We start from the raw sequence: 128,867 nt of genomic DNA, 5'->3' as shown, positions 1-128,867 counted from the left end.
CTCTTGATTCGAGTAATTCCTAGTATCAAAAAGAGTAAACAAACTCATATACCATTGACATTAGTGTCAACAGACACATAATTGTGATTTATAAAAAGATTTTGAGAAATGAGGACACAACAACAAAAATTATTAGACCAAAACCTAACATTCTCAATTCTTTAGGGACTTAGCAGGCGTCAGATTATAGACTTGAATTGCCCTGGGTATTTTTAGCATTAATAATAGGAGTCTTTTTAATGAATAGACAATAATTCTATAATATTATTCCTGATCTCAGAGAGCCTAGTCCTTTTTGTTGTTGTTTTTATTATGACTTCTACTTCTATTATTTTTACTTTTAGTTCTGAAGTTTTATGAAGATTTTCTGGACAAAAAGAGAAATGAGATCAAGGAAGCCTATAGGACTAACAGTCAGCAGGTACCATTAGTTCAGCCTAAAGGTGGTGGTTGAAGGCTGGCCTCTTTTCTGATTAATCAGCACCTATACCAGTGCTAATAGTGAGTTTTGTATTAAAAAAGCAAATGTCAGGGGCGCCTGGGTGGCTCAGTGGGTTAAGCGCTGACTTTGACTCAGGTCATGATCTCGCACTCCGTGAGTTCAAGCCCTGCGTTGGGCTCTGGGCTGACAGCTCAGAGCCTGGGGCCTGTTTCAGATTCTGTGTCTCCCTCTCTCTGACCCTCCCCTGTTCATGCTCTGTCTCTCTCTGTCTCAAAAATAAATAAACGTTTAAAAAAATGTTTTATAAAAAAAAAAAGCAAATGTCAGTTTGAAAGCCAGTTCATTCTGGAGGAGAGTAGTTTAAGTAAACTTAAAACATCTTCATTTTATTTTGGTATAGAGTTTTAAATCAAATGCAGATATGTTTTTCAACTCCCCAAACAAATGTCATTTACAAGTTAACTAAACTGCATAGAATTGTCCTTGAGTCTTGGTGCTCTGTTGTTAATAGTTTGGGGTCGCTTATAAAAGAAACAAATGAATCACCCTCCTCCACTGCTCCTCTCCCTGCAAAGAAACCCAACAAACAAAACCAGTGGGTGTCATTAATGTACTAACCCTTGTTCCTTACAGACACAGGGGACATATTTGTCTTCCAAAGAATACAAACATTTAATCCTTTTCATTCCCTCAGAGATATTCCTCAATCTACATTTTCTGTTTAAATTTGAAAAACTCTAAACAGAGATATGTATATATTGATTGATAAGTATTTGAAAAGAGTGATTTGTGAATCATTATTAGGGTTATTGTTATTGTTGTTTTTGAAACATTTTAAGCCAGTGACTAATAAAACTAAGATTTCTTAGCTTTTTGAGAGAGAGAGACACACACGGAGCATGAGCAGGGAAGGGGCAGAGATAGAGAGGGAGACACAGAATCCGAAGCAGGCTCCAGGCTCCAAGCTGTCAGCCCAGAGCCTGACACAGGGCTAGAACCCATGAACCGTGAGGTCATGACCTAGACGGAAGTCAGATGTTTAACCAACTGAGCCACCCAAGCACCCCAGATTTCCCAGCTTTTTCAAGCAGACATTAGAAATTCTTCCCATTTCTTAGCCTCCAATAATTTATCCTCTATTCATAGGACACTAAGAAAAGACAGCATGAGGAATCAGTTAATTTAGAAACTCCTTCTCTGTCATTTATACATATAGAAACCAGATATATAGACATGTAGAAACCAAATTATGGGGAAAACAAGATCAGAGAACTCCATTATATTTCTATAATGACTAAATCTAAACAATAAATTATTTAAGTCACTAAATCTTCCAAGTCTAAGCATAGCTTACATAAATGAAGAATAAAGGTTAAGCTTATTTGATTCTATTTTTAAAGTTTATTTTTACTTATTTTGAGAGAGAGAGAGCAAGCATGCATGGGGGAGGGGCAGCAAAGTGGAGAGACAGAATCCCAAACAGGCTCCTCACTGTCAGTGGAGAGCCCAACTTGGGGCTCGATCTCACAAACCATGAGGTTATGACCTAAGCCAAAATCAAGAATTGGACGCCCAACCTTGGCACCCCAAGGTCAAGCTTATTTTAAACTATGAGTTATTCTCTTATTGATACTTTTCTACAATACACCGAAATCTTCACTTGTTATGTTTTAGATGTGAGATTGTGGATGATCAATTGCTTTGTTTTTACTTCAAACATTTTTTTGACTAATGTATACTACTAAAATTGGAATTTTTAAATTAGAAAAACAAAATATTATAAAGTCACTTCTATCATTACAATGCCAAAATGTGTACTAAAATGTTGATCCCACTGCTTTGCCAAGCTCCAAAGAAATCTGAAATGTAAGAATGGATTTGTTCATTTTGCCATTGTCCTCTACTGTTCAATTCAATTAATCTTAGAATTTTTTGATGAAATCTATCTGTGTTGGCAAGATATCATAATTCTGAAGTCAGCCTACTTTCACAAAATTGAATATTCCTCTTATGCAGTAAGTCTCAGGAAGGTAACAAGAGCCAAATTATTCAACCTAGAAAGAGCCTGAATCAACTCTAGTGGAAGCTAAAATTCATAATTTGATTTAATTTTGTGTTATACTCATTTTATGAACTTTATTTTATTTTTATTTTAGAGAGAGAGAGTGAGAGAGCAGGGGAGGGGCAGAGGGAGAGAGAGGGGGGGGGAGGGAGGGAGAGAGAGAGGATCTCAAGCAGGCTCTATGCTCAGTGCAGAGCTCAACATGGGGCTTGATCCCAGGACCCTGGGATCATGACCTGAGACGAAATCAAGACAGACATTCAACCGACTGAGCTACCCAGGCACCCCATCATTTTATGAACTTTTAGTTAAAGAATTGGGCACCCGATTCTGACCAGGAAATGAAGCAAGGACTTAGGCACATTTTCTTTAAACAAGGAAGGTTCATATTTCTGATAGTGATATAACCATTAGGACAATCTGTTTCTTTTGATATTTAACAACCAGATAATTTCTAAAAAAGATTGACTAATGACTAACATCAGTCAGAGGAACTCTACTAGTTAATTAAAATCCCCAAAAGGCAATATCACAGCAATCTTCTTCAGTACAATTTATGAAATCAGTCAATAAGACTGAAATCAAAATTTGCCCTCATGATAGAGATGACTGGTTTATTGTGAACTCTGAATATCAGCAGTTAAGTACAGCAAAATTAGACAAGAAATAGTTAAAACATGATAGCTTTTGGGGATTTAATTAATTTCCACCATTAAAATGATTATTTCAAACTTATATTTCAATGCTTATGTCTCAACCTGTTAAGGGAAAAGCCTCTATTGACTGTCTCAACAAATGCAAAATTTTTATGACTTTTTCCCTAAGAATTGAGGCTAGAAGTTATTAGAAACTTATTAGCAGGAAAAATAACAGGGGTAACTGCAATAAAAATCATTTTTTGTGTGTGTTTTGTATATTTTCCTGGATACTAATACCACCTATGTAAAGCAGAATAGCCTAATGTTGAAGAATATAGATCTGTGTCAGAATCCTGGAATCAAATCTTGGCTCTGCCAATTATTAGTGATAAAACCTTTAACAAGTTAATATAACCCATCTGAGACTCCGTTTCTTCATCTGTAAAATGGGAATATCTCATTGGCATGTTATAATGATTATATAAAATGCAAAACTACAGTTTCTTATTCAAAACCCTAAGGCCAAGTGTGTTTCAAAATTTAGAGAGCATGTCTACAAAAGGAAATATAGTTTATATACTGTATATTATGCAATACCTCCAACAGAGGTTGGGATAGCAGTCCAAAATCAAATACATTTTGTTAGTCAGCTATTGCCTCAGTATTTCCACATTAACAAAACACTCCCAAACTCAAAGGCTTACAAAAGCAATTGTATGTTTTTCTTACTTATAGATCTGTGGGTCAGAAGGGATGACTGCTTCAGGCTGCCCGGTCATCTGGGCTCAGCCAGGATTGGCTGTGTCTTTTCCAGATTGCAGTTTGGAGAGGCTATTCTCTCACTACTCTCACTCTTTCTTCTCACTCTTCTTGGATCAGCAATTTCCTGGGGCAGGCTTCCTCATGTCAAATCATAGGAACAAGGGACACAGGGACAAGCCAAACTCAAATCCCACAAGTGACTTAGAGCCCTTGCCCTGCTCTCATCACCTCCAGTCATGTTCCCAAAGCAAGTCATATGGCTAAGTCCGAAGTTAGGGTAATATTTTTTAGGAGGAAGCAAGTGAATTATTTCTGTAAAGTACTCAAATCTATTATACATGCTGCCTTGTCTTCAGTAAAACATATAAATATATTCACATTAAGTGGGATAAACACATATTATAAATAACCTCATGATAGTTTGGTTTTCAGAACTTTTTGGATTTCACATTCATAGTTAAGACATTGTGGATCAGTAATGTGCTTAGTATAGGGCCTGATACTGGTCTTTTTCTGGGCTTTGTGATACCTGGAAACTTAACTATTGGAAGCTTTTCTCCATGTTATGCCAAACAGAATGCATCTGTATTCCCTGTTGAGTAGATGAATGAAATTGCATTGCAACTGGTTAAATGACCGCATCTAGATTCTACTGATGCCTACACATTTATTCATTTTATTAATGTTTATTTATTTTGAGAGAGAGAGTGAGAGAGATCACAATAGGGGAGCAGCAGAAAGAGAGGGAGAGAGAGAATACCAAGCAAGCTCCTGGCTGTCACTGCAGAACCTGACGTAGGCCTGGATCTCACTAACCTTGAGATCATGACCCGAGATAAAATCAAGAATCCGATGCTTAACCAACTGAGCCACTCAGGTGCCCCTTTTAAACATTTTTAAACTAATATTTATTTATTTTGAGACAGAGAGAGAGAAAGAAAGGGAGAACTTGGTGTTTTGTTTTCTTTTTTTAAAGTTTAGTTATTTTGAGAGAGAGAGAGAGAGAGAGACAGTAAAAGAGAGAGCATGCAAGCGCAAGAGAGGCAGAGAGAGACAAAGAGTGAGAGAATCTGCACTGTCAGTGCAGAGTCTGATGCGGGCTCAAACTCAAACTGTGAGATCATGACCTGAGCTGAAATCAAGGGTCGGATACTTAACTCAGTGAGTCGCCCAGGTGCCCCTCTTTTACTTTTTTTTTTTTGAGTTTTATTTATTTAAGTGATCTCTACACCCAACATGGGGCTCAAACTCACGACCCTGAGATCAAGAGTCAGATGCTCTACTGACTGACCTAGCCAGGCACCCTAATTGTAATTAATTCACTTTACAGTTTGCTTTTTTGAATGTGAAAGCCAATAATATTTCTTTAAGTCTGAAATACACAACTGTAAATACAACATAGTGCTTAAACTTCACATTTATAGCTAATTTAATCCTCTTAATGACTGTGAGTTAGGCACTTTTATGATCCTCAGTTTGCTATCCTCAGATAAAGAAACAAGCATAGACCCTCTAAAACTTTAATCAAATTCACATACCTAGGAAGGTGCAGAATTGAGGCTCAAATCCAGATGGCTCTCACTCTCTTCTCCTTTCTATTAACCTTGGGCTAAACATTTTTGTAAACACAGAGAAGCTCAGTTTCTCAACAACCCACTCTGGATTTAAAAAGTCCCTGTTTGCACATGAATATAGGACTTCTCCAGCTATCTTTCAAAATTTGGAAAACCTAGTCACTACTTTACTATCTGTCAATGCCATTTATCTGTGAGCTCCAGAAAATCTGGAAAACCATGTGATGTATCATTTTCCAAGTATCTGGCATAATGCCTGGCATATAATAGGCACCAAGTAAATATTTGTTGAACAAAAGGAATGAGTACGTTACACATAAGTAACTAATGTTTCCTAAACATGAGCCTTCAAGATAGTGGTTTTTGAAATTTCAAACCAGTCATGTAGTGTTTCCTCTCTTGTCCATTTACTTTGCGATTTCTACTCCTGAGACTAGGTGCTGCAGTAAGGATGGCCTCCTTGGTGCTCACGGCAGGCCAAAGCTACTGCTAGCACCTGATCCCTAATGTTCTCCACAGCGCCTGGCTGTATCATATTTCATCTACTTCTTTTGTGGCCCCCACAGGACCTAACAGAAGCTCCAGACCCATAGGAGGCACATAAGAAAAACACTTGTTCATTTGGATTATAACATCCCTGAAGCCGGTTTACCTATGCAAGCCAATTGTGAAAAGGCTTAAGGAGTTAAGCCCCAGGGACATTCCTGCCATTCAGTTAGTACATTTCATCCACTCCTACTCTGTTATCTCTCTGCTTAAAGAACATCTGAACAATTTCAGGTTTGTTAATTAAACTTCACATTCTCCGTTTATTAACTAATGCATCCTATCATGTTTTTAACCAGAGTGAGACAGTTACTTAGACTTCAATAATATGCTCCCCAAATAAAGAAAAAACAATGTTAGCCTCAAGTTATACTAAAGCCAAATAATAATTAGCGACTATACTATTTTTTGTATTTCCTTAAGTTACCTGAGAATCATGTTTCTAAGGAGATATGAAGTAGAGGCGTGGACTTATGTTTAAAGTAGAATATTGCCCAATAATAGTGCTGTCTACTATATACTTATCCCTAACCCTTCTTGCCTAGATTGTAATTAAAAGAGAGGGTTATTATAACTTCATGGTTATTACTTGTTTCATGTTACAGTAGGTTGGTTGATGTCCTCTTGAAAAAAAAAAAACTCAACTTTAAGCTGAGGCATTTTTCTAAATACCCCAATGCAATTCTTATGTGCCAAAATTACGATTTCTCAAGTTTTGGAAGAAGATTAAATAAGTCCAGAGATGTATGAAAGAAAAACAATAGAAAACAATACTGCTGAATTACTTGCAATTGAACCAGACAAGATTCAAAGTGAATTGCATTTATTTTTCAAGCTAGATCATGAAGAAATAGTAAGTCAAAAATAAGTAAAACGAGAGAAACTTTTTATGTTCTCAAAGATTTCTTGGCGATTTTCTGGGACTTTAAAAACTGACACACACACAATTAACACAAACTTTCCATGGCTTTTAAAAATGGCTATTTTATTACAATAATAGTACAGGTTCGATATTTTAAAAATTAACAGAATGGACAGGTACAAGGTCAAGTAAAATTTCTCTGCCTTCTAGCCTTACTACTTTGTAATCCTACTTTCTGGAGAAAACCACTGGTAACATTTTCTTCCTTTTATAGCCATTGAAAATATTTCACTTTTACTATTTGTATTTGTTTTGCTAGGGCCACCATAACACAATACCCCAGACCGGGTGGCTTTAACAACAGAAATTTATTTTCCCACAATGCTGGGTTCAGAAGCCCGAGACCAAGTGTTCACAGGGTCATGTTCTTCTAAGGCAGCTCTCCTTGGGTTGTGGGTGGCTGTTCTCTCCCTTGGTCTTCATGTGCTCTTTCCTCTCTGTTCTAATCTCTTCTTATCGGCACATCAGTCAGATTGGATTAAGGCCACTTTAAATGCCTCATCTCAATTTAGCCACTTCTTTAAACATCCTATCTCCAAATACAATCACATTCTGGGGTTCAGGGCTTCAACACATGAATTTGGGGGAGACAGTTCAGCCCATAACACTATTAAAAGCAATACTACAACAAAATTGTAAAATTCCTGTACATATATCTGAAAACTTTTGCAGGTATATGAGAAGGATAAATGTCAAAATGGACATCAAAGGATATGCTCATTAGTAACTTGGAAAGATACTTATAAATTCTCTATAAAAGGTTTGTAATAACTTACACAATTGACAATACATAGAAATACCTATTTCCCTTCAGCCTTGAGCCTACCTAATCTTTTAATTTTTTAATTGTACAGAAAATATGACAGTTTATTCTTATTTTAATTTGTACACTTTAAAACATTAATATGGTTGGGTATCTCTTCTCACATTAATTGTCTAAAATATTTTTTCCATGAACCCCATACCAATTTTTTTCTATTGAGTTACTTATCTTTTGTTTACTTACTTGTGAGAATGTTTTCTGTATTAAAGATGGTTTGTCATATGTATGGCAAATATTTTTTTCAATCAGTTTTTGTCTTTCCTTTTGCCCTTTTGTACTGCATAGAGTTTTAAAATTGATACAAATTGGGGCGCCTGGGTGGCGCAGTCGGTTAAGCATCCGACTTCAGCCAGGTCACGATCTCGCGGTCCGGGAGTTCGAGCCCCGCGTCGGGCTCTGGGCTGATGGCTCGGAGCCTGGAGCCTGTTTCCGATTCTGTGTCTCCCTCTCTCTCTGCCCCTCCCCCGTTCATGCTCTGTCTCTCTCTGTCCCAGAAATAAATAAACGTTGAAAAAAAAAAATTTAAAATTGATACAAATTTAAAATATTACGATATAACTTCAGATACTAACTTTTCCTGTAAGCTTGATGTCTTTCTTTTTTTTAATACGTTTTTTTATTTTTGAGAGAGTGTGAGCAGGGGAGGGGCAGAGAGAGAGGTAGACACAAAATTGAAGCAGGTTCCAGGCTCTGAGCTGTCAGCACAGAGCCCGATGTGGGGCTTGAACCCATGAACTGTGAAATCATGACCTGAGCTGAAGTCAGACACCCAACCGACTCAGCTACCCAGGTGCCCCTTGATGTCTTTGAAAATACTCAGAAAGGTCTTTCCCATGCGAAAATTATTTGTGAACTAATATTATCCTATGTTTTCTTCTATATATTTTATGTTGTTGTTGTTGTTTTCATATTTTAGTATGGAAGGAAAAGAAGAGAATTCAGCTTTATGTTCTTTAAGTATTTGGCCAGTCTTACCAACATTGTTTATTCAACAATTCATATTGCCTCATTTACTAAAGTGCAACTTTTATCATTTATTAAATTCTGATAATGAGGATGATTTATGGATTTTCTCATTTGTCTCATTGATCTGTTTGTCTAGTCCAAGATCAGGGAAACACAGTTTTAAATATTTTATCTATTATTTCCCTCATGAGTCTTCTCTTTTAGAATTTTTTCTGATGTGTATTTTTTTAACGTTTATTTCTGAGAGAGAGAGAGCATGTGCAGGAGGGGTGGAGAGTATCCCAAGCAGGCTCCAAGCTGACAGCAGTGAACCTAACAATGTAGGGCTCAAATTCATGAACCATGAGACCATGCATGACCCAAGCCAAAGTCAGATGCTCAACCAACTGACCCACCCAGGCACCCCTCTTACATGTATTTTTTATATGTATTTTAGTATCATTTAGTTTAAGTTTAAAAAAAAGTCCTGGGGTGTCTGGGTGGCTCAGTCAGTTAAACATCCAACTTTGACTCAGATCATGATCTCACAGTTTGTGGGTTCGAGCCCCATGTCGGATTCTCTGCTGACAGCTCAGAGCCTGGAGCCCACTTCAAATTCTGTGTCTCCCTCTCTCTTTACTTGTGCTCTCTCTCTCTCTCTCAAAAATAAATAAACATTAAAAAAATTTTTTAATAAGAAAAAATCGAAAAGCCTTGTTCATATCTTCGATTGATTCAAAGATAACTGATGTCATTCTAAATATTGAATCCTCTATCCAAATTAAGGATGTCTTTACATTTATTTAATTTTTTTATATATACATCAGAGGACTTTTAAATTTCTATGCTTTATTATCACATTCATTCCTGGAATTTCACCTCTTCATAGTGATTGTGAATGAAACATTTCTTTCCATTCTATTTTCTGAGAGACAATCATTATTTGAAAGTAAAGTAATTGACTTGGCTTTTATATTAAAGTTGTGATTACCATTTTAATGAATTCTTTTATATCTTGAAATAATTTTTGAGTTGTTTGTATTTTTTTATTTTAATTTTAATGAATTTATTTATTTATTCTGAGCAAGAGAGAGCACACCAGTGGGGGAGAAGGGCAGAGGAAGAGAGAGAAAGAATCTCAAGCAGGCTTCATGCTGAGCGTGGAGTATTTGTATTTTTAAGGTTTACAATTACATCAGTTACGAATAATTATAAGTTTGTTTACTTCTTGCCTTATTTTTATTTTCTTATTCAATTGTATTGGCTAGTATTTCCAAAACAAATACCAAATAATAGGTGGTGACTTTTCAATTCAGCATTGCACTGGAATTAGCCATTATAATAAGACAAGAAAACAAAATAAAAGCTATAAAGTTTGGAGAGCAAGAAGTAAAATTATCATTATATATGACGATTGCTCATGTAAAAAATGAAAAAAATCTACAAATAAATTATAATAAATTAATTTTACAAGGTCACTGGAAAGAAGATCAATATAGAAAAACAAATATATATATATATACACACACACACACAAACTATACAATCTATATACAATAGATTATATATATATGTGTGTGTGTGTATAATTATATATATATATATGTATGTATGTGTGTGTGTGTGTGTGTATAAATATATAAAACACTACCAAACAAGAACATGAAAATTTTAAATTATCATTACTTATGTGTGACTTACTCATTTGGTCATTCATTTTGTTCAACAAATATTTACTTGGTGCCTATTATATGCCAGGCATTATGCCAGATACTTGGAATATGATATATCACATGGTCTTCCTGATTTTCAGGAGCTCACAGCAAATATTTAGAAATAAATCTAACAAAAGATGTGCAAGACCTGTTCCCTAAAAATTACAAAATATGACTGAAAGAATCTGAAGAAAATTCAAATCAATAGAAGAAATCCTATGCTTATTGATGGGAAAGTTTAATATATGAAGATGTCAATTCCTACACGACTGACTCATGCAATCCTGTATTTGTAGATAAAGTCTTAAAAGAGTTGATTAAGTTAAAAGAGACCATTAGGAAGGGGCTCTAATCCAATATGATGGATGACCTTACATGAAGACAAGGAGACACCAGGGGGGTAAGCACACAAAGTGAAGACCATGTCAAGAGGAACTGAGAGTGGCTATCTGAAGGCCAGGAGAGAGGCCTCAGAGGAATGCTATCCTGCCAGCACCTTGATGTTGTACTTCCAGCCTCCAGAACTGTGAGAAAATAAATTTCTGTTGCTTAAGCCACCCAGTCTGTTCTGTGGTATTTTATTATGGCTTCTGTAGCAAACAAGTATAATATTCATTTGTAGGAATTAATCAATGTGTACATGTGTGATTTATATAGTTTACTGTATGTAAGTTACATATATACCAGTCTAAACAAACAAACAAACAAACAAACAAACAAATAAATAAAGTTTCCTTCTGGCAATCAACCCAACTTATCTCCAGCACAACCTACTTGTCATCACAAACCTGTCTCACAGTTCATCCACCATCTTCTACATGGCTCATCACAATTTCTGATTGTTTTTGAACTCCACCTTAGCCTTGTCAAGCTACAGCACTTTGCTCTACGTTTCCATGACAAGGAGAGAAATGGTTGTGTGTGTGTGAAATTAGTATGATCTTGTTATTTTGGACACTTTGGTGAGAAACAAATTATTGGATCTAGAAATGCACCAATAACTTTCTGAGTAGCCCTTGATTTCTGCTTTCCTCTCCTTGTACTTCTGTTTTCCCATATGAAAAACAGTGATAATTATAATTGGACAGACCTCCAAGGTTGTGAAGATTACTGAGATATTATCTTAAAATTGTACAGAATTGGTGCTACACAAACAGGAGAAGGTGTTATTATTCTCTGTCTAGTAATAAACATGGTTTCAAATGATAGCTTTTAAAGATCTATAGTCATAATAAGAACATCACTTATCCACCCTTGTTATGTTCCTACCTCCCATAGCCATAGGTATCCAAAGCAAAATGCTGAAGACATTCTGACATACCACATCTTCAGCTGGATGTATCAGCTTTAGAAGTTACTGTTCCTTGATTTTAACCTTGCCCATCTATATTTTCCTTTTTTGTCTACCTGGAGATTACCTACTCACCTTCTAAAACTTATCTGAAGTTATGTTTTTTCTCTAAAGACTTATCGGAACTCCTTTTTCTCCAATATAAAAAATCAGTCTCTCGTTCTCCAGCTTTCTGTTGCCAATGTACCCTTATGTGTCAATCCCATGACAATGACAACTGCTACTATTCATTATAGCTGCCCTTCGTGTTACCATGTTCTAGGCACTGATCAGAGTTCTTTATTTACATTAAAACTTAAAGTCTTGGGGCGCCTGGATGGCTCAGTCGGTTGAGCGTCCGACTTCGGCTCAGGTCATGATCTCGTGGTCTGTGAGTTCAACACCCGCGTCGGGCTCTGTGCTGACGGCTCAGAGCCTGGAGCCTGTTTCAGATTCTGTGTCTCCCTCTCTCTCTGCCCCTCCCCCGCTCATGCTCTGTCTGTCTCTCTCTCTCTCTCTCTCTCTCTCTGTCAAAAATAAATAAACATAAAAAAAAAAAACTTAAAGTCTTGGCATCAATCATATGATATAGGTACTATGAAAAAGAATACAGCACAAATAGTTTAAATAAATTTCCTAAAGTCATGTGGCAAAACTAGGCTTTGAACAAAGTCTGTCTGGGTCTTGAATTTGTTCTTTTAACCTCTGTGCAATCCTACATGTCACACTTCATTGTATTTGTTAGCTTTAATGTCCTTTCTATTTTCTAGGTTTTTATTTTCTTGAGAGAAGAAACATTTTTGGAAGTATTTAATGTCTTGCATACAGTAGGTGTTCAATAAATGTTTGCTGAATGGGTGGAAGGTGGAATGAATAAAGAGATCCTCACTTTCATACTGCAAAGTTACCTGTTGTAAGTACCATTTGAAGTACATATTTTTTATTATTGTATTTTAGTTATGTGTTATATTCTATGTATCTATGCATCTATGTATCAATGTATCCATGTATCTATGTATGTATATATCCATCCATCCATCTCGTTTGGAACAGTGCCCATTACACTGTAAATATAAGTGTTTGGTATTATTATGATGATGTATTATTTATGAGGCTGGGCAGATGATATTCTCAGCATCTGTTGATCATGGCTATAAAAGAGAAGTCTAGGATGATTTCTAGGTTTCCACTTGGGTCTCAGGATAGCCAGCACTTTGGAATAGGTTACGTAGGGGAGGAATACCACAGAATCATAGCTTGGTGAAACTACCTTAGGTCAACTGGCCTATTCTAGTGATTATGTTATAAGGAGAAATACATGAGCTAGACTGTGAATTATACACAATAATGTACAGATAAATGTCCTGGTAAGTCCAAGAATAAGAAATAATCTAAAGTAGCAAGATCTTAGAGTATTCAGTTAGATTTTACCGTATGTGGACTTTATCCATAGGCTTTATTTGTAGGCAATACGAAGATATTGCAGAGTTATATTCAGAAAGTGAAGAAAACAGATCTGTATTTTATAATGATCACACTTTGGAGACTGTATGCAGACTGGATTATCTATAGTAAGAAACTAGAGATTGGAGAGTTGATAGGGAAGGTCTTCAATAAGTCCAAGTTGGAAAGACGATGAGGGTCTGGACTTGCAGAGAGGTGGGAGGGTGGAGAGGAGAGGCTAGCTCATGTATAAAAGAGGTAGAATCTGGTCTGGATAACTGATTGGACGTGTGGGTAATGAATCAAGGATGGCCTTGAGGTATGCAACTTGGGTGACTGGTTGGAGAGTTGGGCAGTTAACTGAGATAGGGAAGGCATCTGCTTGATTTGGATGTGAGTGTAGTTTGTCTAGGAAGAGATGTCTAGGAAGCATAGGCTCTTTGAGTCTAAAGTTGAGGCAAGAGGTCAGAGCTGAAGATACAGATTTGCTCATAGACCCTCTGGGAAGGGATGAGGTAAAGGAGAGAATGGTGAGGAGAATTAACTTTCAGAGAGTGGGCAGAAGAAATGGAACCAATGAGAGAGAGCAAAGGGGATGGTAGAGAAGTAGGGGAACTGAAAGAGCAGATTTTTTGAAGCCGAGGAGGTGAGATTGTTTCCCAAAGAATGAGTGTTCAATTTCAGAGGCATCAAATAGGATGAACACCAAAGAGGTCACTGGTGATCTTTGTCAGAGCAGAGCCAATGGAATGTTGGGTCTGGAATCTAGATTGTCTGCAGGGGGTCAGAAAGGGAATGGGAGGTGAGATTATAGAGCCAGCAAATGTGAAGCGTTATTTTCAGAAATTCGATTTATAATTAAAGGAAAGAAGTTTGTGAAGATTATGAATTAAGGAGAATGCAGAGCTGAGAAGGATATTTTTTAGGTTGGAGAAGATTTGAAAGTAAGATTGAGGAAAGATATGAAAGGATGTCATTAAAGAAGCAAGTTATAGAAGCTGATAGAAGATCATTAATAATAATAGCTAACGTTTACTGAGTGTGTACCATGTGCTAAGTGCTTTATCTGGTAAGTACTTTTCATGTGCTAACTCATACAATCCCCGTTCTTACCCTGGCAGGGGCTAAACAGGACATATGCCCTTAGCTATTAGGCTATGCTGGGCAGCTCTCTAAAATAGCTCTAAGAGCATAAGGACAGGTGGATGTGCTTAAGTAAAGGTATATACTTTGCCCAAGAGGTCATTCATTGTTTCCTTGGAGATCAGGCATAGGAAAATATTAATCAGGTTGGAGTGTTTATATCTGATGGCTCGTTCTCCTGACCTACCCAGTAAAATAGAACATCTGTTTTGAGAAGAAGGTGAAGAGGCAAAAATCTGGAAGTAGAAAGCTCTAAGAGAATTGCTGCAAAGCCAAGGATTCCACTAGAATTAAATAAAAACACTTCTGAGTACAACAGCCTTTTTATCTTAAAAATTTTGTGACCTACTGGAATAGATAAGACAAATCCCCAAATGACTGCAGTATTGGGGTAGCATGTGTAAAGGGACACAACAGACCTAGCTATATGAGGGTTTACCCAAGGTAGATACTGTATCTGCTTAGGAGGAAAAAGGATCAAAAAAGTATCTCAAAGTATGTGTGATACTTGAAAGACAGAGTTTCAACAGGCAGTCCTGAGGCTTACCATCCCATTCTTTCTAAGTAACAGCAGGGTTGTTCAAGGAGAGAGAGCTGTCAACAGGATTACAGGAAAGTGGGGTTGAGGACAATACACCATCATGGGAGAAAGAGCCCCTGAACAGAGCAGAACAGGAAAACAAGGACTGAAGGTCTTGAACCTCAGTTTTCTGACTAAATAATGGCAGCCACCAGTAAGATTACCCTCTGCCTCCTCCTCTAGTTCCTCATTATTGAGGGCTTATCAAATGCCTGGCACCTTGATAAGCACTTTATGCATTGAATGTATTCAATCCTCACCACAGCTTCTGTGAAGATGCCATCATCTCCACATTTACAGGTGGCTTAGCTGAGGGTCAAAGAGGTCAAGCTATGTGACCAAGGTCCCACAGTTCCACCAGGTCTGTTTGATCCTTATCCTTGCTTCTCACACTGCCTCCAATAATCGCGCAGCAACACCTAACACACAGGAGAGGCTCAATAAATTACTAATGAATAATAATAGTAATAATTACTCATATGTAGATAAATTTGGGGGATTTATCAAGATGTGTAATGTGAACAAAACCCACAGTGCCCTTGTGGGAATGGCAGGAGAGGGGAAAATATATATTTTTAAGTAGGCTTCACATGCAGCGTGGAACCCAATGCGGGGCTTGAACTCATGACCCTGAGATCAAGACCTGAGCTGAGATCAAGGGTTGGATGCTCAACTGAGGCACCCAGGCCCCTCAAGACACTATTTTAAATACTTAACACAAATTATCCCATTTAATATTTATAACAATCACATATGGGGAAAGTATTTTTTTAATTTGTTACTGTTTATTTTTAAAATCTTTTTTAAATGTTTTATTTATTAATTTTGAGACAGAGAGAGAGAGAGAGAGAGAGAGAGCATGAGCAGGGAGGAGGCAGAGAGAGAGGGAGACACAGAATCCAAAACTGGCTCTAGGCTCTGAGCCGTTCAGTGCAGAGCCTGATGTGGGGCTCGAACCCATGAACCATGAGATCATGACCTGAGCTGAAGTCAGATGCTTAACTGACTGAACCACCCAGGGGCCCCAAATGTTTATATATTTATTTTGAGAGAGAGATACAAGCAGGGGAGGGGCAGAGAGAGAGGGAGAAAGAGAGAATCCCAAGCAGGCTCCACACTGTCAGCACAGAGCCCCATGTGGGGATTGAACTCAAAAACTGTGAGATCACACCCGAGCCCAAAATCAAGAGTCAAGCACTCAGGTGCACCTGGGTGGCTCAGTTGGTTGAGCATTCGACTTTGACTCAGGTCATGATCTCGCACTCCATGAGTTTGAGCCCCATGTCAGGCTCTGTGCTGACAGCTCGGATCCTAGAGCCTGCTGTGGATTCTGTGTCTCCCTCTCTCCACCCTTCACCTGCTCTCTCTCTCTCTCTCTCTCTCTCTCTCTCTCTCAAAAGTAAATAAATAAAAAAAAAGGGTCAGACACTCAACTGACTAAACCACCCAGGTGCCCTGGGGAGAGTATTTTTTTATTTTTAAAAATTTATTATTATTATTTTTTAAGTAGCTCTATGCACAACATGGGGCTTGAACTCACCACCCTGAGACCAAGAGTCACTTGTTCTACTGACTGAGCCAGCCAGGCACCCCTGGGGAGAGTATTATTATTCCCATTTTACAGATGAGGGCACAGAGTGACCAAAAAAAATTACCCTAGCTAGCCTAGACATACAACTAGTAAGTGGCAAAGTCAGGACTCAGACCACAGGTAGTCTGGCTCCAGAGCCCATGCTTCTCTCTGCCATACTGACTCCAGAGTGTGGAGGACCTTGTGCACTAAGCCAAGGAGAGCACCTGCTGTCCTTTCTCTTTCTCCACCTGAGGTCTCCTCCTTGCCTCCTACATCAGGGATTCTTTAGGACCGACTCTCTTGGCTAATACAGCTGTTGCATCATGCACACACACCTGCCATGAGAAGTTTGGTGAGAGCGAGAGCCTATCTGTCTTTTTTGTATTTGTATCCCAGCACTTGCCAGATACCTGGCATATGGTAAACATGTAATAAATATTTATGAAAGAAATGAAAGAAAACATCATCAAGTCATTCAGGCTCCAGTGTTCTTAGAAAAGGAAGACACATATCAGAAATTGGGAATTTTTACCCTCATACATTTTTACATTAAGATGAATAATATTGATCAAGCAACTTCAAATCCTTGGCCAAGAGGGTCTTTGTTAGGGACTTACATGATGACTACAAAATAAATAACCAAACAAAAGTTTTAGGAATCAATTCGCAGGTTAGCTACAGCCAAAACTAATTCTGTACACTGAGTCTTCTGATAACCTGAATGTCTTTTGCTAGCATGTGTTCTTGAAGAATGTCCTCAAAACACTGAAATTATGCTTAATTACTTTCGTGAGTCATTTGACTTGAAAATTGATCTTCAGCTTGGAAAAGCCTTAATGGCAAATACTACCAAAGAATGGATTGCAAAGATTAAGGCTTAATTGGAGGGAGTTTGATCTGAGTGGGAGTGAGGTGCTGAGGAAGAAAACAGAGCTGGATGTATGAACAAAGGAGCAGCAAAAAACGCTGCAACAGTGCCTGTCTCCGAACTGGCGGGAAAAGGGGCTTCTGAATGAACGTCTCCTGAGGGAAACATGAGGTGAGGCCCTTGTGCACACCAAGGATTCCATTTCTCCTCACTTCCACAAGTCTGTAGGTTTCTTTCCTTTGGTGAGTTCAAAGGGCATAACTGACATAAAAGGAAATAAGAACCGAGGCTCTGAAGTGGGCTTTCTAATGTAGGCTGCGTGAGCGCAAGGCCTCTGTTGGGCCCACTGCTCTTCCCCAGCCTCTAGATCTGTTTCTGGCACTCAAGGAGGTCAATACATATGTGGTGACTGAATGAATGAATGTTGTATTGTAGCTACCTTAGAATCTCAGCTTCCCAGTGTAGTAGCCGTGTGGCCAAGGGAATATTCCATAACTTCTCTGAACCAGCTTTCCTCTCTTTAAAATGATAAACGTAGTACCTATCTCACAGGATTGTGGTGTAGATTGATAGAGATAACACATGTAAAGCATTTAGCAAAGTGCTTGGGCTGAGATTAAATCTCAGCCCTTCTTCCTGCCATTGGCCATCTGTGGAGGGCCTTCCTTTCTGAACCCGTAGATAGCTGGGGACCATAACATGTTCCTTCATCATTTACTCATTTAACAAAACTTATGTGCCAACTCTATGCTATGGTGCTGAGTGTTGTCTACACATCACTGGATCATTGTCCAAGGAGGTGTATCTTGGCCTGGCCAGACTCTCCTCCCACTGCCGCTCTCCATGGGAAAAAGCAGATGGAGAAGTACTTGTGAGCAGGACGAAGTACATGGTGAAATGGCGAGGGAGCACAGTCATGAGGGCAAGGTGGGCGGGACAGAAGCATTCAGCACAGACCCCATCAGGCCTACACTATGGAAACTGGCAAAGAGAGAAAGACTTTTCCCTACCTCTTCTCCAGGAACCAAGCACATGTGATCTTGGAGGTTTAAACACTGGCACATCCTAGCCCTCTGCAGCAGTCTCTTTCAAGCCTGGGAAACAACGGGGGCCTGGCTGACTACTTCAAGTTGTCAGCTGCCTCCCACCAGAGGCCTCTGGAAACCTATAAAGTTTTTTTTACTTTGCCCTTCCAAGTTGCCTGGGTTCAAAAAGCAATTTCATAAGAGACAATAATTAAGGGTTTTATAGTTCTTTTTTTTTTTTTCTATTTGGGAACAGAAACCTTCTCCCTTATAACATGCAAAATATTCATTGAGTGCCCACTCTGTGTCAGGCTCTGACCTAGGCACTTTGTAACATATGTTTAATGCTTACCACAGCCTATGAAGTTGGTATTAGCATCTTCTTTTGTTTTAAGAAATAAGAAGAGTAAGCCTCAGAAAGGTAAGTAATTCTCTTATTTATTTACACAACCGTAAGATTTAAAGCTGTGATTGAATAAACCTAATGTCTGAAATGTATGCAGAATGTCAAAGAAAAGATGTAAAGCTGGGTGCTGATGTGTAAAAAGGGAGGCAGTGGTGGGGTATTTATTAAACTATTTCATCAAAAAAGATCACCTTAATGTACTGGTCTTCTAAGCTCTGGGTTCTGAACAGTTCCTAACCAAGATTAGTGTGTGAAAGGAGGTGCTAGAAAAGCTCTTGTATTTACATACAAAATAAGACAAAGGGGATCACAGAGAAAGAAGGGAAGGATGGTTGGGGGTGGGGGAAGAAAAGGATTTTAAAAGAAGCTGTGAATATATATACATATATGTGTGTGTGTGTGTGTGTGTGTGTGTGTGTGTGTGTGTATATATATATATATATATATATATTCATGTATGTATACTGAGTGAAAAGTGACACTGAATAATAGAGTAAGAACCCAAAGTGCCTGCTCACATTCACAGGCACTAACTACAAGAAAATGCCAACAACAGAAGAGCCCCGGGGATGCCATTTATGGGTAAAAGTTATTTATGAGAATGAGAAGACTGGAGTGGGATTATTACTCTTGTTAGGTCCCTCTGGGAAGTAAATTAGGTGTTTGAGTAGGTATATGCAATTCTTTTAGATCTCTGCATTACATTTATTTCAATGACAATAATGGAATGCTGCCCTTGGCTTCCAAAGTGGGCTTTCTCAGCTCCAGGAACTGAGTCCTCCTCTGTGCAAGGTACAGTGCTGGGGCTGTAAGAGAGACAAAGGCTCTGGTCACACTTTCCTTGTGTTTAAGCAGCTTGCAAACCAGGGTGACAATACAGCACATATATAGATATATGTGAAAACTACAGCCCAGGTTACATATGCCAGATAGGAATTTGTCAGTATATGCTATATAGGAATTTGGGGGGTGGGGGCAGGGCTGGTGGCAGTTAATTTACCTTCAGTTACTCATTTATTCATCCATTTATTCATTCATCCATTCAATAAATATGCCTTGAACATCAGTATATTCTTCCATAAGACAAACCCTTCAAATAAAATGATGGATAAATCAGGATCTCCAACTTAAAGTCTAGTGAAATAGAATTGGAATGATCCAATGCTGTTGGAAAAGTTGGATTGCACTCTTGGATTATCCAGTGTCTGGGATGATCTACCTCAGGACCCACAACAAGTGCTTTACTGGTGATTGAAAGTATTTTTTAGAATAGAATGTTTCTATGTTTCAATTTTACCTACTGTTGTACAGAGTTCCATACTAGATGTTAACCTTTCTAAAACCCTTCTCAAGTAGAGTTAATCTCTTACGCTGTTCCTAAAATATGCCTCGAAAAATAATGATAATGTGGTAACATTTTAGAGCTGAGGAAGAACCAATTAATGATCAGTTTTACTAGTTTTTTTTTTTAATTTTTTTTTCAACGTTTATTTATTTTTGGGACAGAGAGAGACAGAGCATGAACGGGGGAGGGGCAGAGAGAGAGGGAGACACAGAATCGGAAACAGACTCCAGGCTCTGAGCCATCAGCCCAGAGCCTGACGCGGGACCCAAACTCACGGACCGCGAGATCATGACCTGGCTGAAGTCGGACGCTTAACCGACTGCGCCACCCAGGCGCCCCCAGTTTTACTAGTTTTTAATGTAAGGTTATCGGTTTCCCTTAAGGGTTCTTCAGTATAATCATCATCACCATGTCTTGCAAGAATACCATGAGGCAGATGTTGCCATTATCTGCATTTTATTTATTTACTTTTATTTATTTATTTATTTATTTATTTATTTTTAGCGTTTATTTACTTTTTGAGACAGAGAGAGACAGAGCATGAACGGGGGAGGGTCAGAGAGAGGGAGACACAGAATCTGAAACAGGCTCCAGGCTCTGAGCTGTCAGCACAGAGCCCGACGCGGGGCTCGAACTCACAGACTGCGAGATCATGACCTGAGCTGAAGTCGGCAGCTTAACGACTGAGCCACCCTGGTGCCCCGATTATCTGCATTTTAGAGACAAGAAAGCTAAGCTTTGGAGTGCTAGGTAACTGTAGTGGCCCATAATCACACATAACAAGCAAGGGGCAGAGCTGGGGTCTAAGCTCCATTCCAAACCCAGAGAACTCAAACACTCATGCTCTTTTCAACTTGTGTGTGTGTTATTCCCTTGGGAAATAAGGATCTGACAGTCATTTTAAATTTTTAAAAAGATATCATAGAAATTATAAATTTTTCTTGAAGAAGCTCATGGTGATAAATACTGAAAATGTCTGTTCCACACAGTTTGGTAATAGTGGTCATCTCATGAGAGTTAGAAGAGTTGATTAGCAATTAGAAATATTAAAAAAAAAATTTTTTTTTAATGTTTGTTTATTTTTGAGAGAGAGAGAGTGACAGAGTGCGAGCAGGGGAGGGGCAGAGAGAGAGAGAGTGAGACACAGAATCCAAAGCAGGCTCCAGACTCTGAGCTGTCAGCACGGAGCCTGACACAGAGCTCAAACTCATGAGCCATGAGATCATGACCTGAGCTGAAGTCGGACGCTCAACTCACTGAGCCACCCAGGTGCCCCAGAAATATTTCTTTTTAATTAAAATGGTTATCTAATAGGTGCCATTTAAAAATAGGGGACCACCCTTGTGGGGAAACAGTATTTTATTCCAATAATCTCATTTTCAGATGGGGAAACTGGTACCAAAGAAGTGAGACCAGTTACTCTAAAGAGATGCACTTGTGAACCAAGGGAGTAGAGTGTGTTGTAGCAGTTAATAGAAACATGACTTGAGGAGGGTCACCTGGGTGACTCAGTGGGTTAAGCGGCTGACATTGCCTCAGGCCATGATCTCACGGTTCGTGGGTTCGAGCCCCATGTCAGGCTCTGTGCAGACAGCTCAGACCCTGGAGCCTGCTTCAGATTCTGTGTCTCTCTCTCTCTCTCTGCCCTACCCCACTCATGTTCTGTCTCTCTCTCTCCCTCTCTCTCAAAAATAAATAAACATTAAATTTTTTTTTTAAAAAAGGAAAAATGACTGAAGGAGCTAGCTAATGTTAAACAAATATAGTACACTCCCTTATCTGTGGGATGTATGTTCCATGATCCCCAGTGGATGCCTGAAATCGCAGATAATACCAAACCCTGTATATACTATGTCTTATCCTATGTGTATATACCTATGATAAAGTTGGGTACAGTAAGAGATTAACAACAATAACTAATAATGGAATAAAACAATTATAACAATATACTGTAATTAAAGCTATGTGAATGTAGTCTTTCAAAATACCTTATTGTACTGTACTCAGCCTTCTTGTGATGACTTGAGATGATAAAATGCCTTTGTGTTGACAGGAAGTGAGGTGAATGACAAAGGCATTGTATTGTAGCATTAGGCTACTTATTGACCTTCTGACAATAGGTCAGAAGGATCATCTGCTTTCAGACCATCAGACCGCAGTTGACTGCAGGTAACTGAAACCACAGAAAACTAAACCCTGGATAAGGGGGGATGACGATAAACCAATTCAACATTCTTGTGGCTCCACTTCATATTTGAAGTTCATAGAATACCATTTCTGTCTTCTTAAATAGAGAAACAATATCAAATGGAGAGTAAATCTTGATAGTGAATCCTATCAACCTTAATTTAAAAAAATTCCTTGGTATTAAAAAGAAATTTGAACCCAAAGGCATCATTATTATCCAAATGTGTGGAAGTTGGTAGCTTGCTGAGATAAGAACACAGAATGTGGAGTTAACTAGCAGCAGAGGTGAGAAAGGCATTCCTACTTCTTTTTATGATGTCCTGGGACCTACTCCGGTCAAGGGGAAGAAAAGTGATGTAAGCTCTGAAAAGGTAAAGAAGGAAGGCAAATATCCCACACTGGTCTATCTGTGTTTGGTACCAAACACTTCTGACCACTACTGTTGACAGCAATTCTGTGTGCTGCTTCCCATCTGATCTGGTGTTCTCCAAAGTAAAGGTCATTAATCACTATTCAGTGAATAACAGCTGGATGTGGGCTCCTCCAGGACAGGAGTGTCTTCATATCTTGGTATCCTCAAGGGCTTGGAGGATACAGAAACAGAGGAAGGAAACAGAAAGCCTGGAACAGGTTAAGGGCTCAATATGTGAGCCCTACTGGTTAAAAGGTTGAAGGAATGAATGGATAAATAGCAACTATATCCCCAGAACTCTTAAGAACTGTTAGACTCCAAGGAGATGGGTTTTCAATGCATAAAGTATGGTACCCGTCCTTGAGGAGTGTCTAGTCTAGCTGGAGACTAGAAATGAATACTTCTATTAAGTGTAATCTGCATGGTATCTTCCATAAGGGCAATGCAAGTTCAAAAATAGAGCAGAGAAGAGAGGATTTGGGGTATTCCCTTGGCATAAAGAGGCTGTGGATAGAGGGAAGGGACAAGAAGCCAGGTGTGTAAGGAACAGTGGGTGGTAGAAACCTTGTTTGTGTAGGAGTGGGGGGTGACCAAACCAAGGGTCTGTTGGGCAAATGAGTTGTGCTGATCGAGTGACCTATTTATGGAACATGGAAAAACCAGGTCCAGGAATTTAGGCTTGATAGAACAGGAAATCTCTGAAGAGTCTCAGCTTCCTTCTCTAGAAGTTAAGTGCAAATATAAATATATCCTCACAAAGAGACAACAAACATTGCAACTAAATAAGTGTACCATCTAAATCAAATAAGGTCTCTTTCAGGCTTTTGAAATGCAAACCGTGGGCTTGCTTTCACATTCATTTATTCATTCCACAAAAGTTTATGGAGGACCTACAAGACCTAGAATTTTGTTAGGCACCACAGGGGGTGGGGGTGTGGTTCAAAGATGAATAAAACTCGGTCCCTATCCCCCAGGAGTTTACAGCTCTGTGGAGACAAACATGTACACACAGGTCCTCACAACAGGAGCTAAGAATGTAAACACGAGTTGTAGGGGTTTAGTTCACGGAAATACTACACGGAGGTGATGTGGAAACTTAGGTGACGAGCTGGTTTTTAAATGAGGTTTAAAACTCCGACGGAGTAGAATATATATATTTAAGGGCCAGGGTCAAGGCTCTGGAAACTCATGGAATGGGGGATAATGAACAGTGGTCTGACTTGGCTGGAGCACAGGATTCCTCCAGAGGTGCAGCGGAGGAAATTTAGCTGTGTATATGCCCAATAACTAAGGCTGGGACCAGGTCGAAGGAAGCCGAAGACTATTCTGCATCTCTGTGCTTTGACTTAAGCATCTTTGGGTCCCTTTAAAAAATTCTTCTCTTTCCCAAAGAGAGTTCTAGCAGTTGCGGGTGGGGCCCGCTTCCTAAAGTCAACGCGTAAGTTAAAGGTCTGCAAAGCTGTCCATGGGTGATTTAAATCTCGCACCAGAAAAGGAAACGTGAGAGGCGGGGTAGGGGGAACCCACTTAACAACAACATCAACCCCCAAACGACACCAGCCCCAGGCGGGACAGGCTGCCAGACAGACCGGGGTCGGGACGCCAGCACCCTCCGGAGCTCCGAGCCCCGCACAGGCGGGCAACGGGGAGAGGAAGAGAGAGAGGGAGGGAGGGAGGGAGGAAGCGCGAGAGGGAGGGAGGAAGAAAGGGAGGGAGGCAGGCAGCGTCATGTGATCCGCTTCCCTGCTCCTTTAAGCGTCCACAGGCGGCGGAGCGGCCACAATCACAGCTCCGGGCATTGGGGGAGCCCGAGCCGGCTGCGCCGGGGGAATCCGTGCGGGCGCCGTGCGTCCCGGTCCCATCCTCGCCGCGCTCCCGCACCCCTGAAGTTTTGCAGCGCCCAGAAAGGAGGCGAGGGAGGAGGGAGCCTGAGAGGAGAGGGGGGCAAATAGCACACCCTAAAACATTTATTTCAAGGAGGAAAGAAAAAGGGGGGCGCAAAAATGGCTGGGGCAATTATAGAAAACATGAGCACCAAGAAGCTGTGCATTGTTGGTGGGATTCTGCTCGTGTTCCAAATCATCGCCTTTCTGGTGGGAGGCTTGATTGGTAAGTGCGAGAGCTGCAAACTTTTCCCCCTTTCTCTCTTTTCGGGCCCCTTCCCTCTTTGCCTCTCGGGCTACTTGTTACAGTATCACTGCCTTGCTTCTATGATCTAATTAGTCCGGCTATTGTGCTTAAGAAAGCAGAGCTCCATGGGGCTCCGTGGGGCACAATCCAGTCTAGTGGCTAAGAGAAAAGGAGGGGAAAAAGTTTTGGCCTAGTTTCAGTATCCACTTGAAAGGAAGGAGGGGGGTGGCGGGGGTGGGAATCTTAAGCATGGCGACGGATCGCGCGAGGAAGCGCTGGGTTACAAAGTTGATTGCTGCTCCCCCCGCTTTTTCCCGCGTTCCCCCCTTTTCCTCTCCGTTCCCTCCCAATCAGCTCCCGGAGGGCAACGTAATCGACTTTATTGGGAACAACAGAAGAGTCAGGGAACTGCGCCCGGCGCTAACCCGGAGTCCTGCTACGGGGCTGTGATCGTTGCCTGTGTAAACCCATTTGGTCGTCTCAGCTAGGGGGTGAGAGTTTGCGTTTTGGGGTCCCAGCCTTCGCGCCCGCTGCTTCCTCACCGCACCCCACCCCCACCCCCCGCCGCGGCCGCTGACGGGTCTGCGAGGTGGGCCCGGAGGCGAGATGCCGTGGGGTGCGGTGGGAGAAAGTCCTTGGCTGGCGCTGCGGGAAGTTGGAGAGGTCGGAAGGGAAAAGCGTATCCGTAAGGTGTTGCTCTTGGCCTCCTGCCCTCTCGCGAATCTCCCCTCCCCCACTTCTCAGAGCCCGCAAAGCTGGGTATTCTGAAGCCCCCAGTCCTCCCAGGGCGCCTAGCAGAGGGCCTCCCGCCTCCCGCCCCCGCCGCGGCTCCCCGCAGGTGACAGCTCTCCGGCCCCCGGCGACGGCGCCTCCCCTGGCGAGCGCGGCCCGGACCTCTGGGAGCCAAACAGGCTTCCGAGTGAAGAAGATGGTCTCACGGATCTTCCACTCGGAAAAACTCCCTCTTGGCTGTCTCTCCGTCTTCATCCATCCTCCAGCCTCGCCGCACACTCGCGTCCCCTTCCCCCTTGGGATTTAGGACATCCCGGTACAAACTTCAGTGCCAACTTTGCAACGGGCGCGGATGGGGTGGTTTTGCTTTCTTCGCGGACCTGCGAAACTTTGTGGAGTGGAGAGTCCGCGGAGGGGCTTTCTCCGCCCGTCCCTTTGCGAGAGTCAGCGCCGCGCGGGCGCCGTCGTCGGCGTGGTGGTGAGAGCCGCACAGGCTTGGGCACCTCGAGCCCTGTGTGTGCCGTTTTGTCTCCAGACTTGGGTTTGATGCGAACAAATTAAAGGGAGTCTGGTTCTGTAAATCACTGTAACATCCAAGCTAATTGTTTTAAACAAAGGAGAGTGGGTGAAGCTTCACCGAGGCAGAAATTTCTGGAGGAGATCATGCCTTTCTCTCTGCGTATGTATCCACAAAGCAGAAAGGGGTTCGGAGTTTTACAAGCCCGTATTCTCAATTTGGGCCAAACAGCTTAATCTTTTTGTTCCTGCAACCCTCGCCTCTCAAATACATACACGCGCGCGGACACACACAACGGGGTTTGGCTTTCCTGTTAAGAGCTCCTGTTTGGCTACGTACAATCTCCATGTTTCCCTGTATTGGATTTTTCGAGGCTCTTAATACATTCTCTGCTGGGAGCTGAAGGCAGCCTTCCCTGTGCCCTCACAGTGATTATGCAGCGGTTACAATTACACCTCTTGTCTCCCTTGATGAGCAGTTGCAGTTAGATGCCATTGGATCTTGTGTGATTTCAGTGGCAGACCATAATTAAAATTTCTTGCACCTTGTGCTTTCAGAATTAAATTGGCCTATTATCCCTGTCTGACCTTCATCCTCTTTGAGGTTTTTGCACAAGCAGCGAACCATTACACATAGTTCCCTGGTGTTTGTTGGTGTGGGTTTCTTTTTCTTTTCCTAAGAAGCTGATCTCCTAGCCTCGAAGAGCCCATTATCCACTGTTGTGGGTTTCTTAGGGCGCTTCCGGAACTAGTATAATTTCTGGGATCTTAGTGCTGTGGAGCAAAGGTGCAAAGACACTGGTGAGTGGCTGCTGGACATTAACGTTGCTGTAGGATCAGAACAGTTTTATATTCAAAGGGGTTTGCCTAGAGTAAGTGGTGCCAGGAGTTGTTTTGCCCAGAGAATTTGGTTGGTGACCATACTTGATAACCATCACAAAAAGTTAGTGATAGGTCCTAACTCCAACTAGATTCTTCTCAATAGATAAACTGTTGCAGTTCCAATTTCCTTGGAAAAGAAAAAAACATCTATAACACTTCTGGGGGGGGGGGAGTTGTGTAAGTTTACTCCTTAGCTCCCCTCCTTCCTCAGTTGCCAAGACATGTCCTCTGCTCTGGCCATAGTAGACTGCAAAGATCAGATTCAGTTCACCTTCAACACTAAATAGTGACTTAGCCTTTGTCTCAACTGTTTAGGCAGTATTTATGTTTGTTTGTTTGTTTTTGCTGTTAAACAAATCAAGGAACTTGGGTACACTACAAGACCCCCAAATGGGAAATAAATATCAACAAAAGGTAAGTGCGGGGTTTTCCCACCAGACTTCCCTAAAATGAAAAGCAGGTGAAACCAAGCAAAGCCTGGAACTTCAACAAAGTGGCAAGTGGAATCAGTACTTGAAGCAGTTTGTAGGCTGGAAAGTTGAAGTAAAGTTCAGAAACCTCTTCCTCCGCTCTTCTCAGTGAGAAGAGAACTCCACTGATAAGTAGGAAGTCAGGGGTGTGTGTGTGTGTGAGATGGGGGGGATGACTTCACTTCTTTTTAATGCGTCTGCAGAGGCTAATTGAGAAAGTGATATAACCATAATTTACATTTCTTTTTGATCATTGTTGGTTCCCATGAAAGGAAACATGGCAACCTAGAAAGGGGAGGCTCTGAATGGCAAAGTTCCTGATTATAAAAGTACTCCATACACGTATATACAAAACAAAAACAACCATCCATCCCCCCCCCCACCAAACAGTCATGACAAACCATGCACCCCAAAGTGACCAGGGAAATCAGTTAACCAACAAGTTTCATTTTCTTCATTGGTAGATCAATGAGTTCAAAGTCTCTAGTTACAAAATGGTATGAATGTTGCAATACTTGGAGAATTTTATATGCTGTTTTTACACTGGCATTTGGTTGCAGCCTTCTAGAATTGGTGGGGGAAATTTAGACATCAGATAAAAAGCAAATAGGAGGGATTGGGTTTTGGTTTAGCCAGCTTACACACTTCCCTACCCCAATGGCCCTTTGAGAACCAAGTGTTTGTTTTGTTTCCTGCTTGTTTTGTTTGTTAGTTTTTCTTGTGCCAGTGTCTATATACTGGAAACCTTTAATGGTATTTTGTAAAAAGGCTCTAGAACACAATATCGTATAAGGTGGAATTTGGGGTATTTAAAATTTCGCTGAATTATGCCATGCTTTTATAAAAACTTTGAACCAGTATAAAATGATGCCTCTTATTGTTTTCTTATGTGTTGAGAAGGTTTCTTAAGTAGCTAGCTTCTTTAGAATTTAGAATGTATTTAAAAACTTAAGAACCCCTAAAGGAAAAGAAAATATTTTTAAAATGTAGCCTAATCTTTATCCTCCTTGAAAATAAGCCTGCAGAAAATGCAAAAAATAATTTCCCTTTGATTTCATGTTTGGTGAATTTAGTTCATGGAGAGGCAGCTGCAGGGGTGGTGGAAGGGGGGGAAGGGAAGGAGAACCATGTGCCCTGAAACAAGAGTGCAGCCTACTAAAAATTGTGAACTTGAATCCCTGGCCCATTATGTGCAATTTGCTCAGCTTCAAATTAGTCATGTCTGGGGGATATAATGGTTGAAAAAAGCAGGTCACTGTTCCCACCTGTTCTAAAACTGTTAAGAGTATGAAGATCAGAACTGAATGAATAAAAAATGATTGCATTGTTTTAAGCATAGCATAAATGAGAATATTCCAAACTTAAACTCCAAAGAAGTATCAACAAATTGCCAATATTGTATCTTCAGGGAGAATTGCTTTCTTTCAAAAGCTTACCATACCAGTAGTCTTTTTTGTTTTGTTTTTTAATGCTGAGAATGTTATGTGTACATATAAGCATATATAATCACTTAATTTTTACATGGACTTCTCTACTGCTTTTCAGTGATATAACCCATATTATTGTGCTGTTACTATTTAAATGGGAACTATTGATAATCTTGTTTGTGGTCCATTCTTGTGAATTTTTGTTTCTGCTATTCTTATTTGGAAGTTCAAGGATTTTAAGAAATAAAATTACGCATGGGGTGCCTGGGTGGCGCAGTCGGTTAAGCGTCCGACTTCAGCCAGGTCACGATCTCGCGGTCCGTGAGTTCGAGCCCCGCGTCAGGCTCTGGGCTGATGGCTCAGAGCCTGGAGCCTGTTTCCGATTCTGTGTCTCCCTCTCTCTCTGCCCCTCGCCCGTTCACGCTCTGTCTCTCTCTGTCCCAAAAAAATAAATAAACGTTGAAAAAAAAATTTTTTTTTAAAAAGAAATAAAATTACGCAGAATTAATGTAAAGGCTAGGCGGAGCATGTAAAGGTTTGCTTCCCAGTACATTAGGTTTTAAGCTCGTGGTATTTATTATATTTTAGCATATTTTAATAATGTGGTGCCAGTAATCCTGCAGTGTTTGGGTGTCTGGTGAAAATCTCAAAAAGAACTAATCACTTGGGTTTTGGTTGATGTTAGCCCACATTACTTTCTGTATTTGATTCTCCTTTTTTATTTTGTAAAATTTTGTATCTGACTGAACCATGTCGTTTTTTTTTTTTTCTTTGTTAAACTACCCGAGTGTCTAATGTGGTTTGTAGGAGTACTGTGCAATCTCAAAAATTCTTCTTGTAAAAGGTGGGAAATTTTTTATAGCTGATATTACATTACTTTACTTTTAAACTTAACTACCTACTTGGTTATTACAACAAAATCATGCTTGTTCTAACAATCTCAAACCAAGCTTTCATCTAATCCTTCCATAGAGCCTGTCTGGCCTTCTTTTGGTACTTTCCCTTTTTCTTATTCAAAGTGAGAAACATTTCCTTGAGATAATCATGCAGAGTATGGCTTTGTAAGGTTTTCAAATCTCCTGCCTGGAACTCAGATCTAGACTCAAAGCCTTTCCTAGCTAGTTGACATTTTGCAATAATTTGGCATTAAAAATTTTTTTTTTAATCCATATAGACTGAGGAAAGAATCTTACCTTATCTTCCTCATAACGGTGTTTCTATGGAGATTTGGAATTTGAGATTGTAAGAAAGTTCTTAGGTAGAGTTCATACCTAACATGTAAAATATTGATTCGAGCCTGCTGTGTGCCCAGGATAGGGTTGCAATGCTGATTGGGGGTTAGGAAAGAGGGAACTTGAAGTCTGAGTAACCTAGGAGAGCTAGAGGTAGAAGAGAGCCCTTCTTAATCCAAGTCCACCAGCAAAGGATTTCCTGTGATGACGTATGTAGCATCAAGATAATTCTCACTTACTGGGAATCTGAGAACACATGAAATGAGAAACACTGTTAATTATACTATCAAATAATTTTATTAATATTTCATCTTGAAATAAATTCATTACTAAAATAATTTAACAGATGTTCAACATCAGTTAAGGTCTGGCACACAGTGCGCATTTATCTAATTTAATCCATGCAAAGCCTTGCCAGATTGGTGGTGGTGTACCTATTTTACATGTAAGTAATTTGGGGTTACCTAGCTAGTCAGGGTCAAAGTTCTGAATGGGCTCCAGTGGATCTGACATCAGAGCCACAGTCCTCCACCATCAGGTTATCCTGCCCCCACCTCTCAAAGCCTTGACTTTTAAGATTGAATAAATGTTTAAAGCCAGAAAGATGATGAGTAACATTACAAATGCAACTGCTTTCTCATTTTAATCATTAGGTAACGTAGCAAATGGAAAAAAAAAATCAAATATGATGAATGAAATGGAGTTCAGCTTTACATAACTGCCTGGCCAAGGCTATGGGAGGACACCTTTGGAGAAGTCTGCCTATGCCCATCTGACCAATTTCTTACAGGTTCTAACTAGTTCCTATAATTGTGTGAATCATCCATTTGGCTGAGCAGCCAAGTTCATTATCCATAAAAGCGTTTGAGTTCTGCCACTTTAAGGAAGATTAGTCGATTTTATTTTCTCAGGTTAGTGGTTTTAACATAGTTATGTAGTTATATATGTCTGGACTTTTCCAAAGGAAGCAGAGAGAAGGAAATCAGCTGTGGTTGGAGAGGATTTTCGAGGGTGTGGATTGGCAGTGATGGTCAAGCAGTTGCAAGAAGAGCCTTTTACTCAGATTTGAAAATTCTGTTCCCCAAAGGATAATTTCTGTTTGTGTACACACCCATGCATAATAATGAGAGCATTTCAAACTAGAGGTTTCCATGCTGACACCATGAATAGGTACATTTTGTTCTTTGGGAAAACTGCTGATAGACTTTGTCTATTCAAAGATTTACTGCTCTCAATTTTGATAGAGGCTGTAACAGATGATAAGAGACAGGGAACATCAAGACGTGAAATGATCATGTCTGTTTCATTTATGTCTTGTGTCTTCTCTGGGGTGTTGTGATGGTAGCCTAATAGAATACACGGATGTGCCAGAGGTGGACATTTCTGAGAGAACGTGTCTGGATAGGGAGGGGGATGGGAGTGGAGAGGAACTTGAGGTGTTGGCATTTTCAAACTGATGATGAAATGTTTTGCAATTACCATTCTCATAATAGGGCTAATCTAAAAGGATTGCTAAATAGCAGAAAAGAGCAACTCACGTTTTAGAACACAAAAATTCTTAGGCTCACCTTTTCACCTTTTACTGCTACCTCTTTTCCCTGCTTCCCCCATGTTCTACCTCTAATTAAATTTTATATGGGAGCAAAAGTAATAATCAGATTGTCATCAGACCAGTAGTGAGGGATTTGGTTTATTATGATTTGTTGCTTTTTGAGGGTTTATTGGGTGGCAGTGGAAAAAGTATTTTACTTGTATTGATTCGTTTAATGATCATAGCAACCTAGAGAAGCAGATGCTTTCTCCAGTTTTCAGATAGATTAGATGCTCATTTAAGGAACTTTTCAGAGGTGACAGAGGTAGTAAAGAAGAGGGCAGGCACTCAAGTGCATGATCTTTGACCGAATTCTAAAAGATATTGTAAGTCTAATGCCACTCTCCTATTGTACCTTTAATTCCTGTAGGAAACAAGGTGTGGAGTGTGATAAAATTGACTCTACACAGGTTCAATAGAAGATGGAAGCTTAGTTTCCCCTTTTTCTGTTTCTACCTCTTTCCAAAACCACATACTCCCGTCACTGCACGGGTACTAATAATCATTGTCTTGGTTACTTCCTAAACAGATGATCCTGACTTTGAATACAGCAGCCACTGTAAATGTTGACCAGTGCTTGCAGGCCATGCTGGGGGCGGGGGTGAGGGTGCAAGCCTGAGAAAATAATACCTCAGCTCCCTCCAAAGAGAAATTATTACACATAGCAAAGAGGAACTGAAAATTGTTATTGAAAATGTGTCACAATAACCAACCTCCTGAATGCCCGGAAGGCTGCCTGGACTTAGCATACAGAATAGATCCTGAATATAGCTATTGACTACAGGTGAGGGGAAGGAAGATGGGGGTAGAATATGAACTCAGGAAAGAAAAACTAAGGCCTTTACAGACATACAAGGCCATCTCTTTGGGACACAGCTTGTATTTGGATTTCCAAAACCTTTTTCCGATACCACCCACTTCCCGCATACTGAGCTAGTGTTTCTGTCTCCTCTGACTTTTAAAGTCCTGGGCCTCCAAGGGCAATTTTCTGCTCCCTCTTTTTCCTTCCTACTCCATTCTGTTAACATTTCCAGGTAAAGAGGTGTTCTTTCTTCACTAGCCCCTAGGAATTATAGGGCCTTCTTAAACTTCTGGTTAATTCCCTGGGTTAACTCAGCGGCTTTATCCACAAATACACGTTTCCAAGAAAGCAGAGGTAATTGAAAGAAGATGCCAAGTTATTACATTTGTTTTGGCAAAGTGTTATGATTTTTCATTAGAAAGAAGGTAATGGATCTGTAAATGGCTGGCTCAGTTTCTTTGCAAACCCCAGATTAATAAGGCTAAGCTCTTGAGAACTGGTTGAGGGGGTGGGCAGTAAACTGCTGCTTTAGCCCTGGCTGAGCCCCTCCCAAAGAGAGAGCTCCTGATCTTAAGGCAGTATCACACGGTGGAGAGAAACCTGACTGGAACTGCAGAACCCACCTGTGGTCTCAATGATCTCAAGTCACAAAAGCCCCTTGGCATCTCCCTCCTCAACCGTGATGTGGGACAGAACCCTCCTACATTATGGATGATGGCTTGAGGAACCACCCTGTCCAGGACATGGCACCCCTTGGGGTGTCTCACTGAACCAGGCCCACCAAAAATGTGATTCCCAGAGGACTTTTCATTGAAGCCATCTGCTTAACCCCATATCCATCTCTCCTACTTTTCTTTGGTTCCTCTCTGTTTCTAGATCTGGGGCAGCTTAACTACAACATTGTTTATATTCTACTCTTTTTCTAGCACCCCCAGATTCAGTGACCCAAAACATACCTGGTTTGGATATGAGAGTGCACAGAGAGGTCATCCTGCTTTCTCACATTAATTCTCCTGTTATCACGGAATGTCTCATAATGAGCCTTCCCCAAAAGGTAGATATTAACAAGTTGTAGATTACTAGTAAATAAGAATGCGAGTCTAAATCATTGTCCTAAAGCACGCACATTTTATTCCAGGAGAACTCCTCATGCTTTGACTCGAGGTCTGTTCATTACTTTTACTTTACTTTATACACAGTTTAAAAAAATATTTAAGTAATCTGTACTCCCAATGTGGAAATGTGGGTCTCATACAAACAATCCCAACATCAAGAGTTGCATGGTCCACCCACTGAGCCAGCCAGCTGTCCCTGCCTTTTTTTTTTTTTCTTTATTTGTTTTGAGAGAGAAAGAGAGAGAGCACTAGAGGGTCAGAAAGAGAGGGAGGGAGAGAGAATCCCAAGCAGGCTCTGCATCACCAGTGCAGAGCCTGACGCAGGGCCTGAACTCACAAACCATGTCATAACCTGAGCCAAAATCAGGAGTCAGATGCTTAACCAACTGAGCCATCCAGGGTGCCCCTGGTTTATACACAATTTTAGTAGAGATTTAGTAAGCCATTTTCTAAGCGCACAACAGTTGGCACGATTTGTTACCAAAATTCATTGGTAGCAGAGAGATGCAGGAGTGTAGTAGGTAACATCAGGACAAAGGAAGAATGCCCAGGATGCTGGGACTCTGGGATACAGGCGAGGCATTCCATACCTCAGTAGCCCCCCTTGGTGGCATCATTACTTTATAAGCTGATATGATAATTGGTTCTGCTCTAAAGCTGTGTGCTCTTATTACTTGCCATGAGTGCCACTTGTTGGGTCCACTTTATCTGTATATATTGATGGTATTTGGCCTGAATGGAAGCTGTGGGGCTTTTGCTATTAAATTTTAAAAAGGGTCTTGGAGACCATCTTGTCCTACCTCCTTGGAAGAGGAATCAGAGTCCCAGGAAAAGGAAGGGACTCGGTTTATACAGTTGAGGCTGAGCCATGGCTTGGACTCAGATTCAAATGCTAATCAGCACTGTGCTTCTGAGTTTCAGCGTGAAGATCATCGGAAGGCCATAGAGCTAATGAGCAGAAAATTCCCACCTTGTGGTTCTTACAGTTCTATTGACTTTTCTGTTACTCGAAAATAAAACAGCAATAACTTTAATGTCTTCTCCCTCTTACTTAATATCTGTATACTTAATATTCTTAGCAATAGAATTACACGTAGCGTTATGCTGTTCTTTTGTTTTTTAATTTTTTTAACGTTTATTTATTTTCAGAGAGAGAGTTATAGGGTGCGAGTAGGAGAGGCAGGGAGAGAGGGAGAGAGAATCCCAAGCAGGCTCCACGACAACGCAGAACCCAACATGGGGCTCTAAGTCAGATCATGACTGGAGCCAAAACCAAGAGTCAGATGCTTCACTGACTGCTACTCAGGCGCCCCAGTGTTACGCTGTTGTGTGTGAATTTTTAAGAACACCACAGAATTTAAAACAACTAAATTCCTTCCTTGCTTGCTGAGTATGCTACATGCCCTAACTCTTACTTGAAAAATGTTGTACATTTGAAACATAAAAACAAAACAAAACAGGGGTGCCTGGGTGGCTCAGTGGGTTAAGCCTCTGGCTCTTGATCAGGTCAAGATCTCATGGTTCATGAGTTCCAGCCCGGTCTGGCTCTGTGCTGACAGCAAGAAGATTGCTTGTGATTCTCTCTCTCCCTGTTTCTCTGCCCCTCCCCTGCTCGCTCTATCTCTCTCTCTCTCTCTCAAAATAAAGTAAATAAACTTAAAAAAAACAACAATAAAACAAAAGACAACAACAACCCAAAACTATGGCCCTTACTAATCCAATCAAAGTACTGTCCTTGTGTTTAGTTTTAAGACTTAATCAATCTGAGGCTCCCTTGTCTAAATTCTGTGACTAACTTTTGTGCTTTCAGGGAATGTTTGTGGCAGGCATAATTCTGAAGTTGTAGTGAGTTTGGGGGAAGTGACATGCCCTATTTTTTTTGGTCTTTTTGCATACAAAAGAGAACAAAATTGTTCGTTCTTCATCTCTGCCACCTCTTGACTCTGAAGGTAATTGCAAGCAGAAAATTCAAATTGGGAAAATAGGGTTGAGAGCCTCATGATGTTATAATTGCCATCCATATTTTCGTGATTCTAGGGGTACAAGGGTTATATTGTAAATTCTTACTCCTGCCTTTTTGTTGAAAGTAAGCAGAATCACAAAGCACTGTGTTTTTTCTGCATCCTCTGCGTTAGTGGGAATGAATATGGACTTTTTAATTGAGGTGTATTTAACCTACATCATATTAGTTTCAGGTGTAACATAATGGTTCAATATTTGTATGCCCTGTGAAATAACCACAATAAGTCTGGTTACCACACAAAGTTACAAAATAGTTTTTTCTTGTGATGAGAACTTTAAAAAAAAATTTTTTTTTTTTGAGAGAGAGAGCATTAGTGTGAATAGAAGGAGGGGCAGAGAGAGGGGGAGAGAAAGTATCCCAAGCAGGCTCCATATCATCAGCACACAGCCCGATGTGGGGCTCAAACCCATGAACCATGAGATCATGACCAGAGCCAAAATCAAGAGTTGGACGCTTAACCAGCTGAGCCACCCAGGTGCCCCAGAGATGAGAACTTTTAAAATTTACTCTTTTAGCAACTTTCAAATATGCAATACAATACTATTGACTGTAGTCACCATGCTGCACACTAATTACATCCCCATGCTTCATTTTAGAACTGGGAGTTTGTACCACTTGACCTTTTTCATCAGTTTTGCCTAGCCCCTATCGCCTTCCCCTCTGGTAACTACCGATTTATTCTCTGTGTCTATTAGTTCTGTTTTGTTTGTTCATTGGTTTTGGAATTTAGATGCCATGTGTATGTATAAATGAAATCATACGGTATTTGTCTTTGACGTATTTTACTTAGCATAATACATTCAAGATCCACCTGTGTTGTTGCAAATGGCAAGACCTCACTCTTTTTTATGGCTCAGCAGTATTCCATTGTGTATATACACCACACCTTCTTTATCCATTCATCTATCAGTGGACACTTAGAATGTTTCCATATCTTGACTATTGTAAATAATGCCGCAATGATTATGGGGGTGAATATATTTTTTTGAATTAGTGTTTTCATTTTCTTTGGATTAATACTCAGAAGTGGAATTACTGGATCATATGGTCATTTAATTTTTAATAGTTTGAGGAACGTTCATAGGTTTTCCACTGTTTTACAGAGTGGCTGCCCTAACTTACATTGTAACAGTGCACAAGGGTTCTCTTTATTCCACATCTTTGCCAGCGCTTGTTATTTCTTGTCTTTTTGATACTAGCCATTCTAACAGGTGTGCAGTGATATCTCACTGTGGTTTTGATTTGCACTTCTGTGATGATTAGTTATGTTGAACATCTTTTCATGTGTCTGTTAGCCATCTGTATGTCTTCTTTAGAAAAGTGCCTATTCAAATGGTTCTCTGCTCATTTTAAAATCAGATTGTTTGTTTTGTGTGTGTATCTGTGTGTGTGTGTGTGTGTGTGTGTGTGTGTGTGTGTGTGTGTGTGTGATGTTGTTGAGTTGTATGAGTTCAGGGGTTATTTTAAGAGTTTTTTTTTTAAGTAGGCGCCATTCCCTGCATGGAACCGAATGTGGGGCTCGAACTGACAACTCTGAGATCAAGAGTCACATGCTCTACTGACTAAGTTAGGTGCCCTGAGTTCTTCATGTATTTTGGATATTAACCTCTTTTTGGATATATGTTTTGCAAATAATTCAGTAGATTTCCTTTTCATTTTGTTGATGGTTTCCTTTGCTGCACAGAAGCTTTTTAGTTTGATGTAGCCCCACTTGTTTATTTTTGCTTTTGTTGCCCTTGCCTTTGAAGTCAGATCCAAAAAATCATTGCCAAGATCAATGTCAAGGAGCTTACCAACTATATTTTCTTCTAAGAGTTTTATGGTTTCAGGTCGTACATTCAAGTCTTTAATCCATCTTGAGTTTATTTTTGTGCGTGGTGTAGGATAGTAATCTAATTTCATTCTTTTGCACGTGGCTGTCCAGTTTTCCCATTTACTGAAGAGACCGTCCTTTCCCCATTGTATATTCTTGCTTCAAATCTTAACTTTTATGTCTCTGTTTAACATGCTTGCCTTTAGGTGATCACAACCAAAAAGTTGGATTCCACATTTTATTAAATCCAGCCCTTTCTCAAGGCAAATCATGCCTTCTTGAGGCCCTGTTCTTTTTCACTCTGGGTTCTTATAGATTTTATCTGCTCTCATTTAGGTTGTAACTCGCCCGAGAACGGAATGCCTTAAATGTGGAAAAGACACGTCCCCACATTCCTTTCTTTTCTCTGTTCTGTTGAGCTAGTTCTGGCTTGTGTAAAATGGGCTCCAACTTTAGCCCCAGCTTGCCTGGGCCCAGGGAAGTTGTAGATAAGAATTTTACTGAGGGTTTGAAAAGACTGTGCCATGGGCCTCGCTGTCATTTATAGACCACACCTCTATAAGCTTGGAAGGAATCAGCTTCTTCAGAAGTGGGGGTGGTGTGGGGCGTGGCTGTGACTGGCAACCCTGGGACCTTAGACATCCTTTGAGTCACTCTTCCTCTTCATTTTACAAAGTTTGCAGAGAGCTGGTGTTAAATCCCTGGCACCATTCTTTCAACATGCCCAAACAGAAGAGAGTTTTGTGCTCTGAGAACATGATATTCCTGGATAATAGTTGATGAAAGAGAAAGAAACAGGATAATTTGTAGACACAAGATTTTTAAACTAAAAGGACACTTAAAGTCACCTTTCAATTGGCATGTTTCTTTTTTTCTAGGTATCAGAAGAACCCTCCCTTCCCCCTCCTCCCTACCTCACCCACCTGTTAAAAAAGGGAAAGAAAGAAAATATGGTTTGGGAGAAGGATCAGTATGTGTGGGATTTGAACAAAATCCTCATGAGTATATATTTGAGACAATACTTTTTCCTGGGGGACTTGGATTAGGTACAGATACCAGCTCCATCCAGGGAAGTCCTCTGTCTCATTGTAGAGTAAGTCTCCTGGCTAAGCAGAAATGCTGCAATAATTTTGAAAATTTCCTTTGAGGACTTGGGCTTCTTATCGCATTTCTAGGAAACACTATAAACAGCATGGTGTTGGTTCCGGGTTTTCCTTATGCTGTTTCTGTTTTTGATACATGTACTGATCCTTCCATTCAAAGTGATCAGATTTCTTTTTTTTTTTTTTTTTTTTTTTTAATTTTTTTTTCAAGGTTTATTTATTTTTGGGACAGAGAGAGAGAGCATGAACGGGGGAGGGGCAGAGAGAGAGGGAGACACAGAATCGGAAACAGGATCCAGGCTCTGAGCCATCAGCCCAGAGCCTGACGTGGGGCTCGAACTCCCGGAACGCGAGATCGTGACCTGGCCGAAGTCGGACGCTTAACCGACTGCGCCACCCAGGCGCCCCGAAAGTGATCAGATTTCTAACTGATGGCCTGTAGTTTTATGTTTAATCAATGGGTGTGATCTGGTTTATTATCAAACTTGCTTTGTAACTTGGACAAGCCATTTATATGCTGTGAGCCTCAATTTCCTCATCTAAAGGACACCTGGCTAGCTCAATCAGTAGAGTGTGTAACTCTTGATCTCAGGATAGTGTGTGTAAGTCCCACACTGGGTGTAGAGCTTACTTAAATAAATAAATAAAACTTTCTCCTTTATAGAAAGGTTGTAGGGTTTAATGAGAGAACATAAGTTACCTATATATATGTGTTGGATCAATCCATATATGTTAACTATTTCCCTTATTTACAAGTTGTCACTAATTAACTTCTCAAGATTCTCTTTCTTTTTCTCTTTCTTTCTTTCTTTCTTTCTTTCTTTCTTTCTTTCTTTCTTTCTTTCTTGTCATCCTCTGTCTGGTTAGGATCATAGCAGGTCATTTCTGCTTCTTAGTGGATTATATAAAATTAAAACCCAGCAACCCTGCTTGATAGCCTTCTATTAGGCACAATGCATGCTGCCCAACAATTTAAGAAGCATGTCATTTACCCATTTGGTGAATTAGAGAGATTAACTTTTGATCCAGTTAGTGATAGTTTTCACCAAGGTTTAATTTGAATCTTAAATTTTGCTTTTAAAATGCTGGATGAGTTTTCACGACTCTTTACAGCATGGATAAGCCCAGGTAGCAAGACTTTTAAATGGATATTACTCAATACATGGAAGAGATCTGGATTCCATCCATGCTTGCTGCAAAGTGAATCCCAGTTGTTCTGTTTTAAATTATAAAATTGAAGTCGTTATCCGTTGGGAATTTTTTTTGCTTCTAGATATAACGTAAATGACAAAGACCTTTGAAAGTCAAGCTTCGAGGAAAAAAATGATTCTTTTTCTTATAAAATATTAACTACTTCTAACACATTAGCCAGAATTATAATGCTGTTTGATAAGAAATTATGAACAAAAAGTAAAGATAAAAATATAACCTCTGTAAGACTGTAAGCTGCATGAGAGCAAGGAGTATCTAATTTGCTTGCCTTCATCTTTTTTTTTTCAAAGTTTATTTATTTTGAGAAGAGAAAGAGAGCATGCAGGGGAGGGGCAGAGAAAGAAGGGGAGAGAGAAGCTTAAGCAGGCTCTGCGCTGTCAGCCCAGATTCCGAAATGGGGCTTGATCTCATGAACTGTGAGGTCATGACCTGAGCTGATATCAAGAGTCGGACGCTTACCTGACTAAGCCACCCAAGTGCCCCTGCTTACTTTTCTCTTGACTGGTTACAACAGGGTAGTGCAATATAGGTGACCAGAAAAACTTCTAGAAGAAAGAAAGAAATGCCTTGCCTTTGGACTTACTGCAGAAGTAGCTAAAATGCTCCAACTTTAAGGTCTGCCCTAAGACTTTAACATTATAGTCCAAACTACTCTCTTATAATTTAAATGAGAGAAAGGTTTCTTATTATTCACTTGAACTTAAAAGATGGTGCCACCTTCATGGTTTGTATGCTTCCATTTATAAAAGTATAATTTTTGGAGTTCTGGAAAGGGACCTTCACCTATTATATTGTGGAAACTAAGGCCTAGAGAAGTCACAGAGACACCATAAGATTTGAATGAAATGTCCTGACCACTAGTGGAGTGTTTCATTGCCCTAGCCTGTGGTTACACTGATTACTATTATGTCTAATCTATGTATTTGGTCTTTACTTGGCCATAAGGGTAGAAAATTGACTGTGACTGCTTGCCCTTACTGGTTGATGAAGTTTGCTGGGAGGAAGGGAACACACACTACTATCTGTATTTCCAGACTTTGAATATTCAAATGAGAATACTGAATGATAGTGGCAGTTTTGCATTTTATTGTCTTTAACAAGTAAATGTGTTTCTTCTGCTCCATGAGGGCTGGTTTTTAGGGGCTTCTTTCAGAAGACCATGTAGTTTGTTTTATTTTTTATAAATTTTTTAAAGACGGGAAATTCATCTTTCAGAGCTTTCCTCCTAAGAATTTTGTAGAAGTAGGGGCGCCTGGGTGGCTCAGTCGGTTAAGCGTCGGAATTCAGCTCAGGTCATGATCTCAAAGTCCTTGAGTTCGAGCCCTGCGTCAGGCTCTGTGCTGACAGCTCCTGGAGCCTGCTTCGGATTCTGTGTGTCTCTCTCTCCCTGCCCCTCCCTTGCTCATGCTCTGTCTCTGTCTCAAAAATAAATAAAAACATTAAAACATATTTATTATGTCGGCTTTTCTAACTGACTGCCCTTGACCAGAAAGCCTAATACATTCCAATAACCACCTCTGCGGGCCATTGTGTTTGGCTGGCTGACTGGTGTGTGGGAATGAATTCCTCCACGGGGTCCTCCAGGCTCCTGAAAGGTACTGAGCCACCCTGAGCTGAATGTGTGCCTGCGGGCAAAGAGGAACTGAGCCTGTTGACTGGCTAGTGGAGCAGGTGAAGATGGGAAGAGAGATTTAGGGAGCAGATGTAAACTGAGAGGGAAGGAAGCAAAAGCCAAGGAGAAAGCCACGCGGAAGCTGGACTTGGACTTCTCTTAGAGGAGGGAGTATTGCGGGGGGGAGGTGCTCAGAGCAGCATCGAGTAAGGCGGGGAGGGAAGCGGTGGCTTTGGGAGAATGTTAGGGGCTTGAAAGAAAGGAGGCCAGGAGTGCCTCCTCAGCTGGTCATGATGTCATCCTGTACTCCCTCTAAAATAATGATACTTGTTTTTTTCTATGGCCCCATCCAGGACTGTAAAGACTGGGTAAAACCCCACTGGCAACCGGAGTTTACTATTCTAAACATAAGAAAGAACTGTGGGGTTGGGAGCACTGGATGCATATCTCAGCTCTTCCACATGCTGCCTCTGTGGCCCTGAGGCAATTACTGCCTCTTAGAGCCTAAGTTTCCTTGTCTCTCAAATTGGTAAAATGGGAGCAGTAATGCTCACCTCTTGACGTTTCTGAGAGTTAAATGACACAATAAGTGAAAAGATGAAATGAGATAAGAAAGTGAAAAGTGCCCGGCACATGGTAGACACTTACCATGTGCTAGGTACTGTTTATGTTAGGTACTGTTTTACTATCGATGTTATTCTTTTAACCCAGGAGGGAGTTCCTGTTGTTGGATCACCCACGGTCCTTTGGGAGGCTCACATAGAAGGTTTTCTGCCTGCTCCGAACTTGGCCATCCTGGTTCAGAGAGATGTAGATGCTTCTAGAGTCAGGTTTATGTTGCGTGTGTACATTTAAAATGTACATGTGCTTTTGTTATCTCCCAATTTATTTATTTTTTTGAACAAGAATACAATGATGTGAAAGGTATTAAAAACAAAGAAAAAAAAACCTCCTGACATCCATCATTTTAATACAGTTCCATTGCTAATTTTTTATTCTTTCACTTCCTGTGACTAAACATCGCCAATTTTATATAAAAAAGTATAAAAGGCTACTTAGCAGAGGCTGAAAAGTTTATTGTTTACACCTCCACCAATTGTATGTTTACTTTGGAAATGCAGCAGTCAGCTCCTCCTCTCCTCCTTCTAAACTTTCCTCTGATACTTAACTCAAGATTGCTTGTTGAACCATTGAACCATGGGAAATTCATTTTCAAAATCTGCTTAATTGCTGTGAGACTTTTAATTTGTTCTGGATGATGGTGCTAATGTCTGGGAACTGGGACTGAAGCCCTCCGAAGTTGTTAATTCAATCAGCCGCTGCGCCCTTGCCATGCCTAATGAAGGAGGGGGGGCATCCAGATCCTTCTCACAAAGAGGTTGGGTCCCTCCTGACCACCTTGTCAAAGATGAATAAGAGAGGCCCCACAGTTAGGTCGAACACTTGGGGCAAATTACCAGGGTGTCAGTCCACATTATCCAAAGCCCTGGGTTGTACTTCCCCAAATAATTATTAAGTAGGTTTTATGTAGGACCCCAGAGTTTTAAGGCATGGATGGGTTCCATGTGCCTGTTGCTCACACCTGCTAATCTTCAAAATTCTTTAATGACTGCAATTCTGTTTTGGCTCTGTCTATAATCTGTAAGATCATAAACATCTCCCCCAGACTATTGATATTCCCGTTAACCACTGAAGTTTTCCGTGGCGAGACTGGTGAAAGCTTGCTCTGTCCTCATGATAAATTAGCTTGTTTATTCCTCTTCTGCTTATTTCTATCCTGCTGTTGATTAGTGTAATGAAGCAGAAGTCCATTGTGTATGTTCATTGGGTAGCGATCCTCTGGCACCAAAGGGGGTAATTGAGTAGAAAGGCAGAATGCTGTTGGTGCATGGGAGAAGTTAACACCACATGAGGTCACCAGGCTTCAAGCTTTAATCAATGTGGACACAATGCAATTGAGATTTTGAAAAGGGTTTGTTTATAGTGTGAGAGTAAGGGTCAGTAGTTAATTTGAAATGCTGTAGGTGTGTTTTCCTTGAACCAAGAAGGTACAGAGCATGTGTCATAGAGGATTGTAAATATCCTCAAGGGAGGGATGTAATTGCGGTAGAGGTTTAAAAAGAAGGGCATTTAAGAACTTCAGTGCACTTATTATTGATCCATCCATGCTTTATTTAAAACTTTTACCGTTCTTCAAAATGGGAAAGAGACTGTAGAAGAAACACTATATATGTCTCTAGCACAGAGGCACAGCGCTACCAAGAAACAAGTTTTTTTTTTGTTTTTGTTTTTTTTTTTTAAAGCAGTGATTTCCTCTGGGACGATATTTGGAGCGCTATAACATATTGCTAGTATTAGTGCTGTGTGCTAATTCTAAAAGAATTCTCACTCTCAGAAGTTTACATCTTCTGGGATTTTTAATTGCTGTGGCTTGAATGAGATAGTATGAAAACCATTAACCCCTGTACTTGTTCATGCTGCTGCCCTTTTCCATTGCAGGCTCCCATCGATACCAGGCATGCCTGTCTGCTTCTTGGATTATCTTTGGCATTTCTCTCCATTATTTCATTACCTCAGTTTCAACAGTTAGAAACACCATAGTTTTGTGATCACTCTGGGCGATCTGAAAGTAGAGAAGGCCCTGTCCTTCTGTTGCAGGGAGACTCTGCAGGCTAACATCTGTTTTTCACAGATGACTATGGGAAAAGAACATAAAGTCGGTGGTAGAGCCAGAGGCTTGACATGGACTCTCAGGTGTTTTGCTGAATATATGTCAAATGTAGGTGATGAATTTATACTCTTACAACCTCACATTTGGATGGTGTTTTTATCCGTCTTCAAAGCACTTGCATAGAAGTCATCTCACTTGACCTTACCAGTGGTACTCCAAGATAGGCCGCTGGTTCACCAGCTATATTCACATTTTAAAGTTATGGAAACTTAGAGGGAGAATAGCTGTGTTTGTGGTGAGTTTTGTTTGAGAACGTTTGACTTGGTGAGATTTGTTTGCGGTGGAATTACTCTGGGGATTTGAAGTTTAATTGCTATACGATGATACGAGGAAGATAGGGAAAAAAGCTTAATTTTTTTTTTCAATATATGAAGTTTATTGTCAAATTTAATTTTTTCTTTACACAGAGAATTATTTATCATAGAAGTCACTGTATATTAGCCAAGCATTGCTTTTTGAGGTGTCGCCAAGAAAAATCAACGCCATCAGTGGTCCATCTTCTTCACCTTACCTGGTGTAACAGTTGCTCCCATAAACAACTATTAAACAAATATAGAAGGAATCTCTCTTTGAAGGAACAACAAATTTCAGCCTACTCAGAGTATTCAGATGTTTTGATCTTTTTCCTTGGCATAATCAGGGTCAACCCTGTGGTAAATCTTAAGAAGGAGGTACGGAGTGCCTAGATGAGAGTGAAACTAATTTACGAGGTTTAACTAGTGAATGGTGCTATGGTGTGGTCATTCACTGCATTAACACTTCTGTCTGCCTTCCTCCCTTATTTATGTCCTGCTAGTAAATATGCAGCAAAAGGCCATTTTTGATGTTGCTTTGATATCTGTTGGAATGGATGTACCATAATTAAGTTACCCAATTTCCTATTGGTAGACACAGATGGTATTTCCAGTGTGGGGACTGTATATTAGCAATACTGGGGAAGACTTCCTTGTAGTTAAATTCTTACTCATACCCTTAACTATTTCCTTAGAAACTTCACTTCTGTGAATTTATCTTAGGTCAAAAGGCATGGTCATTTTTTAAAATGTTTATTTATTTATTTTTGAGAGAGAGAGCGAGAGAGAGACCGCACAAGCAGGGGAGGGGCAGAGAGAGAGAGAGAGAGAGAGAATGAGAGAGAGAATCCAAATCAGGCTCCAGGCTCTGAGCTGTCAGCACAGAGCCCAATGCGGGGCTCAAAACCATGAACTGTGAGATCATGACCTGAGCCGAAGTGAGACATTTAACTTACTGAGCCATCCAGGCACCCCAGAAGGCATGCTTATTTTTAAAGATTTTGATTGAGACTGCCAACTTGCCTTTCACAGATCAGTGATAATCACCATATCACCCATTAGTCAAATCTGGAAGTGTCCATCTTCCTGCATCTTAGCCAGTACTGGGCATTGTTTTTATTTATAAAAAAATTCTAATGTGCCAAGAATGTCTTTTAATTTATGTATCTTTGAGTATTGGTAAGGATGAATCTCTTTTCATATGCTTTCTGGCTATTCTTTTGTGACCTTCATGATTACTTCCTTCACTTATTTCTATCCCTGTAATATAACTTCTTAGAGATTAGAGAAGGAAGGAAGACTTATTGGGGAGGATGGTTCAGCCTAATTCTGTTGATGGAAGGACCCGGAGTTTCCTTGTTGCACTCATTCCTCTCCACTCTGCATCCGTGGTTGAAAAGAATCTTCGCCTTATAAGCTTCACAGGTGAAGTTTGACTCTCATCTAGGCATTCCGTACCTCCTTCTTAAGATTTACCACAGGGTTGACCCTGATTATGCCAAGGAAAAAGATCAGTTAACCAAGCCATAATGAACACGTGGCTCAAGTTAGTCTACTCACAGTGAATTCTGAAACTTGTTGGGTGCCACAGAGAGATGTCTTCTCTTTTTCCTACTGAACTTCAATCCAGATAATATGAGCCTAGAACTGTTGGGAGTCCTTCTAATGAAGCCTGAGAATGAAGCTAATAAAATATAAGGTAGAATTCAGTGACTGTAGAGAAGCGAGATCTGTTCACATAATTTGATTTCTCAAAACAACCACTATCTAAAGACTATTCTATCTCTGGACATTTTCAGCTTCAGCTTGCTAATTGATTGATTAATTTAAGTTCTGCTAAAGCAACTTTGAGCAAGATTTGCATTTCTCTTACAGCCAAAAGACTCCAGACTGATGTACTTTCTGTGTCTTGGTTTAAAGATAGGTTGATGGAGACTATTACTATATTGCATAAGGTGTATCTTGAGAGTTTGCTCATGTTTCATGGAATAAGTCTTCTGTAACAATAAAAAATAAAATCAGGTATGGAACCAACCTTTGTGAGGCATAGCTCGTCCAACCAGAGTGGTAGAGGAATGGTGTGTGTGTGTGTGTGTGTGTGTGTGTGTGTGTGTGTGTGTATTGTACCACTGTTGGAGCATCAAGTGGCTGGTGAAGATCATTAGTGACACTTCCTGGAACTTGGCCAGGCTGTTGGCTTTGAAGTGAAGCTCATTGCAACACATGCTCCTGCTGAGCTGGATGTCTGTGTGAAATGGATGGCAACAGGATGTCCCAGCAGATAAAATGAGGTTCTTGAAGGCATAGGAAAAGCTTTAATGACTGCCCAAGCAGAGCAGTATTTCTGGGGATGGTTGGGAAACTTGAGTAGATGTTACAATGGCTTGAGGTTTCTTTAGGACATCCAAGAGTCTGTGAAGCAGAACAAAGAATGAGCCAGCATGTTACTGTAGTCCCTGAACTGGTTTAGTGATGGGCTAACAGAAGGAAGTGCACACGTGGCTCTTGCCTTCGAGCAACATAAATTTGATTGGAGAGACAGGATCAATAACATTAGACAGTTTGTCGTTAAGGTCAAAGTTGGGTGAAATAGAGTGTGTTGTAAGCATTTTTTAGATCAGATAAAAAGGTTTTTTTTTTTGTTTTGTTTTGTTTTTTTTTTTGAAGAACTAGAGAGTTTGACCTGGGCCTTTGAAGTCTGGGTGGTCATTTGAAACACAACTTGATGTGCATAATCCACAACAAGACTCACCTCGTTTAAGGCACTAAATTAAAAATGAGCTTAATAGAAAAAGGTATGAACAGAGTATCAAGAGATCTGACTCTGGCTTCTTTTGCCTCCTTAGACTTATCACTCAATCCCCATGCTTCTTCTTACCTTTATGATTTGCTAATTGGACATGGTAATGCTTTCCCTTGGCAAATAGAAACATGTCTTTATAAAGCCAAATATGTTGGCCTTTCCACCCATTTCTTTCCTTTTTATTAGAAAATCCTCAGTAAATCCTCAGCATCTTTAGGCTACCTACAGATTAGAAATTTGTTTAGATGGTGATTAAGGTCTATTTTAGTACTTTGCTGAATTCTGAGGAATGTAAGGAGGCACAAAACATGATAATCTGTTCATCTGTGGTGTTATGGAAAGAAATCACTGGATGTGAAATGAACGAGTCTGGGAATTGACTACTTGCCAGCTGTGAGACAAGGTTTGCTTTTAGGATCCCATCTGTAACCGACCATAGATCTGTGGGATCCGTGACAGTGATGTATAAGAAGATGAAGATGGTCCTTATCTTTTGTAATGCACCAAAAGCAAAGTGGCAGTGTTTTAGTTGATTTAAGTATGCAGGACATATATATAAGAATATTGTTAATAAAACAGAACAGCATATTACAAAAAGAAATACTAATTGAACATTTACTGTATGCCTGGAATATGCAAAGTGTTTTATACACGTGATCTCAACTACTAAGGTGGTTGAGTTGGAACAAGAATCTTTGTCTCACTTTTGTTTTTATGTTTAAAGATCTTGGAGACCGGAGGATCCTTAAAGCAGTGTTTTGGACTTCCTTAACTTGTTAATTGTATTAAAAAAGAACCCAAAACCTTTATTCTAAAAGCAATGGAGTTTGGGGGATAAAACCTGGAGGTGGTTGTAAATTGACCAGAAGGTTTACAAATACCCATAAGGACAGGCATTATGTTAGACATTGTGGGCAGGTCCATTCACCAGGGCCTTCCGTCGGTATTTTCCTTTGTGAACTCTTTTGCTGAATGTCCCATCATCCTTTGTTGAGATGAGGTCCTGTTCATCCTGTCTGCTTTCACGACATGAATGTTTTAGGAACTCTCCACAGACTGGCTGGATTGTCTCTCTGGGCTATGAACAGATTGTGTGGGTGATGAGACAAGTAGGTAAAGACTCAGCAGTCAACAAAGCGAGTGGAAAGCTCTTTCTCTGGCTTTCAGAATGGAGCTTGGACACAAAGGAAACTTCGTTAATCATGCCTCCTTTGTAATCAGAATGGTGGAGGCATTTTTTTCAGCCCACTATTATTTTGTCTTCTGTCTCGTCTGAGTTAAACCAATTGTTATAGCTAATTGAGGGGTTAAAAATTTCCCAGACACAGCCAGGCAGAATCAACTTCACTTGATAAAGGAGTGGGTCAGTTCTGATTGGAAAACCAATTCAGGTGTGGGCCAAGTTTCCTGCAGTCATGACACTGGTCTGGTAGGATACCCTTGTCTAAAATCTACATGGTGGCAGCTTTGTGCTTAGATGATGAAAATTTCATGTGTGTGTGTGAGAAATGTGGAAGAGATGGGTAAGACTTGGCGGTTTTGATGAGTTTACAAGATCCAATCACTTTTTAGTGCTAAGTCCCTAAAATAAGCACTGAATGGAAAACTTCAAGCATGTCAATTTACCAAGGAACCTTGGACAACTTACTTGTTTAATCTTTCTATAGTTGCTTTCTTAGAAATCAAAGAAGGATAGTAATCTTTGGTATCCACTTAACCAGCATTGTGTAAAATAATGAGACTGTAAATGCTTTGAGTGCCCTGGAGATGAAGAGATAGGGAACATTCTCTTAAGTATTATTCATATTTAATATGGAAAGATGAATCAGAATAATTTTTTTAAACCTGTTATGCTTTCAGCACCTTTCTTTTATAAGGGAAGTTGTGTGCCTTAACAGAGGTTGACTTTGTAACAATTTAATTTTCCAAGACAGGTCCTGCAAATTTACAATGTGGTTGATTTTCCAAGAGGAAAGTTTGAGGTTAGCCCTGTCCTCTCTCCATTCCCTGACTCTAGTGGTTAGATGTTTTATAATGAATTGTTGGTTGAGGGTGAATCAAGGGTAGTGAAATCAAAGACAATATTAGTGTTTTACGAGACAGCTGATCAACGATAACTCTAGCTATCCCCTAACTGTGTGTTTGCCTATTTTCTTTTTTTTTTTAAGTTTATTTATTTATTTTGGAGAGAGAGAGAGAGAGAAACAAAGACAGAGACAGAGTATTCAAGCAGGCTCTGCACTGCCAGTGAAGAAACCGAAAGGGGGCTTGATCTCGTGGAACCGTGAGATCATGACCTGATCAAGGGTTGGATGCTTAGCCGACTGAGCCACCCAGGCACCCCTTGCCTATTTTCTTTAAATGGAAATTTGAAACCAAAATAGTGAGAAGTGGCTGTAATTTCCAAGAAAGAGGCACCACAATGTTTTAGGGTTGGAAGAAGAAAAAGAGCTGCCTGATTCTTGGTCTATTTTTCTTTTTTACCCCCAATACCCTATCCCTTGGTTATCTGTTTAGAGCAGAAGGAGAAAAATCCCCCACAAAGTCTGATCTGATCTCACCTAAATATTTTCTTCCCAGGCATAATTGGAGTTTACCTCTCCTATTATGGTGATAAGCTACTACTGATGCTTTCTGCCCAGTGGAGACTCCACCGCCCCTATGTGCTGTTTGTGTTTTCTCAACAGGAATTGGCTATTTCACGGTTCTTCATAGAAACAGATTCTTGTTTTGTAAGGGGCCTGGGAATTTGTCTAGTCCAGCCTCACCCATACTGGGGTCTCCCAACAGGGATGGCCTCCCTCCATCACCCTCCCATTCCAGTGATGAGTTAGCTGTTCTTTAGACAGCATGTTTAATTTTTTGATCCAGTTGAAACACTATGATGGTTCAGTGTTCTTTCTTATCATTTAGTGGAAAGCTGGCTTCCATTACTACGTCGTAATTTCCACTCACAAACCCTGGGTTTTCCTTTTGAAATAATCTAGAACATGTGCTTCCCTTCTGTTAGACAGTGGTCTTTGAAATCACTGAAAATGATTAGCATTTCTGTCTATTGACTTTCCGTTTTCTAGGTGAAAAACCTCTGGTGTGGACTCCTTACCATACTTGCTGTCCCTCTTTGGTGATTGTATTCCCAGTCAAGATTATCTCAGCTACTATGGCAACCAGCTACTGCTTGTTGTTTCTACTTAAGAGGAAACCACCATTTTCCTGTTTTCAGTAGAAAATCTGTAATTTAGAAGTCAACATGCTAATGTCCTTAGAACAAAAGAATTTATATTTCTGGTGGTCAGCTTATTGCAGACAACCTTGAGTTTTGCAATTCTCTGTGCACTGGCCTCACCATATTAACTCCTATACCTTATACCAAATGCATTTCCCAAATATCTCTCTGCATTGGTTTTTCTAAGAGACATAGTGTGGCATGAGACAAAGACTGTAGGCTCAGATGAATTTAGGTTCAAACCCCAGTTCAGTTGCTTACTGGCTGTGACCTTGGATGAGTTATTTACATTTCAGAGCCTCATTTTACTTATCTCTAAGTGGAGATTATATCTACCACTTCTGTATAAGAATGAAAATCAATCAAGTTAAATCCCCTAGCCCAATACGAGGTACATGAGAAATTTCCAACAAATAGTAGCTGTTGTAATAATTTATATTTTGTAGATGACAGCATGATGCAGACAGTCCAGCAGGTAGGCAACTGCCGTGGTTGAGAACTTGATATCCCTGTAGTTGCAAATTCTGAAGAGGGAGTGTCACAGAATGGCTTGTGAGGTATAAATATTTCTTCTCAGCCTGGGTAATTGGGATAAAACAGGGGTTCTCAACTAAGAGCGATTTTGTCCACAAGGGGATATTTGGCAATGTCTGGAGACAGTTTTGATTTTCATGACTTGCTGGGGGAGGAGGGAAAATGCTACTAGCAACTAGTGGTGCGAACAGCTAGCATCCTACAATGCACAGCAGCCTGCAGTGCACAAGATGGCCCCCAAACAGTTATCCAACCCCAAATGTCAGTAGTGCCTAGGTTGAGAAACCCTGAGATAGAAGGACAAGAGCAAGACATCCAGGAATACTAAGAAGGAATTGGCAGGTGTAACTGTCTGATGACGAGGAGCCCCGGCTTCAGACAAAATATTGAAATAAGATGATGACTAGTGTAGCTATGGCTCTAACCTCATTTAGTCTAGCCCCACCATCCTAATGTGCCTTTCTAAGATGTCAATCCTTTCCAGCTTCCCAATGTCATGTGCTAGTTAAATAAATCCTGCCAAAGGTTTATATGAGGTTTTTGTGCCTGTTATCTTATTTTCTTATGCTGACCCTACTAAAGACATGAATGACCTGATTGGTCTAGTCTTGATGTAGTCATTCTGTCACAGAAACGGACAACCAACAGAAATAAGTTTAATATGATGTAATAACTTCAGTTCTTTATTTCTACTGCCAAAACATGGTGAAATTCCCCTTTCCTTTCCCATCCACTTTGATGCTTCTAGCCTCTCTTCTAAAATCTCTAAAAGACTGATTCGCCTCTGATAAAACTCCTTCCCCAGCCTAAGCCTATTTCTTCTACTGGCCTCTTTCTCTTGATTGTGTATCATGAAAACCCAGAGAGTCCATCTAGTAACAGCTGAACTCTCATGGGGGCAGGGGCAGGTGAGGTTGTGCAACAGAACAGGCAAAAAGTATTCTCTGTATCTGTAAGGAAGATAGGGAAGAGGGGAAGGAGTAGAGAAGACGTGTTAACATTTCTGACTATAATTATTTTATAATAATAACTGTTTATAAAAATAAAACAGTTTATAAAAATAACTGGAGAAAAGGTGTTATAGTCCCATTTCACTGTGTAGAAAACTAAGGGCTGATTTTGTGCTCCCTCAAACAACACTACTCCTAGGGTATTTCTCAGGGAATGACATCTGAAACATGCAAGTTAAAGTTCTTTATGGAATCATCTCTGAGTTGGGGCCAGTCACTGAGTGATAAGGAGAACCTCTGTTTTTAATGACCCAAGATCCAGACCTTCTAGTTCTCTAAATGTTGGTTAATACATCGCTCAGGGGAAGATGACAGGCTAGAGAACAGGCGGTGTGTTGCCATCTCCCACCAGATTATTCTTCTCCATCTGTCGACAGCATTGTTATTCCCAAGTTAACATTTAAGTCCTCACTATGTGCAAGGTGCTGAAATAGGCTCTTCCTATTAATTATTTTATCTTCACAAGAAATCTATGGGGTGGGAACTCCTAGTAAAATTTTACAAAAAGGAAACTGGCATTCTGTAAAGCTCTGTAAGTTCCCCAACTGAATTGCTAGTAAGTAATAGAACTGGGATTTGAATCCAAGTTTTGCTTGTTTTGTTTGTTTGTTTGTTTGGTTGGTTGGTTGGTTGGTTTTGGGGTTTTTTTGTTTTTGTTTTTGCATTGACAGCTTTTGCTTTTAACTTCTCTTATTCTGATCTTGTAGAATATTTCATGTTTCTTCAGCAACATAAAGAACCTTCCTGTAAAAGCAGTTCCCTTGCTGCATTGTGATCATTGTTTTTCTCCTGTGGAGTAGTTTTGTGTAAAGAGTAATCTGGGTAAATTTTGAAATAGATTAAGAATCCAACAGTTTAAATGGAAAATTCGAATGAATGTTAGGAGTTGATGTCTCATTAGCAAATTTTGTCAATGATCTTTTGGCTTAGGGCAGTGTGTGCCACAACTTCCATTTCTTCTGAATAATAGACCCAGCTCTGGTGAGCTTATTTCTATCATCCTGAAAAATAGAGGTTGGACATGCTCCAGATTATTTCATTGTATTGGAATGTCTTTGTGTTGTAGTATACTGTGAGTGTACGGGCCACTGGCTGGAAGCTGGAATGGAGTTTTGCTTTTTCATCCACTAAACAATTTCATTATGATTGGATTGGACCCACCTTCCCATGGTTTATATTATGGAGATACATTTCATCATGCTGAATACATCAATATGAAGTTTTACAGTTGGCTCTTGTTTGCCCTTGCTTTCTAGCTCAGTTTAGTGGTCTCACCAGTAGTTGGAAGATAGAAAACACCCAGAGACCCTTCTGACCCCTAACAGCAAAAGAACAGAGTAGGATGACTAAGGTCTCTTCCTCTAACAGATGTGAATATCCAAAGGAAATGAGGGGACAAGGGGCCTAGATGGACAAGGCTTGGCAGCCTCTACTCTTGGCATATAAATTGACCCTAATTTAAAAGGATATTTTTTAACCTTAAAAGAATGACTTTTGCCATAACATAGAGTATAGAAATTCCCTTAAGACTCATGGAATTTCTAAGTCAGAAGTGACTAACGGTTAAAATACCACCTTTCACAGTTGAGAGAACTGGGACCCAGTGTTGATCAAATAATTTGCCTGGTTAGTCATATATCCAGCGCTAGAACTCAGCAATCCTGCTTCGTGGGATAATTCATTCTGCCAAGTTTCTTCTCAAATCTGCAGTAGTTCAGGAATAGCAGACCAGTTTGTGGCCCCGAACTGGAACGGTAAATGTGTGAAGGGGTGTCATGGAATGTTAATGCTGAAGAAAGCCCTACAGGCTGTTTTTTTCCTCCCCATCTAGTGCTCTAATGTCCTCTGCACGCTTTGCACTCACCACGTGTTACCGGCAGGAACACCTGTATGCACACAGGTGTGGGCTGTTCATTGTCTTCAACTGGTGACCTTAGGATCCTCAGATTTTACTGATCTCAGATTTCCTTCCTTAGAACCTGCAACTTTGGGACTACCTAGAATAAATCTTAATTTCTCTTCCAAATCTCAATCATTCACGTATTTGACCTTTTATCTGTAACCGCTTCCCTCTGGCCCCCTCTAAACTGAGCTGTTTTCTGTAACAAGATGTCAGCTTCTACATATTCTACCTGTGACAGGATTTATTTTCCTTTGATTCCTTTCCTAGCAAATAACATTACCATCCATCTGCTACCCATGCAAGAAACGTGGGAACATCCTTGACTTCTCTTTCTCACTCACATCCCACACGGATCAATAGGGTCTGTAAATTCTTCCTCCTAAATAGTGCTTCCTTCCTACTCATGATTGCATCTACCTGTCACCATTCAGAATTCCTGTGTGTCGCCTCAAAAAGTCTGGTACCCATCCCATGCTCCACAGTTCCTTCACACCGGGTCTTCCATTGCTTTTCTTTGCTAGTTCTTTGGGAACTTCCATATATAATTCATTAGACCAGTGAGAAAAATGCCTTTAGAGCTGCTGGGTAAATAAACCGTTCATGTAGCTGAGCTTTGCCCAAATTTCTGTCTGGGCCTATTTTGTAGATTTGACCTCAAAAGTAGGATTTGATACCTTTAGAAGGGGTGTTTGCTTTTCTCTCTAATAAGACTTGTTTGGAGGATATTAATGAAATGGCCAGAATTTTCCCTCTGTGTGTTCTTAAGAATATAGATTTTGCCATTAAATCTTCAAATATGCAGCCATGAATTCTATACATTTAAGGCAAAGGTGTGAACGTTTTATCTCATTTTGTCTCCAGTTTTCTTTCTAGCATGCAGGCATTGATCTCCATAGGGCAGTACTCAAATAGGATAAATCACTCAAATAAGTTAGTCCTATTTTTGAGAACCTCAGTTTTCAGAAAAGATGCTTGAGAGTAGTTGCCTAAACATGCTCCCACAATTTTAATGTTGGCTACAATCCCTTTGGGAGAAATTTTTCAGAAATTACCATGTTTTTCAGGGCTCCTGGGTAGCTCAGTCGGTTAAGTGTCCAACTCTCGGTTTGTCTCAGTAAGTGTCCAGCTCTCAGCTCATGAACTCACAGTTTCGCGAGTTCGAGTCCCACGTCAGGCTCCGCACTGGCAGTGTGGAGCCTACTTGGGTTTCTCTCTCTCTGTCTCTCTGTCTCTCTTTCTCTCTCTCTCTCCCTCTCTCTCTGCCCTGCCCCCACTCATGCTGTCTCTCTCTCAAAAAATAAACTTAAAAAATTTTTTTACAAAGAAATTACCATGTTTTTGCTTGCCTGTTGTCTGTCTCATACACATTCTTTTGATGTGTAAATTTACTTTCCTGTGGACTGGGATGATAGTATTTCAGTTTAGGAAAAGTTCATTTTGTTGTTGTTATTATTGTTGTTGTTGTTGTTGTTGTTATTGTTATTTGTTTGGGTTTTTTTAAGTTAATTTCTTTTTAGTAATCTCTATACCAAATGTGGGGTTCGAACTTACAACCCTGAGATCAAGGGTCATGTGCTCTGTCTACTGAGCCAGCCAGGTGCCCCTAAATCAGCATAATTTAATGTTAATGTGTTTATTATGACAAAAAGACCCTTTAATTCAGGTTTGGAGGATGCACATGTTCAAATCTCTATGCTTGGTGTCACAAGGAGCAATAAAAATGTGGTCCCTCCTCTCAGGAGCTTGTAATTCTGTAGGGTTCAGAAGATATGTTTGCAAATAAAGTGGAATGCTATAATAAGGACATAAACCAGATGATCTTGGCATCAGAGGAAGTAAGGATCATTTGTTACTGAAGGGATATTGGTGAAGGCCTCAGGTGCTGGCACATTATAGGCATTTAACAAATTGAATGAAGGAGGTGGCACTTGAGATAGAACCTAGAACTAATGAAAATATTAAAATATTTAACAGTCGTGTGGTGATTTTACTTAATTTTGTTATTTCAGGGTTTTTAAAAAACCCAACATTTCCTAAGAGTATGACTGTTAAATTTGCAGTTTACCCTTAAAATTTACCTCTCTGCCTTCAATTCTAGGGAATTCAGAAGTTCTAAGGTCTTACCTTTTCTTTGAATAATCAGGGATTATTCCTGGCATTTGTGAAATTCCAGATAAAGCCATTAATAAGCCTTGTTGACCTTAGCTTGTACTATCCAGCACTGAAGTTCTGACCCTTCAGAATGCCAATGCCCCCTTTTGTTTTTTTAATTGCTTTGCGTTGTTCTGAACGACAGAATAGAGAGAAAAATAAATCAGTAAATTGCATGAAGCTTTCTATTGGGCCGTACAGCCTCCATTCCCTAGTATTTCACATGTGTGAATGGGAGACTTTATCATTTTGGTGTCACTGAGAAAACCTTCGTTAGTTCAGGCTTTTATCTATTTGGTGACTTCCTGAATGTTTCCATGGATGGAGAACTTGCCCTTTCCTGAGTCAAGTTGTGCCATTGTTTGCTTACCCAAATTGTCTAGCCTACCTCTAACTTGTATCCTTGGCCCTTATTCTGCCTACGAGATCTGTCATAGAGTCATCCGTGGCAGCTCTGTCATGTGTTCCTGAGTTGGATTTTCTCTAGGCTGAAATTCTAGCCTAGAATCTGAACCCCAGTAAGTTATGGGAGAGTAGCCATTAGTTTCTGTCTGTGCTTTTTGGGAGCTTCTTTCCACCACGCCTTTATGGTACTCTCTGGAGGTACTTTGTCACCGACTGAGTCTCCCAAATGAGCTATCCTGATGGTTCCCTTTATGTGGTGCCCAGTCCAACGCTGGGTAGTGTCTTGTTGGTGGAGCTTCAGCAAGTTCCCGATGGCCCCAGTCAGTCTTTCTCATCCATCTCTTTGCTGTACACATTACCTCTCAGGTAATTTGAGAGAGCTAATTAATAGTGTGAGCTAATAATCGAGCAATGGAGAGGCAATGTGATGTAGTGGAAGGAGCGTTGGTGGTTTTAGTCTGAGCTCTGCCGCTTGCTGGTGGGACACAACCCATCAATCTTCTCCTGCACAGTAGGGGTCATTGTGATGATTTATCTGTTTACTGTGAAGATTTGATGACCCAAGCATGTGAAAAGTGCTTTGTACGATGTAATGTGCAGTCCACATATTAGTTAGTGTTTGTGTTAGTGTTTGTGACAATATTGACAAAAGGAGAATATCTGTGATTTATGAATAATCGATTATAAGTAACAACTGTGTGAAATTTATAGAGTGTGACAGGTACTCCAGAACAAAGCAGCTGTTTCTCCTACCATGTTTAATTTGGGGCTTTCCTAACCCTAAAATTTTAATGCCAAAATGTGCCGGTGGCGAGCTTGCTCATGAAATGGGGCCGGTTGCCCACCTTTTTGTCACCCCTACGGCTGCAGCTCTGCCAGAGCAGCTTTGGGGGCCCCTCCCAGGGCTCAGAGATTTCCCACACAAGAGCTGGTTCATCCTCCATGCTGGGTTTATGAGATCATAGCCAAGGTAGTAAATTATAAGATGCTATAATTCACTTTCCATAGGTGGTCTTGGCTACATTCCACAGCCTTTTGGCTAAAAGGTGGCTGATTTTGAAGCACTGGCACAAACTCAAAAATTCAGCCCAGATGACTGGTTAGCCGAGCAGTGAGCAATAACATCAACAGATGAGCCATTTGGTTTTTCTGTGGAGGTCTTTTGTGTTTACTTCATGTGCATTTAATTTTTACTGTTTTGAGTATTTCTGGAGTGATGGAGAAATAGTAATTGCAGGCATTTTTCACAGACAGAGGTTAGAAAAAGTAATTTGATGTACTTACATTGAAGTGATTTAGTTTTTCTTTGCTGCTAGATGTTAAAGGTGGGGGTCAGGTTTTTAATCTGAATTCAGGGTTTGGGATTTCTCTCCCAATTAGCACGTCTAATGGTCAACAGATTTTATATACCCTTTGGTGCCAGGCTGTTTATGTGCATTTTATTTTTTTCATAAAGATTTTTAACCGCCCCCCCCCCCCACTCCAAGCCAAAACTACACCAGTCTTGAGCCTAAAGTAATCTCATGTTTACCACAGCATTTCAGATACTATGTAAGAGTTTGGCTCTGTGTCCCAAAGCACTCTAATTTTTTTCCTCTTGGTTCCAACGTTCCTCATTTCCACGGGATCCAAGCCAGGCAAATAATGGAAGCCAAGTGGTGCTGCTTGCTTGCCGCGTAGGTTCTGACAAATATAGAGTAATTCTTCTATTCTTCAAAGCTGTTACATCTTTGGCTCCAGAACAATGGAGTTTGCAGGCCAAGCATTTAAAATCCTCATCAGCCTGAGATGTAAAACATATAATATTTTTCAATATTTTTTTATCAGAATGAATTACATGAGCATGTGTTGTAATTTCTGAAACTGCCGTCAAAATGGCTGTGTCATTTATGCGTGAGTTTACGTGGTAGGGACCTATTAGTAAGTGCTTGACTTTTGTGCGTGCGGTACAAATTACTTTGCATGCAGCTTGGCTGTGTGGTGTGTGTGTATGTGTGTTTGTGTGTTTTGGTGGTAGTAGTTTAGAGGAATGTTCTGCTGTGTTTAAAAATTTAGCTTTCCTAGAACAGATGTTAGCATAATTAACTACTTACTGAAAATTGCTGGCAAGAACGAATTACATTTCACTTAGCATACCCCATTACATGCACTAGGGCATAGCTAGGATAATTCAGAAAATCACCTCTCCAGGTCTTGGCCCTCTAGACTCACTTTCAGCTGCCCAGTAATTGAGATTGAATTGTGAAATAATATTTCACTTAGTAATCTAGTGAGATTTAATTGGTATGGTTGAAATATAGGAGAATTTCATTTTCAAAGTCAGTGGCAGAAGTGGAGTGAATGTCCTGACCATTATAACTTCAGAGCAATTTCAGTAGAGGAATTAACAGACTGAGTCAGTTAATTCCGAGGCACTAAGTCAGTTTAACACAAGTATTTACACTTTCTTTAGCTAAAACTTTTGAAACTGTCATTATAATGGGACATTCTACAACTTGGATACCTGCTGTAGCAGATACTAAGAAATCTTTTTAGGAACTGACCTGGAGGGAACGGTAAGCAGAATTGGCTCAAAGAATTGCTAGTCGTCTAAAAACCTCCCAACTCAACCAGATAATATGATCTGGCTACTTCGTTTGTACAGTATACCCCACATGTTTCCTTTTAACTAGAAATAAAGCAGGAGGTTTTTGAGCTTGAGAAAGGGAGACAGAATCTCTGAGGGAACTCAATTTAACACATTTAAAAGCTAATTTCTAAATTTAGCTGAAGTTTCTTTTAGGTTAAATAAGTGCTTTCGGGGGCCTTTGAATAAAAACTGTACTTGTACAAATAACAGAAATTTATCTGGTCTCCTTGGTTTCTGCCACCTATGTTCCTTTTCCTTTCTTTTCTGCTCCTCTCCTTGAGGCACATCAAAAAATCCTCAACACTCCCTGGAGTTATCCAAGGGCCCGAATACCCAATACATTTCATATAAGTTCTCATTAAGGCAAACATAGATATTCAGATAGGCAAAGTATAGAAGCAATTTGAGTGTCTGATATTTAATGAATTATAAATCCATTTCATTGTGAAACAGTAGAAATTCCTCTACATTACAAAGGGAAAAGTAGTTTTTAGCTACCTTTAGCTTTGTAGTTCAGGTGAATGTTGTGGAGGCTTACATTATCCAGCTACTGCTTTTGTTCTCTCCTTTTCTAGATATGGACTGCAGCCAAGTAATTCTTAGTGTGCCCGCAACATTAATCCTCTCCTTTTAAATCAGCCTCAATTCTTCTTTTAAAATAAAGTCTAGGGGTGCCTGGGTGGCTCAGTTAAGCATTTGACTCTTGATTTCAGCTCAGGTCATGATCTCACGGTTAAACATTAAAAAAAAAATAAAGTCTTGGGGCACTTGGGTGGCTCAATTGGTTAAACGTCCCACTTCGGCTTAGGTCATGCTCTCACAGTTCATGGGTTTGAGCCCTGCTTCAGGCTCTGTGCTGACAGCTTGGAGCCTGGAGCCTGCTATGGATTCTGTGTTTCTCTCGCCTGCGTATGCTCTCTCTCGCTCTCTCTCTGCCCTTCCCCTGCTCACGCTCTGTCTCTCTCACTCCCTCAAAAATAAATAAACATTGGGGTGCCGGGGTGGCTCAGGCCATTAAGCGTCCAACTTTGGCTCAGATCATGATCTCACGGTTCATGAGTTCGAGCCCCACATCGGGCTCTGTGCTGACAGCTCAGAACCTGGAGCCTGCTTCAGATTCTGCATCTCCCTCTCTCTCTCTGCCCCTCCTCCACTCACACGCTGTCTGTCTCTCTCTCTCTCTCTCTCTCTCTCAAAAATAAACATTAAAAAAATTTTTTTAAAGAAACATTCAAAAAAATTTTTTAAATGAATTCTAATATCTACTTTCTATTTTCTAATATCCAAAATCTTTTAGGAATGAGGTAGAAAATAAATGACATTATAAAACACAGATAAATAAACCAAGCATTTGTATTTTTATGGGTGTGAAGATCATGACAGCAGATTTTTAACTGTCACTAGATTTCAAGAGTTAGAGCAACCTCCTTGAGTCAGTAGAAGAAGGTATCTGTTAGCAATTATGTATACATTGTTTAAATCAGGGTGTATAGTTTTGTTTTCATTTCTGTCAGCTAATTGCTATGGTGAAAGTAAAATTCTCTGAAATATTTCTTAAATACATTTGGCCATTTTTACCTAAAATCATTACTTTTTCAAACTGAGGAGTTCTGATTATTAATGTTCATAAACATAACTTACCTTGTTTTTACATGCAGTTTTCTTTCTTTCTTTTTTTATTTTTTAAGTTTATTTACTTATTTTGAGAGAGAGCCTGAGAGAGAACAAGCAGGGAAGGGGCAGAGACAAGGAGAGACAGAATCCCAAGAAGGCTCTGCACCATCAGCCCAGAGCCCAATGCAGGGCTCAAACTCATGAACTGTGAGAGCATGACCTGAATTGAGATCAAGAGTCAGATGCTTAACCGACTGTGCCACCCAGGTGCCCCATGACTTACCCTTTTAACTGGTCTGTTCTGCACATTGCTTCCCCTTATAGCCCAAAGCAGATTAATCTTTAAATATCACCTTTGTTGCAGGAATATATTCTTCCTCTGGTTTAGGTGATCTAGATTTCAAAGGGGCTCCTGGAAGGCCCAGTTGCCAGGATAGAAGGCAGACCTTCTCCATTCCCTCCCCACCGCCCTCCTCCTTTTCTTTCCAGGAGAGTTCATGGCTAGCCTCATGGCTACCTACAGGACAGAGATGGTGTCTCAGAAGGAAAGAGCCCCCTAAATACAAACTCTCTGTTATTTGTGGATCTTTCTTTATTCTTCCTTACATCGCTCTGTAGAGTGGAGCAGAGCTGGTAGGGAGCAGAAGCCGAAGCACCCTAGTAGAAGGATGCCGCTAATTAGAGGAAGCACACAAAGTTAGGCTGATGCTACATTTTCAACTATCAAATGATCTTTTTATAAATTTTAATACTCAAACTCAGACATCTGCAGAACTTACTATGATATGCTAGATATCCTGTGATCTGGCACAAGCTCTTCTTCAGTGTCTTCCCCACTCGGCTGTCCCCCTTTTCCCTCTGGCCAACTGACACGTGCTCTCTTTCAAGGCTAAGTCCAGGCCTCCTGAAGTAGTACCGCCAACCCCACCCCTCTTTACTGCTGGTGCATCCTGCGCAAACCTCTGTCCAAGCAAGTTTCAATCAGGATGTACTTCTCTGCCAACTTCTCAGCCTCCCACACTCAACTGTGAGCAACTCGGGGTCTGGGACTGTCATTTGACTCTATCTTTAGTTATCACAATGCCCGCATAATAATGATATTCCTAGATAATTGCTAAAGGAACCTTTTTTACTTGTAATAAAGCAAAGAAAGAAATAGTCTGTGCTGGCTTAAACGGAGACCATGTGTCATGTTAGCATGTTGTTTTAATTTTATTTTAACTTTTCTAGGAGCCAACTAAGTCTTGTATCTCTGTCCAACTCTTTAATGACAGGTTCTGGAGGGAGTAGGGGCTAATGATTTGATGTTGACTCAACTTTGAGCATGATAGCGGTAGTGGTTGGCTAGATGGTAATTTGTAAACTGGACAGCCATTTGAGATGCTATAACAGGAAGCTGGCTGGAGTCAATGAATATTGTTCCAAAAGGAGTACAGGTTTAGTCATTGTTCACTTACATTTTTACTCAAGGTTATGTTGTAATGATGACTGGAATTTTTACCTCATTCTAGAGAATTCATTTCTCTTACCTCCCAAGTATCTTTCTGTTGCCCTTTCTCAGGTAATGTCAGGATAAATGTAGCATCCGAAATTATAATTACTTTTTACTGTGAATTATTTATTGCCCGTTAACCCCATCATTTGTACATTTCACATGGCTGGAAAGCTGATGTCTATTGGGTTCACTGTAGCATCGAAGAGTACCTAGTGCAAAGTAGGTACTTAAGACATATTTGGTGAATGTAGTATGAACCTTTGTAATTTATGTTAATTGAAGAGCCACTGAATTTTCAAAGAAGCTTCAAGATGAGTTTGTGCAGTTTTTCACCACCTCGAGTTAGAAGTCTTATTGATTTCATATCCCTTTAAAATTAAATGTCATATAGTATCACATTTCACAATTCCTGTACTGTAGCAGAGAGGTGGAGGAGGCCAAAAATACTGGCAGTTGAAGTCCAGATAAGGAAAGAAAAAATGGCCCATGTTTGACATAGTAAACGGAGCTGAACTCAAAACAGGTCAGAGTTTTCAATGAATAACTTGTGGTTTTATGACTTCTTTGCATGATCTAAATGCGGTCTTAAGCTACCACGAGTTAACCAATCCACAGTGCCTGGGCAAATTCACTTTTGGCCAGATTGCTCTGACTACTAAATTGCCCTGATGTTAAAGTAGCTTTTGGCCCATTTTTTTTCTCCCCAAGTAAATGCTATGGATGGGTAGAGGGGACATTTATAATGTGTGCTGAGGCAGCTGGGTGATATTGCATTACTATCCTAGGAATACTGAGGAGTGGTTATTTTTAGCTTTCACCTGAGCAAACATGACTCAGTTTGTTGACCTGAATCCATCCAGCCCCTTCTTAAATATACAAACTCTATTAATCCTTAAACCACGCTAGTGACTAAGTAGGGCCTTCATTACATATACCTGTTAGTTGATTGTGGCTTCTTCAAAGGTTGCAGATAATTTCAACATCTTCCATTTTATTCTTTTCTCTTACAGTAATATCCTTCATACTTCTTTTTTTTTTTTATTTAAAGACAGAAAGTAAACTTTTTTTAAATTTTAGACACTGTTTTACGATGCATGTAGTCACAATTTTGTCTGTAGCTAGTGAAAACACTTTCTATTAGGTATTATCTTTGTTTTTAGTTCTCTGATAGGCTTTCTACCTAAAGAAACACCTGGGAATTCACTTTTAACTGTTGTAGGAGATTGTCCTAAGTTGTAAATATATTATTGTGAGAACATGAACTGTCCATGTTTGAATATCAGAATGTCTTTTTTACTTTCTCAAACAATACAAATATTTTGTGTTTTGAGCACTACTGGAAAAATTGAAGATGTTGAATTATCTTTAGGTATTTTAGGTATGTAAAAGGTTTTTGAGACTAGAGACTAGTCTCAAAATTTATTTATTTATTCATGTGTAGAAAAATATTTGTGATTCCCATAGTATAACTTGAGATGCACTTGAGGCTTCTCCAAGTTCATTGCCATGAGATTTATGAAAATATTAGTATTCCTGGGATTTTTTTTCTTTATGCAAGATACACTAGACTAATGAAAGAATGAAAATAATTCAGGCTGCTACAAAGGCAGGCGTTCACTGTGTCCATTAAAAATGCAGCCTTTGTGCCCGTAAAGTGTTCAGCTTCTCTGTTATTAAGTTTGGAATGTGGTTTTGGAGCTTAGCTGAGGAACTCAGCTAGTTATTTTTCATTTTGGTCTAAGGAGGGAGAGACTTGTTTTTCAAAGTTGGGGGGGGGGAGGGAAGAAATTAAAAAAGGTTAGGTTCATTTTAGAAGAATCGAAGTTTTAAAATGTAGTAACTATTTTCTGCAGCAAATAGTCAGTTTGAGTATGTTAGCCAAAAATAGAATTCATGACTTTTGTCTCCCTGTTTATTTCTCCAGCCACATTAAAAAGCATTCAGTTAAATGTGCCATTTAGTTTTTCTAATGTCAGAGGGCTATTTGGCTGAGTCAGCATAACCAAAGTTTGATTGATTCATATTTCTAATAAGCTAGAAGTCTGACTTTATGTGGATTACATGTAAAATGTCTTCGTGATACAGCTTTGGGTTTTATTTTTTATTTTTTTTTTAACGTTTTTATTTTTTGAGACAGAGAGAGACAGAGCATGAACGGGGGAGGGGCAGAGAGAGAGGGAGACACAGAATCGGAAGCAGGCTCCAGGCTCTGAGCCATCACCCCAGAGCCCAACTTGGGGCTCGAACTCACGGACCGCGAGATCATGACCTGAGCTGAAGTCGGACGCTTAACCGACTGAGCCACCCAGGCGCCCCACAGCTTTGGGTTTTAAAGAAAACCTTCCCTTGCATGGATTTGTGGTGCTTCTGTGGTGTACTGAAAGACTTTCAGCTAGAGTTCAGTTGTGCTGTGTTTCTGGGTAAGTTTTAGTAGACATTGCCCCAACTCTCTACAAACATAACATTTTACTACTCAAAATTTACCATTAGGGGGGCGCCTGGGTGGCGCAGTCGGTTAAGCGTCCGACTTCAGCCAGGTCACGAACTCGCGGTCCGGGAGTTCAAGCCCCGCGTCGGGCTCTGGGCTGATGGCTTAGAGCCTGGAGCCTGTTTCCGATTCTGTGTCTCCCTCTCTCTCTGCCCCTCCCCCGTTCATGCTCTGTCTCTCTCTGTCCCAAAAATAAATAAACGTTGAAAAAAAAATTAAAAAAAAAAATTTACCATTAGGACAGATATTTAGGGATAGAAAAATGTGTATTTGAGCATTAGAAGCAGGGCAAATGTTAATAATGTACCCTTTTGCCTCCTAAGTGACTTTCCTCTTGCTTTACATATTTCTCTAGGTGTTATCTGATCTCTATTACAGAAGAAATGATTTCTGCTCCTAAAAGGTCTGAAAGTACAGTATGCCAATTATAATATGCACAGAATTAGACGTTTAAACTTGCATAATTTGTAATGTTTTCCTTTCCCTGCTCATTTCCAGAGATAAGTTTTATAAATACATTTTAAAAATATATTGTAATACCAGGACCCACATGATGAAAACTGTGAAAATTTTCAAAGAAATATAAACATGAACTCTAGTTAATGGAGAAGCAATCGTTGTTCTTGGATAGGAAAACTAAATGTTGAGAAAGGATGCCAATTCTGTCCACATTCATTTGTAGATTTAATGCAATTTCAGTCAAATCCCAGCGAAAGGATAAAAAGGATAAACTTGAATAGATTTGTGGAGGGGATTTACCCTACCAGATACTGATACAAACCATCATTTTATTGGATTCAAAACAATGTTGTATTGAGCCATGATGTGACAGTCCAATACATGAAATAGAGCAGATTTCCCAAAAACATCTATTTGGTTTACATGAGATAAAGGCAGTATCCTAAATCAACAAGAAAGGAGAGTCTGTTCAGTAAAGAATAATTTAAATATTTAGAAAAAATAAAACTTAGAACCTCACTTCATCTTTTACATCAAAACAAATTTCATATAGACCAACTATTTAAATATTTAAGAAAAAAAGAAATTGTAAAAAAAATAACTAGAAATTAATAAAGGTGGCTGTTCATTGAATTTGGATATAAAGAAAGTCTAAGCACAAAATCATGAGAAAAAGCAAAACAGACATTCTACATAAAATCTGGAACTTCTCTAGATTTAAGTATGCCTTAAACAAATTTAGACAGCAGATGGGAAAGTTAAGGTAAGTTACTAGCAAAAAATATTAGGCAAATAATTATTTATAGACAACCTTTATAAGCGAGGGGGATTTTGAGAAATTAAATTTGGTGTTATCATGTGACTGATTATTTTGCAAACACTGGTTGAAAATTTTTAATCATATAAAAATGTAATAGCTAATTTTTGTACTTTTCATGTGCTCAAACACTGTTCACAGTACATACTTTTCATGTTAACTCCTTTAATGTATACAATGACTCACAGAAGTACATATTATTGTTTTTAAAAACATTTTTTTAATGTTTGTTTATTTTTGACAGAGAGAGAGAGACAGAGCATGAGCAGGGAAGGGGCAGAGAGAGAGGGAGACACAGAATCCGAAACAGGCTCCGGGCTCTGAGCTGTCAGCACAGAGCCTGACGCAGGGCTTGAACTCACAGACTGCGAGATGGTGACCTGAGCTGAAGTCGGACGCCCAACCGACTGAGCCACCCAAGTGCCCCAGAAGTACATACTATTGTTATTGCCATTTAAGAGATGAAAAAATACACATAGAGAGCTTTAGTAATTCACCCAAAAATTTCTTAGTGTGAGTGAGTGGTGACACAGGTAGGAATTAGGGAATCAGGATGGGGCATCAGGCAGGTTGGCCTGGAGCTGGTGGTACTCACCACTGAACTGCTCTGCTTCTTTAAGTGAATGAAAAGAAAAAGCTACAAACCTATGTATGTTGTGATCCTGTTTTATAGAAATATATGTTAATATGTATGTATTTTAAAGTCATATAATTCGTTTGTAATTTTTTATCTAATTACACACTCATAGAAAAGACAGTATTTTGATATTTTTCCAACAGTGTTACTTCCCTCTAGTGGGATTTTGGGTGAATGTTGTTTTGAACTTTAAGATTTCTGTATTTTACAGATTTTCTTTTATAATCCCCTAACTGTTTTACAATCACAAAACAGTGTTTTGGTTTTTTTTTTAATGTTACGTAGTTCAGGTGTGATGATGTCTGTTGAAATGCACAGGTCAAAAGCGTGGCTTTTATATATCTCTGAAGTAGCAGTCAGTGTTTCAGTTTCTACCTCTGATAGGTACCATACTAAGTGAGGGCCTGAGGTCAACATAGTTCTCTCTCTCGATCAAAAGCAGGGTTAGAACTAAGGAGAATCTTAGAAACCTACTGTCTTGGTCAATCTTAGAAACTAACCATCTTGTTCCTCAGATGAGTGTCCTGAAACCACTAGATTTAACCAATTTACCCAAGATGAACTGACAGTAAGTTGTTCAACCAGGCTTCAGACGCAGGACTTCTGACTTCGGACACTGTGCTCTGTGAAGTCCCAGAACCCTCCAAGCCCTGAGGCCTGTGGGAACTGAAGCACAGTTGATTTTTGTGACATTTGTTTGGAGTAAGGAAGTAATGGAACCAAAGTGGTTACAAATACATTCTTTCAATAAGAGTGATGGTGATTGAAGACATAATGGGAAAGCTCTTAGAGATACTTTATGACACCTGTGGAGGTCACTGAAGGATCCTCACCTGGATTTGGGGGATCCCTAGATATTACTGATCCCAATTATAGAAGGCGATATAAAAATTGGGGACAAATGTTAGCCAAAAAATGAGCACTTCAGTGGGTGATTTTTTTAAATCAGAAAACATTTTCTTTTCAGCTCCAGGGCCCACGACGGCAGTGTCCTACATGTCAGTGAAATGTGTGGATGTCCGTAAAAACCATCACAAGACAAAATGGTTAATGCCTTGGGGACCCAACCAATGCGACAAGATCCGAGACATCGAGGAAGCAATTCCAAGGGAAATTGAAGCCAATGACATTGTGTTTTCTGTCCACATTCCCCTTCCCTCCATGGAGATGAGTCCTTGGTTCCAATTCATGCTGTTTATCCTGCAGCTGGACATTGCATTCAAGCTGAACAACCAAATCAGTAAGTGTTCTCTCTTATCCCTTTACTACTTTGGACATTTTTCCCTTCAGGTTCTTTCGGAGCCAGTTCTAATAACAGAAAATGAAAACATTAATAGCAGAAAATTACTGACTACTTGCTAGGCACTCTTCTGAATATCCTACTTGTACTAATCCGTTTCATATTCCTAGCAATTTTGTGAGATAAGTCTTATTATTTCATTTTACAGATAGAAACCTTGGGCATCAGTGAGGTTGCTTAAGGTCAGGTGAGAGAGTGGAAGGGCTAGGATTCAAACCCATGCAGCTTGGCTTCAAAGTCTTGCCCTAAACGCCAAGCTTTCTCACCTTTCTAGTGTTAAGAAGGAACTCATCCCAGCAGAGAGATTTGAGGATTTCTTAAAGGTCCCATGTTGAGAAAAGCCATCATATTAGTCAAGATCCCTGTCAAAATGGGAATGTCAACCCATGAGCACCCATTTTCCCATAAAACTAGGGTTTTGTTTGTTTGTTTGTTTGTTTGTTTGTTGTGTGCGTGTATATGTGTGTTTAGCTTACTCAGTTGTGGTTCAAGATTCTGAGGACATGAGACATATATACATTGCATGAGCAGGAGATTACTGGATGATTTCTGGAAGACAGATCTATGTGTGGCATCTGAGAACAGTATAGGGAAACTTGAGAAGGAAGAAAACACTTTTTTTTAATGTTTTATTTATTTTTGAGAGAGAGAGAGAGAGAGAGAGCGTGCGAGGGAGATGCAGAGAGGGAGGGGACAGAGGATCCGATGCTGGGGCTTAAACTCACAAACCTTGAGATCATGACCTGAGCCGAAGTTGGGTGCTCAAGCAACTGAGCCACCCAGGTGCCCCTAGGAAGAAAACATTTCTTACTGACACAGGATCCGGGGTAAGATGGAAAGAGGAAAAGGTGTGTTGGAGTCCTCTCTGCCTGAGGCATGTCCATGGATTAAAGCATCACTGTTTCCAATTCTTATTTTCCTGTATAGGCAATAATCTCAATATTTAATCATTAATTTCATTTTCTACAGGAGTTACCAATACATGTGCTTGATTGGCCTCTTATTGGGAACAAAAAGATATGCTAAGATGACTTTCCAGAATGGAGAGCCTCTTCCATTCATTCAGTCTCAACTGTTGTGGAGTGCCTACTACCACTAGGCATTGTGCTGATGGCTAGACATATGGATCCGGATACAGATGAAGACACTGTCCTTTAAGGGGTTTATAGTCAAGTGGCAATGATGAGCAAATAAACAATCATTCTAGTATGATGTGCTAGGGGCTGCAACCACGGTGTGCACAGGAGGCTGTGGAAATACAAAGAAAAGTCTTTAGAACGTGGAAAGGGAAGACTGCCTTGGCACACACGTACATGTGTGTATGTACGTGCGTGTGTGTGTGTGTAGAAGTGAGCAAATAGATATTTAAAGTGAGTGTCAAAGAGTGAAAACCCAGATGAGGAGTTGGGGGTGAGGGTGGGGACAAATAAAAGAACATTCAAGCTAGAAGGAATGGCTGATATGAAGGTCCAGATTTGCACAGCCTGAAGCATTCCGTGGTGTATTTTGTATTTCACATGTTCACATTCTCTTGCCTGTTTGCCTTCTTCATTGTTTGTGTAACACATGTACTCATTCACTCATTCAAACTTCATTATGTCCCAACCATATGTTAAACACTAAGTACTAAGGATACAAGACTGAACAAGAACATGTTCTTTTAAGGAGTTGGGAAAGACAGTGTTTGGGAAACATTTGACTTACCAAAAAGAAAGATATGTGCTACAGTGAGAGGAATATGCAATGTTGTGACACTGTGATTTGTAAGAAATGTGTATCTGGTCATTCAGATCACCAAAATATACTTCTCATATATATTTGGTCTTTATCCAGTTCCTGGCTTACAGTTCCCACAACCCTTGGAATTTCCTGAGCAATAAGAACAATGGGAGCATCTTTTATTATAATATTTGGTACATCAATCCATAAAGGTGAAATGGGTGTCTTGTTCATAACAAGCCCCTTTCCACCACAACTGGGCTTATATACTGGGGTGACTTTTGGAAAGCACTAAGGGTGGGGGCTGGTTGCCAGGGGAACCAAGCATGAAAACTCTTGATTTTCAGGGAGGGGAGAGGAGCTGGAGGTCGACTCAGTCACCAATAGCCAAAGATTTAATGAGTCATGCCTATGGAATGAGACCTCCATAAAAACCCCAAAGGAAGGGATTTCAGAGAGCTCCCAGGTTGGGAAACCAGAACACCTCCTATGCTACCCTGCTGGGCCCCAAGCTTTATGAGGAAACAAGGAATTCCTTCCTTCCATCCTTCCTTCCTTCCTTCCTTCCTTCCTTCCTTCCTTCCTTCCTTCCTTTTTAATGTTTGTTTATTTTTGAGAGCGATTGGGAGGAGCAGACAGAGACAGAGACAGAGAATCTGAAGCGAGCTCTGCGCCAGGACTTGAATTCATGAACCATGAGATCATGACCTGAACCAAAGTAGGACACTCAACCCACTGGGACACCCAGGCGCCCCCAAGAAGGAATTTCACTAGGGACCTTGCCCCATGTAACTCTGATCCGGCTGTTGATTCATATCCTTTGTAATAAATTGGTAATCGAGTGAGTTAATGGGTTTTCTGAATTCTTTGAACTGCTCTAGCAGATTAAACCCAAGTAGGGTTTTGTGGGAACCTCTAATTTTATAGCCAGTTGGTCAGAAGTATAGGTAGCACCCTGGGCCTGAGATTGGCATGTAAAGTGGAAGGTGCCCTGTGGAACTGAGCCCTTACCCTTTGGGATTAGGTGCCATCTCCAGTTAGATAGTGTCAGAATTGAGTTGTGTTGTAGGACACTCTGCTGGTGTCAGAGAATTGTTGGATATGGGAGTACCCGCTCCCAATACCCACACACACGCGCGCGCGCACACACACACACACACACACACACACACACACACCCACCCTATTTGGTGATCAGAACCTATTATATATATGTTAACAACTTCACAAATGAATTACTTCCCAGCAAATATTAATCCTAAATATTAAAAATGCTTTCAGTGGTGAGGCTTTAACTTAAACATTTCTATATGTAAATGAATTTCAACGTCTTCTGTTTTTTTCTCTCTCAAGTATGTATTCTGCCTCCAAAATATATTTTATCTTCATCTAGAAAAAAGATTGTGCTAAAGATTCTTACCTTAAAAAAATTGCTAAATTTCTTGTAACATGAGGGCTCATACCTGATGGGAGCAGACTAAAAAATTACGATCAGCAACTAACAGCTCCTTCAATGAATGTATGAAGTAACTGACACCGTAGAGCCATCAAGAAAACCAGGTCAATAAAATACTTTTTTGGGGCAGTAGCTATAGGTGAGAGCTGTTAACTTTAATATGAGAAGGTTACATGTTAGGTTTGTGGGAATATTTTTTCCCTACATTTATTCTCTATACCTTTGTTTACGGACACTGAGGAAGGCATCAATTAAATAGTGATTACTTGTCTGCTTATAGAGAGATTTTTAATTGTAATAATATTTATAAGACGCTGGAGGTCTGTGTTTTCCTCTGATCCTATGTTAACACATGAGACTGCTGTCTACTTTTTATATTTTATCATTAGTTTGGATGCCTTTCTGGCAGAAGCAGTAGGACAAGAAAGAAGGGATCAGGGGTGTGGTAAATAGGACCCTATTATATGTGAATGACTTCCTGCTTATCAGAGATTCAGCTGTAACAATATTACCTCAAATGTAAGGAGAAGTCAGGACCAATTCTGTTTTTTTCTTTAAACTTTCTTAGGCAGTCGATGAAATGAGTTCCAGATTTCAAATAAGAGATTTTACCTATTTGATATGTAAAATTTTTCTCTATCTATCTAATAAACATACCTTTGAAGAGTCTTTGAGCAGATAAAATAATCTAAGAATTATGTATTGTATTTTAATTTGAAAGGGAGAGCACCACTGGGGAAGAGGGAGTGTGGGGGGTGGGGGTGTGCGGGGAGAGAAAGAGAGAATATGAATATCTTAAGCAGGCTCCACACTCAGCATGGAGCCCGATGAGGGGTTCTATCCCATGACTGTGGTATCATGACCTGAGTTGAAATCAAGAGTCAGACATTCAACCAACTGAGCCACCCAGATGCCCTAAGAATTATATATTTTAAATGACTTTTAGTCATTTGATATTAAATGTATATTCTTTTCAGACTTTTCCATTTAAGGTGATACTGGTTTTAGCTAGAATTTGAGATCTTGACAAACCCTCAGAAACTGGAAAATATTGACTTACTCTTTAAAAGCTTGTCATTACGTAATCAGTTCTAAGATTTCATCAGATTGATGCCTTCGGCGGGGGGGGGGGGTAGTGATGACATTCTAGGGAAATTTATAGTGACAAAAGTGGTTAGAGAATGTATATTATATTTGATTATTGACAAAGAAGATAGTCTATGTACCTTATGTAAAAAAGGTAATCCGTGTTTGAAAAAGCAACTTTAAACAGAACCCCTATTTTTCACCTTTTAAACGTAAACATTTTACAACCTACAATTGTCCTTCAGTGATAAGTATGGAAAGCAGTAGGCGGTTCAGCTTTGAAGTGGTGATAGTTTTAAAACAACAGGCTGGGGACGCCTGGGTGGCTCAGTGGGACTTTGGCTCAGGTCCTGATCTCATGGTTTGTGAGTTCAAGCTCCGCATCAGGCTCTATGCTGTCAGCTCGGAACCTGGAGCCTGCTTTGGATTCTGTGTCTCCCTCTCTCTCTGTCCCTTCCCCGCTCTCACTCTGTCTCCCTCTGTCTCAAAAATAAAGATTAAAGAAAAAAAATTAAAAAGAAAACCCAATACGCTGTAAGAGCTGGGGAGGGGAGTCCCATTCAAGGGAATCTAGAGACCTATAGATGCTTGGAAACAGGAATAATTGACCTTTCAGTGAAATACCAATGACAAATTCCTAGCAGACCTATCTATCAAAAATCTGTGATTGAGTTGTTGCTAACTTTTTTCTGAACCTTTCAAAGCCTTGGAATTAACCTGTTTGTCAGGGCACAAACATGGTGCTTCTGTAGAGTTGTAAGGGACACAGGACTTCAGTTTTTACCACATAGAGAAAATGGAGAGAGTATGAGTATACAAAAGGGTGTCCGAGAAAAGTCAGGTGAAACATCTGGTATCTGGATATATGGTTAATCACTGCAAAAAATGAATGCTTATCTGTGTGATGGGCTTAGATTTTCTGTGACACCAAATTCTGTTATTTGAAAATATCCTCTAAAGTGGGTGTATCTCATTCTTTTTAAAGTGTATTATCAGTCACTCGATTTATGTATGCATTTGTGAAAGACAGGTTTGGATTGGCTAAGATGGTGCCCACTTGTTAAAAGGAATTTCACTCTACTGATTACAACTGCAAGTCACATACTTAGCATAACCTCAGACTCTCCATGGGGCTTCTTTTGAGGAACCTGGGTGCAGAGATCAAAGAAACTTTTTTTTTTTTTGACATGCATCTACCACGCTTTCAAATCTACAGGCTGTTGAAGTAGAAGCACCGAGATTCATTGGCAGAGAGCCTTAAGATAGATTGATCTGTGTCGAGTACTAAATCTAGAATTTTAAGGGGTTTGAAAATTCCTTACACTGAAGAAATAATGGTAAATGCTGTGTGTTAAGAAAAGCCAGCACATCTATTCTGTTCTTAGGTAATGAAGTCATTGTCTTGCCTTGAGCCACTGCGATCGAGTGTTAAGTTTTATTTGCTTGTTTCATTACTGTAAATGACTGCGTGAAATGTTGGAATCATTTCTGTAGCTGACAAGTGATTTTTCTTCTCTCAAACTGAAAACATTTCTATAAAAACATATTTCTAGTCAAAAAAATAATTAGAATGATAATATTACCCAGTTTTCAAGTTCAATAGCTGAGAGTTCTGCTTCACTTTTTACAAAGTGACTGTGCACTTCCATTTGTACACCTGTTATGGAATGTTAGATAGACACCACACACAAAGACAATTAGAATAAAAGAACAATCTGTTGACTGTAAAAAACAGTCATGTTATCCAGAATGATTAGGGGTGAATTTATAGGAGGAAGAAAGTCTGTGAACTCATTCTTAGCCATTAGCAAGAATCTTGGTTCTTAAGTCTAGGTTTCCAGATGCCTTTTGGGAAGATTCCACAAAGAGAGCTTAATGGGGGAGAGGATTCCATATGCCATAGAACTACAACTGCTAATGATGGATGGAACCAGGCCATTGGTAAAATGGTATTCATGCGGCTGGAGTTCCGTGCTTTATCAGATAGTCTTTTTTAACAAAATATGTTGAAGCAACTACTGAGAAGAAATGTAATTCTACCCTCCCATTACTTTCAAAAAGAGACCGTATTTGAGTCATGACCATGTGACAGCCTCTGTTTTTATTTTTTTTTCAACGTTTATTTATTTTTGGGACAGAGAGAGACAGAGCATGAACGGGGGAGGGGCAGAGAGAGAGGGAGACACAGAATCGGAAACAGGCTCCATGCTCTGAGCCATCAGCCCAGAGCCCGACGCGGGGCTCGAACTCACGGAGTGTGAGATCGTGACCTGGCTGAAGTCGGACGCTCAACCGACTGCGCCACCCAGGCGCCCCCAGCCTCTGTTTTTAAGAAACATTTCTGATTGGATAATTTTTATTACAGGCTGGTGTCATCAATATTTTTTCAGTTACCTTTTATATTTCTTTACCTACCTTACTCAGAGTCATTGTGAACAAAAATGACTTCAGATTTTCCCTCTGCCTTCTCCTCCCCAAAAAAGATAAACTGAAAAGGCTCAAAATACATCAAAAAGATCCAGGAGACTTAAATGTGGTGGGGCTTGAGGAGGTGGGTAAAAGGGAGGTTGTCAATATTTGAGATGAGCTTATGTGACCAGTTGGCTTTCTTCATGTGGAGTTCTGTGCCCCCTTAAAACCAAGGCAAGAACCTAGAGTTTTCTAGTATGAATCAGCCTTACCTACTGACTTAGGATAGAAAGAAACTAAAATCATGGGAGAAGAATATATTTTGTTGATTAACCAGAACAGTAGAGATTAGGAACATCGTGTTTGTTTGCTTTCATTTATGGATTATCTTTCCCTTTGAGGGACTCTCTTCAGCCACAACTTTGGAATTAACCATTGTGAACAAGTTTATATTGGCAGGAACATGGGAACCTGTGACTTTGTTTTATTCGGGTGTGATTATTGGTAAGCTCATTACTTGGATAGCATCACTATAAACTCTCTGGATCTCCATCATCTGGCTCAAAGGTTTTGTGTTATGTATATCCAAGAGAAGAAATACAGCCTAGAAACAGAATTGGGCTCCTCTAAAACCTTCCCATGATTTTTAAATTAATGTTTATAATTTGGTATATCCAGTCCCTCCTATTTCCTTCCGGTTATCCATTGGCTTGCGGGTCAATTTAACATTGGAAAGTAGATTGTATCAGGTTAGTTTCTAGTCATAACAAAACATACTCATCTATGGTTTGAATAATTTATAGTAATTGTTATTAAACCTCAGCTGTGTGATTGCAGACTTTGAGCACTGCAAGGAACATAAAATGCTGCTAGTCTAGTAATCTTCAACCAAGAAGCCTTATGGGTGGACTTCAAGGGCCAGGGAAGCCCCCTGGTATTCTGTGTAAAATTCCAGTCATATTTATTGTATCTATTTTTAGACTAAGAGGGTTTGTGGCTTTTGTCAAGTTTTCAAGTTGGGTACTTGTCCCAGAAATGTTAAAGGACTAATCTTTTAATTTACTGGACGAAGAAACCTTACACCCTGAGATACTTGCCCACTGTAGCATAGCTGGCTGAATACAAAGCAGGATCTCCTAGTTGTACATCAACCATGTAGGTAGGTGGATGGTACACAGCAACAAGTACACAACTTACACAGGTCAGTGAGCCTTCTACCAAACAGCACCCAAATATTCTTGGACAGAAGTTGCACTGGTCTTTCTAAGATGGTGCATTTTCTATTTTTCTCTCTTAGATCTCCCAATCTGTAGTTCAGCGAATGTAGTGCAGTCTAGAATCTGTTTATAGTACCACAGCTGCAGATCACCCACGTGTCTGATTTCCTGCTCTGAGTTTAGAATATAAACGAGGAGATTCTCTTTGCATCCATAACAAGTATATCCTGGTTACTAAAATAAATCCTGGTGACATCAATGAAGAATGTGAATAGCAAAGCAGCTAGCAGCAACAGATTCCTTGATGGCACCCCCACTATATATAAGGTGTTTGGTTTTTTTTTCTTTTTTTTTTTTAACCTCGTCTTCTGACTTTGGGTATTCTTGTCACTATTTAAATGCCAGTCAGTCATCACATAGCTAATGTGAGGTTGTTTTCCCCAGAATCATACTTCAATTTTGGTTAACTTAAGAAAATATAAAGAAAAACGATTTTCTGGATTATGCTTTTCAAAACAAAAATAGGTTAGATGGGGGAAGGAAAATCCTCCGTTCAACAAAGCAGAATTCTACTTGCAAAAGTGCCAGGGACTCTACATTTGAAAAAAAAAAAAAAAATTTCCCTTAATATCTACCTATTGTCTCCACATTGAGGCTAGATATGGTTCCAGTTCCTCTTTTGCTTTAGTAAATTAGTACTAATAGTGTTAGTTGGAGAGGTAGTAGTAATTCTTTAGAGCAAGAAGAGGTTCTGGTTTTTAAATTTTTCTGGTCGAGGTTATTTCCTAAAATAATTGTTCAAGGAATCTGTCTTTCCTGCCTTACCTGTTATTCATATTATGGCCATAAGGGAAGTTCAGACCTAACCTAACAAAGAAGGTTATATCTTCTTTACAGGTAAGGTTTGGGGGAAGATTGAAAATATTGAAATTTTATATTTATTTTAATTTAAATATTTAAATTTAAATTTTTAAATATTCAAAATATTTAAATCCAGCATCTTAAAAAAAAAGTTGCTGCCACACAGTTGAAGTTGTCTCTTGAAGTGTGGAGCAGCTTAACACTGGTAGTAATCAAGCAAAAGCTTGTTGGAGTGGAGAGAATCATAATGGTGACCACAGTGATACTTTGCACTGGGTGGTGCTGATGGTTGTCTTTGTGGCCAGCCATTCGCTTTGGCTTCATACCATTTTCTTGCAGAACTAGCACATTTCCTGTCCCTCAGAGTGCGGGCTTCCACCACACCAGCTAAGTGGGCTGCTGGCCACACGACCAGCCCCCCAGCCGCAGATGATTGGATTAAGATGGGCCCTCGACCTAAGGAGAGCAATCAGATTCTTGTGCAACATTGGGATTCAGTATTTCTAGGCCGACCTTTACTGGCATCTAAATGAGAAGCCCTGAGGGCTCCCTGGGCAACCATCATTCACCACATGTATGGAGAAGCCACAGAGTGGGAAAACCAGGTGCAAAGAGACAAGTGGAGGTGAAGGTCTATGGGGTATAATTACAATCGACTACAAAAGATCACTTTCTTCCTGGTTCTAGTCCCTGAGGTTTGGTAGTACTTTCTGCCCTCAAATTTCTTGAGATACCCTTGTCTCCATCCAGCTGATTTCTTTTTTTATTTTTTTTTATTTTTTAATGTTTATTTATTTTTGAGAGAGAGAGAGCTGGGGAGGGGCAGAGAGAGAGGGAAACACAGAATCCAAAGCAGGCTCCACACTCTGAGCTGTCAGCACTGAGCCCGATGAGGTGCTCGAACCCACAAACTGTGAGATCGTGACCTGAGCCAAAGTCGGATGCTTAACTGACTGAGCCACCCAGGCTCCTTCCAGCTGATTTCTTTCTACCTAGTGCGGGTGAAATCCTGCTACCTGCAACCGAATCCTCTCTGATCAAGACAACTTTACTTTTATTTCATCTGATCATATCAACAGGTCCGTCTGGCAGAGTGAGGAAATTGACATATTCAGAGTCTTACAGCTGAGAAATAGAGGGGTTATAAGCAAAAATGATCTCTGGAGTCCAGTGCCTTGACCCCACCCCAGTCTGTCTGTAGTGCTATGGAGCATCTCCCTGTTCTGAACAGGAAATTATACCAGATGACTCCTGAGGTCCTATCACTCCAGCTCTCTTTTGCTGCTAGTCCATGACTCACTTAAGATTCTTTTGCTTTATAAAAATCTTATGAGTATCCCTTCAGCATTATAAATAGGTGACTTCACAGACCCTCAAGTATGAACCATTTTTGAAGATGCCCCTCTGCTAGTGGGTGAGCTTAGTGTTGACATGAGTGAGTTTTCTAGTATTTTATTTTGTTATGTGTTTACCTTGTGTTCATTTCTAGTCCTTGGGTAGGCAGACAGGGTTGGTGTACTGGAAGTGTATTTTTAGTCTGACATTAAAAAATGTATCATAGACACCAACACAGGAAGCAGTTTTTAGGTGAGTCAGTGTATAAATAACCTCAAAGAGTTTTCATAAAAGGAAGGTCGATCTTTTAATTCAACAGTCCGGCTTCTGAGTCCCTCTTCCCAACTTCCTTCATTCATTGAGTGGTCATTTATTGGGCTTCTACTACGTGCTGGCATTTTTTGGACTTAGGATTTAAGATACAAAGATAAGTCCTTATCCTTTATACTACAGTTTCAAAAAACCTCATGGCCCTTCTTTGTTACTTCTCTCTATCCTGCAAGACTGAATTTTGAAGGCAGGGACTGTATCTTGTTCATCTTTTTGTCTCCATACTTAGCATAGCCCCAGGCTGTGTAAATACTCAAGATGTACTCAAAATAACTAATTAGGAGCTCAGTCTAGTGCAGAGAGAAAGAAATTAAAAATTACACCAATGTGTTCAGTGCTAAGTGCCTAGAGTATTCCATAAACAAAGAAGGGGAAATGATTAACTGAGAAGGTAATTTTTTAACCAAGTCCTGAAGGGTGGAATCTTCAAGGAGATGTTGAAATTTGTGACTAATATATGATGGCAGAGAAACAGTCCAAGAGTAGCTGAATTTTGTTCTAGGAAATCAGAGTGTTTGGGCTAAATTCTTGACCTGACACTTATAAGTTTTGTGACACCTTTGATAAGGTAATGAACTTCCTTGTACTTCATTTTCTTCATCTATAAAATAGAGGTGTGTAATTGTAGTGCCACCCTTATAAGATTGTTTTAAGGTTGAAACTAGCATAATACTTATGCAGCTTTTACATAGTAAGTGCTTGGTACATGGTCAATGCTCAGTAGAGTTCTTATTATTCTTGGACTCAAGCAGAAAGGCGTGTGAGTTCTGAGAGAACGTAGAAATCCAGAAAGGACTGAGTGTGCAGGGCTCAGTGTGCAATACAAGGACCTGGGTGGTTGCTGGCAATAGGCCTTCCATTACTTCAGGACAGTGGTTCTTAACTTTGGATCAAGGACCTTGACCTTCAGAGAAAAATGTGCATAAGTCCCATTGAGACATCTTGTATTCATGTTTCAACTGAACCCCCAGAGGTTATCCATGAATCTTTAGGTAAGAGCTCCAACTTCATGATATTGGTGGACCCCATGAGTTTCAAATTACATGTTACTCAGTACTTAAGCAATCGGAGAACACCCTAAAATAGAAGATGTGGGAAATTTTCAGCATCCTTAGGAGAATATGCCCACGAGGCATGGTATAATTACATTTGACTGTAAACGTGTGTTAACATATAAATTAAAATGTTTTGGAATAGGATAATAATTTAAGATGAGAGTAGAAGTGTATGGGACACAACCTCTCAAAGCTCTGCAGACTGAAACTATGGCAGTGACTTCTCCAGGGTCACCTCGTTAATAGGTGAGGAAGTCAGGGCCAAGATCCCTATTTTCCCACCATGAAATGCTGTGAAAGAACATGTATGTGAAGGACAGAGAGCCCATTTGTTAGCCTGGAGAAGAATTCATATTGGAGAGAAAAGATAAGCTCCTAAAAGACTGAGGGGGCAGTTAGTGAGTTGCATTGATGGCCAGGCAAAGAAATTTGGAGTTTGATCCTTAAGAAAAGGAATTTAAAATCACGTATCCAGTGCTGAAATAAAATGTGGAATTCAGGATTTGAGATTCGTAGCTTGTTCTTTGTATTATGCAGCAGCTGGAAATCGCATTTCTTTTTTTTTTTTTTTTTTTTTTTTTCCATTTGGACTTCTCACACGGTGGTATTCCCGACGGGAGGGCATCTGTGAACTTTTTAATGGGAGAAGTCGGAAAGCTGGGTTAGGGCTGCTCGCTTGAGGCTGGCTGCCTTCGGAGGCAGGTAAAATCTGACTCCCCTTTTGCTTTTCAGCTACAGACACAGCCATCGCTGCCACCACCAGCTGAGTGACTCGGAATCTAGGGGTTGCCAGTAATTGTGGGTTTAAGTCACAGAGGAAAAAGATAAGAGAAGAGCAAGGCTGGTTTTTCCACAATTAAATGTTGCCTCTCGGGCTTCTCTGACGGCAGGAATCCAAGAGGTCAGGAACCACCAGCCATATTATTTTTCTCCCTGGCTGCCTGCCTTCATTTGTATCCCCTCCTCATTCATGGGAACGAAGAAAAGGTGGGTTGGAAATAAAAAGCTTGTTCTAGCCTACTTTTTCCTTTACGAAACTTGTCAGAAACAAAGCTTTCCCGTGAAACAGACGGAATCCCTTCTGCTAGCTGGCTAGTCCTGCTGGCAGCAAAAAGATATTTTGGGGTGAGGGGAGACAAACACTGTTGAAATGTACTATTGTCCTTTTATAGTTATGATGGTTGTTTCTCAAGTACTGCCGTGTACTCTGGGATTTTTGTATTTGCTACTGTTTAACTCTTACATTCGTCAGACTGGAGTTTTTATCCCTTGTCACTCTAACGCCTTTACAAGTGGCCTGAGGGCAGGGATTGTTTTATTGTTCTTTGTTTTTGCCACAATGCCGCAAGTGCAGAATGCAGCTCAGCAGCTGGTGGTGTGTTAGATTTCTACATTCGTGAAATGTTAGAACTAGATGGACCTTATTTTGATCCAACTTCAGTAATTAATGAAAGAATACGATGCATAAAATACTCAAATGGTACAGCTATTAAGTGGCTTTACCTAGACCAAGAAACAGGGCTCCTAACTCAACTGATCTGTGACATAATGGCAACAACTTGAGCTGTGGAGTCAGGCACACTTGAGTTCATAGTTTGCCTCTCTCCCGCTCTAGCAGTATGATCACAGGCCTCATTTTCCTCGTGTTGAGACAGCAGATAATAATCATCTGTGTCAGGCTGGCATGTATGTGTCTGAAAATGTTTACACATCTGAATATGTCTGCATGGAGTAGGCACTCAAAAGTTGGAGCTTTTAAAAATCGTTGTTTTATTTCTTTTGAAAATACGATACCTTCTTGGGGCACCTGTGTGTGGCTCAGTCAGTTAAGCCTCTGACTTCAGCTGAGGTCATGATCTTGCACTCTGTGAGTTCGGGCCCCATGTTGGGCTCTGTGCTGACAGCTCAGAGCCTGGAGCTTGCTTCGGATTCTGTGTCTCCTTCTCTCTCTGCCCCTCTGCCTCTCATGCTGTGTCTCTGTCTCTGTCCCTCTCTCTCTCTCTCAAAAATAAATAAACATTAAAAAATTAAAAAAGAATACAATACCTTCTTTATGCAAAAACTCCCATTTCCATGGTCTCTTCAATATCAGAAAATATAGCCTAGTTCCTCTTGATGAGAACTTAGGAGAGAGAGCAGGTTAATATAGGGCTCTTAGGTGCATCCTGGAATGGACTAGAAATGAAAATTGTCGCCCCCCACACACACACAGGAAATAAGGGTCACCCCTCTGTGCAAAGGACTTTGGTGGTTTGTTCAGCAGTTAGTAAAGGGGTGCCTGCCTGCTGAGCAAAGAACCTAGAGGTTGGGGTAGTGAGGGAACAAGTCAGTAGGCCCGGCTTGCCTCAGAGGTGATAGGAACATAAATGAGTATAAGTGATGTGATGAGAGGCAGGGAGGCCACAGGCTGCCCAGACTTTGTGTTGTAGAGGCAGAGGGGGTGCCAACAACACCTGAAGGGCAAGAGAAGTTATTTCAAAGGAGAGACTGAGAGAGATGGCAGGAGGGAAAGAGAATAAAAAGGAGCATGTTCCTGCAGGTGTCTTATATTGAGGGAGGGGCAGTGGAGGTCTTCTGGGGCTCAACCAAGGGTGGTTTTGATTTTGCTTCCTTCTTTCTCTTTCTCTCTCCCTGTCACGGACACATCACCTTCTTCCCCCCCCCCCCCCCCCCCCCGCTTTGTGCTGTAAGGAGTCTGTCCATCTTCTGGAAGGCTGGGTGGCAGGCAGCCCAATATCGTCTCATTGCTGTTTGGAGCCTGAGTCTGGGGAAGGCCCTCGCTGATTGATCAAGGGTAGGCCCTCATCTGCAAATAGAGCCCCAAATCCTGAATTCCCCACACAAATCCTCTGTGTGAAGAACACTGGCCTGAATCCAGCAATAACACAGCTGTTGAAACAGCTTAGTCACCAGGGCAATGGAGGCAGTGCGGCAGGGGAATGCTGGGGTACAGTGCTCCGACATTTAGCTGGCTGGGAGGCCCCCTGAGAGCCAGTGCTGCAGAGAATCTGCTTCCCGCCCACAGGCATTCCCTTGTTTCTTTGAAGCGCAACCATAATCCCCTCCCTGGGGAGGCCAGAATGAGGAGAGAAACTAAAACATTTTAGGACCCAGAAGAGGAAAAGAAAGGGTCACTCCTTTTAGACACCTGGTTTTTCCCTCTTAACGATCCTTGTTAATTTCTTGGATAACTTTTTTTTTCTCTGCCCCAGGCTAGGCAGTATGATTTAGATGTGGTGGTAGGAGTGGGGAATGTGTTCATTTATCTTATCCAGAAAATGTAGTGACTTACTCAGCTTGTGGGTGTCCAGGTGATGCATGGAGAAGTTAAGAGGGCAAGTCTTGGCCCTTCTGCCTGATCTTGCTTGGATTCCTGTAGCAGCTTTGTCTGCCAGAGCTCTTGTCTGATCTGGGCAAAATACTTAGCTGATTTCATCAGGATTTGGGGAGGACTAATAAACTGCCACCAAGTGACCCCATTCCTCTTCCAGCTCTTTGAAGAGCTGACCTTTGTGTTTTCTCTTTATCCTGGACTACTTCTGCCCTGTTTGTTTTGGAAGTTGTTAAGTTAAATTAGCCATCCCTTTCCTTTCCTGGTTACTGTATGAGAATGCAGCTGTCAGTCTGTGAACTCTGCCATCTATTTTTAGATTCAGTGTGAATGAAGCTCTCTTCTCTAATTGCTTTCGGAGAGAAGGGGTGGGGGCGAGAGGAAGAGGCAGGTAGATTTCTGTAACCATCAAATCAGCTATTCTAAATGCTGTGTACGTTGACAGTGTCCTGGGGAGAAAGCAAAGAAGCCCACTGTGTGTTTTGCTCCCTTGGCTGTCAAGTTTGTTTTCTCTCCGCATTTATGTTGATTATGGTCAAATGGGAAAGAGCTATTGCCATGTTTGCTTTCCAGTGTTTTAACACTTGGCAGCTTGAATGGTTCTGATTTCTCAAGCATTCTTAGGCAAAGATCGGTTCATTGTTGAATTCAGATTACTTGGAAAACAGGGATGGTTCTTCTGGTGATAGTTTCTACGAGGTTAGGTAATCTTAAGTATGCTGAGAACTGTGTCAGTGCAGTGGGCCTGAGTTTTCTCTAGATCTCTCTATGCTAATGTCCCCACCCTCTCACACAGCTGCGGGGCCTCTTTGCGTAAACATCTCTCTAAACAAAATGCTACAGCATTCAGAGCAAGCTTCTTCCCTTTGTCATCAGACCCTTCCTGCTCGCCCGCCTTGCCCATTCTCTCCACTCCCATTCTCTGCCATATTGAATTAGTTGATTTCTCAATTTCTCTGACTCCATGATATTGTTTATGCTTCCATGGCTTTTTATTCATGCAGTTCCCTCTGCCTGTAAATCTTTGTCTTCATTACCTAATGAACTCTTACTCATCCTGTAAGTTACAGTTAAACATCACCTCTTATGGATGAGGTGATCCGGAAGATTATGTATTCTGTGCTATATTCTTTGACCCCCTAGCCAGCACTCTTGACATCTTTGTACTGACGGTATACTTTATATTCTAATGTAGTACTAACCACATGTGATTATACTTATTTGTGTTTATGCCTGGCTTCCCTACGCTACTGTAAACAATTAAGAGCAAACTTCACGTTTTATGTCCTTTTTTTTTTTTTTTTTTTTTTTTTTATCCCCCACTATTGTGCATGGAAACTAGCAGGTGCTTAAAAATATTTGGTGGAAGGAAAAAATGAATTGGATGGAATGGTCTACCTAGGGGTTTCAGAGGTATATTGATTCCCTCTTGGCAGCACCGGGTATTATGGGTTCTCAGTTCTTCATGAACTTCCTTTCCAACTTGGCAAAGGAGGCTTGAGTAGATTACCAAAGACATGACATGTCTTTGGTCAGTGAGTGCCGTACCTCAGTGAGTGCTGTACAGGTTTTCTTCTCTGGAATCTCTTGCAAGTAATCCCACCTATTCCCTTATCCCTACACACTTGGGATATAGACCTCAAAGGCCAACCCTTTTATTGCTTTGCTAATCGTTAAACTCAGAGAAATTCTTTGGTTTCTAGCCCCTGAGGTTACATCTTGTTTCCTCCTTTGCCCCCCCTAGCCCTCTCAGGCAGAATATTTATGCAGCTCCATATTATAATTTAGACAGACATGGGGAAAGGAGACACTACCTCCCTCAGGATGACTTCCCTTAAAAGCTCTCCTTTCACCCTGGGGAACAGGTACATTGTTCTTCAGTAGGACCATTGGGCCAACTTTGAGGAATCTTTCTGACGGGTGTGTGTGTGTGTATGGGTACATGTATGCATATGTGTGGGAGTAGGAAAAGGGCAGCAGGCCCTGGGGAAAGAATGAATGCCACCCAAACAGAGCAAACTATACACCACACATGTGGGGTATAGAAATGGTGGAGTAACAGAAGAAATTTTGGGTCATAGAAGTATTTGGAGAAAGAAGGGTGGTGTTAATTTGGCAGATACTTAATGAATGTCTATTCTGTAAAGACCTGGGCGATAAGAGTGGCGAAAGAGACTGAGGCAGTCCCTGGCTTTCGGGAACTTCTCCGTCTTCGTGGGAGGTGGGTAGGGAGAGAAATGGTCAGGTAGTCGGACTGTAGGAGGGTAAGTGTTACAGTGATGGATGCACAGGGTGCGAGGGCCACTTCATCAAGTTTTAGTGAGTGAGGGAAGGCAGGATTAAGTCTATCAAATTTTAGAAGACGAACAGGAGTCTGGCATGAGTGGGGATGCAGAGTGCTATCCTCAGCTCAGAATAAAAGGAACCTTTTTCTAATTCATCCGCTCAGAGGCGACACCTTTTTAAAATGTGGGGTGCTGGCAGGGACCTTGAGTACAGCCAGTGTAGTTAACCTTGAATAGCAGCTAGCATTTACTGAGTGTTCGCTGTATGCCAGGGCCGTGCTCAGCAATTCATGCGCATTATCTCATTTAATCGTCCCAACTATAAGAGATGGGCATTACCACTGTCCTCATCTGTAGATAGAAGAGTCGGGTGACTTGCCCATCATTGCACAGGCACCAAGTGGTCTAGGTGGGCTACAATTCCAGGCTGTCACCCATATTCCAAGGCTGGAGGCGGAGTGGTGGGCTATACTCAAGGTGACCTGCCATCTGGGTGACAGGAGTAGGGAAGAACTCCTAAAATATGAACCTAGAATACCAACCAGGGGCCAGAAATTAGCCTTTTATGCCACTCAGGGAGTTCCAGATCTTATTTTATTTATTTTATTTTTAGTTTTAAATGTTTATTTATTTGAGAGAGAGAGGACTCACAAGCAGGGGAGGGACGGAGAAAGGGAGACAGGGGATCCAAAGCAGGCTGTGCACTGTCAGCCGAGAGCCTGATGTGGGGCTCGAACTCACAAACCATGAAATCATGACCTGAACTGAAGTCAGACACTTAACTGACTGAGCCACCAGGGTGCCCCAAGGAGTTTCAACTTTTAAACATTTTAAGGAGGACCATGTAAAGGCATTGAAAGTATTTCAGAAGTCATCTCCCTGGCTGTAGTGTGAAGAACAGACAGGAATGGGGCATGTGGTTGAGTTATTTAGGCCCGAGAGCATGGTGGCCTTGAGCAAGAGGAGTGACTGTGAGGAGAGAGAGGGGAATAAATCTGCAAGACTTGATGAGCAGATTGTGTACCAGCTTTGGTTGTTTGGCTTTCTGAACCGTGGAAGTAGAGACCTCCAGTGGGAAGTGAGCCTGCAGGTTTGAAACTCCGGAGGGAAATCTGAACTTGAGAGGGGCTGGTGACACACCTCTCAGGGCAAGTGAAGTGAGTGAGAAGAGAGCCCCTCTACACCTGGCGAACACCAATGGATGTAGTTTTACTATATCCCGTGGTACTTCAGACTGATTCATTTATGAAACAGTTATATCCCCAGCTCCTTTTCCAAATGTATAGCCTTTAAGAAGTACAGTAGGGATAAGTGAATGTTTTCTGAGTTGTCACTTTGCAAAAGGCCCAATGGGAGGAACGTTTCCCCCATTGCATATTTCAGACTGCTTAGTTCAACTAGGAGACGGTGCTTCACATTACAGCAAGGGATCATTTTGACAATGCTTAGCAAAATGTCTTCTTACACGCGGAAAATATTTCTCCAGAATGCAAATGCTTGACGTGATGGAGAAAAACGACAGAGGTAATGTGAACTAAACTGTTAGGCTGGTTTGCGAAATAATTGTACTCATTCATTTTTATAACTGTGCACACCCAGGCCTGTAGGGCATCTTAAGAAAACAGCCAGGGCCAAATTTATAATTAGCTGAGTCCATTTTTGCCTGGCTTAACCATGGATGTAGGACAGGGTTGGTTTTGTTATTTCCTTAATTGAAAGCGTCAAGAAAATACAAGCCAGGTCAGAGAGTTTTTGATTGGGGAAGGAACGCTGGCATAAATAACCCCAGATTATATGTCTGCTGGAGGCTGGGAGGAGGCTGGTCTGTGCGGCCTCCTTCTGAGGTTACCCAAACAAGCCCTGGTGACTGGCGGCTCTCCTATGGAATGTGGGAGTGCATGTGAGCATTTTGAAATTTCTTTAATTTCTTCCCAGGGCAAAGGCCCAGGAAAACCAAGGTTTCTCAGGGAACCTAAAAGCTTCTGACAACCATAACATAATTCTTTATTTCCTCTTAATGTAACTTGCCCTCCCCTTTCTCCCCTTTATTTCCCGGTAACTGGTCAACCCAACCATCCTAAACCAGGGTGGAAGGGGAACTAGTATTTTTAAGTACTTGTGTACCAAATGGTCCTGTCAACAGCCTAGGGAAGTAGGTCCCATGATTTCTATTTTGCATGTGCAAACTGAGACTCATTCAAGGTCACTCATCCAGAAAGACGTAAAGATGGAATTCCAAAACAGATCTCTTTGGCCCACAGGCTCTACTATCTTGACTGGAAAATGCCCATTTCAAAAAGTCTAAATGAGAAGCATCCTGATCACTTCCTCAATGAATCTTCATCTCTTATTGCTTCACCCCACCGGGATCCATTCTTAATGTTAAACAGCTGCCCTAGATATTCTGCGGTGCTCAGATTCTTCTGTTTGTCTCCCCAACCATTTCTTGCTTTATGCAAAGGACTTGCTCTCCTCTCTGGCTTTCTTCTTGTCTTGGAAAACTGATTGGCAAATGCTTTTCTTATGCAGGACAGGGCAGGGCAGTTTAACTGAGAAGGTAACATGATTCCTAAGGATATGATTGGTCAGTGCTTCCCAATATGGAAAGGCATAGATCTTTCCACCTGCAGTAATACTCTGCAGTCTGAGTCTGCACCTACAGAACCATGGAGTGCAGATTTCCTCATGTCAGAGCACCACCCCCGTAACAGGATGAAAATAGTAAATGTGAAGAACCACAGTGCCTTTCCACACCTCCTTTCCCAGTATTCCAAATGAATTTTCCACCCAACTAAAATGTGTCTCCAAAGCCATTTGAGAAATGTGAAGCTTGGACAGCCCACAGAATAGCAAAGCTGCTGGTTTGGTATAGGTGTGGAAAACCATGGGTTTCAAATCTACAAATGTCCTATATTGATACCTTACCACTTTTCCCCATGGAACAGGTATAACCAGTGTCCTTGTTTTATAGGGATCGTTCTCCAGGTGCCAGGGGTAGCCTTGGCCTTCCTGCCATTCTCCCAGGGAGTTCAAATTGGATTCTTCACTTTCATTATCTCTGGGGGTGTTGGGGGAAGGGGGGCAGTATTGCCCACGCAGTATCCCGGGAGTCATGAAACCGGTGTTTTATTACATGCAACATAGTCATTAAAGCTGAACTTTATTTCTGAGTCCATTGGAGGCAGAAGAGAAAATGATTCAGGGGGCTGACTTCACAGCTTTGCTGGGTTTCTCTGGCCAGTGCTTTCCTGTTTCTGAGTTCTGTGTTCCAGGTTTGGATAGGGTTTCATAGTGGGAAGTTTGATGTTCCTGAGACCTGGTAATGATGTTGAATTAAAGGTAGGTATTAGATTTTCAGTTCCCTAATAAAATGATAAAAACAGTAGCTAATCCTTCATGCTTTCTGCAGTGTTCTAAGTATTTTTTTTCCCACGTGGTGACTAACTTAATGGTCACAAAATCCTAAGAGACAAGTCCTGTTCCAGCCGGGTTAGAAGCCTGAGCATATGTGCCAGGGGGTGATATCACAAAGTCCAGTAAGGGAAGGTCAGAGGGTCACTTGAACCTGCCATTCTCCCTGTGGTTTCTGTTTTTTAAGTACACTATGAAAGACAGCCAAAAGGTATAGGACTGCAGTTCATGAAACTCTAGAAGCTTGATTCTGATGTATCTAGAAGTGGGGCTTTTGGAGTCTTGACTTCTCTAGCTCAGGAATGATGACACCTGTCTCAGATAGCACAGGAAGTAAGTGATTGTGAGGATGAGGTGAAACATGTGATACAGTTTGTGAACAGTAATAGAAAGTTTTAGAAAGAACTTCACTTGATGGTGGAACAGAAAGAAAAGAATGGTGGTGTGAAGGCAGTATGAAAAGTGTCACCTCCACAGTATCACCCAGATCACCTGATATTTCATTAGCTGAACTGCACAGAGAGTTTCATTTTGTTGTAGCTTAGTTTTTGTTTTTAGTGAATTAATTGCAGACATTTAAAAATGGAGAGATGTTTAACAATTTGCATTTCTGCTTTGTCTTGAAAAAAGCAGAAGGTCTGGTGAGACCGACCTGTACTGCTTCATGATGGCTGTGGTCTGGAGCTACAAGCGGCCGCCTCCAAAAGACGGGCTTAGTGCCACATCCAGACCCACCCTGTCCCTGATCTCCCATGTGGTTAGGGGCAGACTACAACATGAACTTAGCTGGCCCCAGGCTTCCAGCTCCATCATGTCACGTCACATCACGTTCTTAAGGCATGTCACACTTCCCCAGTCAGGTTTCTGAAATGGCGCTGTGTAGCTCAGATGAGAGAATTCCAGACACGCTGCAAGCCATGTTCATGGCCTCCAAAGCACTACATATTTCTCTCCCGTAGAAAGCTGCAAAGGCTGTTTGGTTAGAGTTGAGTAGCCCGTGTTACCGCAGTGTGCTTGATTCAGGTGTCAAGTTTCATTTTGTTTGTTTTTAAAGTAAGCTCTACGCTCAACTTGGGGCTTGAACTCTGGACCCTGAGATCAAGAGTTACACCGTCTGCCAACTGAGCCAGCCATGTGCCCCCTGTTAGGTTTCTTTTGAAGTCTGCTGTTTTCTACCAACAAAGGTAGTTGAGGGTAGTGGGGTTTCGGGGTGACCCAGACCCAGGTTTAAGTCCCAACTCTGTCATTTACTAGCCATGTATTCTTGGGAAATTTCTAACCTCTTACGCACAGGATGGATGCCAGGCGTCAAGGAGAGGGTGTCTGCTTAGAGCCTGTGTTTTTGCTGAAGACTTACTTATTCATCTTTTGTGACTAGTTTGATGGGCTACTTTTAATACCAAGTAGTCAGTCTTCTCTAAGCAATGTAAAAAAAAAGATAATTGTGTTTTAAGGCAATTTGAAAATGGTTGTCTCCCTCCCATTACCAACAACAGTATGATTTCAGGCAAATTACTTAATACCTGAGGACCTCAGCTAATTCACTAATCAAAAGGAAATATCTGTGCCCCACTTCATAGAGTTTGTTGGGAACATTAAATGATACCATTTAAATGAAAGCACGGAAGTCATATGGGCTTAAATACAGAGTAATCAGACATGAAAGCAGTGTTTAAAATTTGTTTGCTTTTAACAGCGTACTTTAAAACAGTTTTTCCTCTAGGGATTCCCAACAGATGGGAATAACTCTTAAAGCTGGGAGAAGGCCAGGAGGTGAGTCTGTCTGGCCTTCCCTCTCCCTGAGGCACCTGTTCTGATGAAGCTCACCCCTAACATTTGGGCCCAAGGCAAGAGTGCCTAAGAAAGCATAGCTGTCATATGTCTAAATACCTAAAAGTGATCAATCAGGCCAACAAATTGTTAAGCCAAGTTAAGTTCTACTATCTGATTATAACATTTGCCTTCATAATGCACTGGAAAGCCAGGTTTGAATTTCGGATTCTTCCACTTGGAATTCTGTGCCAAAATGGGACTGACCAAGGAGTTGTGGGCCCCTAAATGCCTCTTCTTTCCACCCCTGGCTCCATCCCCTACAGAAAAGGAGCTTTGAGTGTTATGTGTATGGACACCCCAACCTCCTTGCTCCATCTCTGACTGTATCCTACAAAGAGTAGCCTTTGACCACTCCTGAGCCCAGGGGGTGCACAAGTGGTTGTATAGTTCCCCTTAGGAGGCCAGATCTGGGGAAGACCCCCCCACCAAGGCCATGGAGATAGGCTCAGAGCTATCAGGGTAGGGTATTCTGGGGTCCTGAGTTCTTGGAGCATATTCTAATTTTTTTTAACTTTTTAAATTTATTATTGAGAGACAGAGACAGAGCATGAGCATGAGAGGGGCAGAGAGAGGGAGAGACATAGAATCTGAAGCAGGCTCCAGGCTCTGAGCCATCAGCACAAAGCCCAATGCGGGGCTCGAACCCATGGAGCACAAGATCATGACCTGAGCTGAAGTCGGCTGTTTAACCGACTGAGCCACCCAGGAGCCCCAAGCATATTCTAAAAGTAGGGGTAAGGGGTTTAGGCCCTCGGTGGGCATGTCCCTTTCACTTGAGGGTTTCTCTTCCTGTGAGAAAGGGAATAGTTAGAAAGAGGGCCAGACAGTAGGGCCCTTTAAAATTTGGATCCCGAACTAAGAGCCCTTCCTGCCAATATCTAAGGCCAGTGCTACTCTGAACCCTGGGGCCCCAAGAAGCCCAGTATGTGGACTGATATCTTCTTTTACAGCTTTTCACATTTATACTCTTGAGTCCTGTGGTTCTGGTTCTGGAAGTGTTCTTTCAACACAACATAGCTGAAAGTCCCAATTGCTAATGCCAGTTTTAGAAATGAAAAGGATGTAGGGGCGCCTGGGTGGCCCAGCTGGCTAAGCGCCGACTCTTGATTTCAGCTCAGGTCATGATCTCACAGTTCGTGGGTTCAAGCCCCGCATCAGGCTCTGCATTGTCAGTGTGGAGCCTGCTTAGGATTCTGTCTCCCTCCCTCTCTGCCCCTCCTCCACTTGCTCGTGCTCTTTTTCAAAGTAAATAAATAAACTTTAGGAAAAAAAAAAAAAGAAATGAAAAGGGTGAAAAAGCTTGGTGTCTAATATGAGAGCTCTGGCCAGTTCATTCTGTTGACCACTGAGGCTGTCAAGCAAGGAGCAGCTGTGGCCAGCTTGAGCCCCAACCAAGAGGACATACAAATTCTGTAAGCATTTTTTCTGTCAAGCTGGGTATCGCAGTTTCTTATGTAGAGACTTGTACTTCCCTGTTTTCAGCCCTGAGTCTCTGCACTGCCGGGTGTCTCCAAGTCCAGAGTTTCTCCTCAAACTGTGCAGAGACAGGCAGATATAGAAGCCCTGGAGATCCAATGATTTTGTGTACAAACTTTGAGCCAGTTACCCTGTTGTCGGCACCATGCCTCACCTGTCTTCTGCAACACTGGTGTTTTCAAATTTTGAGTTCCTTGGGGGTCTACTGGACATGATGGCTCACTTTCCCACAGTAGCCCTTCTGTTGCAGTTTAGGCTGTGCCCCTCTCTCTGGCTGTCAGGAAGCCCTATTTCATGTATCTTTCATTTTTTAAAAAGTTGCTGCAATCCCTGATCTGCTCGTATCATTACCACTTTTTCCCCTTGTGATTTAATATCCTTTGAATTCCTTTACTGTTTGTTCTGTGGCATTTCAGGAGGGAGAGGAGGAAAATAGGAATGGCCAATTCACCATGTTTGAGGATTTAAATTGTACTAAGAAAGTAGCAGGGCACTGGTGTTCATTGAGGGTTTCATCTACATCCAGATGGCCTCAGATCCCTCCTTTCTTGCATTCTTTCTTTCTCTTTCTGGATTTCAGAGAACTTGGGGTTCACATTGTCAGATTGGCTTCAGGTCACACTGGGCCAGTGGATGGAAAGCCCTAATTTTCCAAACAGCAGTTATCATCTGTTTCTAGAGCCTAGAATTGAACCCCATCTCATAACACCAGTGAAAGCTGGTTCTCCAATCATTTTGGAAATGTGATCTGTGTGGGGTTTTTTCCCCAATTAAGACTCTCCTGTTCTTGAACTTGCTCGGCACAGTTTAAGACAGACATAACGGATAGATGCAATTTTTATTCATCTCGTCTCCTTAGTGAGTTCTGTGGTGAGTTAAACCCATTTATGGTTCTTACTGATATGGAAGTACATGTGAATATTCATTTGCACAATGATGTGCTTATTATTATATTCTTATCTGTGCATATATAAGTCTTTAATTTTGGAAAAACCCTTCATCTTTTACGTTAACTCTCCCCTCCATTTGCAGAAGGGGTTTTGAGTTTTTGAGAAATAAAAGATCCCATTTTTGAGAACTTCTTTGGGAGTAATTTTAAGAAAGACGCCTTGAGACTAGAGTGTGTTACAAAGGCAGCACAGAGCGTACTCAAATCATGTCTCTGAACGGTGGTTATTTTTATCAGATAGGAGAGAAAACACAGGCAGATGAAGTATGGGTTTCAGGTACCTAAGGCACTTCTGTGGAAGAAGGACCTCACGTTCCATGTAACTCCTCTGGGCAGGCCTAGGACCTGTGTTGCAAGTCTCAGGAAGATAAGTGCTGATCACGAGTCACAATCTGACCACTTGAGCTGCTTCGGAGAGAGTTAGACCCCTGTCTCTGGAGGAGTTTACATGAAAGCTGTTTGACTCTTTGGCAGAGAGGTTAAGGAAGGGACCGAGCATCCAACTTCAACATTCACCCTATGACTTTTAAGTTTCAGATTTGGAGACTTGGATCTGGAGTTTGAGAGAAATGAATATATATTGTTTTGTCTTCGTTTCCATGGCAGAGCCTATGAGAATTTTTGAACTGTTTCCAAAATACCTTCCCAGATGCCATTTCTGAGTTGTGCATCCTTTCTCTTGCAGGAGAAAATGCAGAAGTTTCCATGGATGTTTCCCTGGCTTACCGTGATGATATGTTTGCTGAATGGACTGAAATGGCCCACGAGAGAGTGCCCCGGAAACTCAAATGTACCTTCACATCCCCCAAGGTAGGATGCCTTGGTGTCTAAGTTGATAGGGTTTTTATTTGGGTTCCAGGTATGTGGGAAGATTTACTTTACAGCTCACAGGTATGTTCCTTAGTATGAATGACCCACAAAGGTTAGTCGTCATCCTTTGTCTTAGTAGAGAAAAGGGCAATGTGGTGATTGTATGTCCCTGTTCAGGAAGAAGGAACAGAAGAAAGAATGTCTGTTTGAAGTGATGTGGTTGTTTCTCTGAAATCGCTCCATACAAATAAACCCTTGGTTCTTAAGCACTGAGAGTGTCTGAAGAATGTTGCTAAGTTATTTTGAGGTGTGAGAATCTGTTCATATTGGATCAATGCTTGTGTCTGCTTCTCTGATTCTTAGGCATTCCTTTGTTGCCAGAGTTAATGTGCAGGTACAAAGACTAAAAATCCCAGTGAATACCACATACAAAAAGAGGCCCTGAGGGAGGAAATCTAATTTCATTTGAGACCTGGGTCTTCTAAACCATTTTTAAGGCTCTCCCTTCTCTGGTTCATCCAGGAGGACTCTTTCAACCGTCCACAGGAGGGAGGTTACTCTCCTGCACTGAAAATAAGGAGACATTTTGTTTTGGGCAAAGGCCTTTAATTTTATGATTCCTCATAAATGAAAATGCAAAGATTGACTCAGTGACCCTCAAAGGATAGTAGGATTTGATGGTATAAGGACCAGGTCACAGTTAGCCAGGGGCCCTTTTCATTGCCAAGTGCTGTCCTCACACACACCTTCCCAGGTTCTGACTCCCCTGCCCGTACTGACTAAAGTTTCTGTGAAGATGAAATGGAGCCATGGTTATTGTCACTCATGGTTACATTCCTTAAGGGTATTGACATGGAGCACCATCAGCTAGGTGACCTCTGATGTCCCTCCAGGTACAGAAATTGTCTCATTTTTTCTGCGTGAAGTGCATGAGAGACCCAACAGCACTGAAACACATTCTTGATTACGTCATCTGGCATCTTCGGATCAGTTGCTTTTAAAGGACTTGGGCAGCTTTGTAATACCTGCTTCATCGATCAGTTTAGTACTTCTTCTCTCCTAGCATTGGCCTTTCCTAGCCTCACTTTTGGCTATCGCTGCAAAGATGGGATGTCCTGTGGAATGAATGGTAGGAATGGTAGGTTGAAGCTGCTGGGTATCATGCCCCAGCTGTCCACCCTACACTGAAGAGGAGTAAGATGGGGAAGGGCAGGTTCATAGTATTACCATTTAGTTAAAAGTGTGGATTTGGAACAAAACACACTTGGCTTCAGTTCCAGGCTGTATCACTTACTGACTGCATGGCCTTAGGCAAACGTACTTAATCTGTCCAAGCTTAATTTTTTCATCTGCAAAGTGGGATAATAATAGCTGCTTTGGGTTTCTTTATAAGGATTAAATGAGATGGTGGACACAAGAAGGGTGACCTTATTATTTCATATCCTCTCTGGGATATGTTTGGGAATGAAAGAGGAGGTTTCACCAGGTGGGCCACCAGGACTGTTGTGGGCAACCCACACACCCTATATATAGGGGAACCTGGTATTTATGAACTCTCCCTTCCCCAGGTTCCCTAACCAGAACTACAGAAAGTGTGGTCTGAGGACCAGCAACACCAGTGTGACCTCGGAGCTTGTAGGAAATGCAGATTCCCAGGCCTGGTTCACACCCAAAACCTAGTAAGTCCACATCTCAGGGTATAGGACCAAGGAATCTGTGTTTTAACAGGATTTCAACTCCTGCAGTTTCATGAAGTTTAAATGTCACTGCCCTAGACCCTCTGCTGTCTGCCAAATGTAGTACCATCCCCTAAAAAAATCATCTGGAATTGTTTGGGGTAGGTACTTGGGGGTAATCTGTAGGTGAAAATGAATGGTAGAGAGAAACCTGAGGTAGCAGGAGAGAGGAATATCTGACATTTTCAAATCTTTATATGCAGTGGGAAAAATTAATTAAAACCTTTCTGTCACTGCAAGTTGATTGCATCTTTCAGAGGTGAGACTGGTTGGATATCTAAGCTCAAGTATATGAAGCTTTGGGGTATGGAATTTCATCCTCAGAAAAGGGAAAAGTCATTTCTTGCCTCACTTACACACTTGGAGGGCGCTGAGAAGCAGAGTGAGGAGGAGGTCATTAAGAAGCCTGGAACTGCTTCTTAATGATGGCTGCTTAATTATCTTTAGGATGTGTTGATCCCTTTCAAGAAAGATATTAAACCTTGAAAAGTGTGAAGGAAATGAATCATCAAATCTCTGCTTTTTGATTGCAGTGAAATTTAGTCTTGAGTCTGAAGATTAAATGAGAAATTGCTTTAAAGCTTTTTAGTCCCTGGTGGATTGTGAGTTGGGAAAAAAAAAAAAAGTCAAGTTGCCACCTGCTGTAATTTGTCCTAATTAGCCAGTCTCATGCTGGAGTTGGGGGAGGACTAAGGGGGATGGGGAAAGGAAGGGGGGGAGTGCCTTTCTTCCTAAATGCCCTAAATACTGGCAGAGGCAGAACCTTGGTGCATAAGGATAAGTTCCCAACAGGAGACAGTGAATTTGTCTCGGAGACAGGTAGGCCAGGCCAAGATCCCAGAATCTGATGTGCCTAATTTGTTGAAGGTAAATTTGTCTCATGAAGTGGTAGTGTTACCCTCTCTATAAGGACGAGGAAGTGGAGGACACTGAGAGAACCGTGAATGGGGAATTGGAAGGAACCCTGGAGATCTTGTTTTACTTAGGAGGAAAGTGAGGCTGAATGAGGCAGATGACCTTCTCAAGGAATCCAGCAGGGGGCCAGATCAGGGCTAGAATAGAAGTCTCCTGACGTGACGTTCAGTGCCTTCCCTACCACAGACACATGCCTCAGTACATGTCTGGGGCAACATCACTGTTTTCTCCCTGCTGTACTTGAGGGTCCTCTTCCCCATCAGAGTTAGAGGCTGGATTTGGAAGACCTATGTCCCCCAACCCAGTACTGCTACTACTTTGGGACCTTGGGCGAGAAATACAATCAAGTCAGTGGCAATAGACTAAGTAAGTTTTGTTCCCTTCCCTCTCAAAACCTCAATTTCTAGAAATAAAACAAGACCCTGAAGGAAAGCACATAAGAAAATTCTTTCTTGCTGTTAACATAGAGGATAATTAACTTCTTCAGTGTGGATTAATCTGAGGCCAAATTTGAGCAGGGTAGTTCCTGCAGAGCCCCAATACTTGCCCTGATTTATAAGTGTAAAGGAAAGGAGTAGAGAGAAGGAATCTACATAAGAAGAATCATCCAGTCTGCAACTGAAGTTTGGAAAAGAAGCAAAAAGCTTTCGACAGAAGAATTATTTTAAATCTCATAAGCCAAGTCTAGTCAACTGATAGTTCTGAAAGAGTCCTTCAAACCTTAGTGGATGAAAAACTATTATGATTGATTTGTAATGTCTGCTATGAGTGAGGAAGGGAAGAGTGGAAGCATAAAAGCCAGATATTAGCCTGCTGTACCTCTACTTTTGTCTCTGTCTCTATACAAAATTCTGTTTATTGCACTCTAAGCTCTGTCCAATAAAGAATTCTCCAAGATCACCAAAGGGTGAGAGACTCTTCATACACCCGTCGGATTGTGGATTACTTGTTATCTTCCTTCTGGTTTCTCCATTGGACTTTTTACTCTAAAGATGTACAAAAAAATTATGTTGGTCCTGAGAATATAGGCTTAGGAACAACGAATTAGGTCTTCCCTATCACTTGGTTAAGAGGTGTACAGCAGGAAAATACTGAAGCTGGCATATAAACCCTACATCGATGGCAGACACTCATCTCTTTTATCAGGGAAAAGTCCCTAGCTACTAAAGCTGATACCTCTACATGCCCATATTTACTCCTCTACCCTGACCCCTTAGCAGGGCCACATAGCCAGGAGTCCTGGTGAGGTAGAGCAGAATTTAGTTTTCAAAAGCAACCTATACCCCTACTCTTTAATGTCTCACAACCATGCTTTCTGAGCCATAGCTCTTCAATCATTGGCAGGAAGTCCAAGAGGCTTTTCTAGAAATTGGGCTAAATTTGGCTTAATTAAAATTTCTGCTCCCTTCTGCCATCTAACCTCTTGGGCAGTTAGGAAGCTTCAGAGGCAGAAAATTCCAAGTTGGCACCTCTGACAACCTAATCCCATTATTACCTTTTATCCCTTCTATCTTCCCCAAATTCTAAGTGTTCCTTGACTTGCTTCTTTTTCTATCAAATCAATAAAAGGAAGATATTTTCACCTTCTTGTGGCTTCAGGCAAAAGCCGTGAAAATAATTACTCTTGGCATCCAAGAGTGTGATGAACATTTCAGAAGTCGACTGTTCCATACAGCCAACAGTCATGGAATAGTAGTGGTCTCCCATGATGTGCTGCAAATAAAAAGCCCTTATAGGCCTGGTAGCCCAGGTTATTCTGATGTGAAGCTTAATGCGGACTGAAGAACTGAGAAAGTGTTTGTTAAGAGAGGAGATTTCTGTTTTTTATCTAAAATTTTCTGGTTCCACTTCAAATGTGGCTGGGTCTTTTTGGGAGGGGGGTGGAGGGAGCAGCCATTGGATACCATGCCTCCAGTGTGCCCTATTATCTGTAGCTCTGAGGTATACCTTTAAGCATTAGCTTTTCAGCATTGGTGATATGAGGCGAAGGTAAGGCAATTTAGACATAGTCTGTTGGAAATAGTGATTCTGTCTCAAACTCTCTGCTCTTCTTCCAGACCCCAGAGTATGAGGGTCGTTACTATGAATGTGATGTCCTTCCTTTTATGGAAATCGGGTCTGTAGCTCATAAGTACTACCTTCTGAACATCCGGCTGCCTGTGAATGAGAAGAAGAAAATCAATGTTGGAATTGGGGAAATAAAGGATATTCAGTTGGTGGTAAGTGAATCTACTGGGTCCAGGCAGCATGTGACATTAGAACACCAGCTCAGAACGGTGGTTTGTGAGCATGTGTGTTGGAAAGTAACTCCATCTCACCCTTGGAATCTCCGTGTGCCCATTGCGTCACCTGAGAAATAGAAATGATGGCTGAGATTTAAATTGACATGAGAGATTACAGAAATGGAAAGTAATGCAGTTATTGTACCCATTTAAGATTTTATTATAATGGTCATGATTGTGTAATAATACCAAGATGAAAGTAATTTTTCTTCACATGTCTCACCTTGCAAGGACAAATGTTTCTTTTTTTTTTTTTTTTAAGTTTATTTATTTATTTTGAGAGGGAGAGCAGTGGAGGGGCAGAGAGGGAGAAAGAGAATCCCAAACAGGCTCCGCGCTGTCAGCACAGCACCCTATGTGGGGCTCAAACTCACAAACTGTGAGATCATGACCTGAGCCTAAACCAAAAGTCAGATGCTTAACCAGCTGAGCCACCCAGGCACCCCCCTCCTCTTTCTTTTCTTTTTTCTTTTTTTTTTTTTTCTTTTTTAAGTTTATTTCAAGCACAAATGTTAAAGGTAGCAATGGTGTTTTTTACGTTCTTTCCATTTTATTTGTTTAACAGGCAAAAAAAAAAAAAAAAATAGAACATGGACCAAGAGTCTTTTTTATCTAAAAAAGTCACATAAGAAATGCACATTTATTGTAGAAAATTAGGAAGCAAAAGCAAACACAAAAAATAACATAAAAATTGCCCGTAATATCTAGAGAAATAATCACTGTTGAGGTTTTGATATATATCCCTACAGACTTTTTCTATACAGATAGAAAGATACATGCATATAGTTTTTCCAAACAAAAAAAAATCATACTCAGCTGACTTCTTTGTTCCTTGCTTTTTTTTGTTTAATAGTATATTGTGAATATAATATAAATATACTTTGCAATACTGTGTAGCATTCCACTGTATAGATTTACCTTAACACATTTTACTGTCCCAACATTTTGGGAGCTATCTTAAAATAGCTCCAATTTTTCAATAAAAAAGTCTCACAGAAAAATCTTTAATCATGCTCTTAGTGATTCCCTTTGTATACAGTGGGTCCATTTTTTTTTTTTTTTTTTTTTTTTGCCTTTTATTTAGATTTCTTACAGTGCCTGAGGAGGGGGCAGGGGAAGGGTGAAGAGGGTACATGCTATGAATATTAAAGCTCTTGATCTTGAAAGTTCAGCAGAAAAGATCTCTTTTCACTTCTCCCCAAAATGCGTTTTCTGGTAGAAAATAACACTAAGATATAGTCACCTTCAAAATTATGATTGGTCTTTGTCTAGGGAATCCATCAAAATGGAGGCTTCACCAAGGTGTGGTTTGCAATGAAGACCTTCCTTACGCCCAGCATCTTCATCATTATGGTGTGGTATTGGAGGAGGATCACTATGATGTCCCGACCCCCAGTGCTTCTAGAAAAGTAAGAACTGATTTCAGAGCACTCTTAAAGAACACTGGCATTCTAGATCTGCCTGCCATGGTCCTGGTTTTGCTGGGGTTTAGTTCAAGTGGTCATTGTGGTACTTAGGCAGGTGATTAGACCAGCAATCATCCTGGACTCTTTTTACTCCTTCAGCTTTCACATGCAACTTATTATTAAATCCTGAGGATTAAACCTCTCTCACATTTCTGTTTCTCTATTCTGTCTTTGCTCTTCATTCCCGTGGTCTGAGTCAGATACTTCTCTCTGTCACTGTGGACAAACTGCCTTGCTCCTAAGCCCAACCCTCTCACCTCCATAAAGATGATATGCTCATAGATATATCCCCTTTCTGTCCCACATTACTGACTTTTCCTTTCTGCTGGATTATTCCCATTAACATACAAACACACTATACCATTTCACATTCTTAGACAAAACTCTTGATTTTCCTATTTCCCCCTGAAGCCACCACACCGTCTTCTTACTCCTCTTCATATCAAAACTCCTCAAAAATTTTGTCCGTATATCTCCTCCACCTGTTCTTTCTTGGGCCCATTCCACCCCTCAGTAAAACTGCTCTTGACAGGATCTCCAGTGACCTTCACATTCTAAATCCAATGGTCACTTCTCAGTTCTCACTTGACTCATCACCAGTATTCGATGTAATTGGTGATTTCCTTTTTCTTCACAGAGGCTTCTTCACCCTTCTCATGGTTATTCTCCTCCTTTGCTGATCATCACTGTCTCCAGTGCTGTTTCCAACCATCTTTTCAACCTCTTAAACTTGGGAGCCAGTGCTCAGTCTTTGGGCCTCTTCTCTTTATTAGCTATGCCTGTTCCCAGAGTGATGTCGTCTAGTCTTGTGGTCTTAAAAATCACCTACACTCTGATGACTCTTAATTTATATCCTCAACTTCAGCCTCTCTCAGCCCTCAACCCAAATATTCCAGCTGTTTATTTAACATCTTCACTTGCAGAAAAATGTAACACATGCAAAGAACAGCATTTTATTTCCTCTGCTTCAGACTTGCCCCTCTCTTAGGCATCCCCACTGAAGGAAATGGCAGCGCCATCCTCTCAGCTGCTCAGGTTAGAGAAGTAGGAGTCATCCTTTACTTCTTTTTTTCACACCCCTCGTCCAACCCAGCTGGAAATCTCACCGTATCCATTGCTACCACCATAGTCTAACTCACTTTCACTTCTCATTTCTCACCTGGATGACTAGAAATAGCCTCTCAATTGCTCTTCTTGCTTCCACTCTTGTCCTTCCTATAGTCTATTCTCATAGCAGCCAGTGTTCACTTTCAAGTATAAATCAGATCTTGTCACTCCTCTGCTCAAAGCTCTCTGTTGGCTTTTCATTTCAAATCCTCTGATTTCATCTCCGATCCTCTCTACCATTCACCATCCCCCTTGATGATGCTTAGACATGCCTGGTATGCTCTTACCCCATGGCCTTTGCACTGCTGTTCTCTTCGTCTGAAATGCTCTTTCCTAGATATCTCTGTAGCCCAATTCCTCATTTTCTTCAGGCCCTGTCATAATGTCTCTTATCTTAGAGACTTTTTCCTCTCCACCTTATGTAAAGTAGTATTCCTTCTTTCTTCATTTTCTTACCTTGATTTATTTTTCTTCATTATATTCTATATTTATTTGTTATCTTTCCTCCCAGACCCATCCTCTCACCCCTGCTGAATGCAAGCATCGTTAGAGCAGGATCTTTGCCTACGTTGTTTACTACTGTATCCCCAGCATCTCGAATAGTGACTGGCACATAGTAGGAACTCAATAAATATGAATGTGTTGAATGAATGAATGGTATCATTCCACTGTTTAACCTTCTTATTGGATCCTCAGTCCTTTTAAGATAAATTTCAAGTTCTCTGATGGGGTAGGCAAGTTTCTTCATGAACTCAGCTTTTTTTTTTTTTTTACTTATTTAGTGTCATGTCCTGTCATTTCCTGGTATGTGCTACATGCAGATCCCCAAATGCTTCAGGCTGTTCCAGGCTTCTGTGCCTCCATCCAGGCTTTTCCCTTTGCTTGAAATGTCCTTCCACCTCCCCAATCTTGACTCCCAGCTCTTCTCAGTTTCTGTCTCTGTCAAAGTTAGAAGTCCGTGTGGCAGCCTGTGCACACTTCTGTCATATCACTTGTCACACTTTATTTGGCTCAGCCACTACATATATCTCCTTGAGTAGAAGAGGGCTACTCTATTAGGTATCTCTAGTCCTAACAAAATGCCTGGTATGTCATCCGTGCTTAATTAACCCTTGTATTTCATAGGTATGAATGGAAGTATGAATGAATCAGTGACAAAACGCATGAACTTGATAGAGCAGTGGCAATTAATAGTACAATAGGGAAAAAACAAAATAAAAACTAAACACACAGCTAAAAGAAGTATTTCATGTTGTTTGGAGTGATTTATTATTGAAACAATCATGCTTGTTCCTAGTTGCTGAGGATATCATAATAATGATGATAATGAGTGTTCTTAATGATCAGGTTAATGATTACCTGAATAGGTAAGCGGGGATAATTATGTTCAAAGAGGTCTGCTTAAGAAGGCAAAGGCGGGGGAAAACGTTGTAGGAAGCTCTTAATCTGATTTGGTACCAAAATAAAGTTCAGGGCATTAAGGAGGTTAGGTTCAATTACATAGAAAATGTTAATGTAACACTCCTTCATTCTGCAGTGGTGCTAACAAAATAAGACATTTTGCATCTCTGTAGAAATGAGAGCTAAGAAACTGATCATGTGGCTTCAGTCCTAATATGTAACATCTCATTTCCCAAAACTGGGTTGTTTTTTTGAAAATCTGCCTCCCAGATGAATAAAGTGGTTTTCCTGATATTCTCTCATGATCAGAGTTATCTTTGCCCTTGGGATTTCCATGACTTTTATCAACATCCCGGTGGAGTGGTTTTCCATTGGATTTGACTGGACCTGGATGCTGCTGTTTGGTGACATCCGACAGGGCATCTTCTATGCGATGCTTCTCTCCTTCTGGATCATCTTCTGTGGCGAGCACATGATGGTAAGAGCCTCCTGACTAAGGAAGCGACTAGAAGGAAGGGTGTGGAGTCAGACCGTTGGTTCTCAGATTCCTACTCTACCACTTACGAACTAGCCAGGTGGCCTTAGGCAAGTGATTTAATCACTCAGAATTTCAGGTTTCTTGTCTGTAAGATGGAGTTTAAAGGCCTAAAGCATAGAGTTTTGTGAGATTTAAATGAGATGATGTATTTTTTACAGAAAGTAAACACACAAATGTCAACAATTACCACCATTTCCTCTGCTTTGGCTTCAGCTCTTCTTGTCCCCAGGACCAAGGTAACCCCCAGTGAATGTGGGCCTGGCTCTTTCCCACTGGCAACTTGTCCAGGTGGCCTAGTAACCCTTATTACCTCCCTGGTCTCAGTTTGCACAGACATCAAATCATATTTCAGGCGGGACTGAAGGTACCATGGATAAAAATAAGAATGGTGCAGTCATCACGTTGTGGCTAAGGTGATGTGCCAGCTGGAGCTTGGTCCTCCTGTCAGGCACAATCAGCTTCGTAGTAGCGGACTGTTTTTAAATCCCATAATGGTTTGATCATTGCTTCTGAAGACTTGCAGCCCTTGTAGGAGAGCAGTGAGAGGAGAGAGAGGTGTTAGCTTACGGCTGGGGTAGCCATAAGGGCCCCTCCAGCAGTGATGCACTGAGAATGAGCCCTCACAGCAGGGACAGGATACAGGAGACTCAGGTAGAGCAGCGCAGCCCGCCATGGTGGAGTGCCCAGAGTGAGTTGTGTGCAGGGTTCCCACCTGGGCTCCAGCCTGGCTGCTACAATTTGTCTTCTGCCTTTCCCTGTTTTCTCACTTTATATTCCTTCATTCTCTGTCTCTTGGTATCTTTCCGTATCTCTCAAGAGGAACCACTCTTGATTTTAATGAAGACGGGGAGAATATATGTCTATTATCCTAACCATGAGAGATATTGATATATCTCTTGACATATTTTAATGCCTTAGAGTTTTTATTTTATCCTCTGGGCACCACCCACCTGATCAAACACAAGTGTTTAGTCACATAGGAGTTCAACTCTGAATGAGTCCTTTTACAGACCATAGATCTTCCACTGCTGAGGATACAAGACCTTTCTTTGGGTTCCCATAGCATCCTGTTCCTATTGCCGTGAGGGCCCCTATGGGTGGGCTGATAACAATGAGCTCCTTTGGAACAAAGATTTTGGTCTTACTCATTCTCCTCTGCCTAGAGCCTAGCGTGATGCTTGATATACAACAGGGGTTTGAATGACTGACTTAACTATAGAAGTGCTTTGCTTTCCCCTGTCTCATTTCTCAATTTGGTTTTCCTCAGGATCAGCATGAGCGGAATCACATAGCAGGGTATTGGAAGCAAGTTGGACCAATTGCTGTTGGCTCTTTCTGCCTCTTCATATTTGATATGTGTGAGAGGTGAGCAGGTGCCTGTGGGGTCCTGGGCTAACATGTGCATCCCTATGTCCACTCCAGCTCCTTTAGAGGTATTCAAAGAGGGGAAGGGTGGCCGGGAGCCTATGGGGTGAAAGCACTGGACATGGTCACATCCTCAGATAAAGATTGGGATTAAATCAAAGACAAAGCCCTTTATACATGGAAGATATTTGTGCTGGCCCTATCCTTCAGACTCTGTTTCTCTTTAAGTCTGCCAACCTTTCTTAGTCTAAATACAGCTCCCACCCCTCTGGCTGTGAGAAACTAAGAATGTGTAAAAAGAAAGTTCCCCTTTGCCTCTGAATTAATTGTGTCTTTCCATATCGTTTTTCTTTGTAGAGGGGTACAACTCACGAATCCCTTCTACAGTATCTGGACTACAGATGTTGGAACAGAGCTGGCTGTATCCTTCCTTGCTGGGTTCAGGGTTTCATTTCTTGTCATAGCCACCTGGTCCCTCAAGATGATTTTCTAAGTCCTGCTAATGTTCTCCATGTGTGCTCGGCCAGAGCTTTGATCCTCAGACCAATGATAACGGTGCAATTAAGGCAAATAAGAAGAAGAATGAATGCTTGCTTTTAAGCCCTGTGAGAGGAGGCAAAATGAAGAAGTTGCAGTGCGTCCTCACAGCAGATGGATCAGAGTTGCTAGTCTTACCACAGCCTGTCTAAATGATCTATACGCTTGTTTACTGCAGACTCCGGCATGGCTAGCTTTTCCCTGCAGCCACAGAGGCTCATATCTGGGCCCCTGTGGGAGAGCCCGTTTCCAAAGTCATCTGTGTGCGCGACTTCTCACAGTGACCTTGGTGTGCCAGCGTACGTGCTGCTGCCATTCCTTTCTGAGACCGCATGGAGATAAGGCTAAGGTGATTAGTTCCAGGGGAGTTGCCGACGCTTCTGGTTGGTTGGTGTAAACTCTGTCTGAGTCATCTTCATGAAGCAGAAGTGACGGTCTTAGCTTATCCCCTTTAGGATGCTGGATTTAAATATTTTATCTTCCTGAATAATATGTCAAGAGCTTTGGGAGAAAAAGACTTTCCTCTGGAGTGGGGAGAAAGGCTGGAATTGTATTATTTCCTGATGGATAATATCTTGTCACGTGCTGGTAAATAATGCTTTGTTCGGCCATGATGTTTATCTGAGCTTCTTAGTGTCACAAGAACTTTGTGAGCAAACCGATTCAGTAGTATCATTACCTTAAAGATGAGAGAGTTGATCTCATCATGACTCCTATCCTTCCTCTCCAAAATGTGAGCTGCACAACATGGGAAATACTCATAATGTTAAGTCTACTTCAACCTTTTCATTGTACAGATATGATGGAGGTCCAGGGAGGCAAATAAAATGTCAGGTTTCCTCATTCCAGGGTACTGTTGGCTTTATGGAAGAAGGAGAAACTGCATTAAATGTATTACTTAATGAAATATACATGCTGAGTTCACACTTGTTAAAATTTTTTAAAATATGCAACTTGGGGTAGAGTTGGAGCAGAAAGGACTTGCTCTGCCTCCCAAGCCAGCTCAGTGTACCCAAGCCAGCCTCCCAAGCCAGCCTCCCAGTCACCTGCCTCCCAAGCCAGCTCAGTGTACCCCAAGCCTTGGTGGTTCTCAAGTTGAGCTTTAAAGATAGACCTCAGGGTTGCCCTGATCAGTTTCAACGTATATACTGCCCCTACCCTCATCTCCCAATTTGGCCATCTGTCCTTCTGCCCCCTGTCCCATTTGACAAGATTTTTCTTGTGGTAACAGAAGATTGCAAACAGAATTTCCTCCCTGGTTTTACTTCAAGGACTTAGGTCCCATGCCCAGCATCCCTTCTAGCTGCTGTGGCTGCTCCCATCCCTCACTCCATCACTTCCTGATTCCAGGGTGTCTCAGTCTTCTTATAAAAATCCAAGGACTAACTAGCCCAGTGGTTCTTAAACGATCCCTGCTCTTGGTTTCCCTGCTCTTGAAAAATCTGATTTCATATATCTTCAGTGAAACCTGGGCTGCATTTTAACACTTCAGGTGATTTTAATGCAGCATTCTACCTGATCAGTAATTTGCAACTGATATCCAGTATTTTAGTGCTTTTCAAATTTATTGTACATACATATCTCCTGGGGATCTTAAGAGGCAGATTCTGATTTAGTAGGTCTAAGGTGGGCCCTGGGATCTGCATTTCTCACAAGCAAGACTCCATTCTTCTTCTTCCTTGCCTCAGAGAGCAATTTGGTTCATTCCATTCTGTTGTACTTCTGTGTCAGAAAATCTCTATCACTGGCATTAGAATGCCAGTTTTAATGTTTTATCCTCCTGAAAATTGCCCAACTATTTGGAGACAGAGGGTGTTGTTGCCAACAGAGCTGAGACATGCTTGTGTCCCCAGCTAGCCCGCCATTTCCTTTACTGGAAACCATCAGATGGCCTTCATCATTGTGGCTGGCATCTGCCTCTGCCTCTACTTCCTGTTTCTGTGCTTCATGGTGTTTCAGGTGTTTCGGAACATCAGTGGGAAGCAGTCCAGCCTGCCAGCCATGAGCAAAGTCCGGCGGCTGCACTATGAGGTGAGCAAATCTCTTGGCTCATGCAGGATCTGGTTACTCGGTGTCTCCTGCTTGATATGTAAACACATACCACACACCTATACCTGGAGATTAGAAGCCTTTATTTCAAATACACATCGAGAGGTTCTCATGTAAGGTAGGAGCTCTGGGCAAAATAAGAGGCTAAATCCGACCCTAAAAACACCTAGCTGGCCTGCATGGATCTTGGAGTTTTCTGTGGTATATATGTCTTTCTGTCCTCAGTAGGGGTGAACTCGTTCAGCAGGTTCTTCAGCTTTGGGGTGGAATGTGGGTGATACTAGATGGGAGATTTGACTAGGGCAGAATCAGCCTTGAGACTGGGCTTCAGCCCAGGTGATCTGATTTTTAGACTCCCAAGAGGCTACATTTCCCCTAAAATATCCAGCAGGTGATCAGATAGAATTCGGTAATTTCTGTTTATATATTATGCATCTCATTCAAGGGAAAACACTCAACATCCTCTAATCTCTAATACAAGCAACACATTCTTAATTTTTCAAGGATCCCTTGGACTCATGCCTAAGTGGCTGTCCTTGGAGAGACATGGGCCTAATTCCTCCGTGAAAAGAAACAGAAACTGCAGAACCCCAGGGTTTTTATATGCAGTGGATCTGCAACTAAGCACCCCTGAATAAGAGGTGTCTCTCCCTGAAACACAGGTTCCATTAAATCCTGCTCTCAGGAAACCCTGGGCACTTGCTGAAGCTTTGCCTGTCTCTAGAGCTGGAGTGACACATGAGAAAATTCAACCAAATCCACTTCATGTTGATTAATATGCACATTTCTTTTTGTTCACTGGAGCAGAATTTTATTACAACCGCAGAAAACTTGGATTTGGTGACTTTGAACCCTTGCAGAGAAGCATAACCAGCTTAGCAGGGAAATTAGCAGCTTCACCACGTGCTGTGAATATAATTTCCCAGGCTCTGGTATCACTGTTTCATGAGAGATAAGAACATAAGAAATATTTGGCCCAATAAATTTTTCAGCCACATTCACCTCTGCAGGAGAAATATTACTGTGTGAAATTATTTTACTAGTCACTCTTAGGGATTTGGTTTTATATATTTCTTTAAAATTAGTTTTTTATAGATTTATATATTGAGAAAAGGATTGGTACCAGCTGGGAGAGTGTTAAGCTACTCTTTTTCTCCTTCCTAACAGGGGCTGATTTTCAGGTTCAAGTTCCTCATGCTGATAACCTTGGCCTGTGCTGCTATGACTGTCATTTTCTTCATCGTTAGTCAGGTAAGTGGATCCTGAACAGTCAGGGTGAGAATGTGCTGGAGAGGTGCCTCTACTCTGCATAGAAAATTCTAGAGAGCCACTGAGGAAGGAGCAGGGAGGCTGTAATGCTGGGCAGCTCTTCAAACCATGTTTTTTTTTTTTTTTAAGTTTTTTCTTTTTTTTTTTCAACGTTTATTTATTTTTGGGACAGAGAGAGACAGAGCATGAACGGGGGAGGGGCAGAGAGAGAAGGAGACACAGAATCGGAAACAGGCTCCAGGCTCTGAGCCATCAGCCCAGAGCCTGACGCGGGGCTCGAACTCCCGGACCGCGAGATCGTGACATGGCTGAAGTCGGATACTTAACCGACTGTGCCACCCAGGCGCCCCATAAACCATGTTTTTTAAGGGACATTCCACCTGGCCAGAGGTGGACGGAATTTTCCCTTTCAGTACAGCCTCACGGGAAGAAGAAGTTGCTGAATAAATTAAAAGCCTGTAGCCAGATGGAAGGGCACTTATTTCATTTAGTTGAGAATACACTTTTCAAGCCCTATAGCAGAACGGCAATAAGCAAGTATCAGTTTGATTTGATCCTTATCTAGCATTAACATAGATCCTTTTACAGTCCATCAGCCATTCTTTGCAGTAATTATATTGCCACTTAAACATGAAATATAATTCACAAGTCCCCTTGATAGAATCTTACCTTTCTGCTGGTTATTTCCAAAACTCAAAGTTTTGCTCTCTTGATGACCTCAATAATGGTAATAATGTTGAAATATTGGTAACTGGTTTTGGAAAGTGGAAAGTACTGTTTAAATCTGACATGCTACCTTTCTGTCATTCATTGGAGCTTCGCAAAAATCCTGTGGGGAAGTGGGGTAAGTTTTGCTATCCCAGTTGCTAAGATGTGAAATCGAATGGCCTTAGAGACATTTCCCATTTGTGCTCTTTTCCAGCCGGGTAGGATTGTGGATGGGTTATTTCACAGTTCTAACGTTGAATATTCTTATATGTAGAACGGATGTTCTGCAAAAGGTGGCTGTAAGGATCACGGGCAGCAATGCTTGCAAAGTAATTTGCAGAGTGCCTGGCACGTCGTGGGCAGGAATAGCTGTGCTCTTGTGAATAAAAAAAAAAAGGGGAGGGGGTAAATATTGTGCCAAAGGACATTCAGTAAGTTAGGGACCAGAACCCAGTCCTTTTGACTTTTTCTTTTCTTTTTTTGCCAACTGTTCTGTCCTCTCTGTATTTGGCCCAAACTGAGAATGTAAGTAGTGCAGATAGAGCCTTGGGATGCAGATTTGTCTTGTTCTGCTAGCTTATTTCCTCAGAGGGGCTCCTGTGCTTTCTTGTGCCATAGACCAACCCCCTTGGGCAACCTGGTGGAGGCTGTGGGCTTCTTCTTGGAATGTTTTTAAATGAGTAAAATAAAAACTTTGGACTTCAAAGGGAATCAGATATATAGGTATTTGCAATTATATATGTTACAGATATTACAGATCTATATCTATAATTGTGATTGATATGAAATTATGATTTCTATTGGTGGCAGAATTATCAGTGGTGCTAATATTAACAGGAACTTGTTTTCTACATTCATAAATGAAAGAAATGGTAACTTTCAGTTAGAAACGGGTGAAAATAAAGATATAATTGTTCTCATTCCCGTTCATGGACCTCTTGAACTTTATGGAAGGACACCCAAGGGCGCCTCTGACCCAAGTTAGGAGCCCCTCGAGCCATGTGGGCTCTGCCCACTGGGCAGTGTTAGTGTTGCTGTTGAAGGCTGATGTGAATGTGGAAAAAAAAAATAAAACAAATATGCATATCTGTCTTCGTAAGTTCAGCCTACCACATCTGCTGTGACCTACACCAGTGCTGTGTTTGTATCAGACTGTTTGTTTATAAAGCCTTGGAAATTTCACTCGCCACTCCAAATGCAGTAAAAATATTTCAAATTCTGAATGAGTTTTTTATTCCACCAGCTGAGACTCAAACAAGGGTGTCTCAGGCCTGACTTATCCTTTGGCCAGTTCCCTCGTGTGACCAAAGTGTCCAGCCCTCCAGTGCCGCGGTAACGCGCTGTGGTACTTAATATGGCCAGTTGGGGGAGTCCGAGAGAGCAGGGTGTGCTTGGAGAAAAAGAACCTCAAGTTAAGCTGGACTGAAGAATAAAAGGCAATCCCAAGATATGTTCCCAGGGAGGCAGAAAGAAAGGGCACTTTTGGTCCTAACAACATGTGTCTGCCACCTTAGAAAGCTGAAGCCACACCACCACAGTCCCCATGCCACTTACCCTCCTGCCTCTGCAGAGGGTCCCTTCCACCTGAAGTCAAGAAGGGACAACTGGCCGATCTTTGAGGCACCTATGTGTTTCCCGAATTTAGCCTTGTATATGTTAGATAGCGCACCTTTTTAAAGCAAGGTAGGCCAATTCTTCTAAGGAGCAGAGTTTGTGGCTTTTCTTTGGAGAAAAAGATTAATATTCCATTGCCCCAGTATTTTCTAACATAGCTCCAGCCTGTGGCTGGCTTTTTATATCTGCCGCGACAGTCAGCCCGGGAGTGGATTTCTACTCCAAGGGGGTAGCAGCGAGTTCTTTTGGATTCCATTAGCTCCTCACATTCCTCCTGCTGGGTTATTTTTTTAAGGTTTATTTATAGATATCTAAGACGTTTTCAGGCATAACTCTCAATGTCCCAGGTACTGTACTAATATAGTCATCAGAGGATTTATTTTTTAATGTCATTTTGGAATGTCTCAGCAATGAGCTCACCTGAAAGAAAACCTATTGGGTAACTTTTTGAAATAGATCCCAGCCTTAGGTAAAAGGAATGTATTAAAACTCCCATTATACTCTCGGGCTTGCTGAGAGAGCTTGCATTTAAGCCCCATGAAATATAATGCGAGGGGATCTCGCCAGGATATTGAAGCTCTGAGGCCAGGAATGAAGGGCTAACAGGAAGCTGTGGAATGCAGTGACCTTGAGGCTTTGTAGCTGGGTCCTGAGGGGCAGTCTTTTAATGCCTGCCATTTTAATGGCCTCAGTCATAGCAACGGAGAGATGGTACATCACAGTCTGGTATTTTAGCCCCTTCCCTCTGGAAAAGAAAGAGGCGTTCCGTTTAGAGGTAGCGGACAGTAGGGAACAGAAGTGCAATGCAGGGAAGAAGGTCACCAACCTTCACTAAGGGGACCCCCAGGTGCCTGACATTCAGGTCAAGCCACATGCAGCAAACTCCCAGAGAGCCTGTCCCCGGCTCTTTTGTGTGTGTGTGTGATCACTTCATTCTGTCACTTACGGAGGAAATGTTTCCAGTAAGAGAGCCTGTGTCTGGGATTTGGAAATCTTGTTGTTAAGTGGAATGTTGGTTGTCAAGACTACTGGGTGTAAAGGGATTTGACCTTCACTTGGCTCCAGGGGTATAATTGGGTGGTTTCACACAAAAGTAAATTGTTCAAATGTTAAATCAGGAAAAACAGGGACTTTTAGAAATAAGACTTATGCAGGGGGAAGATGATTTTCTTTTCTTTTCTTTTTTTTTCACTGGGGGCTATCTGATTTTTTTCTCCAGAAGTTAAAAGAGGGTGAGTGTCACCTCTCTGCCTTGGCGTTAATAAGATTTTGGATTTACAGGGCCTGCCTGCTCTGTTGAGGCTGCTTACTGTGGTTCACGTTGGTGGGAATGTGCTCAGAGCTCAGGAGGTCTCAGGCAGGAATAATTGAGGGAGGAGAAGGGCAGGCACACACAGTCGAGGGACACTGTGTATACAGCTCACTTATGCAAATTCAACTCTTTGCCCTCAGCAGGAAATAATACATTTAGAGATGACAAATTATGGGTACGGGTAATTCTGCAACTCCATGCTAAACAAGGTGCATGTGTCTCACAGCAGACATGAGACAGGGGCACGAATCTGCTGTGGCTCCTCAGGCCACCTGAGCGCCTGTGTACCCCTCGTGGTATGAGCATTCTCATTTCAGTGGTTCTACTGTAAAGTTGTATTTTGCATATATATCCAGTTTATTATACCATACATTACTATGTCTAGGATATATAGTGCGTATATATTGCTATATGGATTTGAATATATGAACCTGTGTATAATAATGTGCATTATGGTTAATTAAGTGAGTTTTCAAAGGAAGTTTGGTCTTCCACAATAGTGGCTTCATATGCCAACTTAACACACTCACCCCTGTTTACAATAATATTCCTACTGTTGAGAATACCTTCTTTTGGAGTCAGAGCCATGACTTTCTGGCTGAGCAATCTTGGGCGAGATAATGTACCTCCCTATAGCATAGTTTACCATATGTTGAGTGGAAATATTACCTGCCTACCTCATAAAGCTGTTATTAAGACTGATCTCTTCCATGTAAAATTCTTACTGTAGTACCTGACATATTAGCTTTGAATAAATGTCAACTATCATTATCTTTGCTATTATTTTAAAATGTCTTAGCTTTGCTAATATCTGTGTTAGAGAGCAATATTTAAGTGAAATAACACTACCCATTGATGTCTTACTTTTAAGTAAAAGTATCATTATTTACTATGCAATGCAATATTTTCTCTTTACTTTGCAATCTGATATTTTCTTAGAGTGACTGTTTCTATCCTCCCTTTCTATTTCCATGGATTTGCACTTGCATTCCTGCACATGCCAGTACTTTTGTCCATATTCATTCAACAACCGTCTGTCTGTCGAGTACCATTGTGTACCAGGAATACAGGTGACTGTTTTCTTGAGATCAGTCATGCCAGTCCTGACAAGAACCCATTTCAGCAAAATTCAGTACTGAGTATTCCCAGCGTATGTCATTGGAAGTAGGGTCTCTTGAAGGCCCTTCCCTTATTGAGGGACCCGCCGCCTTAACAGAGTAGAAGAAAATCAGAACTGTGTTACTTCATTTTACCGACAGTTCCCATCCCAGCCTCCCCTCCTCCATCACACAGAACGGTTCTCTTTGTTATGACAGCAGGTACATATATTTCCAGGAACTCTCTTAAGACTTCCTCTCCTCTTCCATTATATTCATTAAAAATCATCTTAAGTATGCCCTAAGTACTGTAATTTTTATAAAGTTAAGATATTCTTCTTTAAAGAAGAAGAGTGACATTTGGAGACATTGCTAAAAAGTCAGCCCTAAGTAGCTTGAATGCTTGTACATTGTTCTAAAATCAATAATGGTTATGAAATTCTTCTTTGCCAAAAAATATTCCTGAGCACATCATATCAAGTGAATTATTTTTGAAAATAAATAAGAGTTTGCAATGGTGGTTTATGCATCACAAAAATGAAAAATTATGTGTCACCAAGGCCAAACTAAAACTGGTAAGTCTACAGGTAACTTAATTAACTTACACTCCAGGTATTTCAAAAGGAAACACCTGTACTTACAGCTTTATTATGCCTGGGGCCCCTCGGGTTGTGGGCTATAAATACGGTGTCAAATGAATACAGATACCATCAGTATCAGATACAAATGAATAGATTACCACCTTACACTTTAGCTCCAAGAAGGTCTCCTAGAGATGGTTTACATAATGCAGTCTCATTAAGTTATCACAGGAACATTTGTCCAGTATTCTTTTACTCCCATTTAAGATGTCCTGTAGCAAGCAGAAGTGGTCAGAGTCGTTTCATTGATCTCAGAGCTGGCACAAATGTTTAGTCACTCGGGTCAGCAGTTCTGTTGACAGTTCTTAGTGTAATCCATATGTCATCAGACAGCCCTCAAAACAATTATCAAGTCATTAACATAGACAAAACCAGCCTCAAAACATTCTTGTAGAATTATAAAGCATATGAGAGCTTCATAATTACCTTCATGAGTGACTTACATAGAGTGACAATGTAAGACCTAAGATTTATTGTGTTTACTGTGTGTCAGGACATTTCTAGGAATATGTTTACTTAATTCTCCTCAGTAACCCTGCAAGTTTTTATATTGCCCTTAAGGTCATTGAAGTTCAGAGTCTTCATCTTAACTTCACTTACATTAAGCAGAGAGTGCGTGGTAAAGTCTGCATTGAACCCCGTCTCTGACCCCAAGCCTGTGTCTCCCTGCTTCCCCACTCTGCCCCACTAAGGAAAGCGACTCACTCTCACTCATTTGCTTCTTTAATCAGCTTGTCTTCATTGAGCCACTGTGATGCGTCAGGCACCGAGGGTATGGCAGTAAACAAGTCCGAAATGGTTTCTGCCTACAGGGCGTTACATCTAGCTGGGAAGAGGACAGAAGAGGAGTTATAGTTATGGATAAGTGTGAGACTCAAACACAATTTCTTTTTTTTTTTTTTAATTTTTTTTAACGTTTATTTATTTTTGAGACAGAGACAGAGCATGAACAGGGGAGGAGCAGAGAGAGAGGGAGACACAGAATCTGAAACAGGCTCCAGGCTCTGAGCTATCAGCACAGAGCCCGACGCGGGGCTCGAACTCACGGACCGTGAGATCATGACCTGAGCCGAAGTCGGACGCTTAACCGACCGAGCCACCCAGGCGCCCCCAAACACAATGTCTTTAAATTAAGGCTAACTATGTACTGCTGTTCAAGGAAGAGATACTCTCCGGGTGATTCTGATATACAGCCAATGTGAGAACTACTGACTTTGTACCTGACACACAGTAAGCCCTCAGTGAACCTAAATCCATACTGGTATGATTTAGGTTTTAAAAGGAGTCTTACATGGCCCTTTAGTTTTCCTGGAGGTTAGAAGACATTTGGTTTTTGTGTTGGTTGGCTCCTGTCTTGGTGTTATATTTCTTCTTGGTTCTAATTGCATGTCACTGTCCTTTTTCCATAGGTGACTGAAGGCCACTGGAAGTGGGGCGGCGTCACAGTCCAAGTGAACAGTGCCTTTTTCACAGGCATCTATGGAATGTGGAACCTGTATGTCTTTGCTCTGATGTTCCTATATGCACCATCCCATAAGAACTACGGGGAAGACCAGTCCAATGGTGAGTTTCAGTCTCTTTAGAACAGCTGTCTTCAGGATATAGGCTTCAGTCTCTACAAGGCTCACATAGCAAAGGCTCTGGGTTCCCCAGGCAAACTTTCCCTCCAAATGTCAATGAGTGCCCCTAGGGACTGGAGAGCCATAAGACAAAAAGCCAGCACAAGGCAGGTATTTCTTTAAGTCATCTTCTTTTTTTGTTTTTAATGTTTTATTTATTTTTGAGAGAGCACAAGCAGGGGAGGGACAGAGAGAGAGGGACCAAGGCTCTGAAGCAGGCTCTGCGCTGACAGCAGAGAGCCCTATATGATGGGCTTGAACTCATGAACCACAAGATCATGACCTGAGCTGAAGTAGGATGCTCAACTGAGCCACCCAGGTGCCCATCTTCTACTTTCTTAATCTTTAAGTATTAGGGATACTGCATTCTAGCCTGAAACATGTGCCAGTTTTAGTATAAAACTTAAATTTGCTTTCCTTAATTTTTTGAGCAAAATTGACTATTGGAGATTATGCCATATTTATTCTTCTAGTTTGAGAGGCAAAATCTTAAGGTATCATGTAGAATGGAACTAGGTCCTGAGATTTGAAGATTGAGCTGGATTCATTTTTTTCTCCTGCTCATTCTTCTGCAAGGCTGTTTGTTGACCTGCATCCAGACCAATAGCTATTTACCTACCTGTCTCCATGGCCTTCTTCTTAAGGGCAGTGGGTGCTACCAGGAGCCTTAGGGAACTTAGCCAGTCCGGTTATTTTGTAAGTGATGAAACTGAGGCCCAGAGAAAGGAAGGGCTTGCCTGGGGTTTCTCTGCCAGCCATAACAGAGGGAAATGACTGTCACTGCCTAGGCCATGCTCTTAACTTGGAATAGGTGCCCTGCTAAGTGACAGATCTGAGAGCTCCTTTTTCTTTTGAATACTTAGTCCTACACTGTTTGGCTGCACCCTTATTCTTCCTTCTCTTTTTCACACCTGCTTTACCTTAGCCATTTACTTGCTATTCCTCAAATATAAGGTGTTCTTTCTCAAATCAGAGCTAGTGCCCTTCACTGCCTTGGAGCAGAGATCAGGGCTTGAAGGTCTGCATGTGTGCTATGGCACCACAGGTGGGTCTTGCTCATAGGAAGTTCTTACCATGTGTGTGTTGAATGAATGGATTCATATCCTATGTCCATTTGGGCCTAATAAAACCCTAGCCATCTTTTGGGCACATTCAAAATGGTTCCTTTTTCTTGAAACCTATTCCTCATCACTGCAGTTGCAGATCAGCAAACCGTGTTCAATAGAATATTGTTGCCATAGGATGTTGATAGGTTTTAGTAGTCAATTTGAGAATCATTGGGTTTTTAATCAGCATTAATGAGGTTTTTACTTAAAACATCTTAATGCCTTTAGTACATTAATTTTTACTGTAAGTCATTTTAAATGGGTAGGAGGAATAATGTTTCCCCAGATTACTTTTTTATAAAGTTTATTTATTTTGATAGAGAAAGAGAGAGAGGGAATGAGCTGGGGAGGGGCAGAGAGAGAGGGAGAGAGAGGATCGCAAGCAGCCTTAACACGGTCAGCACAGAACCCAATGTGGGGCTTGAATTCACGAACCATGAGATCATGACCTGAGCCCAAATCAAGAGTTGGATGTTTAACCGACTGAGCCACCCAGATGCCCCTCCAAATTCTTAAACCGTTTGGCACCGGACCCCTTTTTCCAGGCACTGTATTTGTTTGGAACTAGTGTTCTAAGGAACAGGCCTGGGGGAACATGATTACACATTTCATATGACACTGCATAAGTGTAATAGATGAGTTTGCCTGTGCCTTCCCTTTCCTGCCGGATTATTAACTCCTTAAGAGCCAAGGACAGGTTCTTAAGGGTGGTTTGAAAGTGTTGATTGAATTAATGCTTCAGAAATAAGAGTTCTAGATTAGTTTTCATATTTCACAGATGGGCCAATGATCTTGAGAGTTGGGGTAAAAGGACGGGGTGATGACATGAGAGGAGATGATGTGGGAAGTGAAGGGCATCTGTGCTGAGGGTTGGGATAGTGACTAGTCTCAACCACCGTCCACCTCCAGTGCTATACCTGCCTCTTCTGTGCAAGAGCATCCTTCAGGCTGGTCTTCCTCCCTACTCCTTGGCTGGTCACACTCAGTGTGGGAAATGGGGGCACATGGCCTCTCAAACAGTGGACCTTCATAACACCAGCAGGAAGGGACTCTGGGCTTGTGAACGAGAATCTTGATTTCATTTCATGGTCATCCTGTTGGACTTTGACAGAAATCATATGGACGTGTGTGTGACTTGAGAATATTAAGCAGGAACCCAGTAGGTGAAGTTCCTCCCTTCCAGGGAAATACCACATAAAGCAGTCGCTGGACTTCCTGGGAAGTTGGAATAATACTACTAATGGGTAGTAGTTATTGAATTCTGACTGTGTGCTAGGCTGCTCTATGTAAACTATTATGGTTGTTTTTTGCTATGTGACGAGTGGCAGACTGCTTAACCTCTCTGTGTACCATTTCTCCCAACTGCAAGTGATCTCTTAAAGTCTTTTGGAGCCATAAAATTCTGTGGTTCTCTTCCTTCCCGTTGGCAAAGAAGGAGCAGAAGAGCACCTCCTGTCCTAAGGTGGCAGCCCAGAGGGTGATTCTGTCATAGGTAAGGGGTTTCCAAACACTGGTGAGAATTTGCCCATCCCGGCACTTTTAGGTACCTGAGAGGCCAGAGCCATGGCCCAGCCTGCAGTGGGAGGATGACTTCCCGCCATGCTATTGGGCCAGAGGCTTGATGTGCAAGCCAGATGTCAGGCAGCTCCCATTAGGACTTCTTACTCTGCACAACAACCACCCCCTGAGGCTTGAAACCTTGCAGTTGAGAATAGCACTTGATCTGTTCCCCATCAGAGTTTTTTGTTTGAAGGCAGCTTGACCTGTAATTTCACAAAAAGTTCAAAAGCTAGTTCTCAGCAGGTGGTCATATCCCCCAAATCCCTTGCCAACTGGCGTTCAGAAGTATTCATGGTTTTGTTTTGATTTTCTTTTTTTTTTGGATGTCACTACGACTGGGACATACCACTAGCATTTAGTGGCCAGATTCTAGGGATGCTAAATATCCTTCAATGAGCAAAACAGTCCCTTGTACTAGAGAATTCCCCTGCCTAAAATGCCGATAGAACCCATGTTGAAAAACATTCTTCAAGCAGTTTCATGGGTAGACTTTTTTGGGACCCTGTTCTGATCATAAACACAAGTCACACAGTTGAGTAGTTCTGTGATGGTGACATGATCAGCTGTGACTTCACAGCAGCCCATGAGCACCTGGCAGTTTGTTGTGCCCTTCCCTTCCCATGGTCACATGGTACTGTGACCTTGTGCATTTGGAAGGGAGTCTTCTATGTTGGGTTCTCTGATCATTTTCCTTCTCTACCCTCTTTCACTTTTCATCTCTTCATCTGTTGCCAGACCACACAATGTCTCCTAGGAACTGTGGAACATTTGCCAAAATTTTGAAGCTCCTTGGAAAGAGCTAGTTTGGAATATCACATAGAAACCTAGAAAATGAACTTCTGTATTTTAAAATTCTCTGGGTCTCTGGATGACATCCCTTCTCCTCCCCCAGCCTTCCCCTGCTCCTCTTCCTTTCTCGTGGAAAGTTTTTATTTTTAAATTGGCTTGGGCTCCCCCACACCCCCACCACCTTGCTTTTAAGGTCTGGAGCCAAGAATTCAGTTCTCTTGCTATGGAGAATGAATCCCAGGTTTGTGGTGCTTTTTGCCTTCGTGAGACGGATCCTGGAGAGACCTCTGGAAAAAGCTCCTTTCCAGGAAGTTGGCAGGCAGTTTCTGATGCAGCCAAAGGGATAAGGAAAGAGAAAGAACATTGAGAGGGGTTGTTTTGTTTGGACGTGGAAAGAGATGCCAAGTGTCAGGAGGGAGTGGGTAGGGAGGAAATGAAAGCAGAGAGCATAGATTTTGTTTCTCCCTTTTGGTCAAGGAATAGACTGACAGAAACAAAGCAGATGGCAAGTTCTAGAAAGGGTCAGCTTCCAAAGAGCGTTTGTTTTTCTTATATATATATTTTTCTCTTTTATTGTGTGCATCAGGAAGCGACCCTTAGAAATGAACCACTCAGTGCTTCAGTGCTTAGCACTGTGTCAGGTTTGATAAGATGGAGTGACATGAAGCCCAAAGGAGTGACTAAGACAGAGTCCCTGCTCTCATGGAGAGCTGGTAGCCTTGTCTGAGAGACCAGGCTTCCTTGACTGCCTCCTGAAACTCAGGATATGGGAGAACATCTCCAGGCCAGAATGCCCTCATGTTTTTAGCAGCTCACTGGTGCTGCAAGGATGTGAAGCTATGGGTTCCATCTTTTTGGTTGATTTACCATAGCTGCTGGTACCAACATGTTTACATGGATCAATTTTATATACATACATATATATATGACTCTGTATCTATGTACATATGTTTATATATAAACATTTTATGTGTATGTGTACATATATGTATACACATATACAAACATATATGTAAATTTTTTTAATTTAGCAGAGATATTTTAGAACTCTCTTTCAAGGACCATTCACATTTTCTGCCCTGCTCCTGCTGCCTTTTCATTAAAGTTGTTCTTTTTTACCTGTTTCCAATAGCAATTTGTGAGTCATTCTGGATGTCTTCCCAGGCAGGAATGGATCTCAGCTAACCTTAGGTTGGAGTGGAGACAGCATCTCCCAGGGGTTCAGCATCGATGTCCTGCACACACGACGAACTGTCCAAATCCTTTCAGACATCAATTCTCGTGGGAAAAAAAGTTGGAGTTGCTTATAAAGTCAGACGATTCTTAATAATAGTTTTGATTTTTGTGTTCTTTCGTCTTTGGATTCTTGTCAGAAGGTTTTAGAAAAAAACTGAGGAACGGAATTCCTGACTGGATGACTATGACGAAGGGAACAGGAGACACTCTAATTGCCAACCGGTTCCTTTCTATTTCTATTCGCACTAAATGTCTTCTGTCTGACACACTCATTCTGCTGGAAGCCACAGCAGCAGCCCCAGGTCCCATGTCATGGAGCTCACTACCACACTGTGTCAATTTTACTGCCAGAGGCTTCTAAGGTCTCCTGCTGCTTGTTTCACAGAAAAGGTGGCTTTGGCTTTTGTTGCCTCAGTAAATGTTTGGTTTGAGTCATGAGGCTCTGACAGTGGCTGCCTTTTATTGAGGCCTTCCCCTTGGTTGCATGTTAGATGACCCACCCATGGCTAGCCTGGCTTCTCGATGTCTGTGAGCAGTGATGGAAATGGTCTTACCACCAGGGCTGGGCTCGGACTTGGAAGTAGGTCTCAGTAGCCTTTTCCCATTTTCTAATGAAGTTCGCAAGCAGGTCACAAGCCATCATTAGCCTAGCACCTCTTGCTCTGTTATTTGTAGTTGGGCACTTTCTGTCTCCTGCCTCTCCCAAGGTTGCTGTCCCTCCAGTGACCTGATCTCTCCTTTCCCAGGCAAAGTAGATCATTTTTTCCAGGTTTTAGAATTACCATCACTCCACTATAATAGGAGGTACCTCAGTCACTGTTTCCCTCAGTTGCTTTTGGGGGAGTAACTTTCTGCTTCCTAAATGTATCAGTTTGGCAAGGCTGCTGTTACAAATACTGCAGACTAGGAGGCTTAAACAATAGAGATTCATTTATTTTCTCACAGTTCTGAAGGCTAGAAGTCCAAGTTCAAGGTATCCCCAGGATTGATTTCTTCTGCAGTTTCTTTCCTTGGCTTGTAGATGGCCATCTTCTCTCTACGTCTTAACGTAGCCTTCGCTCTGTGCGTATGTGTATCCTCATCTCCTTTTCGTATGAGGACATAGGTCATATTGGATTAGAGCCCACCCCAATGACCTCATTTTAACGTAATTACCTCTTTAAAGACCCCATGTCCAACTATAGTCACATTCTGAGGTAGTGGGTGGGAATCAGGACTTTAACACGTAAATTTGGGGAGGGTATAATTCAGCCGATAACATTAAGATTTCACTCACAGCTTCTAGGTTTTATTGTGTCCACCCTCTTGCAATTGCCCAGAACTTGGTATCTGGAGGCACTTTGGAGGTGGGTGGGGAATGGCTCATCCCAAGCTTGCTATAAACCACCTCATTGTTTTTCTCCTTCTGCCATGAACCAGCCTGGACTTTATTACAGAGAGTTATCTTTTGAGCTTAGCTTTGAAGAATAGGAGGTCAGTAGGTATGGGACTAGAGAAAATTCCACAAGAAAGAATGAAGTCAAGAGTGTTACAGAAAGAACATAAGGTTTGGAGGTAGACATAGGCCGTTTGGAATCCTGGCTCCAGTATGTACTGAGTATGACCTAAAGAAATATAAACTCATGGTATGGGAGCTTTCTGGCTTCTGGATCTGGGTAATGGGGCGTTCATTTGCCTTAGTGGTGGTTGTGAGGCTAGAATTAAGTAGCCCCTTTCATATTCTAAGACTGGTGGTCTCCCAGATTCTGTGAAATAATCTTGGAATTATCTTAGCAGTTCTCCTTCCTTTTATACTAAAGTAGCCACAGATAGGCAAGGGATGGGCATTAAAATGCAGCCAGTCGTAGGGAGTTGTGGTTATTGTTGTCTCGTTATAGTGCAGTTTATATAGCTTTGTGTGTCCCCAGGATGCATTCTAGCCAGTTAGAATCCAGTAGCAAGCAGCTACATACCTGTGGGTGCAATATTACAAATATGGATCCGTTGATAGTCCTCGGTGATTAAATCCAATGCCAGAGACTGGTCTCGTTTTGCAACGGCTAGACACAAACAAGCCTTCGTCTCCTTGTTAATTATCTGAGAGGAGCTGACACCATAACCAGGGAAAGAGACTTACTGCAAACTGAAGAATTCTTTTCTTTACCTTTCTTAATGTATTTTTTCCCCTTTTATTCTTCCCCTCCCCACTAAGTAGGTAACATACTGCATTTTCGGAAAGGCTTTTTTTTTTTTTTTTTTTTTTTTTTGTCTTAGATGGAAAGAGACTCCGAGCATGTTTGTGCACTGAGTAGCAGGAGCCAAGAAAGAAGGAGAATAACAGATGGAGCAAGACCTTGGCAGAAGTAGGAGTTGATGGAATTTGGAGGGAATGGAGGGATCCCCACTCCTGCCATGTTACTGCCATATTCCCACATTTACTCCCTAAGGCGGAGGGGGGGGGGGGTTAGCCTTCAGGATACAATAAAAGCACATGTGAATCATAGAGTTTGCTAGCCAGAGACCCATTGGCTGGGTCCTCATCCCAGCTCTACCAGGAGCAAACTGGGCCACATTAGAGAATAATTTCTCTAATCGCCTATTTGAGCCTCAGTGTCTTCCTGTCTTACAAAGAAATACAGGGCATGCTGAGCCCCTAATAGTGCATACGATAAATACTCATAAATAACAACTCTCCTTACTATCAGTACACTGATATTGTATACTATAAATTCTTGTTTATCAAACGCAAAAGTAAAATTAATATGATGAACAATTCATCCAGATTATTGCGTGTATATATTTATGACCATAACACGTTACGTGTGGACTCATACTTTGCTGGCAGACTCTTTGGCTGTTGGAAACTAGAATATTTACAAAAGAATCAACATAGCCTAAAGGTTGAGAGCCTGGATTCTGGAGCCTTATTGTTCTGGTTTGAATCCCACATAATTTACTAATCTGGCCCTTGGGCAAGTTACTTAACCTCTCTGTGCCTCAGTGTTTTCATCAGTAGAATGAGAATGATGACAGTATTTCTGTCAAAGGTCTGGTATGAGGATTAAATACATTAGTATTTAGAACAGTGTCAGGTACATGATAAACACTATAACATGGGTACTCATTAAAATAAAGCCAGGGGCACCTGGGTGGCTCCGTTGGTTAAGCATCCAACTTTGGCTCAGGTCATGGTCTCAGGGTTCATGGGTTCGAGCCCTGCATTGGGCTCTGTGCTAACAGCTCAGAGCCTGGAGCCTGCTTCAGATTCTGTGTGTGTGTGTGTGTGTGTGTGTGTGTGTGTGTGTGTGTGTGTGTCTCTCTCTCTCTTGTTCTTCCCCCTCTCACACTCTGTCTCTCTCTCTCTCTCAAAAATAAACATTTAAAAAAAGTTTAAAAAAAATAAAGAAGCCAAAGTTATTTTGGCTCAAGTGATCTGTAGAATCATATACATTTTTTAGGACATGCTAATTAGAATCACATTCTAAGCTTAAAGAATTAGCATCTTGGGTTCAAAATCTCGGTAGAATTACATTCTAGTGTCTATTTTTAAGTCTTTGGTGAAAGGGATTCTTTAGGTAAACACTAGGAGATGCTAATGCATTTACTGGGGTGGGCAGGGCTCTCTTTGAAAGTTTGATGACTCACACAGACATGCAGATCTGACAGTGGCTTTGAAGTTTTGATGGCTCACCCAGATATGCAAGTCAAGAACTAGTTTTGACCAAGAAATTTGAGGCCTCTGCATTATGGTAGACTGAGAAGTGGGCTAGAAGTTGCGGTAGTGAGAATGCAAGCTAGTGACCTGGGGAAATTTACTTGTACAAATCACGGTTCAGCATGACACCAGGGGGCCCTGTGTAAAGCATCTGCAGCCTTTGCACCCAACTGGTCTGTGCCCTTGCCCAAAGGACAATGAAGCTGGATGTGCCGGAGGCTGGGCTGATACCCCCTTTATTACTTGCTCTGCCCCTAGTCCTGTGGATTGGACCCTTACGTCAGTAGCCCCAAATAACCATTAGCAGTCCTCTGCAACAGCTTAGGACTGCTGCTGAAATAGGGTCTCTTAGGTAGAGAGTCACAGACTAGCATTTAATAAGACCAGTTGATCTGCACAGCTGCTGGGAAATGGGTCTACAATGAAAAACTAATACATGTGGCACATGTGAAAGGTGCCATGCAGCCCGTGGGACCAGTGTGTGGGGTGACTCCTGGGGTTCGGAGACCATGAGATTCACTGATGCTCAGCAATTCTTAGACTAGTGATAAGACATTAGTTGTAAGTGTAGGGCCAGAGTCGCTTCTAAGTTTCAGTCCCAGTTGAAAACAGCACTTATTTATTTAATTCTGTGGTTTGATTTAGGAAACATTTTAGTTCCCCAAAATATGAAATCGTGCGTACATGGTATAAACATAAAAATCACAGACATAACCAGCACCCCTTTCTGTAAATACCCAAATCCACGTGTATGCCCCTCAGACAACAGTCCTTAAACAGTTAGGTCCTGACGTTTTCCATTTTCCCTTTGCCAATTATACATTCATTTAATTTGTGTCCTGGCAGGTAGGAGAACGCTTTAATTTACAGAAACTTACTTTTTCTTGCTGGTGGAGAAAACACTACATTATTCCATCTTAGCAGAGGAACACCTCTGTCACTGATGATGAGTCCAAAACACTGGTGTTGTATACGGAATCCTGGGGGCAGCAGAAAATTCAGAACACATTTCTGGTACTTTTTTCCTGGAGAAGAAAACTCTTAAATGTTTCTAAATGTGTTACGTGTATTCCCTGCCCAATCTGTTGGTAAATATAGGCAGGTCTTGTTTCCCTTCACGTGGCGTAGCTGCTTTGTCAATTACTCACATGGAGTGGGTACGTGCCTCCCTCCCCATCACTGGGGAGGCGTGCGGTGCTGGCTTAGCCCACAGCAGAGACCTTAGAGTCAGACTTTCCTTCCCTGGCCTAGTTCCCGGCTCTGTCATGTGTCTGCCCCTTTACCTGGGGCAGTTACCTTACTTCCCTCCCTGTTTCCTCGTCTGTAAAGCTGCCATGATCAGAGTGCTCACCTGGGCTGGCTCTCGTGAGGATTAAATATGATTACATATAAAACATTGCGAATAGCGTCGGGTACAAAGTAAGTTCTCATTAAATGTTAATAATTACTGCAAATGATAATAAGCATTATGCTGACTCATCCATCATTCATATCTCTTCTCTGGGAGAAGAATGCTGTGAAACTACTGCAGAGTCTTGAAGAAAAAGGTTAGGAGTTAGCCCTACGCGTGGGTGCCCTGGTTGTCTCTATAAGCTCAGGATGTGAAAGAGGGCTGGGGTCAGGGCAGTTGTTACTGAGGTGTATCCTGTCTTTCTTCTTCCCTGAACACATCTAACACCAAAACCCTCTTTCAGGTGATCTGGGTGTCCACAGTGGGGAAGAACTCCAGCTCACCACCACCATCACCCATGTGGACGGACCCACCGAGATCTACAAGCTGACCCGCAAAGAGGCCCAGGAGTGACAGGCTGCAGCACCTGGCTGGGACTGTCCCCCACATCCCAGCCCCTCTAACTAGAGCGGGGAGTGTGCCAGAGAGAGCTCAGGTGCAAAGGAATGCTTGAGGCTCTTAGCTGGGGTTTCTTCTTGGATCCGCGGCATGGACGTTTGTCAGCTTGCCTTCTGACTGTAGCTCTCACAGGAGGATTCCTGCAGCCACTAATGCATTGTGTATAACAAAACCTCTAATATGACACATTTTCTGTGATCATTGTTAATTAGTGACATAGTAACATCTGTAGCAGGTGGTTAGTAAACCTCATGTGTTGGGGGTGTTTTCCTTGGGGGATGGTTTGGGCCAGATGGGGTCTATATGGAGTGGAATTATTTGACTCTTTTTCCTGTTTTAGATTCTAGGATAGATTTTAACATTTTTGCAGCCCAGGATAGGCTGATGTCATAGTCTTCTCAATCCTAGTCTGTGACCACTTGTGTTTTTTTTTTTTTCTATTTATATCACCAAGTAGCCTATTGAGTTAATATTTAAGTTGTCGATAGATATGTGTCCCTATTTTTTATGGCATAATATAAAATAACTGAATCTCATGAGAAGGTCTGTTACACCAGGGGCATTTCAGCTTTGAAACCAAATCTGTGTATCCAATACTAACCAGTCTGTTGGATGTGGGTTTTAAAAAAAATGTTTGCTAAACTACCCAAGTAGGATTTACTGTATTAAATGGCCTTTGGGTCTGAAAAGCTTTTTTAACCTCTTGCTTAAAATGTGTTTTCTTTTGATAAGATGCTTCCAACAGCCTCCAAAAGTGTAGATCTGATCATTTAAATAAACCTGTACATGTACGCACATATGTATATGCACACGTCGCCCTCCTGCCCTACCAGCACACATGCCCGCAGGTTCTTTTCCCTGCTGAGTCTATGGGGTGGGAAACGGGTGGGAAAATAGCTTTATGAAAAGTTAAAATATTTTGCCACCAAATCAAAGTGCTTGGGGATGGTATCTGTGTCTGGAAAGAGGGTAATATTTTCTGTGCTGGGTGGTTAACCACTGTTCCCACTCCCCCACCCCGGCGGGACAGTGAGTGGCCACAGGGGCGGGGAAGGAAAGTTCTAGGACATACAAGCAGACAGCTGCCCCCACCACCTTATTCTCACTTCCCCAGTAGCCTGTTTCATTGTATTTTACCTCTGCCTTCCGAGAGACAGCGTGGTACGGCAGAGAGAAAGGATACTGGATCTGATGTTAGAAGGCTCAGTTTCCTGTCAAAGGTCTCTCATTAACAATGTGACCTGGTTGAAGCCACCTGACCTCGGTGTTCCCTCACCTACAAGCTGGAATTCATAAACTTTAACTGCTTCATGGGCTTGCGGTGCCAATTAAATGAGTTAAAGTATATGGAAATGTCTCTTAAACTCTAAGCCATATAAATGTGTTCTTCCTGGAATCCAAAAACAATTTTGTGAGTATTTTTCAGACACACACTCCTGCAGGTCTGAGGCACAGTCCATTTAACGTACCCTGGTTTTGGCTAAAGTCATGCTGAGCCCCGATGGAAAGAAATATACTTTGGCTTTGGCTCTTCTCCCAGGCCTTTTCCTGTCCTGGTAAACAAGGGATGGTGTATGATCCAATGCCTTCAACATCCACTTTCTGATCAACCACTGTGGTGCCAGGAATTCAGTGTAACTTGTGCCTAGTGGTCTGGAAGGGAAGATGAACATAAAATGTGACTAGTGGTCTCCTCTCCAAAAGGATGGAGGAAGAGTTTCTTCTAAGGACATAGGCCTTCAAGGAGTAAGATTTCACCAAGGTGAAAGGGCAGAGGGAACAGCAGTACCAAAATCCTAGAGAATGTGAAGAACAGAGAATGTTTGGATGAGGCTGGTCCTCAGGCCTGGCTGGCCCACGGAAGGAGTGGAAATAGCAGATGAGCCCCATGCACCTTGAGCCACAATGGGAAGGGCTTTTAGTGCTGTGGTAAGAGCTGTAGCCCTACCCTAAGGTTTTAGGCAGAAAAGTGGTAAGATCAGAATGAACACCAGAGCATGGAGAAGCTAGATAAGCCCAGCAAAGAGATCACAAAGGCCAGAAGCAGGGTGATAGTAGAGGACATGGAGAGGCAGGGAATTATTTGGAGATAAAACTGACATAGTTTGAGTGTTCTGAATGAGAGTCTCATAAAAGTCGAGAGCAGAGTCCAATCTCAAGCCCTTGCTGTGTGAGGGAATGGTAGGGCCCTTGATGGAATTGGAGATACCTAGAGATGTGTCTGTGGGTCTATAAGTAGTAGAAGACAACTAGCAACCTTAGCCAAAAGAAGGACTTTACTAGCACTTTCCTAGGGTATTTCATTGATCCACGAAAAAGTGGAATTAAACAGAAAGATGAGCAACTGGGACGACTCTAAGAGACCCAAGCACTAGGAATTCACAGACCTTTCCCCTAAAGCTATACCATTTACAACTAGTCCAAGTCTCTGTCTCACTGCAAAACTAGGAGGGAGCATGCGAGTGGCTCTGCCTCAGGCAGGTGCCTGTCCTTTTGCCAATCAACTGTGTTCAGGAAGTCAAGTCAAATAGCTGCTAGTGGCTCACCCTGTGGATTGGGGTTCGTTTCCAGAGAATCCATTTTGAGCTGGACAAACACTCAGAAAAGATCTGCCAAAATGAGGATGATGAGCTTGGATTTGCCTGGGCTGAGTTTTAAAAGCCATCTTCTGGAAGAATTGACAAGCCAACCATTGGAAATGAAAGGTGAAGCAGACCACTTGGGGTAGGAGGTTTGGCGGTCATTGCCATCAGGAATAAGAAGTACAGCTGGGGTAGGGCATCAAAGCATTGGGGAAGATAACTGGCAAGAGTGGTGAACCAGGCACAGCTTCATTAATATAGGAAAGGAAGAAATGAGGTAGATCACCCAGAAAAATGCAAGTTGTCAAAGAAGCCAAAGAAAACCAGATTCACGGGGGAAGAAGTTAGAAATCCTGAGATTTGGCAGCATTTAGGGAATGAAACCTGTTGGATTTGGTGGTTCGGATGTCTGTGACTTTCTCAAATGGTTAGAACACAGGTTAGAGGTGGAGCAGAATTAATAGGAGGTCATTTTGGGAAGGAAAGAGGTAAGATTGTTGTCACAAGAGGAACCAGAATAAAGGGAGGGCTTCATGTTTTAGTCTGAGGAGAGAACTGGACTGAGTTTGTACACCTGAGGCTTAAGAGCAAGCCATGAAGTCAAGATGATGATGAGGTAACATAAGCCCCAAGGAAGTTCAGAGATTTGGAATCAAGGACACAAGTTCGTGGTTAGTTTCAAAAAAGTGAAAGGTTTCATCCTGAGACAGGAGAGAAATAGCAGATGGATGTTGGAGGAGAAAGTTGAAGTCCAAAGGAGAGAAAAACTTGCAGCCTGTCTCTCTGGGTGTTCTGTCTCTTCTGCAAACATGAAATGAGTGTTGGAGTTTTACTAAAGAAGGTCTCAGTTTCAAGAATGTAGGTTTGGGGGCACCTGGGTGGCTCAGTCGGTTAAGCGTCTGACTTCGGCTCAGGTCATGATCTTATGGTTCCTGG

General features: G+C 41.3%; 1 protein-coding gene across 4 annotated transcripts; it reads left to right on the top strand.

The window, feature by feature from the left end:
• The first annotated feature begins 24,474 nt into the window (after positions 1-24,474).
• Positions 24,475-126,144, top strand: WLS (Wnt ligand secretion mediator). Of its 4 annotated transcripts, XR_006712360.1 has the most exons (14): positions 24,493-24,850; positions 67,564-67,836; positions 93,335-93,459; positions 98,168-98,329; positions 99,665-99,801; positions 102,676-102,844; positions 103,063-103,140; positions 104,172-104,269; positions 104,627-104,690; positions 106,694-106,837; positions 108,023-108,106; positions 114,906-115,059; positions 122,060-122,148; positions 125,195-125,231. XR_006712360.1 is itself a non-coding variant. In XM_045477799.1 (13 exons), exons 1-13 carry the CDS (start codon positions 24,745-24,747, stop codon positions 125,302-125,304), a joined length of 1,704 nt encoding a protein of 567 aa, XP_045333755.1. In that variant the 5' UTR covers positions 24,495-24,744; the 3' UTR covers positions 125,305-126,144. The 4 variants fall into 4 exon arrangements, 2 of the variants coding, with proteins under 2 accessions (XP_045333756.1, XP_045333755.1); XR_006712361.1 differs by lacking the exon at positions 103,063-103,140 and having other exon boundaries at positions 24,495-24,850; XM_045477799.1 differs by lacking the exon at positions 122,060-122,148 and having other exon boundaries at positions 24,495-24,850; positions 125,195-126,144.
• The last annotated feature ends 2,723 nt before the right edge of the window (positions 126,145-128,867 follow it).

This window comes from Leopardus geoffroyi, chromosome C1 (assembly GCF_018350155.1).
Source record: "Leopardus geoffroyi isolate Oge1 chromosome C1, O.geoffroyi_Oge1_pat1.0, whole genome shotgun sequence".
NCBI lineage: Eukaryota > Metazoa > Chordata > Mammalia > Carnivora > Felidae > Leopardus > Leopardus geoffroyi.
The sequence above is the reverse complement of the archived record's forward strand: the minus strand, read 5'-3'. Positions and strand labels throughout refer to the sequence as shown.

What these genes read in the sequence shown, in the direction of transcription:
- WLS (XM_045477799.1), top strand. Translation starts at nt 24,745, where the DNA reads ATGGCTGGGGCAATTATAGAAAACATGAGCACCAAGAAGCTGTGCATT. An exon ending in TCTGTGGCGAGCACATGATG is followed by an intron (nt 102,845 to 103,062) that starts GTAAGAGCCTCC and finishes TATTTTTTACAG; the next exon opens with AAAGTAAACACACAAATGTC. An exon ending in TCCGGCGGCTGCACTATGAG is followed by an intron (nt 106,838 to 108,022) that starts GTGAGCAAATCT and finishes CCTTCCTAACAG; the next exon opens with GGGCTGATTTTCAGGTTCAA.